Source organism: Tamandua tetradactyla, chromosome 18 (assembly GCF_023851605.1).
Source record: "Tamandua tetradactyla isolate mTamTet1 chromosome 18, mTamTet1.pri, whole genome shotgun sequence".
NCBI lineage: Eukaryota > Metazoa > Chordata > Mammalia > Pilosa > Myrmecophagidae > Tamandua > Tamandua tetradactyla.
The window spans coordinates 43459837-43604015 of NC_135344.1; the positions used below are offsets into that span (position 1 = coordinate 43459837).

Below are 144179 nucleotides of genomic sequence, written 5' to 3' on the forward strand. Positions count from 1 at the left end.
ACAAAGTAGCCATGCAGGGTTTAGGCCCCTGCAAACTTGAGTGGGGGTGAGGGTCTGTGCCCAACCTCTATTGGCCCCAAGTTTTCTCCAGATGGCCCCTTCGCAACTGTGCCTGTCTTAGGTTGTTCCTTCTTTGAGGAATCTTACCCGTCTTTGGTTAACCGTCATCCTCCGGGGCCCAGCAGGATGATGTGAGGTGTGTAAGTGAGGGAGGGGCAACACCCCCCCAAGAGGGTTTGATCTGTCTCCTCAACAGCCTATGTCCCCTGGCCTCCACACCCAGCATCTGCTTTGGGATTCCTTCAACTGCTGGTGGGGCCCTGACTCTGTTTACATGTTTTTCTCTAGTGAGAGCCCAGTTTATAGCTTTGGGCAAGAGACAAACTACGTGGCCTCATCTCCTATGAGGCCTACACCTTAGCACAGCCAAGAGCTCCCCGTCTCGTATGTACTGCACCACCAGGAGGACCACACTGGGAAAGGTGTCGGATTCAGTGAGGGGTAAAACTGCACATGTGTTGCAGGTCAGGTGGACTTGGGAACTGCTTCCCTTTCTCAGGGTTGTGGTGATAGCCTTGCCACCCTAGAGTAGCAAAAACAGCACTACTGAACCTGGTGAGGTGGGATTATAGCATACTGGGGGACTTTCCTTTAGGGTGCATACAGAATAATGCAGGTCTGAGAACTGCCCTGGCATGAATACTGATCATAGTTTCCACCTTTTTCCCAACATAGGTAGTCTTGAGGCATGCCTGGCATGCATCATTGCCCTTGGAAGGGCTTATGACCATGCCGAGCAGAAACAGAGGAGTGAGGCGCATGGAGCTGGCTATGGGGAGTGCCAACACATGAATGTACAATTACCCTCAGGGAAGGAATGGGGAAACACACTCTGGGCAGCGGCTAGAAAGGGGGAAGTTACCTGGGTAAGAGGGTTCTCACCAAAGTAGAGTAAAGTCGGTTTTCAGAAGAACTCCAGGCAACCTATTTCTAGGACGGCTAAAACTGCTAAATGAAAGACAAATACAAAGAGCAAGAAAAAGACAATTAGTCCACAGACCTGGCAGGCTGGAATGTCCATACGTTCGATTCCTCAATCTTCAGTCATGTGTAAATCAGTCAGCTTCCAGGGTGACTGAAGCATGGCTGGGAGGTCACCTCAGGCTTCGGCCATGCATTGACTAGCTGCTTCTGGTGAGCTAGAGCAGGGCAACAACAGTTATTCAGGCCTCAGTCGCAGGCTGGTCAGCCGATCTTGGCTGCGATGAAGAAGGGTGCAATGGCTTCCAGAGAATGATGTGCATTGGGTGTTCAGGAACAGGCGTGCACTCTGCAGTGGCCCTCTTGACCAAAGAGTGGTGAATCCATAGGATGATCTCCGTGACTCTGACTGCTGTTGGGGTTACTAAAACAACACAGTAAGGACCTCTCCACTAGAGCCTTTCTTTCTTTCTTCTTCTTTTTTTTTTTCTTCCCAGTCTTTTACCCATACCAAGTCCTCTGGCTCAAACTCATGTAAGGAAGGGTAGATGCTAAAGGGTTCAGGTACTGCTTCCAATACCTTCCCTTTTAGTACACCTACAACTTTTCCTAACTTCGATCATAATTTCCTTTTTCACAAACCTTCAGCAACTTGCAATATCGGTTCAGGTTTTGTCTTACGTTTTCCTTATTCTGTAACAGCCATTTATTTTATTTTAGGACAAAACTAGTCTTTTTTCCCTTTCAGTAAAAACACATATTTTATTTCCTTCATGCTTAAGTCATTACTTCAAGCAAACATTTAACCACATACAACTGCCATCAAAATCAAATTTGTCAGAATAATGTTAAATGCTTAAAATGCTTTAGTCAATGCATTTTTGAAAGATCAATATACAATTTTTTAATAAGAATTAATGATACATATCAAGACTTTAAAAAAAAAGTTGTAAGAGTAAAACTTGCAAGCAAGGAAGTTTCTCAATATTAAACAGATTCCTTAATTCAAAAATATGAAACATAAGACCAAAGGGGAGCCACAAATTTGGAGTCAAAGATAATGGGGTTTGGTCTAATAGCCTTTGTCTGGAAGAAAGGAACTAAATGAGTGTACAGAGGTGCCAACGGAGCAGGACACAGGTTTTCTGTCATACAAGGGAGTAGGAGCACTATTCACTTTAAATTTATAACTCGGTTTACATTTTTCTTCATACATTCTCTTTATTTCATTATTTGACAAAATGTCATACTTTTTTGGTTGATCCCAGCTTCTAGCAGTGTTTGGAACATGTCTCTGTGGGAAATCCTATTACTGGTATTGGGAAATCATTTCCCATTATATCTTTTGGCCTTTCCTTCCCCTGTATTCCAGTCTCCTGTATCTCCCAGCTCTGTCATTTTATTTAAGACACTATTAAATGGATTACCTATTTTTCCTAATAATAAAGTCATTATCAAGTGTTTATATGCTGGGTGCTGCCTTAATGATAGCATTTCTTTGTGAGGCATTGACAGGGAGGAGGTGGTATTGGTGTTGGCCTCTCCCAATACTGTTGCTGACTTCATAGCTTCCTTTTTCAATCTCTGCATAGCATCTCACAAAGTGTACCAGGGTTGATCATTTTGTGGCCACATAATGTCAGCAGGGCATTGCTCATTACACCCTTGTGCAGCCAATGCCTGCAAGTTAGAACTTTCTCCAGTCTGCTGACTAAACTCCTCAAAGCAGTCTGTATGAAGGGATTGGTGCTAATTTCTACAAGTTTCATGCACTCAGCATAGTCCAGCACCACTCCTCCAGTCCCTGCATCAGTAATTCTGACCATCCAGGCAATTAATGGCTCACCAGTTTCTGAGTAAAATGTTTAAGAATTTCAGTTATTTCTTGTTCTTTTATAGTGGTTTTGAAAGTAATCTGATTGTGCTGTTTCTCTTCTTTTTGCCTTTGTATTGGATGAGCTCCTATTTCTGGGGGATATTTACCCTTTTCTTTCTGACAAACTATGTCATCTAAAATATTCCCATCTATTTCACCATGACCATCCCACTTATCAGGGCCCCAATCAGCAGTGGCAGTGGCTAGTACCATATGTATTTTCCCTTTGATCACTTTACCTTGTCTCTTTTTATATTTATATTGGGCCACATGGACTACAGCCCTCTCAGCTTCTGACTGATAATTACAAATTTGATTTTCCAAAACAAAATTTTGATTCTGCAGCATGGACAGCTTTTCCTGTAATTCTGCCAATTCCTTTTCATAATTCATTTTTTTCAGAGATTGCTTGATCTTTCTGTTCACACATTTTTGCATATTCTTTTAATAAAGCCCATCCTCTTCTACACACTCCAATCATTTCTTTTTCTTTTTCTAATGGAATTCTTTCTAGACAAAAAGCAACCTGAATAGGCTTTCCCTGTTTAATTCTATTCCCCCAATCTTCACAAGGTCCTGTGCATTTTGCCCATTCCTTTGCAAGTGAGGAGTAAGGTAAATCATCCCATCCTGGAGTTTTTTGGTTCTTTATTTTGAGTTTAGAGGATGTTTTCAAAAATGACATTATCTTTTAATCCATATCCAAAGCTTATGGCCTACTATTAATCTCTCTCAAGTAAATCTTGAAGAGGGGTTACTGATTTAAAAATTCCCAAATGTCTTATAGTATTAGAAAGTACACACCAGGCAGGGAGACAAAAAGTTCAAATCCAAAACATTCCACAAATAAAAAGGACAAGAAACCTTGTCAAATTTATCAAGAATGGTCTTAATAAAGTGGAAGAACACAGTCCATATTTCCTGCACAAACTCTCTAAAGCTTGTCTTACTGACCTTCACCACTATGAAGCCATGCTGAAATGCAAATCCTGCTCGCAGCACCAATTTTGTCACACAAAAGGCAAAACTGATATTATGTGCCCATTTAATTTATAGGTTCAGATTCATGGATAACACAGACTTTAGTGATATAAAAACAGATTTTAATTAAAAGAGTCTTCAAAAATAAAGCATAGTTACATCACCAGATAAGATGTACCAACACCTGAAGAGAAGTGCTGGAGAGTTTCAGAAGCAACATTCCAACTCTCATTAGTAAAAAATCCACAGCAATCTTGGGGACAGCATCCAGAGTCTCCTTAGTTAAGATCCATAGAAGAGCATAAGATTCTGATGAGGTGCTTTCCCTCTCTCATAAGATTCTTTTCTCTCTTCTTCTACTAAGTTTCTCCTTTCTTTCTCTAACTGCTTGCATGCAGTTCTTTTGTTTGTTTTGTTTTGTTTTTATGAAATCTTCACACAATAGTGGCCAAATTCCAATTAGCTTATGTGACTGGGCCCAATTTGATCCTCTGGGAACTGGTTAGGGACCAAGAAGAGTTTCCTGGGACCTAGATATCATTATTAAAGTACACCTCCTTCCAGGGGAATAGCCCGTCTTCCCAGCTAGAGTGCACATTTCAAGTGTTTCTTACCAAGGTCATGCAATGGCAACATCAGTTGCACAAAACAGACTCTCTTAATGAGATAAATTTTAAAACTGCTACACAGATGTTCCTCTCTTACTCCAAAATGTGAAAATTTGAATTTATGAGACAGAATAATGATAAGCCATAATACAAGAGAATTTCTTTTTATCTTCCCTAAAAGTGGTCCACTGTAATTCACAGTTTCCTAAGGTGGCTGTGGGTTAGCTTGACTCCCCAGTCATCAGTAAAAACTTTCTTAAAGTTGGACGTCATGCATTGCAATGGTGTCTTCCTGACTTCCCCTCCAATATTGGCGGTGCCAGCGATTAAGAAGAGGGTTTATAGACAAACAACAAAGGGCTTTGAACAAACCGTCACTTCATCCAGTCTGGCCTGGCCCTTAGTAGCGTCTCAGGAACCACAGGGTCTGAACTCAATCGCAGCCTGGTACGTGGCTCCTACGGCCCAGGACTTCCTCTCACTCATGTCATCATACGCACACACTCCAGCACCCCTCCCGCACCACCCTCCCCAGAACTGAACCTGAAGACTTCCATTTCCCTTCGTCCTTCAACCGGAGACTGGCACTTGGAGAGTCTCTGGGAGGTGATCAGGCTCCCCTTCCACTCAGGCTCCCCCAGCCCTTTACAATGGCCTGAAACTGATGCACCCAGGTTCTTACCAGGCAGACAGGTGGTACTCCCAGGAACCTGGTTCCAGAAACTGTCCCGGATCCATTGTCACTCCAGCAGTGATGAGTATCCTGCTGGAGAGGTCAGGAATCCAAAAGATGGGGAAAAGCCCTGTTGCTGGCACTGGACTCCCTCTGGTTTCTGGTCCTGGCAACACCACCACTGTTGGCGAGGGAGGTGAGAATATCACTGGCCTCTCGATCCCGGACGAGCCCCAGAAATGTTGTGAGAAACTAAGAACAAGGCTGCAAGCCTCCAGGAATGTTACACGGAAACCGAATGAACTGGGGTCGAGGCTCTGAAGTTTCAGGAAGTAGTTTTTTTTCGTCTATGGCCATAAGGCTCAGCCGAGTAGCTTCTGAAAGTCTGAGCCCCCAACAGGGGTTGTCACAGGGTTTTAAGGGAAGCACTTGGCTATGCGCTGATGTACAGAAGGGGAGGGTTCTCTACAGAAATTTTTCTTATCCTGCCTATATGCAGTTTCAAATGTTCCTGGGGCATGTATACTTTCTATGTGCAGTTTCAAATGTTCCCGGGGCAAGGGAGACTTCTCGAAGTGAAAATGGCCTGAGTAAACAGGGGCCTGCCTGCTGTGAGAGGAAGTAGCTTGGGCAAGCAAGGGCTGCCTGCTACACTGGTTCTCCTTAATTTTCATAACTTCTACCTTTGGGACTTACTTTGTGCCAGGCATATCCCTAAATGTTTCACATATATCAATGTATTTATTTCTCATGACAACCCTACTGGGTAGGCACTTTTGCAACTCCCATTTTACAGGCTATTAAATAACTTCCTTAAAATCACACAGTTGGTAAACAGCCCAGCTGGAATTCAATGAGACAGTTTGGCTCAGGCTCCCAGTTTTTCAACCCATGCACAGCACTACCTTCCTGGGAGTACCACCTGTCTTTGTTAATGTTTGTTGCAAGCATCAAACCCCATATTAAATAAATAATTCCTACAATACATTTAATTCCCAAGAAATGGTATGGGGGATTTTGAGAGTAGGTTTTAAAAATGAAAGAACTCACTAAACTGGACCACACTAAACTCCCACTCCACCTGACCCTACCAGCCAGGACATAAACAGAGAGCTGGTGGCAACCATACATGCCTCATTCGACTCATTCACTCCTGAGGGACTGATTGTGGCTGTTTTCAGGGGTTACATATTTCTTCCTGTTCTGTGCAATGAGCCAGGAGAACTGTCTCTAGGAAGGAGTTCCAAACTTTCTGGGCAGAGGTATTTAAAATGCAAGATCCCTGTCTGGGAGGGAAATGACTTGAAGAGTGCTCATGTGAATCCCTGTTCTGTTCTTCAAGCAGCTGTGAGCCTGGCAGACCCCAAAGGCACAGAAAGGACTTGCATGGGCCATGATGATACATATTCAGTAGTGAGGAAGACTTGATTCTGCACCTCTCTGGTTACAGCTGCCAGATTGTGAGAGATAGATTGAGAACTTTGTTAATGATATGGAATTCACTTCAGGCGTGCTCTGCACAAATACACATGCAATGCATTATTAGTGCCCTCAACTACAGGCATGTCTGGATGTGACATAATCCTAAATTTGATGATCCCTACATTTTTTTATCTTTATAATTGGAACACCATTGACCAGATTTCTGCTTTTAATAAAACTGGCAAACCATGCAGCTTTTCTCTGAAACAATTTATTGGACAGTAAACAGCGGAGGGCAGAGGTAATGGAATGACAGTAGATATTATAGTAGCCCAAGGGGAGAGAGGGGAACTTGCTGTAGTCTTGGAGCCCACAGCTTTAAGAAATGCATTTGAGGAATGGGGTGGTTATCTTTTAAAATTATAAGAGAAGATGTATTTATACAGATTCCTTTTCAAAAGATGAATCCAGTCATTATTCCATAGACAAACGTGTAGTCTTAATAGCAAATGTTGATTTAATATTCGAGTCTGAGTCTTGCAGTAAAAAGACTGAATTGCATTAGAAGAGCTGGACTAGAACTGAGTAGACACGGAAACCTAATACCACAGCAAATAAATCTGGCAGTACAATTTAAAGCTGAAAAGAAATAGAAAGATAAATGATGTCATAAAAGATTCACAGGGGCGTTTTTTAACTGAACTACTAAATATTTTAAAACAGAATAGCCAAGGCCATTTTGTATTAGAAAACCCAATGGCTTTCTCAATTTATTAAATTTATTTCAATCAGTTCCTAAAAAGTATGTTCTATCTGAAAAACACTGTCTTAGGCACAGCAATAATTGAGTATTACCCAAGGAGTGTGCTGACTTGTTAGGGAAGGTAGGACTAGTAGCCAAAGAGTTGAAATAAAACATTATAATAAGTTAGAAAAAAAAAGTACTGGTGAGAAATCTTAGATTGTCGTTTCTGTCAGTCTAATCTAAGAATTCTAGAGGCATTGCCTCTTATCAATTTACCATGCTTTTTGCTAGATGATACCAGCCACCTTGGCTGTAAGCAGCCAAAGACATCTGTATCCCATCCATCATAAGAAGGCCAGTAACCATTGAAGTGATCTTTCCATATAGGATGGGAACTAAGCCACCACATCAGATTGTTGATGGCTGGTGTATTGAATTCATAAGAGAGGGTGGTGGAAGCAGGACAGGAGTAGAAGCTTGCACAAAATGGCAGAGATCATTTCTTAGAGAATGACTTCTTGCAGTGGACCACAATCAGAGCTGGTTGCCCTAGAGTGCCACCTTATGAACTGTCACTCTTACATTCGTAGAAAACAGAACCATCTATGAAAGTACAACCTGCAGTTGTTCCTAGATGAGAGAATATGAGAATAGCCTGAAATGGAATTAACAGAGACATTTCCAGCTTTAAAGGAAACTACAATGGAAATTTTTTTTTTCCTAAAGCTCCCCCACAGAATTTGCTGACTGATGAGTCGGTTCATAGGTTCAAGGCCACCATTAATGAAAAGGAAAAAGAACACATGTGAGAAGATCCTAAATTCACAGCAGGTTTTTTAATTGAACACTTAAAACTTTAAAAAAACTGGAAAGCTCTTTTTATAAAACTAGATCAAATCTTTAACATGTAGGTTTGAGGTGCTTACCTGGCCCTGGCCCTAGCTGAGTAAATTTGATAGTGCAAAGACTCTTTGCTCAAACCACTTGCCACCTCCAGGACTTCTTATGTTGCCCTATTTTATTGTTGAGGGTGGATTAAACTCCAATTCAATATAGATAAAAAAGAAATGGTCTTTTAAGTAGTGGGTGTGCTTGAGAAATGACATGGGGGCTTTACCTGCCTGTAAGTAGCACAGCTCTTTTTCCCACCCCAAGAGGAAAGATCCCACGTGCAAGGCCAATGGAAATATCCATATTTGGTCTGGGTTTCTTTTCTTTTGGATGGGACATTTCTTATCAGACCCACTTATCCTATCAGCTAGCAAAACACGTAAGTGGATGGGAGGGGGCATTGCACAGGACCTATGCCTGGTAGGTCCACAGCCTGGTAGGAGAGAGAGCAGAATATCAAAGGGGTTGTGGGATTGCCCTAGGGCCTTGTTAGTCTGAAATTTAGTGCTTTGAGAAGGTGATAAAGAAAGGAGAAGGGAGTTAAACACAAATCTCTCTAATTTTTCTGATTATGCTTATGGTTGTCCACATTATTTTAACTGAGAAGTTAGGAATTAAGGAACAATTATGATTATTGAATTATTATATAGATGTTCCTTTTTTACTTTCTGGTATATTAGAGTAGACAGAAGGAAATACCTGACATTGTAATCCAGCTGCCTTGATCACTGGTAAGGATTGTATAGCCTTTATCTTGTGCCCTTGTGATTGTAAAAACCCGGTGATAACTTTCACTTATACCCATTTATCCAGTTTCTCAACTATAGAGTCTTGTCATCACTAAAGGCAGCCCCATTATTTATTAATGAAGGGTTCTGGGTCAGTTCAGAACTAACCCACCCCAAGTCCAAAGTTATCTTGATTACTGAAACCGGATCTAACCAAATTGGCTTACCTGACATATACAGTAGCTTAGCCTTTAACCTGTAAGCCACCTATACCTCATTATAATACTAAAAATCATACCCATCATCATATTAGGTTGTCATTTTCTTACATACATTCTGTGACTAAACATGAATCAATATGTGCATGCTCAATAATTAAATAAGCTCTAATTACATCATCTGGAGCCATTGTCTTCTTATCCTAAAACCTGCCCATCTTTTAACTATCTGAATTACTGCAGTTAAGGGAGATGATTTTTGGGCCTAGTAATACACATTCCCTCTCTTTGAAATGCCAGTGTCTCACAAATTGGTCCTTTGAGCACACAGGCAAAAGAATCCACCACATTTGTACAGAAACATTATGAATTTTCATATATGTATAAATGAGATAAATATCTTTCTCTTTACCAATAGTCCATACTCTCACCGATCTTGTTCAGACTTAAAACAAGTCTCCTCACACATTCTTTCCTTCCTTTAAAAGTATTCCACCAAGAAAGAATCTCAAGATAGTAACTAATATTTGAATATGAATTATTTATGGATTAACCTGAGTTCTTTTCTGGGCACAATTCTAACTAGAAGAGCCCAAATTTGAAAAAAAAGTGATATACTTTTAATCATGGAAATTCACCAAAATAGGAGCATGAAAGTGAGGCTACCTGCCCAGTGTTCCTCAAATCACACTGTAATGACAGCCATGCTCTGGCCAGGCCTTTGCTGGCCTGGAATTGGAGCTTCCTCTCCCTGACTCCCTAACAGTGGAAGGCCCCCATACCCATGGAGGCATAACTTGGCCTATGGGTCCTACTATTCTATGCTTAAATTCAAAGACACCAAAAATAAATAAATAAATAAAACTCTTGTTCATAAAAGTGCAAATCTCAACCATTTAAAACACTTAATTAAAGCATTTATTGACTAGATGTATATTTATTTCGGATTTAATTTTTTAAAGAAAAGAGAAAAATAAAGGCAGGAGGGATGAGGAAGCAACATGAAGTAGGGTGATGGCTGAATTTAGACAGAAAAACATCTCTAAACTGAGTCTCAGGATTAGACCCCACGGAGCCACCTTTTATATTTTTTTTTCCTTAACTTCTCATAAACTCAGATTCAGAGTAATTCACAGAAGCCCTTTTTTAAAAAAAATCAATAATGTTCTCCATATTGAAGCACCAAAGTGAAAGCACACATCATATAGTAAGATTTTCAATAGCAAATTTTGAAAGCAAAAATCATAGTAAGATTTTCAGTAGCAACTTTTGAAAATGAAAATCATAGTAAATTTGTCAATAGCAGATTTTGAAAGTGAAAATCTATCTTGAGTGGCATAATTTAATTCACTGAATTCCTCATAATCTTATAGAAAATCATAGGTAGCTACCTTCTGACTCTTTGTCTTGCACTAACAATGGAAAGTCTCAATGTCCTAAAAATATATATATTTAGTAAAATAATTGTTGGATTATTTCTGGAGATTCCTCAGCAACAACTAATATCTTTGGCCCACTCCTTTCAAGTCATACTTTTAAAAGCATGTATATGTATAATGAAAAGCAACTTAGATAACTAATTCTGGAAGATAGTTAAATACCTTGACCACAAGTACAGTCAGTGATCCATTCTCAGAAATTGTCTTGGAAATGTCCCCTAAACATCATTGTTGAAAGATGCTGGCAAGTGCAAAGAGAAGTATCAGGGTCAGCCCTTTCATACTCCCAGTACTCCCTTGAAACCAAGATATCCAGCAACAGTGAGAACAAAACATTCAAATAAGGCTCTTAAGTCTGACTAGGCCAGCAATCAATGACTTTGAGTTAAGTAATTTTAGGCTGCTATGAGTAGCAACCTCTTTCCCTAAATCAAAACTTGGCAGACATGCAGAACTGCCATGCCAAATATTCTTGCATTCATGCCCCAAGAGAGGCAGAGTCTGAGCACATATTAATCCTAGAAAACCAAGTGGAAAGGGTGAGCTGATCAACAAGTCTCTTCTGCTGAGTGGTATTTTCTTCTCCCTGAGAGTTTCCTCCTACAAGACTCACAGGCCTGAGAGATGCAGCCTAGGCAGTAAAGGACTTTTACTAGCTCCTGGCAAGTTCAGCGTACTGGCCCTGAAGTAGGAATCAACACACAGGAAGAGACAGTAGAAGATGGGTGGTCCTCCATCCATCTGACACTTTTCAAGACCTGATTATGGTACCTATAGCAATTTGCTGAACCATAAGCAAGGATGGTCAAGGCCACCACATACCATAACTCCAAAGGATACTGTGAGCAGAGTGACCAGTGCTATCTGGGATAATACAATCTACAGCCACGATGCTGCGGCCTTGTTTGCTCCCTTCTCTACATATTTTAGGGATTTTATGCCCTCTTATTCATGACTAAAAGCTATAAGGACTTTTCAGATTTGTAATCAAGTTTGTTATTTTAAATGTCATAGTACTAGGAAACAAAAGAAGATGTGTGGAAATAAAATTTTTATTTCATTTTTAAATTTTTTTAAATTTATTTATTTTATTTTTTTTATAGAGAGAGGTAAAGAACATGGTGCGTGGAGGGTGAGTGAAGACAGAGGAAGGTGGCAGGTAAGGCAGAAGGTGAACGGAGAGTATGATGCTAGTTAACAACAGGGGCTACAACCACGGGAAGCGTAAGACCTAGGATAGAACAGAGAGGGTGAGCCAGGAGCAGCTGATGCAGTTCATGGCGACAAGGAGAAGGTCTCTCGCAGGTTGGAGGAAGTATCCAAGAAAGGGCCTGCGTGCAGCACAAGTGAACTACTCACACAAGACTTACTTCCTAGCATTTATTTACCACTTGCGCGAAACTTGGGTTGGCCATCGCCACGAATAAAGGACATGTCGGTAGAAAAGAAAGAAAGAGACGAAGAAGAAACAACCGTACAAGCAGCTCAGGGGGAAAAACACAAAGAGAGCTGTAGACATCCCGGTCTGGTAAAGAAAAGAAGCAAAGAGGAAGAACAAGTAAAAATCAAGTCTGTCAGTTCACACCGCAATTGAGGAGGGGGTGCACCATTCCTGGAAGTACTGCAATACCAGGTCGATGCATGCAGTGGACGGAGCAAGCTCCTATTCCATTTCCCTGTTCCAAAAATCCATTTAATATATTGTCCTCGGACAGAGAATGTATCAGATATTAAACTGATAAGAACAGATACTACACTTGATCTTAGCCAAAAGGCCGAGAAGCGATCATTTTTTAAATTTTTTAAAGAAATATTATTTTAACAGACAATGAAAACAGGGGGAAAAAGATATAATTATTTAATATTCAAAGTCCATAAGTAAAAAGCAGATATTGAATGTCTGCATTCATGAAAATTGACAAGAAACCAATGAGGAACTAAACTATAATTATTAATGATCTTAGTACCTAGACAAGTTTCTTTCTCTTTCTAGGAAAGATAACCTTTGTCCTCTGCGAGATAGGCTTTCCTTGTCCCTCTCTTCAGTAAGGCATTGTGTCCTGTGACTGTTCCATCTCCATCTTCTCATACCAAGGCCTTCTTTTTTTTCCCTCCAGATTCACACATGACTCCCATAGAGTCAGGTCAGAAGTTTTCACAAATATAAAGTAATTCAGCATACTTCCAATAATATGTAACTTTTACTAAAATATTTTCCAGTTGTTGGTGTCTATATTTTGCTCCATAGATTCTGGACAGATGGGTTTCAGATGGTATTTGTCAGCATCACTGCTTTAAAGAAACAAAATCTAGTTGTAGCAGACATGACAAGAATTCAATCTCAAAAGACCAATAAGTATGGGTTACTCTTTCTCTGATAATTCTTCTAATACAGAAATTTGTGGTATTCACAACTTTGAGATAATAAGGGGAATACATTTTTGCCACATGAAATACTGGTAATAACAATGGACTTTGAGTCAAATACGAGAAGGTACATATTAGGCTTGGAATTATGACTGCAGAATGGTTTATTCAATAGAGGCACTTCTGTGTCAAAAAAAAAGATTTGTTTCTCTGCCTCACTCCCCAATTCTTCAGCTCAGAATGAAAAGTACCACACACAATGCTTTTTTATTTGTTTTAGTTTTAAAAATAGCATTTTTCCCAAACCTTTAAGTTAATGATGTAATATAGAAAACTGAAAAGTACAAGGAGCAAAGAACACAAAAGTCATCCACAATCACGAGCAGTTTGCAGTTTGACATTTTCTTCTAGGTCCTTTATGTGTATATACACACAACTGCACATACATTTTTATGTGCTTGAGATCACACAGAATGTATCATGCTTTTTCATGAATATTTATCAATTCAAAGTCCCAAAGCCATGAGTATTGTGATAAGCAAGAACACATGACACCAATTCAATCAGGGGAAAAATGTATTCTGCATTTCTTGGGGACAAAAATTTCATAAAAGACAAAAATGACAACAGGCTTCTATAGACATTTAGCCAAGTTAAAATTACTGCATTCCCTTAATGGTCAATTTAAAATGAAATATAAAGTTAGGGTACAATAAGCAGAATGCTTCTAAGAGAATTCATTATCAGATGTATACTGAAATATTAGCAAGAAGGTATGTTTCCATTGAATTATTTAACAATGTTTTCTCATAGAACAGCTAAGAGATGCTCACATATCATGGGTACATCAAAATGGAAATATCCCTCTCCCTGCACTTCCTTCTATCCTTCTGTAGTCAACTTTAATAAACAAGTCCTCATGAGTACTTCTCAAAGGTGGTTTAATAATTCCATGTCAAAAATGCTTCTTTTCTATTAATTTAACAAAAGGATATTTATATATTCATGAATCCACTAACTCTACTTTTTAACATGCATTGTCACCTCAAGGCATCTAAAAAGTTTAAACAATAGCATTGAAATAAAGAATGAATCTTTGCAATAAACAGAGGTATTTCACAAAAAACACACAGAAGGATAATTATAATCTAAAATTGTCTTCTAGATCTAGAGACACTAGCAAAGAACGCTTTTTCCTTTGCCCTCCCTCTTCCTCTTCCACCATGTCAATTACTAAGTACAGAAATGCATCTAGTTCCAAGAGGTAGAATGACAAAAGTCACTCCCAGAAGACCGTTCTTCCTATGAACTAACACAAGGATACGTATATAGGGATTATTTTACTATCTTTATTTTTAATATACTTTGGACATTAGGACGTATCCTTTAATCCACAGCAAAACTAAAATGCCTATATAGAACAATGGTCAGACAATCTGGACTTTTCTAACAACTCATGAGCACTTCCTTCCCTGCCCCCATTCTAAGACATTTAGTTTAACAATGCCATTCCCCAAATACAGCCATTCCTAGAAATTAATAGAACAAAAACGAAAAGTGCTATTTACACTCTCTACTGGTAACATATGTTGTATACTTCTAAGTATCTAGAAAGTATTTCAGATAAGGGCTTATGTTTGCCCACGATACTCACAGAAGCATTGAATAAACTACGCATGTAACAAAGGACGTAATCACAGGAAAGTAAAAACAAAATGCACAGAATATATAGGATGATGGTTTATCTTGCCCAACTATAGACTTATTGGCATAGAGCCCTTGACACTTTCTTCTCCCTCCTCCCTGAAACTGCACAAGCATACTGTATACTGTTCTAGAGGTAGTTTGACCATTTCATTTCCAGAAGATATTTCATATGAATTTTAACAAAACAGTATCTACCTCTACTTTTAACACACTTTGTGCACTTCTAAACATCTAGAAAGATTTCATGTTTCAAATAAAGACTTAAATTTGCTCATGATATACATGACAGTGTTGAAGAAACTCCACACATGTAGCAATGATTATATCCAATAGTGTCTTAGACATTCTGGTCTAGATCCCTTCATTTCTCCCCATTCCTCCTTTCTACCACAAACCCAGTGGATGAGTTACAGACACATGCGTTACTTAGATATGGTTTTACAATTTCATTTCCAAAAGTCATTTTCAGAAGACAGTTTTTCTATGAGTTTTAATACAAAGTGTACAAAATGTGTTAGTTTACTAACTCTACTTTTGTCATACATTGGAACCTCTTTAACAACTAGATACTAGATATTCCGAAATTAGGATTCATTTGTCTAGTATATATACAACATACACGGAGCAGAGCAGTTAAATGTTGCATATAGCACACAGGGCAATGGAGGATCAGAAATTTTCTAGTACACGCTAGCAAAACACCTTTTGCAATTTCTTCCCTCCAGCTTCCCTCAAGACAATGAACAAGTAGAAGAGTATAAGGTAGAGGGGTGGTTTAACAATCCCATTCCCAAAGAGACTATTTCCTACCATTTTTAAAAGTTATTAAGAGTGTTATTTTATTGGCCTTATTTTTAAACAAATCAAGCACTTCTGAACATTTAGAATGACTTGATATTTCAAATAAGAACTTATGTGTCCACTACTGACATAGCATTGTTAAATAAAAGTGCACACGCATAACAATGGTTACAATCCGAGGTTTCTTCTAAACATAACCATGTTCGCCTCAGACCATCCCTCATTCCTTTTATCCACCAACAGTTCATTGGCTATGTACAGGCAAGTGTAATGTTTAGAGGTGGTTGAAAAAATTCTACCCAAAAGTCCTTTACAGCTTTCCAATGAATTTCAACAGAAAGTATTCAAAACATCCTGATTTTTCTCTACTTTGTCATACCCTGTCAGACTCTTTAACATCTAGAGACTAGATGATGAAAAACTAGGATTCATTTATCCATTATATACACTATTTGTACAGCCAAACAAGATGCACAGAACATGCAGAAAAAGTTTTATCTGAAATTGTTCAAGCATGAACACACTAGCTGTATTGTTTTGCAACTGCTTCCTTTCCATCTCTTCCCGACCACTGAAAGAGTAAACAGACAGCAGCATGCTGCTCACAGAGACAGTTTAACAATCTCATTTCCAAAAGACACCATCTTCTATGAATTTGACCAAACTAATATCTACAAAATAATATTTTACTCCTCCTACTTTTAACATATGTTAGGCACTTCCAGACATCTAGACAGATGAGATATTTCAAATTAGGACTTGGTTTGTCCACTACATACACAGCAATCTTGAATAAACTGCACACATAAAACAACAGTTATAACAAGAAAGCGTCTTCTAATGATGAACATTCTGGTCTTGAACCCTTCCCTTCCATGTCTACTCCACCAACCCTGTAGGTTATAATGTTCAAAATTTCAGAAAACAATGTTTCCTAGGAATATTAACACAAAATGGTCAAGATGTATTAGTTTACTCTATTTTTGTTGTACACTGGAGATCTCTTTAACACCTAGAAGACTAGATGTTGTAAATCAGGATGTGCGTGTCCAGGAAAAGAAAACCAAATGCATGAATATAGGCACAATGGTTAAGCTTGCCTCATTTTAAAAATGCGGGCATAGAGCCCTTTGTACATCCTTCCTCCTCCCCCAAACCTTTACACCACATGTGTGCACTCAGACATGTGGTTGGGCCACTCCAAAAAAAAAAAAGACCCACATAATTTCATACAAACTTTAACAAAAAAGTAATTACAAAATGTGTTATTTTACCACCTCTACTTTTTGGGGGGAGGTTATCATCCTAAACATGTATAACAAATGCCACCTCTAGTTTTTTTTTTTTAATTGATAAAGATTAAAATTCAGATTTATTAAGAATTCCTATTAATAATTAAGAAAACAATCTGACGGAAAAGAGGGAAAATATTATAAACTGTGACTTTAGAAATTAGAATTAATAATATACCAATGAAAAGACACTCAGTCTTACAGAGAAATGTTATAAAAATCACCAATCATATCAACAAAGATTAAAAAGTCTGTTAATTCCAAGAAGTGATGAGGATGTGGAGAAATACAAACACTCTGGAGAGCAATTTTGCATACAAATAATTGTATCAACCCAGTAGTGCTAGGTACATACATGCTCACAAGCAGACACATGTAAGAATGTTAACCATGACATTGTTTAAAATAGCAAAACACTATAAACAACATAAATATGCATCACCGAGTAAAGAATAGATTGTGGTATGTTCATACAACGGCATATTTGCAGTATTTTTAATGAATGAATATATATCAACATCATTAAATATCAAAGTGTAATGTGGAGCCATCATTTGTATATAATACTAAAATTTTAAAATAATGTATTATCTTTATCTATATAGATAATATATATACATAGTCTGCATTCCAAAAACACATATGGGAAAGATAGCAACTTCAGAAGAGTAACAACTTCTGGACCCCAGGAGGGACATGCCACCTCTACTTTTAACATATGACAAGCACTAGAAAGAGAAGATATTTAAAAAAAATTACTTTGCACTATCAATTATATAGAGAGTTGTGAGGCATAAAGCGCACACACAGAACAATGGTATGGTCATAATATGAATATATCTTCCAAATATGCCCAGTCGGGCACAGAACCTTCTTCTCTTCCTCTTCTCAGCCTTGCGTTCCGGGTCCTCTGAGCCACAGAACAGGCAAGCGGATGTGCTGCGGTAGCCTTCAGAGGTCGTCGAAATTCCATTTCAAAGTCATTTCCAGAAGACATTTCTTTTCTTTGATTTTTTTTTTTAAACAAATGGGCATTACAAGAGGTGTGATTTTCTAACTCTACCATACCTCAGCAACCTTTTTAAATCTAGAAAGCCTAGACGTAGCAAACTCTTTCTTTTAAAACGTGGGGGAGGGGGTTCGAGTCCCCAACCATGCACCCCCACAAAAACAACAACAGCAACAAAAAATGAGAGGGGGGAAAGCTGAGAGCAGCTTTTCCATGTTATATATACAGGAAATGTTATATATAAGCGGCCAGGAAATCTTCCCAAAGGGCGGTGGATACTTATTATTGGACACGTATGGCACTCTCTTCTGCTATTTCTCTCTCCCACTGTCAAGCAGACGGAAGTCTAATCGTCCCGCGGGCGCCCTCCAGGGCCCCGTCACCGCCCAGGCCCTTCAAGGCCTCTGTCCCTTCTTTGGGGCGAGGCCGCATCTCGCTCAGTTGGGATGAGGGGGCCTCACGTCTCCGATCTGCTTGACCCCAAGGCCTGAAGACGCCCGAGCTGGAGTGCACGCAGACCCGCCTCCTGGACCTCCAGCCGCCTCCACAGTCAACGCGAGGCAGCGGTTCTTCTCGCCCCGCCCCGCCTGCGGCCCTCAGGCCCCGCGGGAAGGGGAGCGCAGGGCTCGGCGCTGGCTCAGGGCGCCGGCCGGAGCAGCGGGCAGTCGCGGGGCCGAAGACTGGATCTCCGCTGGGCAGGGTCCCCAGGTCGCCCCCGAACCCCAGCTCACCCTTCCGCCCGAGGTCCTGAGCCCAGGACCCGAGGTCCTGAACCCAGGCCGCGCTCCGCTTTTCTGCAGGAACTCTGCTCCATGCTTTTGAAGAACATAAACTTTTTTTTCCTATCAAATGCTAAGACACTAAGAGAGAAAGACCATGGCTTTAAAAGGAATAGAGGGAGAGGGAAACAGAGAAAGAGAGAGGGAGACACAGCCAAAGACAGAGGAGTGTGCGGAATTAATCAGACTCCGTTCAGTTTTGCCTGCAAATACCAAGAAATGATGGCTATCTTTAAAGGGTCTAAATTTTTCTGAAAGTTTTGTTTTTCTTTGAAGCAAGGCACCATAGGCCATGCATTTGCCTTCCTAGAACAGTAGACACTTTGCTAGGGAAAAGTCTGCGTTTGTTCTGCTTTTCCAGTTTTTCCTGGTGTGACATTATGAAGAATGATAGGTTTCACAGACTTAGTAAAATGTGTTGTCCTCAGCAACTTGGCCTTTCCTGACTCGCCATGTAGGGCAGCAAGGAGCTCAGCATGCAAGCGGTCCAGTATCACACAGCCCTCATGTGAAAAAGACCCTCCCATGGCGAGACAGGAATGGGAGCAGGAGAGGTTATTCCTTCCTCTCTGTTTCTATTTACACCACTTTGGTTGCATATTTATTCCTTGGTTCCTCAAGGCAAGGTCGGGTGCTCTGTAAATCACTTTCTTACAGAATTCTTACAGAATCTGGTGATTCTGCCGAGTATCTGGTCACTTCCCTCAGCTGTCGCTTCCTATTTTGACAGAGGCTAAAACCTCATGAGACAGGGCCCTCAATCAGATTTGGATGGAATTAAATTACTCCGTGCCAGGCAATACGTTTTCATACTTTAGGTAGATGCAACTCCTCAAACTCACTTGGTAACACAGACTGAGTTAGGGAAATTTCTACGTATATTTCTCTCTCTTTTTTTTTTCTATTCCTACTGGGCAGCATGGAGGGGTAAAAGGGAGAAGCAGAGGGAGGTAAAGATTTTCACCTTGTTTGCATGTATTTTCCAGGCCATTACCTAGCATAGTATTTTTTATCATAATCTAGAGGCCTCCTGCAGTTTTATGCAGAGAATGCACTGCTTAATGACTTCTCTCTGACCTCCAGGCCCATGGCCTTTCATGACTGGGTCAGTAGGGTTTCCTGAGCTGACTGTCACATGAAAGTGGTGATATTCTTTTCTTTCCTGCAAGAGAAGTTTGGATATGTACATATGTTGAGGTTTGCAATTCCAAAATTCCTAATCCTGGCAGTGTGGCCAATGGGCAAAACATTTTAGACCTTTTTCTGCAGAAAAATGTTCCTGTGCTGGGGTGGGATGGGGGTGGGGTGATAGTAGAGAGCAGGCCTGAGGACAACTGAAATGGAATTTGGATGGTGAACTAGTGTCAGACCTCTCTTCTGAGCAGAAGAGGAGGGGACTGTTCCAAGTAACAGGAGCCTGAGAAAAGACAAAAGGTGACAGTGTAGCAGGAGAATCTGAAATATCCCCCATCGCAAATATACCTCCCTCACAGATTGGCGAAGGACCAACTGGCCCACGTTTCTTGAGTCTTTCCTTTGATACATATGTATTTTATTAGAGAAATTGTAGATTTACAGAAAAATCACACAGAAAACGCATTAGGGTTCACTGTGTAGTATAATCCTATATATATATTTTTTTTAACTTTTATTCTAGTAAATTTATACAACTTAAAATTGCCACCTTTAACTACATTAAAGTATATGATTCAATGGTGTTAATTACATTCACACTCCTGTGCTACCATCGCCACCATCCATTACCAACAACTTTTCCATCATCCCAAACAGAAACTACCAATTAAGTATTAACTCCCCATTCCCTGTCCCCACCCCAGCCCCTTGTAACCTGTATTCTAGTTTCTGACTCTGTTCATTTGCTTATTCTAAGTATATTATAGCACTGAGATCATACAGCATTTACTCTTTTGTGTCTGGCATGTTAAACTCAACATGAGATCTTCAAGGTTCATCCATATCATCACATGTATCAGAGCTTCATTTATTTTCATGGCTGAATAATATTCATTTCTTTTCATGGTTGAATAATATTCCATTGTGTGTATGTACTACATTTTGTTTATACATTTATCTGTTGATGGAAACTAGGTTGCTACCACCTTTTGGTAATTGTGAATAATGCCACTGTGAACATCAATGTGCAAACATTTGTTCAAGTGCCTGCTTTCAATTCTTCTGGGTATATACCTAGAAGGGAAGTTGCCAAGCTATATGGTAATTCTATACTTAACATTTTGAAGAACTGTCAAATTGTCTTTCACTAGGTGCTACACCATTTTACATTCCCATCAAAATAAATGAATACCCTTATTTGTCCACATCCTCTCCAACACTTGTGATTTTCAATTTTTTTTAAATAGGAGTCATTCTAGTAAGTATGAAACGGTATCTTGTTGTAGTTTAGATTTTCATTTCCCCAGTGGCTAATGATGTTGACTATCTGTTCATGTACTTATTGGCCAATTTGCATCCTTGGAGACTTGTCAATTCATGTCTTTTGACCACTTTTTAATCAGGTTCTTTGTCTTTTTGTTGTTGAGTTGTAGGAATTGTTTATATATTCTGGATATTCAACTCTTATCAGATATGTGGTTTCCAAATATTTTTTCCTATTCTGTATATTGTCTTTTTTATTTTCATGATAAAATCATTTGATGCACACAAGTTTTTAATCTTAATGAAGTTTGATTTATCTATTTCTTTTACTGCTTGTGCTTTTTATGGAAAATCTAAGAAACCATTGCTTGACCTTGAGATGTTTCCCTATGATTTCAGTTGGGTTCCTATATGTATAGGTCTGTTCCATTTTGAGTTAATTTTGATAATGGTGTGAAGGAAGAGCTCTACCTTTATTCTTTTGCATATGGATATTCAGTTTTCCCAGCACCATTGCTGAAGACTATTCTTTCCCTTTTAAGTGAACTTGGCATCCTTGTCATAAACCAACCAGTTGAACTGAGTCAGGCTGGAAGCCCGGCTTCCTCTCCCCCTCCTTGTACAGGAAACCAAAGCTGGTTGCTTTCCTCTCCTATCCGCCCAGCATAGAGTGTCGTCGCTTGAGGAGAGCTGCATGCCCCGCGTACCCCAGCACTGGCAGGACGCTGACGCCAAAGCATCCCAGTTCTTCCGACCACTTGCAGGGGAGAGAGTGACTGCTGTTCCTCTCTCTTCCTTTTTCAGCTGCAAGCTGCGATGTGAGCGGCACGCAGAATGGGCAGGTGCTGCTTCTACAAGGTGGGAACGCTGTCCCTGTTCCTTCTAGTAACCGGGTTACACTGCTGGTGGCTTGGGTCTTCCAAAAGTCCGTGGTCCAGGTGATCCAAAAGAATATTGTTAAAAACAATATAACAACACTTATGTTAAAAAGTGGTGCTGAGACCTTTGATCCTGGGAGAAGCCCCCGCTGCCTGTATGCATCCAGTTCTGTTTCTTCAATGTCACCAATCCAGAGGAGATTCTCGAGGGGGAAATCCCTCAGATAACAGAAGTGGGGCCCTACACCTACAGAGAACTCAGAAGCAAGCAAATATTCAATTTGGGGGTAATGGAGCAATATTATCTGCTGTTAGCAACAAGGCCTATGCTTTTGAATGAGCCCTACCTGTTGGAATCCCTAAAATTGAATGGATAGTACATTAAATATTCCTGTATTGACTGCCATGGAATGGCCCTGACCTTCCACCTCGTTCAGGCCATGTTGGAAGCCTATGGACAGAAGGTGTTTGTGACTCACACTGTCCAGGAGTTGCTCTGAGGTTATAAAGATTAGATCTTATCTCTTATCAGCACATGTAGACTGGATGTCTCTCCCTATTTTGGTGTGTGCTATGGAAAAAATGGCACTAATGATGAATATTATGTTTTTCTAACTGGAAAAGATAATTACCATAACAAAGATTTTGGAGTGGAATGGAAAAATGACACTTGACTGGTGGACTACAGAGAAGTGCAATATGATTAAGAGTATAGATGGAGATTCTTTTCATCCACTAATAACCAAAGATGAAGTCTTTTATGCCTTTCCACCTGATTTTTGCAGGTCACTATATATAGCTCTAAGCAACTTTGAGAACATGCAGGGACTGTCTGCCTTTTGGCACAAGGTGCCTGCAGAAATCTTAGCCAATACCCAAGGAAACTGCTTGGGCTCAGGAGCCTTGAATGTCAGCATCTGCAAGAATGGTGCACCAATTATGCCTTTTCCACTATTCTACCAAACAGATGAGAAGTTTGTTTTAGCCATAGCAGTCATGCATTCAAATAAGGAATATCATGAGCCATTTGTGAAGTTAATACTTTTACTGGGATTATCTTGCGAGCAGCCAAGAGGCTCCGTATCAACACTTATGTCAGAAAAATAAATGGCTTTGTTGAAGCAGGAAATATTAGAACTATGGTTTTCCCAGTGATGTATCTCAATGAACCCATTCTCATTGATGAAGACACTACAAGTTGACTGAAGCCTTTGATTAATAATGCTTTGGTCATCACCAACATAGCTTACATCGTCATGACCCTAAAAGTGTGTTCTTTGGCTTGATCTTCACCTGGTTTGCATGCAGAGACAGGGATCCTTGGATGAGGGATCAGCAGATGAAAGAGCACCCCTCATTTGAGCCTAACCATCAAACTTGGTGAAGGAACTGTGTACATTGTCCTTACCTGGATCATGATGTGGGGAAAACTTCAGCATCCTCACAGCTTGTTGCCTGTTGTAGGGAGGAGGAGGAGGACCCAGTGCTGGCAAGTGATGAGAGTATAATGGCTGGCAAGTTAAAAACTGGCTGACGTGATATATCCCAGAGTAATTTGGACATAATAAGAAAGTAGGTGCAAAGTTGCCTTGGAGGACTGAGGAGAAAGGAGGAAATATTCAGCTTCCCTATCTGGGGAATTCTTGATATTCATTGCAAGCTGTGTGGACAACCAATTCAGTAGACTGAGTCCTTGATCTTAGGGTTTACCCCTATCCCCTGTGTTCTAGTTTGCTAGCTGTCAGAATGCAACAAACCAGTGATGGATTGGCTTTTAATAAAAGGGGATTTATTTCATTAGTTCTTCAGAGGAAAGGCAGCTAACTTACAATTGAGGTTCTTTCATAAGTGGGAAGTCACAGGGTGGTCTCTGCTGGCCTCTCCAGGCCTCTGGGTTCCAACAACTTTCCCTGGGGTGATTTCTATCTGTACCTCCAAAGGCGTGGGCTGAGCTACGGGTGCTGAGATGAGGTATACTGAGCTGCTTTGGGCTGTGCTACGTTGTGCTCTCTCATTTAAGCACCAGCCAATTAAGTCAAACATCATTCATTGCAGCAGGCACGTCTCCTAGCCGACTGCAGATGTAATCAGCAATAGAAGAGGTTCACGTACCATTAGCTCATGTTCACAGCAACAGAACTAGGTGCCTTCACCTGGCCAAGTTGACAACTGAATCTAACTACCACATGTCCAACCCTTGTCAACTTGGCAACTATACACATCACCTTAAACAATATTAAGGTGCAAAAAAATTCGCTTCTGGCTGTGGACCTGTGAATCTCAAAACAAGTTGTCTGGTGCCAATATACAAAGGAGGGACAGTCATAAGATCCATAGGGAGAAATTGGGAGGAAAACCTGCAGGGCAAGCACCATTGGATTTCAAAGTCTAAAAGTCATTTATCCTTCAGCTTTAGAAAGTGACAGTCCCACCCTTCCCAAGGGTCTATGCAGTGGCCCCGCCTCTTTCATAGTCAACCTCAGGGAACATTGAGGAGACCACCTTTTTCTCAGCTCCACTCTCTCCAGGCATTTGGGCCACACTTAGGCTCTCTCCCATTTCCAGAGCACACCCTCAGCCTCTCCATGTGGTGGCAGCCAGGCTCTCCCCAGTCCCCGAAGGAGCACGCTTTACTTTTTCCAAGGCCTGAGGTGGCACAACTCTTTCACTGCAGTGAGATGGGAGATTCATTCTCTGTCCTCAGGGCAAACTCACCCTCTCCATGTATATGGGTGGGTCCACTCTCCCGGCTGAGGTTTCTTGGCTTCAGACCCAAGCTTCCATGATTCTCACTCTGCAAACTCCAATTTGTCCCTTTGTGTCTCCCTTTGTCCAGATTGGCAGTGGTTCCATTTACACCAACAGTCTCTTCAAGAACTCCAGGATTTCTCCGTCATTCTCTTCACAATTCCTCCAAAATCTTCCTCTTGGCCTCCCAAAAAAACATTCTGATATATCTGGTACCTGCAAACCACAGCAGCACCCCACCCTCTGGTACCAAAATCTGTTCTAGTTTGCTGGCTGCCAGAATGCAACACACCAGTGACGGATTGGCTTTTAATAAAAGGGGATTTATTCCATTAGTTCTTCAGAGGGAAGGCAGCTAACTTACAACTGAAGTTCTTTCTTATGTGGGAAGGCACAGGGTGGTCTCTGCTGGCCTTCTCTCCAGGCCTCTGTGTTCCAATAACTTTCTCTGGGGTGATTTCTTTCTGCACTTCCAAAGGCCTGGGCTGAGTTGCAAGTGCTGAGATGAGGTATACTGAGCTGCTTTGGGCTGTGCTATGTTGTGCTCTTTCATTTAAGCACCAGCCAATTAAGTCAAACATCATTCATTACAGCAAGCATGCCTCCTAGCCAACTGCAGATGCAATCAGCTACAGATGGGGTTTATGTACCGTTGGCTCATGTTCACAGCAACAGAACTAGGTGCCTTCACCTGGCCAAGGTGACAACTGAATCTAACTACCATACCCTGTGAAACTTATTCCTGCAGAAGAGAAGCTAAGCTTACTTATCATTACGCCTAACAGTCACCCCAGAGAAACTCTTTTGTTGCTCAGATGTGGACTCTCTCTGAGCCAACGTGGCAGGTGAAATCACTGCCCTCCCCTCTATGTGGGACATGACTCCCCTGCGTGTAAATCTCCCTGGCAATGTGGAACAAGACTCCTGGGAGGAGCTGGGACCTGGCATAATGGGATTGAGAAAGCTTTCTTGACCAAAAGGGGGAAGAAAAATGAAACAAAATGAAGTTTCAGTGGCTGAGAGATTTCAAATAGAGGTGAAAGTTTATCCTGGAGGTTATTCTTATGCATTATATAGGTATCCCTTTTTAGTTAATGTTATGTTGGAGTGGCTGAAGGGAAGTGCCTGAAACTGTTGAGCTGCATTCCAGTAGCCTTGATTCTTGAAGACGAGTATATAACTATATTGCTTTTACAAGGTAACAGTGTGATTTTGAAAACCTTGTGTCTGATGTTTCTTTTATATAGGGTATTCTAGTTTGCTAGCTGCCAGAATGCAATATATCAGAATTGGAACAACTTTTAAAAGGGAGATTTAATAAGTTGCTAGTTTATAGTTCTAAGGCTGTAAATGTCCAAATTAAAGCAATGCTATAGAAATGTCTGATCTAAGGCATCCACAAAAAATACTTGGTTCAAGAAGGCTGATGACATTCAACGTTTCTCTTTCAACTGGAAAAGCACATGGTGAACATGGCAAAGTCTGCTGGCTCTTTCTCTTCCGGTTTGTTTCATGAAGCTCTCTCAGGGGCATGGTCCTTCTTCATCTCCAAAGGTCTCTGGTTGAATGAACTCTGGCTCTTGTCGTTCTCCTGACTGCTCTGTTGCTCTCCCGTCATTCTCAAGCTTCCTCCAAAATGCTTTCTCCCTTAAAAGATTCCAATAAACTAATCAAGACCTACCTGGAATGGGTGGAGTCACATACCCATCTAATCAACAGTCACATCTCCCTCTAATGAAAGGTTAATACCCAAAAGTGGGTGGGTCACATCTCCCTGGAAACAACCTAATCAAGTTTCCAACCTATAGTACTGAATAGGGATTAGAAGAAATATTTGCTCCCACAAGATTGATTAGGATTAAAACATGGCTTTTCTTGGGTACATAAGTCCTTTCAAACTGACACACAGGGTATGGACAGATAAGTAAAAAAAAAAAAATGATAAAAATTAAATAAAGGGGGATAAAGGGTTAAAAAATGGGTAGATTGAAACATTAGGGTCAATAAGAGGGAGAGGAAAGAAATATGGGATGTATGAGTTTTTTTTTTTTTTTTTTCTTTTTTCATTCTATTTCTTTTTCTGGAGTGAGGCAAATGTTCTAAAAATGATCATGGCGATGAATATACAACTATATAATGATATTGTGAGCCACTGATTGTCTACCATATATGGGTTGACAGGTGTGAAGATTTCTCAATTAAAAATATTTAAAAAACAGCAACAGCAACAACAAAAAACATGCCGACATGGCTGGTTATTATGCTTTATAAAATCATATGATCCGTGACAATTTGTTTTGTTTTTCAAGTGTCTAACAAGTATTTAAGAAGCTCTTCCATAGTAAATTTTTGTTGTTGTTGGGTGCTGCTAGGTCCCGAAATGTGTGACCACTATTGTGGTTATGTTTTTGCATCATTTGTTAATGCTACTTGGGCTAACCTTATTCAGGATGCTTAATTCTACAAACTTTTTTGCTCAAAATACGTATATACTACTTAAAATAACAAAACAAGAAAACCAATGGGCCATACATATCTACTATTAAAAAAAAACAAAAAAAAAAACAAGAAAACCAATGGGCCATAGCTGTAAGAGTTTATTTCTGAACTCTCTATTTGATTCCAATATTGTATATATCTGAACTTGTGCCAGTACAATGTTGTTTTAATTACTGTAGCTTTGAAATAGTTTCAAAATTGGAAAGTATGAGCCCTCCAAATTTGTTCAATCTTTTCAAGAAGGTTTTGGCTATTCAAAACCCCTTACTTTTTGATACAAATTTTATGATTAGCTTCTCCATTGCTGTAAAGAAGGCTACTAGATTCTAGACTGAGATTTTGTTGAATCTGCAACTTGCTTTGGATAGATATTTAGTTTTCCAATCCACGATGATGGAATATCTACCCATTTATATAGGTCTTCTTTGATGTCTTTTAGCAATGTTTTGTAGTTTTCCTGTGTAAGACACTTAAATCCTGTTACGTTTGTTCTTAGATATTTGATTCTTTCAGTTGTTATTGTAAATTGAATTTTTTCTTAATTTCCGTATTACTCATTACTAATGTATAGAAACACTATTTTTGCATGCTGATCTTGTTCCCTACCACTTTGCTGAATTAGTTTATTTGCACTAGTAGGATCATTTCATCTGCAAGTTGGGAATTTTTATTTTTTCCTTTTTAAATTAGATGCCTTGAATTTCTTTTTCTTGCATAATTTTTCTGGCTAGAATTTCCAGGACAATATCAAATTACAGTTATGTCAGTGGGCATCCTTGTCTTTTCTTTGATCTTAGAGGGAAAGCTTTCAGTCTTTCACCATTGAGTACGCTGTTAGCTGTCAGTTTTTTTTTTTTTTTCCTGTGGATGGTGTTTTTGTTTTGTTTTGTCTTTTTGCACGGGCAGGCTCTGGGAATCAAACCCAGGTGTCCAACATGGCAGGCGAGAATTCTGCCACTGAACTACCATTGCCCGCTGTGTAGATGGTGTTTTATCATTTTATTATGTTGAGGAAGTTTCCTTCTGTTCCTAGATTTCTAAGGTTTTCTTGTTTGTTTGTTTGTTTTATTCAGAAGGGGCACTGGATTTTTGTAAATGCCTTTTCTGTTTTAAGATGTCATGTGGAGTTTTTCCATCATTTTATTAATATGGTGTATAACAGTAATTGATTTTCTTATGCTTGACTACCCTTTTAATGTGCTTTTGGATTCAATTAGTTGGTATTTTGTTGAGAATTTTTCCTCTACAATCATAGGATATATTTATAATTTTCTTTTCTTTTGCTATCTTTTCCTGGCATGTGTGTTACAGTCATGCTGGCCTCATAGAATTAGTGCTTCTTCTCCTCTAATATTTTGGAAGAGTTTAAGCAGAATTGGCATTAATTCTTCTTGCAATGTTTGTAATATTCAACAATGAAGCCATTTGGTCTTGGACTGTTCTTTGTTTGGAGATATTTGGTCACTGATTTGTTATTGGTCATGTTACTTGTTATTGACCAGTTGAGATTTTCTATTTCTTCTTGAGTTATACAGGCAGATTATGTGGGTTTTAGAACTGTGTCTATTTCATCTAGGTTATCTAATTTGTTGACATATAGTTGTCCATAGTGTCCTCTTGTCATTCCTTTTATTTCTTTAGGGTCGATAGTAATTTCCTCCTTTCATATCTGATTTAATTATTAGTATCCATCCTCTTTTTTTCCTGTGTCAGTCTTGCTTAAGGCTTGTGGGTTATATTGTTTTTTTCAGATAATCAACTCTTGGTTTTATTGTTTGATATTTTCTTTTTAATTCTCTATCTCATTTGTCTCTACTCTAGTCTTTATTATTTTCTTCCTTCTGCTCATGTTAAGTTTACATGAAGCTTCTTTTTATAGCTCCTCCATTGAGAGGTTAGGTCTCTGATTTGAGATTTTTCTTCTTTTTTCACTTAAGCACTAAAAGGTGAACATATCCCTCTCATCACTGCCTTTGTTTCATCCTATAAGTTTTTTTTTTAATTTTTATTAATAAAACCAATCAACGTACAATATGAACATTATTTTTTATTACATAGTTGTATATTCATCATGATCTTTTCTTAGAACATTTGCATCAATTCATAAAAAGAAATAAAAATACAACAGAAAAAAAATTCATACATACTGTGCTGTTTGAAAAGATGTATGTCTCCTAAAAAAGCCATGTTTTAATCAAAATCCCATTTCGTAAAGGCAGAATAATCTCTATTCAATACTCTACGTTTGAGACTGTAATCAGAACATCCCTCTGGAGATATGATTTAATCAAGAGTGGTTGTTAAACTGGGATTAGGTGACGACGTGTCTCTCCTTATTTGGGTGGGTCTTGATAAGTTTCTGGAGTCCTATAAAAGAGGAGACATTTTGAAGAATGAAGGAGATTCGGAGAGAGCAGAGAATGCTGCAGCACCATGAAGCAGAGAGTCCACAAGCCAGTGCTTTGGAGATGAAAAAGGAAAATGCTTCCCAGGGAGTTTCATGAAACAGGAAGCCAGGAGAAGAAGCTAGCAGATGATGCCATTTTCACCATGTGCCCTTCCAGATGAGAGAGGAACCCTGACCGTGTTCATTATCTGCCTTTCCAGATGAGAGAGAAACTCTGACTGTGTTCACCATGTGTCCTTCCACTTGAGAGAGAAACCCTGAACTTCATCAGCCTTCTTGAACCAAGGTATCTTTCCCTGCATGCCTTAGATTGGACATTTCTATAGACTTGTTTATTTGGGACATTTTCTCTGCCTTAGAACTGTAAACTAGCAACTTATTAAATTCCTCCTTTAAAAGCCATTCTGTTTCTGGTGTATTGCATTCCAGCAACTAGCAAACTAGAACACATACCACACCTCTTACCCCTCCCTTTCATTGATTACTAGCATTTCAATCTACTAAATTTATTTTAACATTTGTTCCCCGTTATTTTTAATTCATATGTTTTACTCATCTGTCCATCAGGTAGATAAAAGAAGCGTCAAACACAAGGTTTTCACAATCACACAGTCACATTGTGAAAGCTATATCATTTTACAGTCTTCAAGAAACATAGCTACTGGAACACAGCTCTACATTTTCAGGCAGTTCCCCCCAACCTCTCTGTTATGCTTTAACTAAAAAAGGTGATATCTATTTAAAACGTAAGAATAACCTCCAGGATAACCTCTCAACTCTGCTTGGAATCTCTCAGCCATTGACACTTTATTTTGTCTCATTTCTCTCTTCCCCCTTGTGGTTGAGAAGGTTTTCTCAATCCCATGGTGCTGAGTCCCAGCTCATTCTAAGATTTCTGTCCCATGTTGTCAGGAAGGTCCACACCCCTGGAGGTCATGTCCCAAGCAGAGAGGGGGAGGGCAGTGAGTTTGCTTGTTGTGTTGGCTGAGAGAGAGAGGTCACATCTGAGCAACAAAAGAGGTTCTCTTGGGGGTGACTCTAAGTAGGCTTAGCCTATCCTTTGTGGGGTTAAGTTTCATATGAACAAACCCCAAGATTGGGGGCTCAGCCTATTGCTTTGGTTGTCCCCACTGCTTGTGAGAATATAAAAAAAATTCTTACTTGGGGAAGTTGAATTTTCCCCCTTTCTTACCATTCCCCCAAGGGGACTTTGCAAATACTTTTTATTCACTGTTCAAATCCTTCTGGGATTTACCAAGGCATTATTCCAGACAAACCTACAAAATTTCATGCCTTACTTAAGGTTCCATGTACTTATGGTGTTCAATTGACTATCCACGTAAGTTATATTAGGAAATGCACTAGTCAAAATATAAATTTTGTACCAATAAATATTTTTTGCTTTTGTATCAATAAATATTTTTGCTTTAGTCTCACACATAAGTTAAAGTTTTAAAATATTAACTACCATCTATTTCAACACCCTGAATTACTGACATTCCTTTGTTCTTCCTCATGCAAAACATTTTTAAATTTGTACATTAAATCACTATTATTTTGTACACTCTAGGCATTCCTAGATTATACCATCTCAGTCTTTATCATATATCTTTCCTTCTGATTTCATTTGCACCTCCAGGCCTCCTCCCTCTGTCATTCTCATATTCAGGTTCATTCAGTGTTCTTACGTTATTGCATTACAGTTAGATAGTACTGTGCTATTCATTTCTGATTTTTTTACAATCAGTCCCATTGCACAATCTGTATCCCTTCAGTTCCAATTACCCAATATCTATTGTATTTCTATCTCCTGATGACCTCTGTTCTTAGCTGAAATTAACCAAGTTCATTCATTAATGTTAATTCATATCAGTGAGACCATACAGTATTTATCCTTTTGTTTCTGGCTAATCTCACTCAGTATAATGTCCTTAAGGTCCATCCATGTTGTTACATACTTCATAGCTTTATTTTGTCTTACAGCTGCATAACATTCCATCACATGTATGTACCACAGCTTCTTTAGCCACTCATCTGCTGATGGACGTTTATGCTGTTTCCAGCTCTTGGCAATTGTAAATAATACTGCTATAAACACTGGTATACAAATGTCCATTTGTGTCTTTGCCCTCATGTCCTCTGAATAGAAACGTAACAATGGTATTGTTGGGTCATATGGTAATTCTATACTTAGCTTCCTGAGGAACCACCAAACTGCCTTCCACTGCATCTTGTAAGTTTTATGTTAGTTATATTTTGTTTTCATCTGCTTCAAGATATTTTCTAATTTCCCTTCTGGGTTCTTCTTTGACCCTTGGTTGTTTAAGAATATGTTGTTCATTAGGTACAGACGGTAAGGAGGTGCATTATATGTGGAGAAATTATTGAAAAGTAGTAACACTAACTAAAAGTCAGTCTTCTTTTTACTATCACCATCTACCAGTGATTCTAAATTATTCAGTGATAAAATACTCCCCCCAAATAAGTATTTTGTTAGTGCTCAAAGTTTTAAATAATCACTGTGATTATTGTTGTGTTTTAAAAATACATATGTAAATTTCAAGATAAGACATTTTTTATTATTTATTCTATATATAAATTTATAGAGAGAAAGAGTTTATTTCTTATTTAACTTTCAGGCATGGTTTGTGTCTCTAACTCCTGAGGTGCTACAAATTCCCACATTTAGCTAGCAGATTTTAAGTAAATGGTGATGATGCACTAAAGAAAGAGAACTTCACTTAACTTGATTCTTTTATGCTATGTGACTGCTTAGAGGTTTTATGTGTGTTTAAATGTGAAACAAACCTGAATGCAAACTGGTGAGAAGCATTGTTTCCATTTGGTGACAGCCAATTTTAATTCATACATGAAATATTTTGCTTAATTTTATTATTATTTGGATAATAATTTTTAATAAAAATGTTTTCTTCTTTTTAAATTGTTAATTGTTTTACATTAAAGAACAAATTCAAAAAAATAAAATATGACATCAGGGATCAATTTAGTAGTTGCATAATTTGGTTTTTGTTTTTGTTTTGCAGATATGTTAGTTTTATTGAAAGTCCTTTTTCTGTTCCTATAATGTTATTATACATATAATCACAGCCCAATAATTTTTCCTTTTATCTCAAAAAAGTATTAATGAGGTTTAAAAGTATTAATAGTATTAATCCATTGTTTTTTTTTTCTGCAATAACATTTATTTTAAAACTGGTATGACTATATATACAAAGTTAATAAAAGAAAATATTCTCTGTGGAAAAAAAGGAATGTGCAGTTTAATTATTTGTGAATTTTCTTGTTCCTTCTGTTATTGATTTCTAGTTTCAGTCCATACAGAAGATACATTGTATGGTTTCCAGTATTTTTTAATATGTTGAAACATGTTTTGTGACCTAACATATTCTCTATCTTGGATAATGACTGATGTACACCAGAAATAATGACCGATGTACACCAGAAGTGTGTGTGTATTTGGCTGCTGTTGGGTGAAGTGCTCTATATATGTCTGTGGTTCTAGTTGGTTTATAGTATCATTAAAGTCTTCTCTTTCCTTATTGATCTTCTGTCTACATGTTCTATCCATTATTGAAAGTGGTGTATTAAAGTCTCCTATTATTGATATAGAATCATCTGTTTCTCCCTTCAGATCTGTCAATATTTGCTTCATATAGTTGGAGACTTTGCCATTTGGTGCATATACAGGCTTGCGTCAGAAATATCAACGGGTCAGTTCCACACCACTGAAATAAAGTGAATATTGCAGTAAACTGAGTCATATGAATTTTTTGGTTTCCTAGTACATATGAAAGTTATTTTATGCTATTCTATTGTCAATTGCATGCATATTAGAATTATGCCTAAATGCTAAATACCTAAATCAAAACGTGGCACAAGACCATGAAAAAACACATGCTGTTAGAAAACGGGCGCGGATAGATTTGCTCAAAGCAGGTTGCTACAAACTTTCAATTTGTAAAAAAAAAAATGCAATATCTGGAAAGCAAAATAAAGTGAAGTACAATAAAATGAAGTATGTCTGAATATTTATAAATATGTTCTCTTCTTGAATTGACCTCTTTATCAGTATATAGTGAACTTCTTTGTCCTTCATAACAGTGTTTTACTTTCTGTATGTATTTTTCATATATTTTGTTTGTGATTTCCATGGGGCTTAAATTTAACATCATAAATCTATAGTGACCATATTTGATTTGAAACAAGCTTAACTTCAATATCTTGCCCATGTGCTTGTTTCTATATCTCTCTGTTCCGCCACCATTTTGTTGTATTTCAGAGTTTATCTTTATATATTGTATGTCCAAAACCATGGACTTATCATTGCATTTTATGAATTTTCATTTTCAAACATGTAAAAAGTAAAAAGTGGAGTTCCATACTAAACTACAATATAATATTACTGACGTTTATAATTATCCATATGGTTACCTTTATTAGTGGTCTTTATTTCTTTATGCCACTTAAATCTACTGTCTAGTGTACACTTTCAGTTTGAAGAACTCCCTTTGGCATTGCTTGTAAGGCACATCTAGTGATTACAAATTCTCTCAGCTTTTGTTCATTTGTGAAGGTCTTAATATTTCCCTCATTTTCAAAAGACAATTTCACCGATTTTTTTTTTTTTTTTTTTTTTTTAAAGACAGAGAGAAGGAAGGAAGGAAAGAAGAAAGGGAAACATCTTTAAACATTTTCTTGTTTTATTATATTTTGTTTGTTTGTTTGTTTTTTACATGGGCTGGGGCCGGGAATCGAACCGAGGTCCTCCGGCATGGCAGGCAAGCACTCTTGCCCGCTGAGCCACCGCGGCCCGCCCAATTTCACCGATTTTAAATACCTGTTTGGCAATTGTCTTCTTTCAGTACTTTAAATATTTCCTCCACTGACTTTTTACCTCCATGGTTCCTGATGAGAAATACACACTTAACCGTGGTGTGATACCCTTGAACATTCTTTGTTTCTGTTTTCTTCCAGCTGTCAGAACTCGCTTTTTGTCCTTGGTATTTGACACTTTGACTACTCTGTGCCCCTGCTTGCTTCTCTTCAAGTTTATCCTGTTTGGAGAGTTTGTTGGGCTTCTTGAAGTTGCGTGTTCATGTCTTTTGTGAAATTTGCGAAGTTTTCTGCCATTGTTTCTTTGATTATTCCTTATGCCCCATTCTGTCCTCCATCCCCTCTGGGACTGCCATAATGTATACATTAGTAAGTTTGATAGTATCCCATAGATCTCTTAAATTCTTTTAACTTTTGTACATTCTTTTTTTCTTTGTACTTCTCAGCCTGAGCCATTTCAATTTTCTTGTTTTATAATTTACTGATACTATCTTCTGCCAGCTCCAATCTGCTGCTGAAGTCCTCTAGGGAATATTTCATTTCAATTTTATCATCTCCAGTATTCTTTTTTGTTTCTTTTTAAAATTTCTATCCCTTTATTGATATTTTCATTTTTATTTGTTGTTTTCTGAAACCATTAGTTCCTTCTGTGTGCTTCTCTTTATCACCTTGAGTATATTAAATATCATTTAAGTCTTTGTTTGATGTGTCCAAAGTCCTGCCTTTTTTTGATGTTTTCTGGATTTTTATCTTGTTCCTTTGAATGGGTCATCATTTCCTGTTTCTTTGTCTTGTAATCTTCTGTTTCACCCTCTATATTTTAATATTTAAAAGTGTTAGCTCTGAGATTTAGTCCCTGAGCTGCCTGCTACTTAAGTTTGTATCCAGCTAGATAATTTCCTTGAGTGTGAGGAGCTAAAACAACAACAGCAACACACCATTCACAGTATTTGTAAATTGGCTTTATTGGCTGATGCTCTCCTTCAGAGTTCAGTCCTCCTGTGAAGAAGATCAGCTGAAGGTAAATGCAAAAAGCAGGATACCTTCCGACTTTTGTAAGTGTACTTCTGTCCCAGGTTTGTGTTTGTGCACAGCTGTAGAAATTTCCCCATTTATAGGATTTTGAATGTGACCTCTGCTTCCTATTAAATAAATTTTCTCTCCCTCTAGGACTCTATCATATAATTGGAGTGTGCAATCCTTTGCCTCAGACCATTTTGACTTAATTTTTCTTATGTTGATTTAGCTGTCTGCAAGCTGCTTCTTCCTGCAGGGCAAATTCTGGCAGGGTAAATCAGAGATGATTTTCCTGGTTCAATCTTTCATATTGCCACCCTAATACATTGGCACCCATATACAGGCACTGCAGGATGAGCCTAGGGGTTGCTCTGATCACTCTTGAAAAGAACCAGAAACACACTGTGGGAGCTCAAACTGGCTCTACTCTGTATTGGGGAAGGGTTTGGGGAGGGCTCAGTGAGGGTGACTTGAGCTTCTCTTACCATTTTTCTAGAGCTGAATTTTCTTGATTCATCACATGCTCAATTATTACAACCCTTTAACTATTTTCCAGATTTTGATGAAAATGTTTCTGCCAGTTTTTGCTGGTTTTTCAACAATTCTGTGGGGAAATGGCACTCTGGGGCATCTTATGTCACCATCTTGATTTATGGAAAGCTAGATCCATCTTTTCCTTTGATTTGGTTTGCATTTTTTTTTTTTTTTACCTTTTTTAAAATTTTATAGTGTAAGATATATACAAAGAAAAGAAATGAAAAAGCAATAATTTGCAGAGCTTTCTGCAACCAGTAGTTACAAGACAGAGCCCAGAGTTTGTCAATATGATCCTCTCATATTTTCCCTTCTAGTTGCCTCAAAATATAAAAGGCTAGAGGTTTTAAATATAGTTTTATAATCACAATTGATTTTTTCTTTTTTTGTGAAAAATAACATATATACAAAAAAACTATAAGTTTCAAAGTACAGCAACATAATTAGTTGTAGAACATAATTGAGAGTATAACATGGGTTACAATTCCACAATTTTAGGTTTTTACTTCTAGCTGCTCTAAGATACTGGAGATTAAAAGAGATGTCAATTTAATGATTCAGCATTCATATTCATTTGTTAAATTCTATCTTCATCTTATAGCTCCACCATCATCTTTGATCTTTCCATCCCTCTCTTTAGGGTTGTTTGGACTATGGCAATTCTTAATTTTTCATGCTGGAAGGGTCTGTGATTAAAATGGATTAAGGAGATGAAACTATCTGAGGTTCTGGAGAAGTTGGGCTAGGTTTCAGGACTTAGCTGGACCAGGGACCCATCTGGAGGTTGCAGTTTTCTGGAAAGTTACTCTAGTGCATGGAACATTTGTGGAATCTTACATATTGCATTAGGTGTTCTTTAGGATTGGCTAGTATTGTCCTGGTTGGGGGTTGGCAGGTTATAATAGGTAGCAAAGTCCAACTGAAGCTTGCATGAAAGCAACCTCCAGAGTAGCCTCTCAAGTTTATTTGAACTCCCTCTGCCACTGATGCTTTATTAATTATACTTCTTTCTCCCCTTTTGGTCAGGATGGAATTGTTGATTCTATGGTGCCAGGTGTGGATTCATCCCTGGGAGACATCTCCCACCTCACCAAGGAGGCTTTCACCCCTGGATGTCATGGCTCACATAGTCGGGGAGGACAATGATTTCACTTGCAGAATTGAGCTTAGAGAGATTCAGGCCACATCTGAACAACACAAGAAGTAACTCTTCTCCAGAAGTAACTCTTAGGCATGCCTGTACGTAGTCTAAGCTTCTCCGCTACCTACATAAACTTCACAAGAGTAAGCCTCATGATCAAGGGCATAGCCTATATATTTGGTTGTCCTTAAAGTTTGACACAGTCTCAGGGGATTCCCTGATGTTGAAATTTAATTGTTCCATATTCTTTCTCCCATCCCTCAGGTGACTTTGCCAATGCTTTTTGATTATCTGCTTAATATACTCTAGGATATATCCAGGACTTAAAATATTCTAGACAGGATTAAACATCCTCTTTTTTATTCTGGGCTCCCAGTGTTTGAATTGTTCAAATGAGCTGTGGTGATAGGTTGCGTTAGATTATGCATTACAGAAAATTTCAGTTCCAGACCAAATAAACCTTTCTTCCATTGGTCTTAAAGAGTATGTGTGGTTCTAAAATATAGACCTGTCTTCCTTATCCTTATGTTCTGAATTACTTTAAACCCAACACGTTCAGCTTCATTCTTATCTCTAAATATCAGGTTATTTATATAAAACAGCTGCTCAAAATCCAGAAATAATAATGACCACTCCAGATTTAATGTGTCTGCTCTAAAATCCTACAGTCTAGACCCCTGCTTTCTTATAAGCATTTTCTAAAGGTGACTATACCACTCTTGTTCTATTCTTTATGGTTTACTTTGTTTCACCAAATGTCCCACATGTTCATTCACATTGTTGCATGCCTCACGACTTTGTTCCTTTTTGTAGTAGCACAACCTTCATTCATAAATGTACACCATCATTTGCCAATCTGCTTCTCTGTCAGCCCATCCTTCAGCCACCTGCATTCATCGAGTATCATGTAGAGGGCCCGAAGTCCACAGTTCGTCAACATTCTCAATTTTAGATGTTCATTGTTCCCAAGAGAAAGAAAACCAGGAACACACCCTCACCAAATAGGAAATCTAAACCTTCTTGTCATGGTCAGGTTCATGTGTCAACTTGGCCAGGTGGTAGTACCTGTTTGCCTGGTTGGACAAGTGCTAGCCTGTCTGTTACTGTGTGGACATTTCATAGAATTAAATCATGATCATGTCAGCTACATCCACAGCTGACTACATTTGTAATCAGACAAAGGGAGTGTCTTCTTTAATGAGTGATGCTTAATCTAATCACTGGAAACCTTTTAAGGAGAATTCAGAAGAGACAGGCTCTCTTCCTGCTTTGGCCAGTGATTCTCTCATGTGGAGTTCATCCAGACCCTCCATCGGAATTGTCAGCTTCACAGCCTGCCCTACAGATTTTGGACTCTGCATCCCTATGGCTACATGAGACACTTTTATAAATTTTATATTTATGAGTATTTCCTGTTGATTGTTTCTCTAGAGAACCCTAGCTAATACAACTTGGAACCAGGAGTGGTTCTTAAGAAACAGAATCTTAAAAACGGGTTTTTATGAATTGCTTTCTGCTCTGACTGGAATCAAAGGCACTAAGGACTCTGGTTTCCATAATCGGAATGAAACTTCCAATCCATGAGTAAGTCAGCAAAAGAGATAGTCAAAATATCACCATTCGATTCTTCTAGTGTTTTGCTTGTATGAAGCCAGGCTCTGGGGGTTAATGTTTTTGACACCTTTACAGAGTTTTGTGGAAATAGAAGGTATATAGATGTTGGCTGGTTATTGTTAGATATACTACATACATTAATGACTGAAATGGATGGGCTTAAGTCTTCAAATAAGAAGCATATGCACCATCTGACAGATGTAGGCGTTTCTATGAGTATCCTGAAGGAAAATCTTATTTCCTGTAGCCATAGACTTGAGATCTCTGAAAATCAGACTCAGAATCTTGTTGTTAGAGTAGCAACTTTGCAACATAAATTTAAATCTCAATGTTGCATAGTGTCTGCTGTTAAAGAGAGGGCATTGATTGGAAAAGAGTGTGACCCTGAAAAATGGGAAGGTGACATATGGATTGATAATGATGTTGGTGGCAAAGCTGAAACCCTAGGTCATGCTGAATTTTCTCTAGGTAACCCTGTGATAGTCTGCCCTGAAGACATAGCCACCCCACCTCCAGCCTGCCTTGAGGAGTTAGCCACCCAACCTCCAACTGAAGGGATTAGCCCTAGCATGATTAATTTTGTTTAATCAGATGAAAGTGCAAATGAATGCCCTGAAACAAATGGCTTGGAAGATATTTCTAATTCCTTTCATGACCCACCCCTACATCCCTTCATTTCTTCCAGACTTATAATTAGACTAAAGTCCTAACAGGCCCCTAAAGGTGAGGTACAAAGTGTCATACATGAGGAGGTACATTTTACTCCAAAAGAACTGTGTGAGTTTTCCAATTTACATAGACAGAAATCAGGGGAATATGTGTGGCAATGGATTTTAAGAGTGCAGGATAGTAGTGGGAGGAATATAAGGCTGGATCAGGCTGAATTTATTGATATGGCCCACTAAGCAGTGATTCCGCATTCAACATTATAGCTTATGGGGTTAGAAAAGGCATTAACACTTTGTTTGGATGGTTGGTTGAAACATGGATCAAAAGGTAGCCAACATTACTTGAGGTTGAAATGACAGAACTTCCCTGGTATAATGCAGATGAGGGAATTCAGAAGCTTAGAGAGATTGGAATGTTAGAGTAGATTTATCATGCAAAGCCTGCTCTTACACCCCAGGAATGTCCAGAGGATGCACCTTTTACCAGAACAGTGAGTAATAAACTTGTGAGACTAGCACCATCATCCCTGAAGAACTCTGTAGTTGCACTTCTCTGTAGGTCAGATATGACTGTAGGAACTGCTGTCACTGAGCTGGAATCCTTAAACACAGTGAGGAGGACCAGATCCCAAGTTGGCAGAAGCCAGGTGGCAGCACTTAATCAACAAAGACAGAGTGGACGTGACTATTACAATAGACAGCAAACTCAAAGCAAGAGTCAAAATAATATGACTTGCAGAGATATGTGGCATTGGCTAGTAGATCATGGGGTACCTAGAAATACAATAGATGGGCACTCTACTAAATTCTTGTTTGAGCTGTATAAATAAACGAGTTCTAGGTCAAGTGAACAGAAGTCTAACCTGAATTACAAAAACCCAGAGTCATGGTCCCTTAATCAATTTCCAGACTTCAGGCAGTTTACAGACCCAGAGCACCTTGAATGAAAGGGAGGTCAAGTCCCTTTGGGGGAGAACCCTGTTACACTGTCACAAACTTATAAAGTTAATCTTCCTCCAAACCTTCCCCAAGGAGACTGATTGTCTTTTGCCAGGGTAACTGCACATTGGGGAAAAGGAAATAATCAGATATTTTGGGGATTATTAGACACTAAGAGACCCAAAATGACTCTGGTCCACCAGTCAGATTGGGGACTTATGGAGGTGAGTTCATCAATGGAGTTTTAGCTCAGGTCCATCTCACAGTGGTTCCAGTGTGCCCCCAGACCCATTCTGTAGTTTTTTTCCCAGTTCCATAATGTTTAATTGGAATGGACATACTGAGGAACTGTTAGAATCCCCAAATTGGCTCTCTAACTCATGCAGTGAGGGCTATTATGGTGGGAAAGGCTAAGTGGAAGTCACAGAACTGCCCCTACCTAGCAAAATAGTAAATCAGAAACAATACTGGATTCCCGGAGGGATTGCTAGAGATTACTGCCACTCTTAAGGACTTGAAGAATGCAGGGGTGGTGATTCCCAACACATCCCCATTTAACTCTTTTATTTGACCTGTGCAGAAAACATATGGGTTTTGGAGGATGACAGTGAATTATCATAAGCTCAACCAGGTGGTAACTCCAATTGCAACCTCTGTTTCAGATGTAGTATCATTGTTTGAGCAAATTGGTACATCCCCTGGTACCTGGTATGCAGCTATCAATCTGGCAAAGGAAACAGTTTGCTTTTAGCTGGCAAGGTCAGCAATATACTTTCACTGTCCTACCTCAAGGGTATATCAACTCTCCACCCCATGTCATAACCTTGTCTGCAGGGTACTTGATCATTTCTCCACAAGACACAACACTGGTCCATTATATTGATGATATCATGTTGTTTGGACCTAGTGAGCAAGAAGTAGCAACTACTTTAGACTTACTGGCAAGGCATTTGTGTGTCAGAGGATGTGAAATAAATCCAACAAAAATACAGGGGACCTCCACCTCAGTGAAATTTCTAGGTGTGCAGTGGTATGGGGCACGTCTACATAGCCCTTCTAAGGTGAAGGATAAGTTGCTGCTTCTGGCCCCTCTTACAACGAAAAAAGAGGCACAACGATTAGTTGGTCTCTTTGGATTTTAGTGACAATATATTCCTCATTATGGTGTGCTACTCTGGCCCATTTATCAAGTGACCAGAAAAGCTGCCAAATTTGAGTAAGGACCTGAACAAGAAGAGGCTCTGCAACAAGTCCAGGCTGCTGTACAAGCTTCTCTGCCATATGATCCAGCAAATCCAATGGTGTTGGAAGTGTCAGTGGCAAATAGAGATGCTGTTTGGAGCCTTTGGCAGGCCCCTATAGGATAATCACAACACAGACCCTTAAGGTTTTGGAGCAAAATCTTACTATCTGCTACAGATAACTACTCTCCTTTTGAGAAACAGGTTTTGGCCTGCTACTGGGCCTTAGTAGAGACTGAACGCTTAACCTTGGGGCACCAAGTTACCATGAGACCTGAGTTGTCTTTCATGATCTGAGTGTTGTCTCACCCACCAAGTCATAAAGTTGGGTGTGCACAGCAGCACTCCATCATAAAATGGAAATGGTATATGCAAGATAGGGCCAGAGCAGTTCTGAAGACAGAAGGTTATGCATGGGCTCAGCAACATGGACTTCCATTCACCAAGGCTGACCTGGCTACAGCCACTGCTGAGTGTCCAATCTGCCAGCAGCAGAGACCCACACTCAGTCCCTGATATGGCACCATTCCCCAAGGTGACCAGTTGGCTACATGGATGCAGGTTGATTACATTGGACCACTCCCTTCATGGAAGGGGCAGCAATTTGTTCTAACTGGAATAGACACATACTCTGGATATGGATTTGCTTTCCTTGCATGCAATGTCTCTGCCAAAACTACCATCCATAGGCTTACAGAATGCCTTATCCATCATCATGGTATTCCACACAAAATCGCTTCTGATCAAGGAACACATTTCACAGCAAATAAAGTGTGGGAATGGGCACATGCTTATGGAATTCTCTGGTCTTACTATGTCCCCCATCATCCAGAATCAGCTGGATTGATAAAATGGTGGAGTGGCCTTTTGAAAACTCAATTATGTTGCCAACTATGTGGCAATACCTTGAAGGGCTGAGATGATGTTCTCCAGGAAGTTTAGTATGCTCTGAATCAGCATCTGCTGTATGGTACTGTTTCTCCCATAGCTAGATCCATGGGTCCAGGAACCAAGAGGTGGAAATGGGAATGGCACCACTCACTATTATCCCTAGTGATCAACTAGGAACATTTTTGCTTCTTGTCCCTGTGACCCTGAGCTCTGCTGGTTTACAGGTTTTAGTTCCAAAAAGGGGAGTGCTTCCACCAAGAGAAACAACAATGATTCCATTGAACTGGAATCTAAGACTGCCACATGGTCACTTTGGGCTCCTCATGCCCCTGGATCCACAAGCCAAGAAGGGGATTACATTACTGGCTGTGGTGATTGACCCTGACTATCAACAGGAGATAGGACTGCAACTATACAATGGAGGTAGATGAGTTTTCCTGGAATATAAGAGATCCCCTAGGGTGTCTTTTAGTTCTACCATTCCCTGTAACTAAAATCAATGGGAAACTGCAACAATACAATCCAGGCAAGACTACCAATGACTCTGAAACTTCAGGAATGAAAGTTTGGGTCATCCCCACAGGCAAAGAACCACAGTCAGCTGAAGTGCTTGCTGAGGTTAAAGGGGACATGGAATGGGTAGTGGAAGAAGATAGTGACAAATATGAACTGCAACCACGTGATCAGTTACAGAAATGAGGGCTGTAATCTTATTTTGTTCATGTTATACTATTTAAGTTGTAAGATATCAAGTTTAAAAATGAATATTACCCAAGGACTTGCACACTGTTCTGGAGAGATTTGATGTGCTTCCAGTTATATTCAGGACAGTTGAGTTTTGTTAGGTGAGGGAAAAAAAATGTCTTTTATTGTTTTCTATTCAGAAATTAGGTGGTTTAAGGTGATGAGTATAGCTGCCAAGTTGACAAGGGGTGGATTGTCATGGTGAGGTTCATGTGTCAACTTGGCCAGGTGATGATACCTGTTTGTCTGGTTGGACAAGTTCTGGACTGTCTGTTGCTATGAAGATGTTTCATAAAATTGAATCATGAGCATGTCAGCTACATCCACAGCTGATTCCATTTGTAACCAGCCAAGGGAAGTGTCTTCTTTAATGAGTGATGTTTAATCTAATCACTGGAAGCCTTTTAAGGGGGGTCAGAAGAGACAGGGTCCCTTTCTGCTTTGGCCAGTGAGCCTTTCTTGTGGAGTTCATCCAGATCCTCCATCAGAATCATCAGCTTCACATCCTGCCGTATAGATTTTGGACTCTATGTTCCCATGGTTATGTGAGACACTTTTATAAATTTTATATTTATGAATATTACCTGTTGATTCTGTTTCTCTGGAGAACCCTAACTACACTCCTCTTAACTCTTGTCCCTCCCCCCCCCCCCCATTATTTACCTCTGCTGTTGCTGTGGTAGTGTTGATGGTTTCCTTTTGAACATAGCTCATAGCATGCAATGGCAGTTTTCCCCCTGTATCCTGGATGCAAACACTTTTTGTACAAGAATCCTATCTTTGAAGTAATTCTTGCAAGAACTAATTCATATTTCTAGTGTTAATCAGTGGGACATGTAGGTCTATACAACTACTTTCAATCTTGTTCACCTTCAGTATGGTAATATTACTTATAGGCCCAATAGAGAACCACCTTCACTCCTATCTATTCCTCTACATTGGAGTTCAGCCTCATTAGCAAATGGTTCACCCATCTCTAGCTTCTATGTATCTCTAAATCCCCTATATTCTGTATTATAAGCCTCTGATTATATCTTTATGCTGGCCATAAAAGTGGAATCATACAGTATCTATCCCTTTGTGCCTGGCTAATTTCACTCAGCATTGTGTCCTCAAGGCTCATCCATCTTGTTATATGCTTCAGGGTGTTATTTTGTCTTACAGCTGCATAATATTCCATTATATGTATATACCACATTTTGTTGATCCACTTGTCTGTTGATGAACATTTGGTTTGTTTCCATTTTTTGACAATTGTGGATAATGCTGTTCTGAACATTGGTGTGCAAATGTCTGTTCGTGTCATTGCTTTCAGCTCTTCTGGGTATATACCAAGTAGTGCTATTGCTGGGTCATAGGGCAACTCGATATTTAATGTCCTAAGGAACCACCAAACAGTCTTCCATAGTGGCTACACCATTATATATTCCCACCAGCAGTGCATAAGTGTCCCCATTTCTCCACAATCTCTCCAACATTTATGGTTTCTTGCTTGTTTAATCACAGCCTCACGCACTTATAGGTGTGAGGTGGAATCTCATTGTAGTCTCGATCTGCATTCCCTTACAGCTAATGAAAATGAGCATCTTTTCATGTGCTGTTGAGCCATCAGTATTTTCTCTTCAGAAAAATCCTATTCATATATTTAGCCCATTTTATAATTGGGTCATTTGTTCTTTTGTTGTTGAGTTTCATGATTTCTATGTATATACAGGAAATCAAATTTTCGTCCAATATGTGATGTTAAAATATTTTCTCCCATTGATTTGGTTGCCTCTTCACCTTTTTGACAAAGTCTTTTGAAGTGAAGAAGCATTTGATTTTGAGGAGTTCCCACTTATCTATTTTTTCTTTTGTTGATTGTGCTTTGGGTGTAAAGTTTAGGAAGCTACCTTCTATTACTAGTTCTTAAAGATCTTTCCCTATATTTTCTTCTAGAAACTTTATGTTGCTAGTTTTTATATTTAGGTGTTTGATCCACTTTGAGTTAATTTTTGTGTAGGGTATAAGATACAGGTCCTCTTTCATTCTCTTGACTATTGATAATCCAGTTCTTTCATGCGCAATTATTGAAAAGACTATTTTGTCCCAGTTCAGAGGATTTGGGGACCTCATCAAAAATCAGTAGGGTGGGTCACGGTGGCTCAGTAAGCAAGGATGCTTGCCTGCCATGCCAGAGGACCCAGGTTCGATTCCCGGTGCCTGCCCATGTAGAAAAAAACAGTTGACCATAGATTTAGTGGTCTATTTCTGCACTCTTGATTCAATTCCATTGGTCAATGCTTCTATCTATGCTGTTTTGACTGCTGAGGCTTTATAATAAGTTTTAAAGTCAGGGAGTGTTAATTCTCCCACTTTGCTCTTCATTTTTAGGATGCTTTTAGCTATTTGGGATCTCTTTCCCTCCCAGATGAATTTGGTAACTAGCTTTTCCAAATCTTCAAAGTAGGTTGTTGGAATTTTGATTGGTACTGTGTGGAATGTATAGACCAATTAAGGGAGAACTGACATCTTAACTGGATTTAGCCTTCCTATCCATGAGCAGGGAATGACTTTCCAGTTATTTAGATCTCCTTTGATTTCTTTTAGCAATGTTATACAGTTTTCTGTGCACAAGTCCTTTACATGCCTAGTTAAGTTCATTCTTAAGTACTTGATCCTTTTAGTTGCTATTTTAAGTGGAATTTTTTCCTTAACTGAATCCTCAGTAGACATTGCTTGTGTATAGAAATGTTACTGATTTTTGCACATTAATTTTATATCCTGCCACCTTGCTGAATTTGTTTATTAGCTCAAGTAACTTTGCTGTAAATTTCTCAGGATTTTCCAAGTATAGTGTCATATCATTTGCAAATAGTGAGAGTTGTACTTCTTCCTTTCCAGTTTGGATGCCTTTTATTTCTTTGTCCTGCCTAATTGCTCTAGGTAGAACTTCTAGCATAATGTTGAATGTGGTGACAGTGGGCATCCTTGTCTTGTACCTGATCCTAGAAGAAAAGATTTCAGTTTCTCTCCATTGAGTATGATGCTAGCTATCAGTTTTTCATATATTTCCTTTATCATATTGAGGTAGTTACCTTTGATTCCTATCTTTTGGAGTGTTTTTATCAGAAAAGGATGTTGAATTTTTTCAAATGTTTTTTCTGCATCAATTGAGATGATCATGTGATTTTTCTGTTTCAATTTGTTAAGTGCTGCATTACATTAGCTGATTTTCTTGTGTTGAACCATCCTTGCATTCCTGGCATAAAGCCCACATGGTCATGGTGTATAAACATTTTAATATGTGGCTGGATTGGATTTACTAATATTTTATTGAGGATTTTTGTATCTATGTTCATTAGGGAGATTGGCCTGTAGCTTTCCTTTCTTACTGCATCTTTACCCGATTTTGATATTAAAATATTAGCTTCATAAAATGAGCTAGGTAGAGTTCCTTTTTCCTCATTTTTTTTGAAAACTTTGAGCAGGTTGGTATTAATTTTTTTGGGAATGTTTGATTAAATTCCCCTGTGAAGCCATCTAGCCTTGGGCTTTCCTTTGTAGGCAGATTTTTTATGATTTATTGTATCTATTTACTTGTGATTGGTTTGTTGAGATCTTCTATTTCTTCCTGAGTCAATGTAGCTTATTTGTGTCTCTCCAGGGATTTGTCTATTTCATCTAAGTTGTCTAGTTTGTGGTGTATAGCTGTTCATAGTTTCCTCTTATAATTTCTTTTATTTCTTCAGGGCCTGTGGTAACATACCCTTGCTCATTTCTCATTTTGTATTTGCGTTCTCTCTCTCTTTTTTATTTGTCAGTATTACTAGTAGTCCATCAATTTTATTGATTTTCTCAAAGAACCACCTTTTAGTTTTATTGATTCTTTCTATTGTTCCTTTTTTCTCCCATTCATTTATCTATGCTTTATTCTATTTTATTTCTCTTCTTCTATTTGCTTTGGGTTAGTTTGCTGTTCTTTTTCAAGTTCCTCCAGGTATGTTGTTAAGTCTTCAATTTTTGTCTTTCTTGTTTTTTAAAATAAGCATTTAGGGCAATAAAGTTCCCTCTCAGTACAGGCTTTGCCACGTCCTATAAGTTCTGATAAGTTGTGTTCTCATTTTCAATCATCTCTAGATAGCTACTGATTTCTCCAGCAATTTCTTCTTTGACCACTGGTTGTTTAATAGTGTGTTATTTAATCTACATATATTTGTGAATGTTCTCCTTCTTTATTGGTTATTGAGATCCAGTTTCATCCCATTGTGATCAGAGAAAGTGCTTGGATTATTTCAATGTTTTTAAATTTATAAAGATATGTTTTGGGCCCCAGGAAAAGATCTATCCTGGAGAATGTTCCATGAGCACTAGAGAAGAATGCATATCCTTATGCTTTGGGGTGCAATGACTTATGTATTTTAAGTCATTAGGCCTAATTCATTTATCAAATTATTTAACTTCTTTATTTTCTTATTGATCTTCTGTCTGGTTGTTCTATCACTAGAGGAGAGTGGTGTATCAAAGTCTCCTACTGTTATTGTTGAAACATCTATCATTCCCTTCAGTTTTTGCTGGTCTGTCTCATATATTTTGGAGCTCCTTGATTGGGAACATAAACATTTATGATTGCTATATCTTCTTGGTGAATTGACCGTTTAATTAGTGTATAGTGTCTTTCCTTCTCTCTTATGATGTCTTTACATTTAAAGTCTTTTTTTTTTTTACATGGGCAGGCACCGGGAATCAAACCCGGGTCCTCTGGCATGGCAAGCAAGCATTCTTGCCTGCTGAGCCACCATGGCCCGCCCTTAAAGTCTATTTTGTCTGATATTAGTATAGCTACTCCTGCTTTCTTTTGGTTACAACTTGCATGGAAAATCTTTTTTCCATTTTTTCACTTTCAATCTATTTTTATTCTATGTCTAAGATGAGTCTCTTATAAGCAGCATATAGTTGGATTATGCTGCTTAATTAGTTCATTAACATTCAGAGTTATTATTGAAAATGCTATCTTATCTTTTTTTATTTGTTTGTCAGATCTATATATTATTTTCCTTCTTTTTCTTTGTATATTTTTTAGGGGGGTTGCATGGTCCAGAAATTGAACCCAGGTTTCCTGAATGAAAAATGGCATTCCAACCACTGAATTACCTGTGTATCCTCTTTGTATTCTTTAAATTACCCTTAGTGGTACTCTTCAATTCTGTGCTCTTCTCCAGAACTCCCTCTCCTATCTTTTTTTTTTTTTTCAGCCGGCAGAACTCCTTTTAGTATTACTTGTAGGGGCAGTGTCTTCTGCACATGCATGGGCCTAAGAGTGCTGTAAGCTGATGCACAGAGCTCAGGGCAGTGTGGGGGAAAGCTGTGTGACACCATGGGCAAGGGGGCAGGTGCAGCCGAGGCATGGAGGCCAGTGTCCACAACCTCTATGTGCCTTCAACAGCCTGTAGAGATCAGGGAGGGGACAGTAGTGCTTGAGAGGGGTACACGAGAGGTGGGTTTGGCTGCATTTGGGTTGAGGATGTGGGGCAGTCACATACAGTAGGGGTTGGTGTGGTGAAGGCTCCTGGAGTGCAGGCAATGGGAGTGATGGTGCTTGGGTGCATGGGGGTGTGGGGAGAGTTGCTGGTCATGGGGCTATGCCTGCGAAGGCAGTGCATCCAGGGAATGCTACCTGGTTTACTTCCCAGGGCCCAGCTCCTGCCTGTGCACTCCTGTGGGATCCACACCTCTGCACCATAATCCAGCTTTCTGCCTTCAGCTCCTTGGCCTCTGCAATTAAGGATGCCCCATGTGGTACCAAAAGCTCTTCCTTTCTACCCATCTGTATGTAGTAACAACCATCATTCAAAGGCTCAAATGTGTTAGAATATGACTTTATTTTCAAATAACTAACATTTCATTATATTTTAGATACTGTTCTGCTGGATTGGTAGGATCTTTAATCCTGTTTTTCTTGGCAATCCACTTCCATAGGCCTCACTTGCTAGGGTCATGCCAGGTTTCTCTAAGTCTTAATACTGAATAATATATATTTTTTTCATTTGAGGGGTATTTTGTTCTTAGATTCTAACCCATAGAGATAATCAGTGAGATGTCTCTCATTCTTTTCTTGCATGACTACTCCTTATGGTTCCATATTCTCATCTAGAGGTACAAGAGTTTCTGCTATTATTGTGCAAAAGGAACATAGGGTGTTTGTAAGACTATAAATGGTATTTTTTTGCCTGCTCCAAGTTATAGCCATTATTTTTGTGGTGTCTGTTTCCTTGACCTCTTAGATATCTATTTAGAAAGTCCAAGCCCCTTCTTACTGGGACCCAATCACACTCCTGCTCAGGCCTCTTTGCCTGTCCTCCATCTGTTATCTCCCTATCTCTTTATGACTCCATCAACCATGGAGATTCTTTCTCAAATATAGCAATTGGGGGAACTGGAGTGGGAATTCATTTTGGTTTTTTTTGTTTTTTTTTTCCAGCAGTTTGCTCTGCTTTCTATCATGAACACTGAGATAACTCTGAATGGAAGGAAAAAGAAAGGGGGAAAATACCAAGAGACATTAAGAAAATACGAAAAATAAAATTTCCCCACTAGGACCACCATGTATGTTTCTGAGGGTTGATAATTATAAGCTGTCCTCTGGCCATGGGAATGAGTGCAGACTAAAATAAGCCAGGGTTTAGCTTACCAATGAATGCTGAAGTCACCATGAAAGAGCACTATTTTCTAGTTCATATGAGGTAGCTTATGAACTAGCAATAGCTTCGCTAAGCATGCATTCATATTATCAGGAATTTCTGAAAGGTGAGAGGGTTTCTATGCCCAGTAGCTTATTCATACACCCCAGATTTCTTTGGTCTTTAATCCATTATCTCCTCTAACTGAGCATTGCTGTCATATATAAAGGAATGCCATTTTATACCCTATCTAGTGTGGAAGGACTGGTCCTAGAATTGTGACTTTAGGAGGGCTACAACTGTGGAAGTGGTGTTTTGGTGTTTCAGGAAAAGGGAAGGTCATGAGGAAAAATAAGGACTGCATGTTCGTTAAGAAATGTTTTTCTACCCAGTGAAACAGCAAATGATACACCAGACTTAGAAAAGGAACGCTATCAAAAAAATGACAAAGACGGCTCTAGCTTTAATTCACTCCTCTGACTCTGACAGTGAAGTGACAAATGAAATCAGTGACTATCCTAGAATAGCTATTGCTTCAGTGGTTAAAGAACATGGGCCAACACTCCCACAGAAACATGCTTCATTGGAAAAAGTAGCTCTTTTTCAGCAACTATTTATGTATTGAATTCTGTATTTGGATATGATTCACTTGACTAAGGATTCTACAACATGCAAGACCCTCTAAAGACAAAGCAGGTGACATCGCTATATGGAATGGCCACACAAATTACAATGGGGAGTGATAGGGATATAGAAAACCTGCAGAGGCATGCCTGATCTAAAAGCATCCAAACATTCAATGTTAAACACTGAGCCTGACAAACATATGGCTGAATTTGGGCCACACTTATGCAATTCCTGCTTGAGGAGACATATTAAGATAGGAGGCAACGATTGTGACTTTAAACATCTACTCTTACCAGATACTTTAATAATGTGTAATTTCTTCTAATTTTATGAATGGATAAATATAGGCATTTAAGTCTACATTCCTAGAGAAGGGCAGAACAAGGAGTCACAAAAATGTTCTCCCAATAAAAATGTCATTTAACATGATCATGCTGCCTGTCTTAGAGACTGTATCATCTCATTGAAGAGTGAGGAGATATTTACTAGAAAACTTGGGAAGGTTGTGTGATGTTAATTTAAATGTCTTAGATCAAGGCAGACAACCACTCTAAACCTGGATTGGTAAAAGAGAATGGTTTGCTTTTCCAAATACTGGAAGGTGTTTGAGGGCACTTGCATAACTTGGTGAAGGAACGATGAAGCCACTAGAGACTTAGTACTGTTGCTGGATGCTTGTGTTTGGAAGAAGGAGGTATGGTGGGTTAAGCCAGGTGAAACTGGCTGAAAGGGTAATGAAACCATGTGTGAATTTTACTAGAAAATAAACGTAAGAAATGGTTGTTATTTCCAAACCATGAATAAAGCCATAATTTGCTTCATCACTTTCAGATTTAAAATTATGACTGTAATTCTAACCAATAATGGTTCAGTAAGTAAAACATTCATAACTATATAAAACAAAGGATCTATTTTCTGCTCAATATGGATCCTTAATTCTAGTTCATGTCAATGGGAGGAGAAGTGAAAGAGATAGAGGAAAAAGTCAGGGACTTTGATCTTTGGAAAGCATTTGCCATTGTTTCATGAAAATTTATGGAAGAAATTAGTTCAAATTGGCATGGTTATAAGCGTTGTCACATGTGTCAAAGACTCTCAGAAGGATCCAAACCAATATTGATAAACAAGACTACGTCTTGCTGGGAAGAGAGCTAGTCCATGCCAAAGGCTACATTTTCAGAACAGCAGCAATCAGGTAATTGCTATACTGTGTACCCTACTGTGGGCATTCTTTCAAGATTAGACTGCATAGGATTTCACAACTTGAAGGATAAGGAGACAGCAAAAGAAGTTTTGCTTTATTTTTTGATATCCAGTACAGCTTAGCTAGATTTCAAATAGTCAGTAGCCCACTAAAGCAGACCTGGGAACAGGTATGATAACTAATTGTAAGCTCTGTTTACAATTGGTTTAATTTAGACCTAATGTTCTAACATTTGGCAAAATAAAGTAGTAAATATTATTTTAAATTTCTCCAGAATCTCTGTGCCTCTTACTCCCCACTACAATAGTTTCTATTTATTATGAGTTTATTTTATACAAGGCGCCATTCCTACTAATTTAATATTCAACATCTCTATAAAAGTGGTACTCTTATTATTGCCATTTTATAGATGAGATAAGGAAATAAAGGGTGAACTTGTCTACATTATCTTAGCTCCTAAGTGGCAGAGGCACATTCAAACCCAGAGAGAATGTGTGTAGAACTCAAGTACTTAACTTTGCAATCTATAATGTCTTACATATATTTTTTTCTTGCCTTATTGCGCTGACTAGGAAACCCAATATTATGCTATGGAGGAGTGGTGAAATGAATGTTTTTGCCTTATTACTTATATGAGAGAGGAAGTATTCAATTTTGTTGATTAGAAATGATGCTAACTTAGTTTTTTAGTTGCTTTTACTCAGGTTGAGAAAATTCCTTCCAATGTCCAATTTGTTGAGTGTCTTTTTTTTTTTTTACCTTGAATGTACATTGAATTTTGTCAAATGCTTTCTTCCACATCAATTGATATGATCGTATGTTTTTTCTTCTTTAGTCTGTTAATATAGTAGATTACACTGATTTTCATTTCCAAGATAAAGCCAACTTACTTATGATCCATAGTTCTGTTTATATCTTTCTGGGTTTGATAATTAGTATTTGTTGAAGATTTATGTATTTGTGTTAATGAGAAAAACTGGTCTGCAGTTTTTTGTTTGTTGTTTTCTGCATTTTTCTGCTTTTGGATATCAAGGTAGTACTGATGTCATAAAATGATTTGGAAAGTGTTCCTTCCATTCTATTTCCTAGAAGAGTTTGGGTAAATTTGCTATTTCTCTTTAAATGTTTGATCAAGTTAAAAAATGAAAGCATTAGATCTGGAAATTTGTGTTTTTCCAAAGTTTTTTTTTATTAATTAAAGAAAAAAAAGAAATTGACACAACATTTAGAAATCATTCCATTCTACATATGCAATCAGCAATTCTTAACATCATCACATAGATGCATGATCATCATTTCTTAGTACATTTGCATCAATTTAGGAAAAGAACTAGCAAAACAACAGAAAAAGATATAGAATGTTAATATAGAGAAAAAAATAAAAATAATAATAATAGTAAAAAAAAAAGAAAAGGAAAAAGAAAAAAAGACACAAACAAACAGACAAACAAACAAACAAACCTACAGCTCAGATGCAGCTTCATTCAGTGTTTTAACATGATTATTTCCAATTAGGTATTATTGTGGTGTCAATTTTTGAGTTTTTGTATCTAGTCCTGTTGCACAGTCTGTATCCCTTCAGCTCCAATTACCCATTATCTTACCCTGTTTCTAACTCCTGCTGGACTCTGTTACCAATGACATATTCCAAGTTTATTCTCAAATGTCGGTTCACATCAGTGGGACCATACAGTATTTGTCTTTTAGTTTTTGGCTAGACTCACTCAGCATAATGTTCTCTAGGTCCATCCATGTTATTACATGCTTCATAAGTTTATACTATCTTAAAGCTGCATAATATTCCATCATATGTATATACCACAGTTTGTTTAGCCACTCGTCTGTTGATGGATATTTTGGCTGTTTCCATCTCTTTGCAATTGTAAATAATGCTGCTATAAACATTGGTGTGCAAATGTCCGTTTGTGTCTTTGCCCTTAAGTCCTTTGAGTAGATTCCCAGCAATGGTATTGCTGGGTCCTATGGCAATTCTATATTCAGCTTTTTGAGGAACCGCCAAACTGCCTTCCACAGTGGTTCCACCCTTTGACATTCCCACCAACAGTGGATAAGTGTGCCTCTTTCTCCGCATCCTCTCCAGCACTTGCCATTTTCTGTTTTGTAGATAATGGCCATTCTGGTGGGTGTGAGATGATATCTCATTGTGGTTTTGATTTGCGTTTCTCCAATGGCCAGGGACATTGAGCATCTCTTCATGTGCCTTTTGGCCATTTGTATTTCCTCTTCTGAGAGGTGTCTGTTCAAGTCTTTTTCCCATTTTGTAATTGGGTTGGCTGTCTTTTTGTTGTTGAGTTGGACAATCTCTTTATAAATTCTGGATACTAGACCTTTATCTGATATGTCATTTCCAAATATTGTCTTCCATTGTGTAGGCTGTCTTTCTACTTTCTTGATGAAGTTCTTTGATGCACAAAAGTGTTTAATTTTGAGGAGCTCCCATTTATTTATATATTTCTTCAGTGCTCTTGCTTTAGGTTTAAGGTCCATAAAACCGCCTCCAATTGTAAGTTTCATTAGAAATCTCCCTACATTTTCCTCTAACTGTTTTATGGTCTTAGACCTAATGTTTAGATCTTTGATCCATTTTGAGTTAACTTTTGTATAGGGTGTGAGATATGGGTCTTCTTTCATTATTTTGCATATGGATATCCAGTTCTCTAGGCACCATTTATTGAAGAGACTGTTCTATCCCAGGTGAGTTGGCTTGACTGCCTTATCAAAGATCAAATGTCCATAGATGAGAGGGTCTATATCTGAGCACTCTATTCAATTCCATTGGTCGATATATCTATCTTTATGCCAATACCATGCTGTTTTGACCACTGTGGCTTCATAATATGCCTTAAAGCCCAGCAGCGTGAGACCTCCAGCTTCAGTTTTTTTCCTCAAGATACTTTTAGCAATTCGGGGCACCCTGCCCTTCCAGATAAATTTCCTTATTGGTTTTTTCTATTTCTGAAAAATAAGTTGTTGGGATTTTGATTGGTATTGCATTGAATCTGTAAATCAATTTAGGTAGGATTGACATCTTAACTATATTTAGTCTTCCAATCAATGAACACGGTATGCCCTTCCATCTATTTAGGTCTTCTGTGATTTCTTTTAACAGTTTTTTTGTAGTTTTCTTTATATAGGTTTTTTGTCTCCTTAGTTAAATTTATTCTTAGGTATTTTAATCTTTTAGTTGCAATTGTAAATGGGATTCGTTTCTTGACTTCCCCCTCAGCTTGTTCATTACTAGTGTATAGAAATGCTACAGATTTTTGAATGTTGATCTTGTAACCTGCTACTTTGCTGTACTCATTTATTAGCTCTAGTAGTTTTGTTGTGGATTTTTCCGGGTTTTCGACATATAATATCATATCGTCTGCAAGCAGTGATAGTTTTACTTCTCCCTTTCCAATTTTGATGCCTTGCATTTCTTTTTCTTGTCTAATTGCTCTGGCTAGAACCTCCAACACAATGTTGAATAATAGTGGTGATAGTGGGCATCCTTGTCTTGTTCCTGATCTTAGGGGGAAAGTTTTCAATTTTTCCCCATTGAGGATGATATTAGCTGTGGGTTTTTCATATATTCCCTCTATCATTTTAAGGAAGTTCCCTTGTATTCCTATCTTTTGAAGTGTTTTCAACAGGAAAGGATGTTGAATCTTGTCAAATGCCTTCTCTGCATCAATTGAGATGATCATGTGATTTTTCTGCTTTGATTTGTTGATACGGTGTATTACATTAATTGATTTTCTTATGTTGAACCATCCTTGCATACCTGGGATGAATCCTACTTGGTCATGATGTATAATTCTTTTAATGTGTTGTAGGATTCGATTTGCTAGAATTTTGTTGAGGATTTTTGCATCTATATTCATTAGAGAGATTGGTCTGTAGTTTTCTGTTTTTGTAATATCTTTGCCTGGTTTTGGTATGAGGGTGATGTTGGCTTCATAGAATGAATTAGGTAGCTTTCCCTCCACTTCGATTTTTTTGAAGAGTTTGAGGAGAGTTGGTACTAATTCTTTCTGGAATGTTTGATAGAATTCACATGTGAAGCCATCTGGTCCTGGACTTTTCTTTTTAGGAAGCTTTTGAATAACTGATTCAATTTCTTTACTTGTGATTGGTTTGTTGAGGTCATCTATGTCTTCTTGAGTCAAAGTTGGTTGTTCATGTCTTTCCAGGATCCCGTCCATTTCATCTAAATTGTTAAATTTATTATCATAACGTTGTTCATAGTATTCTGTTATTACCTCCTTTATTTCTGTGAGGTCAGTGATTATGTCTCCTCTTCCATTTCTGATCTTATTTATTTGCATCCTCTCTATTCTTCTTTTTGTCAATCTTGCTAAGGGCCCATCAATCTTATTGATTTTCTCATAGAACCAACTTCTGGTCTTATTGATTTTCTCTATTGTTTTCATGTTTTCAATTTCATTTATTTCTGCTCTAATCTTTGTTATTTCTTTCCTTTTGCTTGCTTTGGGGTTAGCTTGCTGTTCTTTCTCCAGTTCTTCCAAGTGGACAGTTTATTCCTGAATTTTTGCCTTTTCTTCTTTTCTGATATAGGCATTTAGGGCAATAAATTTCCCTCTTAGCACTGCCTTTGCTGCGTCCCATAGGTTTTGATATGTTGTGTTTTCATTTTCATTCGCCTCGAGGTATTTACTAATTTCTCTTGCAATTTCTTCTTTGACCCACTCGTTGTTTAAGAGTGTGTTGTTGAGCCTCCACGTATTTGTGAATTTTCTGGCACTCCGCCTATTATTGATTTCCAGCTTCATTCCTTTATGATCCGAGAAAGTGTTGTGTATGATTTCAATCTTTTTAAATTTGTTAAGACTTGCTTTGTGACCCAGCATATGGTCTATCTTTGAGAATGATCCATGAGCACTTGAGAAAAAGGTGTATCCTGCTGTTGTGCGATGTAATGTCCTATAAATGTCTGTTAAGTCTAGCTCATTTATTGTAATATTCAAGTTATCTGTTTCTTTATTGATCCTTTGTCTAGATGTTCTGTCCATTGATGAGAGTGGGGAATTGAAGTCTCCAACTATTATGGTAGATGTTTCTATTTCCCTTTTCAGTGTTTGCAGTGTATTCCTCACGTATTTTGGGGCATTCTGGTTCGGTGCATAAATATTTATGATTGTTATGTCTTCCTTTTTAATTGTTCCTTTTATTAGTAGATAGTGTCCTTCTTTGTCTCTTTTAACTGTTTTACATTTGAAGTCTAATTTGTTGAATATTAGTATAGCCACTCCTGCTCTTTTCTGGTTGTTATGTGCATGAAATATCTTTTCCTAACCTTTCACTTTCAACCTATGTTTATCTTTAGGTCTAAGATGTGTTTCCTGTAGACAGCATATAGAAGGATCCTGTTTTTTAATCCATTCTGCCAGTCTATGTCTTTTGATTGGGGAATTCAGTCCATTAACATTTAGTGTTATTACTGTTTGGATAATATTTTCCTCTACCATTTTGCCTTTTGTATTATATATATCATATCTGATTTTCCTTCTTTCTACACTTTACTCCATACCTCTCTCTTCTGTCTTTTCGTATCTGAGTCTAGTGTTCCCTTTAGTATTTCTTGCAGAACTGGTCTCTTGGTCACAAATTCTCTCAGTGACTTTTTGTCTGAGAATGTTTTAATTTCTCCCTCATTTTTGAAGGACAATTTTGCTGGATATAGAAGTCTTGGTTGACAGTTTTTCTCTTTTAGTAATTTAAATATATCATCCCACTGTCTTCTAGCTTTCATGGTTTCTGCTGAGAAATCTACACATAGTCTTATTGGGTTTCCCTTGTATGTGATGGATTGTTTTTCTCTTGCTGCTTTCAAGATCCTCTCTTTCTCTTTGACCTCTGACATTCTAACTAGTAAGTGTCTTGGAGAACGCCTATTTGGGTCTATTCTCTTTGGGGTGCGCTGCACTTCTTGGATCTGTAATTTTAGGTCTTTCATAAGAGTTGGGAAATTTTCAGTGATAATTTCTTCCATTAGTTTTTCTCCTCCTTTTCCCTTCTCTTCTCCTTCTGGTACACCCACAACATGTATATTTGTGTGCTTCATATTGTCATTCAATTCCCTGATCCCCTGTTCAAATTTTTCCATTCTTTTCCCTATAGTTTCTGTTTCTTTTTGGAATTCAGATGTTCCATACTCCAATTCACTAATTCTAGCTTCTGTCTCTTTAAATCTACCATTGTAGGTATCCGTTGTTTTTTCCATCTTTTCTACTTTGTCCTTCACTCCCATAAATTCTGTGATTTGTTTTTTCAGTTTTTCTATTTCTTCTTTTTGTTCAGCCCATGTCTTCTTCATGTCCTCCCTCAATTTATCGATTTCATTTTTGAAGAGGTTTTCCATTTCTGTTCGTATATTCAGTATTAGTTGTCTCAGCTCCTGTATCTCATTTGAACTATTGGTTTGGTCCTTTGACTGGGCCATATCTTCCATTTTCTGAGCATGATCCATTATCTTCTGCTGGCATATGGGCATTTAATCAGATTTCCCTGAGTGTGAGACCCAGCAGGTTGAAAGATTTTTCTGTGAAATCTCTGGGCTCTGTTTTTCTTATCCTGCCCAGTAGGTGGCGCTCGTGGCACTCATCTGTCTGCGGTTCCCACCAGTAAAAGATGCTGTGGCTCCTTTAACTTTGGAAAACTCTCGCTGTGGTGGGGGTCACCAGCCAAAGCAGCTTGGAGGAGTGCCAATCTGAATCTCCCAGCCGGCCCAGGGATCCGCACGCAGGGAGGGTCACCGGCCTCCGTGGCTTGGGGGAGCGCCTGTCCAAATTTCCCAGCCTGCCTGGGGCGCCAAGCATGGTGGTGGGGCGCCAGCCGCCACGGCTTGGGGGAGTGCGTATCCACCATTCCCAGCCTGACCGGGAAGCCACGTGTTTGGAAGGGACCCTGGTCGCTGTTCTCCGGGGCTTGGGGATCTCCGATCCAATTCTCCCAGCTGGTCCAGGGGATTGTGCGTTGTGGGGGGGATGCCAGCTGCCGCAGCCTGAAGGGACCGCCTGTCCAATTCTCACAACCGGCCCGGGAAGGAGGGAGGGAGGGACTCCGGCCGCCTGCCGCCCCGGCCCGTGGAAGCCCGCGCCCCTCGGCAATCTCACCGGAGGGGGTTCTCCCAGCCAGTCAGCCATTCCAGAATGGGGTATGCTGTCCTCGTGGTCTCTGTCGTGGCTCTGGGAGCTGTCCTGTATCGTTTCCACCTCCCTAGTAGCTGTTCTGGAGGAGGAACCAAGACCCACGCGTCTTACTAAGCCGCCATCTTCTCCGGAAGTGCCAAAGTTTTTATATAAATCAAATTCCTAGGAAATCCAGGACTAGTAAGGGTATATATGTCTTCTTGGGTGATTTTTGGTCATTTATAACTTTCAAGGAGTTTGTGTATTTCATATAAATTGTAAAATTTATGTACATAGAATTGTCATATTATTCCTTTATGATCCTTTTAATGACTGTACAGTCTGTAGTGTTACCCCCTCATTAATTCTTGAAAATGATAATTTGCATATTTTCTCCTTTTTATTTTCAGTGTGGCTAAATGTTTGTAAAATTTATTCATTTTTTAGACGAACTGGTCTTTCATTTCATTAATTTTCCCAATTGTTTTTTTCTTTTCAATTTCATCAGTTTCTGTTCTCAATTATTTATTTCCTTCTACTTGCTTTATGTTTGTTTTTCTTTTCCCCATTTCCTTAGTTTGATGTTTATTATTTGAGACATTTCATCTTTTTTAATATAAACATTTAATGCTATAAATTTCTTTCTGAACACTGTTTGGCTTCATCCCACTAATTTTGATACATTGTATTTTCATTTTCAATCAGTTCAAACATTTTTTTATAATTTCCCTTGAGACTTCCTTTTTTGAAAAAAATTGATTATATAGGAATGTGTCATGTAGTTTTCACATGTTTGGAGATTTTCTAATGATCTTTTTATTATTGATGTCTAATTTAATTTCATTATGATCAGAGAACACACCCTGTATGATTTCAATTCTCTTAAATTTGTTAAAATTGTTTCATGATGTTAGGCTATAACCTATTTTGTTGAATGTTCATAGACACTTGAAATTGTATTATGCCCTAATTGGATGGATGTCCTATAAATGTTCACTAGTAGGGTTGTTTATTTCCTCCATACCCTTACTGATTTTCTGTCTGGTAGTTTTAACAATTGTTGAGAGGGGTGTTGTTTTCATTTCCTAGGCTGCTTAAAGCAGATAATGTGAGTTGGGTTGGCTTAAGCAGTGGGAATTTGTTAGCTTACAGTTTGAGGCTAAGAAAACAGGGTATCATGAAGGCGATGCTTTCTTCCTCAAGACCTGGGTCTGGTGTTGCTTGGTTCTTCTGCCATGTGAAGAACCAAGCTTTCATGGCTATTAGTTACTGCTCTGTGGCTTTCTCTCTCTGTTTCTCATTCTGTTTATAAAGGACTCCAGAGGAGGATTAAGACCCATCCTGAATGAGGTGGGGCACACCTTAACTGAAGTAGTCTCGTCAAAAGGTCCTACTTACAATGGGCCCTCACCCATAGGAATGGATTAAATTTAAGAATGTGTTTTCTTGGGTACATACAGCTTCAAACCACTACAGATGTTAAGTCTTGAAGCATAATTTCGGTTTATTCAATTTCTCCTTTCAATTCTAACAGTTTGTGCTTCATGTATTTTGAAGCTGCACTGTTTGGTGAATACACACTTAGGATTGATATGTCTTCTTGGTAAATTGACCCTTTTATCATTATGTAGCATCCTTCTTTACCCCTGGTAATTTCCATTACTATGAAGTCTACTCTGTCTCATATTAATATAGTCACTCGTGTTTATTTTTTATTAGTATATGTATGCTATATTATATCTAATCATTTTATTTTAACATATATTATTGCATTTAGAATAATTATAGACATTATATACTTATATAAATATAAATAATTTAAATCAATTCTGATCTCTGTTATTTTTCTAATTTGTGTGGTTAGATCATTTTTATTAATGTTATTATTGATTTGTTTGCATTTAGGACTGCCATTTTATTATGGCATAATAATAAAATAATAAAATAAAATAAAATAATAAAAAATATTTTATTATTTCATTTTCTGTTTATTCCCTTCTTTGAAAAATATTCTGTTTTCCATTTCTTGGCTTATTTTGAATAATTTAAATATTTTTAATATTCCTTTGTAAAGGATTTATTGATTTTTTACTACATCCTAGTATTTCTGATGGTTGCTCAAGATTATAACATACAAACTAAAATATTTTGGAGTCTACTTAGGATTAGTGATACACCTCTTCTAATGAAAAAAATAGGAAACTTATCATGATCTTTGTCGTTTTGGTTACATCTCTCCATATATTGAAACCTTGTCAAGTAAAGTTATATTTTTTTCTTTCAATTTCATTAAAAAATTAAACAGGTGAAGAATACTCAAATCTATATACCTAGATAGTTCTACCTTTACTTCTCCTTTTTCATTCCTGATGTTCCAGGTTTTCTTCTCAATCATTATTTTTCCACCTGAAAAGATGTTAGCATATCTTTTAGATCATATCTGCAGCCTTAGTGCTCTTTCATTTGAAAATACGTTTTTTTTTTTCTTTTTTGCATGGGCAGGCACCAGGAATTGAACCTGGGTCTCTGGCATGACAAGCGAGAACTCTGCCTGCTGAGCCACCATGGCCTTCCCTGAAAATATTTTTATTTCACCTTGTTCCTATAAAATATTTCTTTGGATATAGGGTACTAGATGATTTTTTTTACTTCTTTCAGCCTTTTAAAAATGTCATTCAATTTCCTGTGGCACCCATGATTTCTGATGAGAAATCCACAATTATTTGAATCATTGTGACCCTGTATAAAAGTGTTATGTTTTTCCAATTGCTTTCAGGATTTTCCTCTGTCTTTAGTTTGTGAAATTTCATTATGATGTGTCTGGGTGTCAGTTTCTTTGAGATTATCCTCTTTGGGGTTTGCTGAGTTTTTGTTTATTTTCTCAATATGAGAGCCCTAATTTATATGAAAATCATAGTATGATGTTGAATGTTTAAGTTGATTATAACATATTCAATACAGCATATTTTATTTAAATAATTTAATGCAAGTAATTAAACTGAATTTTTTTTAAAGTTTACAGGTTTAATCAAACACTTTCACTTTTGCATTCATTTTCAAAATCCTCTACATATTGGTTTTCAGAACACTAAATAGGTAGAAAAATCATTGTGTCTCTAAATTATATAAAATATTTATCTAGGAATTTAGCACTCATCTATTTAATTTAGATCCAAAGAAAGTGGCTAATCCCTCAAGATTGGATTGTGGTTAGCATTCTAGAAGAGTAAGAGCTAGTGAATATGCATGTTTTGTTAAAGAAGAAGATTCAACTGTTTCACTTTCTTTAAAGACATGCCTAGCATGAATGGGGAGGGTCTTCAAAAGCATCTTTGGGGCATTTTGGTGTCTGGGAATGGTGGTGAACACAATGCATTTGGACAGCAAAGTCTGTTCATTACCTGAAGAATCTGGAAATAATCAGAACACTTCAAGACACTATTCTAGGACAAGAACAATGGAACAGCTGGGAGCCATATGGGAGAAATATGTACTGTTGAAGTTCTGCTCACAGACAAGTTTTCACATCAACAACAGTAGATTTCACCATCAAACCTCTGAGCTGGAAGGCTGATTTCCTGCATGCATTTTGAAAAAAAATGCCCATTGGAGATATTTTCTATACAATGTACAATTATTTGACATTCTTTGAAGCAGCCAACAACTGAGAAGGATCACAAGAAAGCAAACTTTTAAAACATTGCTCATTCTAACTCACTTTGAACTTCAAAGCCTTTTTTTTTTTATCTCAGTAACAAGCTCTACAATTGAAAATCAAACTTGGAAATCACAGTTTGAAATACCCACCCAGATGAAGTCATGAAGAAAAATGAAACATATATGGCAGAACAAGACTGTGGTCCTAATAACAAGGTAATGTAAAAAAAAAAGAAGAGCAACAAGCAGATGCTCTGGACCCATCTTTCTTTCTTCTAACTTCCTCTTGCTCCTACAACTCATCCTCTTAGCCCCAAAGCAAGAAACTTAAGAGTACATGTACATAAGGCATGTGCAGATCAGAGCTAAGAATTCCATGGGCAAAGAATTCCATGCAGGATCTTCTATGACTGAGTGGGTTTGGCTTTGCTGGACACATACATACAGGATGGGAAGGAGTGAGGCAACTCTGGGATAACTGAGTTCAAATGCATGTTCATCTGATATTTCTAGGAAAGAGCTATGGAAGCAAACAGTATCAAGTCAAGTGGGGATGAAAGAGGACCTATGTTCATTGTCCTCCTATCTGATGCAGAACATTTCTGTATGTCATGTCTTTTCAGCTAGATTGTAAATTTATTTGGGTGAGGGGACAGGTTATCTCAAAGCTCTCACTGTTATCCACAGCAATTTGTATTTATGGGGAATTCAATATATGAATTTTTGCGGAATAATCCTTTTTTGTTTTTATGGATTTGCTGTTCAGTAACTGATTTTTAATATTAGATAAGAAATTTACTACTACTACTATCTTTATTAACTGGCAGTTGTGAAAGCATAATGTCTCTTTTCTTATGCCTTTGAAATCTTTCCAATGAAGGAAAAATTTCCTCATTTTGTCCTGTCCAGCTATATTTTGAATTAATACTTTATTGGCAAAAGTCATTAAGAATGACTTGTTTCTCTAATTCTTCTTTTCCAGGGCAGCTGCTACTGCCAAGCTGTTGCGAATGTTCTGATGGTGAATGCTTTCATGTGCTTAAGAGAAGTGGAATGGAAACTAATTTTCTGTTACTCATAATTTTAATTTTATAATTTGTATTTAGGAAAAACAATCCATTTACATAATTCCTCTCCTTTATTCCTTTACTCTAAGTGACTTCCTATATGAGATTTGCCTTGAAACTCAATTGAAAACAGAAGAGAAAAAGACAGTGGACTCAGAATTAACATACAAATTCATAGCATATTAGGGCTTGGAAAAATCCTTGTTTCACATCTAGGAAAGTGATTTTAGATAGGCTGAGTGAGTTGTTCAAAGTCACGTGGCTGTCTGCCAACGGTTACAACAGAATTCAAACTCCCTAAATTGTGGCCCAGTGCATTTTCCAATAATTGATAGCTGCCAGTTCCTGTCCTTAAGTAAATAGGAACTACAAGTATAATCTCCTATATTGGAAAAATGAACAAACAAGAAACTCTAAGAGCTATTCTACTGTTTATTTTTTTTCTAATGTCAAATTGTTATATTTTAGATACAATTTTAATACATTTAAAGCACGTAAATGTTTTACAATATATCTTAAGCTATATCTTCTGTTTCTTACAAAAACCCCCTAGAACTATGTCTTATGACCACCTCCAGACCTCACTCTGAAGTTCATGGAGATGAAGAGTTTAGTAAGTGCAAAAGTTGAGACTCAAACCCAGCACTTTCTGTTTCTACTTTTAATCTCTTTCTTTAGGAAAGATGACCAGGGCCCAGTGTCCCAGAGTCAAGTGGACACAGACCTGCCCATTTTTAATTTGTGTCCTTGTGACCATATTCTTTCCACTCAGGAAATGAGATGAATTGTCTCTAGACTTAGCAGCTAGGCTGTGCAGTTAGAATAGTTTGAATGTTCAGTGAAAGAGGGAGATTATGATACTAATTTTTAACTATTTATAGTGAAGTGGTATAAGTCCTTGATTTCATTCAAATCAATAGCATGCTTTCACTTATGATTCACGTTATCCTAAATTAGACTACTTTTTTAAGTGAATTTAACACTATGGGTTAAACTTGCATAAATAGCTAGCTTATTTTCTCTGTCTAGAGACAAAAATAACATAAAGCAACAGGAAAAATGAAACAAAATATGATAGAATTCTGCTTATGCTTTCCACACTGCTTGTCTGCCTCATTTAATACATCTAATGAGTGTCTACTGCTCTAGTGTGTTAGAACTCTTACCCCGAGAGAAGCAGCTCACAGTATATAAGGGAGTATTAAATACTCATGCATACAAAAACCACAATAAAATATGTCCAGTTGACATTTTGGTATTAAATATTCTTAACTTCCCTTTTTAAAAGTCAGAATTCATGCTATCAGAAAGTGCTCTGTTGGAGTCCCATTAGTTTGAAAACATTGATTAAAACTCTCGATTTTCTTCTAAACATTTCTTGAGTACTTCATATACTAGGTTCTCGGGAACCTGAATTTCTGCATAGGCACATGAGTTCAGGAAAGAAAGGAAGGAAGGAAGGAAGGAAAGGAGGATCTAATTGCTTCCCTTAAGATGCCTAAGTAAAATTGTCTAAGATGCTTATTTTCTAAGATGTTTAAGGAAGAAGATGCTTTTTAAGGAAGAAGATGCTTAAATAAGTTCTTCTTAAGGAAACGGAGAAAGAAATAGGCAATTATGATGTACTATGGTTAATTATCTGATAGAAATTTTGTGTGAACTCTACAGGAACTCAAAGAAAGAGCACTGAACCTTACAAGAGAAGAAAGCCAGAGAGAAATTCTGAGAGCAATGACTCTTCCTCAGGGCAGAGAGGGACCATCAGGGATTGGAGAGTGGCCATTCCAGCAGAGAAACAATCGTGGAGTGAGACACAATAGAAAGAGATGGATCTGAGGAAACAAGAGGTATTCCAGGGAGGCCAGAACACAGTATACGGCATGCAAAGAGGGGAATGGTGCAAATTAGATAGGACTAGACAATGAAGAGCTGTCTATCTCATTTCAAGAGGTTTGAAACTTATCCTGAAGTCTGTGCCCATTGCAAGCTATAGAAATATTTCACTGGTTTAGAAATATCATCCTCACTGAAATATAGAAGATGATAAAGACTGAAGCAGAAGCCAACTGGAGAAGGTGGGGATGGGGGGGAGGTTTAATTCATTATCTGAATAAGACATGAAGAAGGCCTGACCTAAATAGTGGTGGTCAAGTAGGGAGAGAAGGGAATAAAATTTAGAGATATTGATAATGTAAAATCAAGAAGACTTTCTGACTGTCTGGATGTCAGAGATGGTATCAAAGCAGTAATCTGGGATGTACATTTCTGACTCAGGCAGAGGAGAATTTACTGCTTCCTTTACTAAAAGTGGGAACAGAAAAGAAGGGAAAAGTTATCATTTCCGAAGTGGTGAGAGAGACAGAGAAAATGAGAAAGAGAAGAGAGACATATATAACAGCGTGTAGTGATTAGTGTTCGAATCCCCCCAAATCTCCCCAGGAAAGGCAAAGGAAGTTAAACACACACACACATATGCTTTGTGACTCCCAGAAAGCATTTGCAGAATTTTATCCAAGGTATTACCTTTGGATTTGAATGCAAGCACTTAGAGTGACTCATAGAATTGTTTTTTAAATGTTATATTGGAGGGTGAAATGCTAGTCTTTGCCTTGATAGTAACAATTTCCCTAAAGATGAGTCTACCTTCACAGTAATACAGGCAAAACCCCTTGTATAACTCCTATGTGCAAAAAAATAATTAAAAAAAGAATCCAATAGGTTATTAATAGGAAACAAGCATATGTGCTAACCTTCACTGGGTCTTGCCAATCCATTTCTCTTGATACCAATGCTTTGAAATTAGACTTATACTTCTAATTCTTACTTACAGGCCATCTCCTTCATGAAGCTTCTCTGCTCACCCCCATCGAACAAGATTATCCCAGTCTTCCGAGGTCCTTGAATACTTGGTGCCATGCATACAGCCTTGAGCAGGGATTTCTTAGCTTTGTAACTGCTTTTATGTTTGTTATTTGTATGTTCCTTACTTCCTTGGTGGCCTGTATGCTTTTTGAAGATAGATAGAATTTCTATACAGAACTCAGTGGGCCTCCATACCTGACCACAAAATAGATGAGCAATAAGGGTTTGCTGCAGTGATTTAAAAATGGTGTTTTATTTTATGGCATACAGAAAGTGCCACCAGTACTTCATATAGCTCTTTTACAATCTAATCGTTTTAATGAAAATGCCTATTAATTAATCTCTAGGGCTATTGAAGGCCATTGCTACTATAACTTAATGAATTTGAGTGGTTGTAGGCTCTTTTTCAAGGAAGACTTCCAAATAAAAGAGCTCCAGTTATTTCCCATGTATATAATAGGCAATGCTCTGGTCTAAGTACAGAATTAAGAGTCAGACTATAGGTTACCTTTGAGCTGGTAGGCTACCTTATTTACAGACTTTAATGGGCATGGCTATTTCTGTATGTCTGTGACTGTGTCTCTGTTTATAATATTGTAGTGTGTTTTATTTTAATTTGAAATAGCTATGTATTAGGAGATATCAATGTTGTGGGCAGGCTGGTATGGGTGTTACAAAGACATGCTTAAGAAGAGGTCATGATTTAATTACTTAGCTGTACCCCAAGACTGAGGACATAAAAGAAATAAAATAAAGTCAATGCATTAATTTGAAAAATTCTATTCTTCCTAACTAGTACTTTTTTGAATTGATCACATATGCAGTATGGGATATGACTACATAAAATCAGAATACATATTGAAAGGACCAACCAAATAAAATTTTGAGACAAATTTACGCAGCAACCTATCATTAAATATTTACTAATTTTCCACTCTGATATAAACTCCATGTATGTCACTAGGAAGGAAAAAAACAAACACAAAAACCTAGTCTCTTCAAAAAATCTGCAGCATTTTTTAAGTATTAATGCAGATAGAGAACATACAGTTAAATTTAAATTGTATAAGAGAAAAGGTAGAAGGAAGCTGATATTAATTATATATTATGTGTCAGGGAAAAATGACTTTTTCATTTACATATACATTATGATTGACTTGCAGCTGAGGACATTAAAGCTTAGAGGGATTAGGTAAATTACCCATAGTCACAAAGCTTGGCTTTTCTGCAGAATTTTATACTAGATTGCCTCAGTATTGGAGCTAGAGATGTGCTGAAACAGGGAGAAGTGTGCTATATATATACTGATATGACAGAAACCAGAATGTAATTACAATCTCTTATTTCTCAATAGAAAAAAAAAGCCAAATAAAACATTTTCCTAAACTTGAGTAATTAAATGAAACATTTTAGGGCTGTAGCTGTAATATCTGTTTATTTTTAACTGTTTGATTAAAACTTAGTATTGCATACTTACCTAAAGTCAGATATTTTAAAAAGTGTTTATTAAGAAGTATTTCAATTTCCCTTTCTCACTTAATATGAAACAATTTATTTAAACTCCTCCTAGTCAACTTTGACATTTGTGCTATCACTTTCATTAGAGTTGCGTGTTAAATAACTTGATTCACTTAAATTTCCCAAGATTTGCTGTCAGTATTGCTACCTAATGTTCTTAAGATATAGCCCTTTTTGTATATGTTTTTTTAGTTTGAAACAATCTCAAATTGTTAGAAGCACCATACAAAATCTTTGATTTTCCTGAATCCCTTGATAGTAATTTCTTGACTTGATGCCCCAACACTCCTGAAAACTTTAGTGTATATTTCCTATAAAGAAAGCATGTTTTCCTATTATCAGAGGTCAGCAAACTATGGCCCTTAAGGCAAATCCAACCTGCTGCCTATTTTTTTTGAATAATGTTGCATTGGAAAAAAACCAAACTGATTTGTTTCCATAGATTCTGTGCCTGCTTCTGTGCTCCAATGGCAGAGTTGAAGATTTGCCATAAAGTTGGCATGGCTCCCAAAGCCCGATATATTTACAGAAAAAGTTTGCCAACCCCTGCCCTAAATAGTCATAATACAATGATCAAAACTGTAGAATTAACATTGCTATATTATTGCCATCTATTCCTTAGACTCCATTCAAGTGTCTACAATTACTCTAGAAATGTCCTTTAAGGATTCAGTTCAGAATCTTGTGTTATATAGTGGCCGTGTCTTTTGTCACATTCCATCTGCTATGGCTCTATGAAAGTTTTTTCATGACTTTCATGACCTCAGCATTTTTGAAGATTATGGGCCAGTTATAGTGAAGAATGACCTTAAGTTGGAGTTTTTCAGAGGCTTCCTTGTGGTTAGATTCAGTGTTGCACCTTTGGCAGGACTACCACAGATAGAATCACTGGCTGGGTGATTTCACGGGTGTACAGTATGGATTTGTCCCCTTACTGATGAGCTCCCTTTGATCCCTTGATTAAGCAGGTTATCTGACAGGCTGCTTCACAGATATCACTCTTCTTCCCTCTGTATTTATTAAGTATTGTGTGTTTTTTTCCAACAGTCCCACAAATGCATTCTCAGGGAGGGTATGTGTGCATGTGTGTGTTCTCCAGGGTTTGGTGCGGGAGAATGAGTATTCGGCCCTTTCTTGTTCTACTTTGTCAAGAAGATATTTGCCCTTTATCTGAAAATTATCTTAGAGGCCAGATCTCCTTTAAGATTTAAGAAATAACAAATCGCTTATGGTGGCATTTCAGGGGCTGAGACAGGTGGTACACAAGAGACATGAGGACTAAAATATCAAACCACATCACTTAGTGAATCCTTTAAACTTTTTAAAATGTACATTATTGTGAACTCTATTCATGCGGCACCTGTTATATGCATTCTGCAAGACAATTCAATGAGAATGTGCCTGCACATCACCATAAGGTTCTCAAGAAATTCCTGTAGGCAGGGCTCAGTCTTTTGTGGCTTTTTATCTCTGACATCCACGGATCTTACCACCTCATTCTTATTTAATAGTTGCCCCATAAACATTTGGTAAATGAATAAACAACTGAATAAATGAATGAATGAATGTTGAGACTTCCCTTACACGCAACCATACTACACTTTGCAAAAGCACTTCTGACTATTTCTTAGGGAATATGTTGTGCACAGTCTGAGGGTTACTGAAAAACTCCTGCATAATTAAAACTATTGATTTACAGAAACATAAACCTATAAACCTGGAAGGGATTCATTTGGACAATGTCTACTCAACTTTAAAATGATTGTTTATGTTGAAAAATCAAACGGTTGTTTAACACCCTAAGAAAAATGAAAACCATTGACCAAAATGTGTGTATGTTTGTTTTTGCTTTCCAATCAATCCATTCTTACAGTTTGTAGACACACTCTTAGAGCTTTCAGGGAGATATGCAAACAAAAATACAAGTACATACTCAGCTATATACCCTGAGATGCTCAGGGCATAGAGAGTGTAAAATCGTCCTTTGTGAGCTCTTTACTGAAGCTTACATGCAAGAAGTTATATTATATAAAATATAATATTTACAATATATAAATATATAATATTTTTATATGTTTTTCTTAATATATAAAGATATTTTAAATGTATTCTCCTTACCTGGGTTCTGCCCCAAATCAAACACATTCAGAGAAAACCAATACAATGGCCCTTTCTTTACCTTGTCTTGTGCTTCATTCATGTGAGTGCTAAAAATTCTAAAGGCTTGGAAAGAATTAGGTTAAGATATGATCTTGAAAATACTTAATAAACATAGAGAACTGGAATGCATAACTTCCAGCCAGGAACCCAACTGACTCCTACTCAAAGTAGTCCTTCTATGATAAGCCTACACTCTTGCAGAGTGTGAGTCCACAGATTTCATTATATTATCCTTCCATTTTCCTAGCTACAGGGGTAGAGATTTTGCCAGCAGGTCTCAATGCCAATCCAAACAATGATAGGACTTACAACTTACAGCCATGGTGTGCATTTCTTATCAGAATGCTTTAGAAATGGGAGCTCATTAATCAAGCAATCATCCCCAGAGGCAGAACTGAGGCAGAATCTGAGTTTGGAAGGTGTCTGGAATCTGCCAGGTACAGAAGCATGCATTTACTGACTCGTCCATCACAGCGTGGGTGTCAAAAGGACTTTCTAAATAGCTGCTCTGACTAACACTCCAACTCTAGTTTCAGCATCCCCAGATATTTCACAGCCTGTAACTGTCAGCTCCAAGAAGGGTCTAATCTTTGCTTATAGAAACACATATACTGGAAATCTATCTTTAGCATATGTTGGATGATTTACTTAAGATTCTTGACCCTTAATTTTCTCATCCATAAAACTGGGATCTTTATTATTTAGTGCTTTTGAGAAAAATTAATAAGGTGACATAAGTAAAGAAACTAACTGGGTCAAATTACAGTGCTTTCAGCTAACTCTTTGAGAACAAGTGTGCTATGCTTATTTCCCCAAGAATAATCATTTCTCAGTGATTTTGTTCATATCATAATCACTATCTTCTTCAGCAGCATCATCATTATATTCTCTCCTTTACTGAGCATGGCTTTTTGCCATGCTATTCCGTGTGTGTGAAGTTAAACTCTTCTTCATGTGTGACTTATTCCCTTAACACAAATGATATTTATATTAACTCTATGAATATTATTGTTCCAATTTATAGCTGAGGAAGTTAAATCTGAGAGACACTGAGGTATATGAACAGATACAATTTGGCTAGTCAATATCTCAGCTGAATTTCAATCAACATTTTGATCCCGGTGTCTATCTGCTATCTCCTATATTAATGCACAGTTCATAGCAGGATGTCTAAAGGAGGAGACACTGGAGGTTGTGAACCACTTAGATATTTGATTTCTTATATTAGCTGCTCATTTCACTTGTGAGAAAGAAGAGCTGAGTTCTCATTCTGCAACCTAACTGAATGCAATTAATTTCTCCAGGTTTACCTCAAAATCTCAAAAATACGAGTGTATAAGAGATAATCTTAAACCCTTCCAATTATTTAAAATTAATATATATTTGAAAATATACTTGAAATTGAACATACAATTTATAATAATGAATTGCACTCGAAATTTTACATGCAACATGATCATGTTTCATTTTTTATTTGTGTATCTAAGAATATCTTTCAAAAATTACATATCTCAGTATGCTTTCTACATAATAAAAGTGTTTGATATATATGTGCAGGCCCTTGTAGCATGCAACCTTTTCCCACCAAAATGTCCCATCATAATTTTCATTGTCATTCAAAAAGGAAGTTACAGCAAGCGTGATATCCCTTTTGAAGATGAGAATACTGAGCCTGAGAATTTGAATAAACTCATGTTCGTGAATGAATTGTGTCTTATTTAGGATTCAGTCACTGCTAAATGGCAGACATCCCAGTGCTATGTTTCCTGATGATGTTAACCTAGGTCAGGGTGAGGAGAGTGGAAAAAATAATTGGATTTAATGAATTCATTCTTTCACTCCATAACCAATATTGACATAACCTAATTTGTATTGTAAAAAAACCATTAAAACTATAATGGAGGGGAGACTTTTTGGGAAGATGGTGGAATAGGGGGCTCCAGAAATCAGTCCTTTTATCAAAACAATAACTTAAGAGGCAGGAACTGTCTAAAACAACTACTTTGAAATCCTGGAAAACAGAGAGGACAACTACACTCCTGTAAATAGGGGAACTCCAAAACAACTAATAAGCAAAAGCCCAGGACAAGACAGAGGCCCAAAAACATAGGGAAAACCTTGCACACTGTATTCCCCGTGGACTGACCTTCCCAATAGAAGGGTTAAAGCCCATGAAAATCTGTCTTATCACCAGCTGGATACAAAATTAAGAAACAGATTTCCAAGGAATAAATCCCAGAGTTAACATTCTAAAATATTAATAAGCACAATGTGCCTGGTCCATACAAATGAAAAGGATAAAAATACAGAAAATACCAGTGAAGAAGACAGGAGTGTGGATATATCAAATAAAACCTTAAAAATATGTTCTTAAAAATGCCAAAAGAAAGGAAGGAAATTAAGAGAAAGAACTAAAGGATTATCAGAAAAACAATGAGTGAGCAATATGAAAGTCTAAGTAAAGAGATAGAAATTTTAAAAAGGAGCCAAATGGAATTTCTGAAGTTGAAGACCACAATGACTTAAATGAAAAATGTCCAGGAGGGTTTCAAGACCAGATTGGAGCAGGCAGAAGAAATAATCAGTGAACTTGAAAACAAGACACTTGTAATGAGTCAGGCTGAGGAGTGAAAAGTAAAGAAAACTATTAAAAGTGAAAATACCCCAAGACAGCTATGGTGCACCATCAAAGCTATGGATACACATCTAGTGTATCAATATATGCATTATGGGAGCCACAGAAGTGGAAGGAGAGGTAAATGGATAAAAGGAATATTCAAAGAAATGACAGAGAACTTCCCAAACCTAACAGAAGATACAAATATTCACATCTAAGAAATTCAGAGAACACCAAACAGGATAAACATGAAAAAAATGTACCCTGTCATATATGGATTATACTATCAAATGCAAAAGACAAAGAGAGAGTTCTGAAAGCTGCAAGAATAAAGCAACATGTTACATACAAGGGAGTCCTTCAGATTAACTTAGATTGCGTACTGACTACTGATCAGAAAATATGACGGCAAGAAGGCAGTGGGTTGAAATACTTAAAGTACTGAAAGAAAACAGCCACCAGCCAAGAATTTTATATCTGGGGAGACTATTTTTCATAATTAAGGGAGAGCTTAAGATGTTCTCAGATAAACATGTTCAAAGAAGCTCATTACCACTGGACCTGCCCTAAAAGCAATGCTAAAGGGAATTCTTTAGAGTGAAAGGAAAGGATACTAGACAATGGTTCTAAGTAGCATAGAGAATAAAGACCTGTGATAAAGGTAATCATCTGTGTAATTATAAATGTCAGTATTATTCTTATAAAAGTCTGTAATGTTTGTATTATTGTACTGTATGTTTTTGTATTGTAATGTTTGGTATATAACTCCACTTCTTGTTTTCTACATTGGTAAAATATAAATGAATAAAAAGTAATGATTCATCTATGTTTTTGGACATAGAGTGTACAAAGATATAAATGGTAACAAGTACAAAAAATGGTAGGGGCAGAGGATTAATGGAAAAATATATGTACATGCTACTGAGTTTAAGTAGGAATCAAACCAAATATGATTGTTATGTATTTAGGATATTAAATTTTAACCTAATAGTAACCACAAAGAAAACAGACAAAAAAATATATCCAGATAGAAATGAGAGGGCACTCAACACGGTACAACACACACATAAAAGCAAATATAAAAGTAAGCAGTAATGGAAATGAGGGACAAAAAAAGTGTAAGGCTTACAAAAGCTAAATAGCAAAATGGCAAAAGAAAGTTCTGTATTATCAGTAGTAATTTTAAATGTAAATGAATTAAACTCTCCAGTCAAAAGTCAGAGATTGGTAGAATGAATAACAAAGCACAGTCCAACTCTATGCTATCTGCAAGAGACTTAACCTTAAAGTCAAAATATAAGTTAGTCGTGGGTGAAAGGATGAAAAAAAACTAAACATGCAAATAGTAACAAAAAGAAAGCTGGGGTGGCTACACTAATACTGAATAAAATAGATTTTAAGTTAGAAAGAGTTCAAGGGAAAAAGATGGTCATTATATGCTGGTAAAGGTGACAAACCAACAGAAGGTGTAGCAATTATGAATACATATGCATCTAACAGCAGAGCTCTAAGGGATATGAAAAATTACCGACAGATCTGAAGTGAGAAATTGGATGTTCTGCATTAACAGCAGGAGACTTTAACACACCACTTTTAATAATGAAGAGCACATCTAGTCATAAGATCAATAAGAAGTACAGGATTTGCATCATATACTAAACCAAGTAGAAATAATCAACATATATAGAACAATGCACCCAAGAAAAAGAGAACACACATTCTTCTCAAGTACACATGGATCATTCTCTAGTATAGACCAAATGTTTGGTCACAAAGCAACTTTCAATAAATTCAAAAATATTTAAATTATAAAATGTATATCTCTGACCACTGTAGAAGGAAGCTAGAAATCAATAACAGAGGGAAAAATGGAAAATCCAAAAATATGCAGAAATTAGTCAACATATTCTAAATAACCAATGGCTGAAGAGGAAATGAAATATGAAATTAGCAAATATCTTGAGGCAAAGAAAAATGAAAATGCAACACATCCAAACTTATGGGAATCAGCAAAGGCAGTGTGGGAGGTAAATTTGTGACTAAATGTGACATTAAAAAAGGAGAAATACTTCAAGTCAGAGATCTAACCTCAAAACTGGAAGAACTAGAAAAAGAAGAGCAAACTAAACCTTAGGTAAGTAGAAGGAAAGAAATAGCAAAGATTAGAGTGGAGATAAATGAAATAGAAAAAAAATTAGAGCGAATCAGGAAAAATAAGTTGGTTCTTTGAAAAGATCAATACAATTGACAAACCTTTAGCTAGACTGACAAAGAAAAGAAGAGAGAGGATATAAATAAGGAAAATCAGAAATGTTTGGGGGGGATATTATTACCCATGCTGCGAAATCAAAAGAACATAAGGAGAAGTTATGAACAAATTGTGATGGCTAGGATCATTTGTCACTTGGCCAAGTAATAGTGCCCAGTTTTCTGGTCAAGCAAACACTGGTGTAACTGTTACTGCAAGGACATTTTGTGGACTTAAATCATCGGTAAGTTAATTGCTTCTGTGGATGATCACATCTACAATCAACTAAGGGGAGTGAAATGAGAGATATTTAATCTAATCAATCGAAGGCTTCATAAGAAGTGATGATTTCAGCAGTTGGAAGAGAGAATTTTCATCTCTATTTCAGCTAGCCAACTTTTCCTCAGGAATTCATTGAAAACATTCATCAGAGTTGCCAGTTTACAGCCTGCCCTATGGAATTTGGTCGTCTGCATCCCAACAGTCTGTTGAGACACTTATAAAATCTCATATTTAGAGATATCGCTTGTTGGTTCTGTTTCCCTAGAGAACCTGACTAATACAGTTTTGGTACCAGGAGTGATTCTTGAGAAACAGAGTGCAACAAATGGGTTTTTACAAATTGGTTTTCTAGTCTGATTAGAGTCAAAGTCGTTAATAACTCTATTAACAGTAATCAAGATGGCACTGACAGTCCATGGTGTGTTGGCAATAGAGATAAGGCAAAATATTGCTACTTTTATGCTTATACAAAGCAAGACTCTGGGTGAGAGTGTTTTGATACCTTTACAGAGTTTTGTGAAGTTAAAAGATATGATGATGTTGGCTAGTTTTTCCTAGATATGCTGGATACAGTTATAAGAGGAAGGGATGAGCTGAAGGCTTCAAATTTACAACTTAAGTGCTGTATGAAAGATGTAAAGTTTTCTATGTGTGCCCTGAAAGACATCTTATTTCCTGTGGCCACAGACCTCGGATCTCTGAAAAACAGATTCAGGGTCTCATTGTGTGAGTAGTGGAGTTACAGCATAAACTAAATTCTCAACTTTGCAGGGTGTCTGCTGTTAAAGTAAGGGCATTGATTGGAAAGGAATGAAATCATGAAAATTGGAAAGGGGACATATGGGTTGATAATGATGGCAGTGGGGAAATTTATACCCTACATTCTGCTGAGTCTTTGCTAGATAAACCTGTAATGGTCTGCCTGGGGGAAACAGCTACTCAATCTCTAGCCTGCCCTGAGGAGACAGCTACCCAGCCTCCAGACTGCATTTAGGAAACAGCTTCCTGACTTCCAGTTTGCCCTGATGAGTTTGCCATTCAACCTCTACCTGAAGAGATTAACCATACAGTGTGTTGCTAAACCTGTAACCACCTCCCCTGAGGAAACAGTCCTCACTACTCTGTCTGGAGAGATTAATCTTTCACCAGATGAAACTGCAACAGAAAGCCCTGAGAATATTGGCTTGTAAGAATTCTAATTACTAGTGTTTTTTGTATACTGTGCAGTGGAGGTCAACTTGATCCTTTCTCCTTCCTAAAAGACATCACACTGATCCATTATATTGGTATTATCATGTTGATTGGCCCTAGTGAGCAGGAAATAACAACTATTCTAGACTTATTGGTAAGGCATTTGCATGTCAGGGGATGGGAAATAAATTCAATCAAAATACAGGGGCCTTCTACCTCAGAGAAATTTCTAGGTGTCCAGTGGTATGGAGCATATCAAGATATCCCTTCTAAGGTGAAGGATAAGCTGTTGCATCTGGTCCCTCCCTACAACCAAAAAAGAGGCATAACACCCAGTTGGTCTCTTTGGACATATTCCTCATTTGGATGTGCTACTATGGCCAATTTATTGAGTGACCAGAAAAGCTGCTAGTTTTAAGTGGGAACCAGAACAAGAGACTCTGCAATAGATTTCAGACTGCTGTGCAAGCTGGTCTGTCACTTGGGCCATATGATACAGCAGATCTAATGGTGTTGAAAGTGTCAGTGACATATGGAGATGCTGTCTGGAGCCTTTGACAGGCCCCTATAGGAGTATCTCAATGCAGGTCCTTAGCATTTTAGAGTAAAGCTTTGCCGTCCTCTGCAGATAACTACTCTACTTTTGAGAAAAAGCTTTTGTCCTGCTACTTCACTTCAGTAGAGACCAATAACTTAACCATGGGCCACCAAGATACCATGACAACCGAGTTGCCTGTCATGAGCTGAGTGTTATCTGACCCACCAGGTCATAAAGTTGAGTATACACAGAAGCACTCCATCAAAAAATGGAAATGGTACATATGAGATAAGACTCAGGTAGCTCCTGAAAGCACAAGTAACTTACATGAGGAAGTGGCCTAAATGCTCATAGCCCCAACTCTTGCTACATTACCTCCTCTTTCCCAGCCCAGATCTATGACTTCTTGGGAAGTTCCTTACAATCAGCTGACTGACAATTAGAAAGCTAGGCCCTTGTCTACAGATGGTTCTGCACAATAAGCAGGTACCACCTGAAAGTGGACAGCTTTAACACTGCAGCCCTTTTCTGAGATGTTCCTGAAAGACAGTGGTGAGAGGAAATCTTGCAGTTGGTGGAACTTCCAGCATGCACTTGGTTGCTCATTTTGCTTGGAAGGAGAACTTGCCAGAGCTGTGTTTGTGAACTGATCTAGGGGCTGTTAATAAAGATTTGGCTGGATGGTCAGGGATGTGGTAGGAACATGATTGGAAAAGTGGTGACAAAGAGGTCTGGGGAAGAAGTATATGGATAGACTTTTTGATTGGGCAAAAATCATGAAGATATTTCTGTCTTATATGAATGCTCACCAACAGTTTAGCAGAGGAGAGTATAAATAAGATGACCCGTTCTGTGGATTCCAGTCAGTCTCTTTCCCCAGCCACTCCTGTAATTGCCCAATGAGCTCATAAAAAAAAAGTGGTCATGGTGGTAGGGATGGAAGTTATGCATGAGCTCACCAACATGGGCTTCCACAGACCAAGGCCAACGTGGTTATAGCCCCTGCTGAGTGCCCAATCTGCCAGCAGCAGAGAATTACTCTCAGTCCCTAATATGGCTCCATTCCCCATGGTGATTAGCTTCCTAAATGATGGCACGTTGATTATATTGAACCACATCCATCACAGAAGGGACAATGATTTGTTCTAATTGGAGTAGACACATACACTAGGTATGGGTTCGCCTTCCCGTCATGCAATGCTTCAGTGAAAACTACCATCCGTGGACTTACAGAATGCCTTATCCACCACCACACAGAATTGTTTCCGATCAAGGAACCCACTTCATAACAACGCAGAAATGGGCACACGCTCATGGGATTCTCTTGTCTTACCGTGTTACCCATCATCTTGAAGCAGCTAACTTGATACAATGTTAGAATGGTCTTTTGAAGACTCAGTGACAGCACAAACTAGGTGGCAATATCTTGCAGAGCTGGGACAATGTTCTCCAGGAGATTGTGTATGCATGCCACAGACTTTAATTGATAGCACAATTATAAAATACTTATCATCAATTGTCACAAATGTTCCATACCAGTGGAATGTATTGGTGATGGGGTAATCTATGGGAATCCTGTATTTTATGAATGATTGTTCTGTAAACTCAAAACTTCTCTAATAAAGGAAAAAAAATACATGGAAACAAAGCTGGAGGCAAGAAAGCAGACTATACGATAATCTAGGAAAAAGATAATGGTGTGTGAATTCAGGTGGGTACATGGAAACAAAGCTGGAGGCAAGAAAGCAGACTATACGATAATCTAGGAAAAAGATGATGGTGTGTGAATTCAGGTGGGTAGTTGTGGAGATAGGGAGAATGGTGCTGGGTTTATGATATATTGGTGTCAAATCTTGGGTGAGAATAAGCTGCAGTGATACAAGGTTAGGTTTAGAGAGAAAAATGCTCAACATTGAGATTTTGGAGGGGTGTATTTATTAATTGTGGTTATGGCATTATCACTAGATGACTGAGGTGAGGTGGAAGAAGAGATCATTTGAGAGGCACAAGCAAAACAAAATGAGAAGTCAAACATTTTATATATGCTTCTTAGATAGTCCTTAGATGTGGCTGGGTACTCTATGACTTCTCTCTTTTGGCTCTTTGGGGGAAAATTCTGTTGTCCTATGCAATTTCATGTTCCAGGATTATTGTAATCCTGGTATTAAAGAAGAAAACAATAATGCTTCCTGTAGGAATGAGTCATTAAGATTATTAGAATATTACCTGTTTCTGATTCAACAGATTTCTAAAGGAGTTTCCACTTCAACTAATTAGTGACATGCTAGTCCGTTAACACATCATGTAAATGGGAGTAGACAAGAACATTATATTTTCTCACACACATACACGCATATCCTTAACCCCTGATTCTGCACTTGGAGAAGAATAGAGTAATGACGTAACTTACCCAGCGTGAATCCAAGCAGGGTAGGAGGTGGTCATGGCAGTCTGTGACCCAAGGCATGGAAATTCTTCTGCTAGCATGAGCTTTTGACAGAATAAGGGGTTGAAAGCCACTTTCTCCTGAAGTAGCGTGTTTATGCATAATGTACAGGAGCAAATAATTGCAAAATGTCAACATTTCATTTTCTCTTAAGAGCTTTTTTTGATTAGTGACCTAATTAAACATTAAGAAGAAAAGGGGTTTTAAGTGTAAATATGAAAAAAAGAGAGTGTTTCCTTGCAGCAATATGTGATCTTAAAATGTCACAGGCAGATACATTGTGGAGGTGCTACCAACCAGCACTTTTCAGAATATGACTCTATGTCAGTGGCGTGTGGCATAGATGTGCTTTTTGGTCTTTATTCTGAGACAAGCAAGGCAAATGTAGATATGGTTGCCCGAGAGATTTCCTTCCCTTTTTGAAAACCCTTTAACGTTTTCTCTGACAGATGAGGAAAGGTTGTTTTTAATCTATTTAATTTGATGCTGTACTCTCCAAGATTATGGCACATTTTCTCTTTCACTTCCTATGTTTACATATGGAAAATACAAAACTGCCAAGCACGTATACACACACACACGTATATGTGTACATATAATACACTCTTCCATGAGCACACACGTAACACACACTTGCACATGTACACACATATACTATGCATGCACAGCTACATATATATAGCACATATACATACAATGCACAAGCTTTCACACACAAAACGCATAAGTATACACATACACTTATCTATATATATAACAGACATGCAAACACAGCACACACAGCTACATGCAAGAGACATACAACAGAGGCACACACAAAACACATGTACATGCTCGCAGGCATAATGAACACATTTATACACTCACACACATAGCACAGGCACACCTATAAGTACACGCTTGCACCAAATCACATGGCATATTTACACATTAATTTTAAAGACATCTCCCTAAGTCCTGACTCCACATGTCAAATTGTGACATCTCCTGGGAGAGCTCAGCGGGAAACATTTCTGAAACAGCCTTTCTCACAGTTGACAGTAACCTGACCTTTTATTCCAGCTGCCCACAGGGACCAGGATGAGCAAGATGCATGAAAATGGGAAAACACAAACAACATCTCTAACCATGTAGTTTTCCTTTGAAAAGGTCCAAGACAGTTTTAAAATCTGTTCTACCTGGTTTCTACCATATATTGAGATAATGGAGTTCTGTTATCAGAAACAAATAAAAATATTATAAAAACTTCTGTTTTTAAGTGATGATCAGAATAAGAGTCTGGAGAAAGTATCCTTTTTTCAAATCAACATTGGCTATTTTATGCTATTTATTATAGCACAAGATAGGTAGAATCTCAGCAAATAGTTGAACCATCTTAACCTACTTTTGCATTGTTACACCCCCTTCCTCCCACAGAGTCTTTGTAAATATACTATTCTAGAGCAAGTAATGCTTTTTCACTTTTCTTTAACCACTCCCTTCTGAACCACCAAGCATAAATGGTGGGTGCTTAGAATTTGTGGTTAATAAATGAAGCCATCTTTAAAAATGCAAATTCAGATAGAATTAAAGCATTGAATGGTCTCTATGGCATGCCTTTTCTGTAGCAACTGTTTAGAACCTACTGTGTGCCAGACACTATGTGAGGTCTTATTATATAGCAAACAGAAGACAAATCCTTGCCCTCCTGGGAGTTAGTGGGAGAGACATACATTACAATATCATGGAGACAGTGATGTGATGCAGGAAGGCACAGGGTACTACTGGTAAAGAGAAGGGAAATCTAACCAAACCCTGTGGAGCAGGAAAACTTTCCTCCATCTCAGGCTCCTCTTCACTCCTTGAATAGCTTCACTGCCTATGAACTGAGGCAAAGTCTGCCAAAGTGAAGACTTTATTTACCTTTCTGTTTAAGCCTATGTACGAATCCATGGACTCTCTAAACCTGTGATGAAGAGTCGTATTTCCAAGAACTCTACAAAGCAGAAGGGAAACCATGTGCTGGGTCATGCCGCATGCTCTTAATGACAGTCCCTTACTCAACTGCTGAAGATGTATCAAGAATGAATTTAGGCATATGTTTGCACAACAATAGCAAGAAGAAAAATCTCAGCAGCTGATCTGGTAAGACTATATATAATAGCAACTTCTAGCAAACAACATTAATTTAGAATTCGGTTCTGACTTTTGCCCTTTCTCTGAATTTTAGGTAGACAAAAGACAAGCAGGGATGCTTAGAAGTTCCTTTCTTCCCAAACTTTGTGCACCGTTTTTCAGAATGGAGATTCCAATGAGACCTGTCTCCTGGTCTCTAGCAAATGAGGGAAAATGCCTTCGCTAAAGGCCCCTCTTTCATCCTATTGGCAATGACGAAACTTTCCCTTATTTTTATATTCTATCAGTTACTGCATAATGCACATACTCTTCTAAGTTAGTTTCTACAAAATTCATCACCTCAAAGATTTTCAAGTGTAACAATGAACAGTCATTAACTTGCCGAATTTTCATTTAAATCTTAGGGAAGTGAGGCATGTAAAGCCACAGTTCCTGTGGAAACAGATTCCCAAAGCAAACTTTCTTAGAATAAAATAACTATCTTTCTGGAATGACTCTGTTTGTATTCCATTATAAGACAGAGGGTAGCACATCTTCTCATCAAGGAGAGGTTTACAAAGAGGTAGAAGGCGCTGAAAGACTGTCAAAGACAGTGAATTTAATTTTGCTAAGGGTACAATTCTGTGTTGATTTGGGTAATGCAGTAATTATCTTTTCAACTCTTCTCATGGAATTTTCCCCAACTGCCTATTCCTCTTGATGCCCAATTCAGCCATCATCATCTCTGAGTTGGGCAACTTTCAGATCCTTTCAATTGGTCTCCTTGCTTCTTCTCTTTCCACCCAACCAAACATCCTCCACAGCAGTAGCCTCACCAATGACTTCCTATTTCACTTAAAAAGAAAAAACACTAAATATCTCCCTACTGTTGGCCTCCCAAGCCTCATGGTTAACAACTCCCAGCCTTTTTCTATTGTATTCCAAGTTCCTGGCTTTCTTTCCATTTTTTTTTTCCAACAGAGCATATTAGCTCCATTTCTGGGCCTCATCTAACATTGCCTGTTCCCTCTGCCTAAGCTTTCTGACTCCTCTGCAACATGGAAATTTCTGTTCATACAGCATCTCTTCAGGGAAACCTTCTCTAATTGCCCATTTAAGAGGTTCCCTTCAGACATGCCCATGACTCCTGGATACTGTCTTCACAGCACTTGATGCTTTTTGGAATTTGGAGCACACAATGATGGTCAACCATTGGTATTCTCTCTGTAGATATTTTATGAAATCTGCTCTGAATGTCTATCATTGGATTATAATTATTAGTTTACAGCATTAATCTTTGCTAATCTGTCTATATTTGATGATTGCTCCAACCACACAAACCATAGTTGAAAATTGAATTGTCTGGAAAGATTTTAAAACAAATGTTTTCCAAAAGAAAATCTAGTATATGTAAAAGCACATGGGTTGCAAGGCAAAGAATAACATGATTGTGAGCATAGACTAAAACAGGTTCTTAGCAATATGCCATAAAAACTTGCCCCTCCACTGATATGTGACTTTTATAGCTTGTAGCTTTTAAAACCATATTCTTACTCAGTGCTGCATGTCACACTCATTAAAATAACAATTAACCCTATACACTGCTGAGTGGCATTAGTATCTTTTACAAGAAAAGCACATGATTTCATTTCATGCAAAATGAATATAAAAGGTCATGCAAATAACCCAATTATTTTCTTTCTATAAGTCACCATATAAGCTGGAAGAAAACCAGCACAACCTAATTCACAGGAATATAAGCCAAAACCTTCATAAGGAAGATAAAGGTGAAGAAAATAGAGACAGGCAAATTCTGCATGTAGGTGGCAGGGTGAAAGGTGCAAAATTGGGTACCAGCAGCCATGTATAAGAGATAGGTGGAAATCCTAAAATCCCCCTGCTGGATGGACTTATCCTGTTGCTTTATTAAACTCAGCCATGCAGCCCTGGGTCATTTACATTTGCATTAATGACTCTTTATTAATGCAATACCTTCATTGCAGCACATAACCATTATTTGATTATCCAATTCACAAATAGGTGTTTCAGATTTAAATAATGATAATAAAACCATATGAATTTGAATATGTTGGAATTAAGCTAACAAGTTCAGACTAGATGAGGAAAAGTTTATGAATAGGATAAAAAGAAACATTTTATTTATAAATAATTGACACCATTGCATGACAGTGGAACTCTGTTGTGCAATCTCATATTCATAATAATATAAAGAAGAGAGAGGTATAGAATTTTAAAAATTTCTATGTTGTTTGAAACAAAAACTACAAGACAGCATGATTAAAACTTAAATTTCCTTTGTTTTTTTTTACCAAATGCAGGAATTGTCTTGTTTTCTAAACAGAGAAAACATGAAAAATGTTCTCAAGAATACGTAAAAAAATTTCTAATACAGAGAATTTTGGTATTTCATATAGCAAGTTGTTGTTGTGGAAATCTGCTACACAACTTAAGACTTGATTAAAAATTGTACAGAGGAATATCATTTGTTTGCACTTACTTTGATGGGTATAATTAAATTAAACTAATAAAATCTTATTATTCAAAAGACTTTGGGGTTCTTATATGTAATTTCTCACTCAGTCTGAATCCTTGTATGACACAGGTATATGGTCATTTAGTTTCAACTGTATTTCTCTTTATGGAGCTGTCATCACCTCCCACTTTGTGTTGTATCTCTATGTTCTCTCATATTCAAAAGAGAATTCAAATGGATTCCCAGAGCCCATTCCTTTCACTCTCTGAGACTGTTAAGGAAATCTACTCCTCTTTCACATACAAACAATCCTCTAACTATTTTGTGATCCCTGTTTTCCAGTAAGCCTCTCCCCATTCCTCATGAAATAGCATTTGTAATTCCTTTAACATCTTGTCTGAATTAGTTTTTTGTGCATTTGGTTTGTAACCAAAATTGAATATTTGGAATAGAGCATGTTTTTTTAACTATGGTCTACTACTAGTTGCCCATTATGAAGGCACCATAATTTTATTAATGTCACCCCAAATTTGCTAGTCTTGAATAGCCATATACCTCATCATTGACTCATGTTGATTTTGCATGAACTGTCTTTTATCATTTTCCTAATGATTTCATGTAGATCTTGAAAATCTCCTCCTTCACATTCTGGTGCCATTATGTAATGCAAAGTTCAAAGGAACTGCAATGTATTTCCTCATCTATTCTGCCTCGCAAAGCCTCCTCTCATTTCCAGGCAGTATAATCATTGTTCATTTTCCATTGATTATGATTCTGTGATTTACTCTCGTTTATATACCAAGGATGTAATATCTCTTCCTACCTGGCTTTTTAAGGACATAATCCCTGACTAGACGAGGCCCCCGAAAGAGTCTATTACCTGTAAGATCCATCGCATATGGTTCTGTATTATAATGTAGCTTTTCATGAGTAAATACTTTGGTACCCAACTAGAACATAAAATGTTTGAAGGAAGGATTTGGATTCTTTGTATTTTTCTAAGTATACTTAACGTATGGTTAATGAAGAATTAGGCAACCAAAAATCACTATCCAAGGAGATTTGATAAATGGTAACAAAAGTAAGATTTGCCTATCACTCTGGTTTGGAGAAAACTAGACTTGGTTCTCTACCTGGAAGAGAACTTGCCAAATTATGATACCTTCTCCCCTTTCAGGTGGATTTGACCTTTGCTTTAAATGCTGGACCATTAAAGGGATTACATAGAGAGAGAGTGGTATAAGCAGTGTTTCTGGATTATTTAGTCTCCTTATCAAAAATATAGAGTTATTTGTAGAGTATGGTTTGGATTTTGCCCCTTGGTGTATATTTGGCCTTTGATCTGTTTAATGTAGGATTACGTTTTGCACAGAGTATTTCAGAATGGACTCCCAGGTATTATTCTCTCTTTCACAAAGATTCTGAATCATCACACAATGTTATAAGTATGATCTGCCCTAAGAAGCCAAAAGATATATGTGAATATGAGTCCCTGTGTCTTTACATGAAAACTGATATTTATTGAGTGCCTACTACATACCATCCATCTTCTGAGGTAGTTAATGGGATTGCTTCCATTTTGTAGATTAGGAAATTGAATCTTATAAACCTTAGGTAAATTGTCCAAGGTCACACAAGTCACATGGGATAAAGCTGAAATTCACAGTCTTTCTGTCTTATTCTATTCTTAGCCCCTGTACTACATTTTTGGGAGAGCAGAGAGAGGAGAGAGAGAGAGAGAGACAGAGAGGCAGAGAGACAGAGAGAGAGAGAGAGAGAGAGAAAGAGAGAGAGAGAGAGAGAGAGAGAGAGAGAGAGAGAGAGAGACAGAGGCAGAGACAGAGAGAGAGAAATTAATTTATTAATCGCTTTGGTTTGCTAACGTTGCTGAAATGCAATGTACCAGAAATGGGCTAGATTTTCCTAAGGGGACTTATTAAATTACAGGTTACAGTTCTAAGGCCACAAAAATATCCAAATTAAAGCACCAACAAGAGATACCTTCCCAGAGGAAAGGTAGCTGGCATCTGGGGTTCCTCTGTCATATGGAAAGGCACATGATGATGATTTCTGTCCTTCTCACTCAGTTTCTGATTTCAAACAGCTCTCTCAGTTCCAGTGGGTCCTTCTTGTTAGTTTAAATCTATTATATACCCCAGAAAAGCCTATGTTCTTTTAATCCAATCTTGAGAGGCAGACCTATTGTTGGGTGGGACCCTTTGATAAAGTGTATATTTTGTAAAGATGTGTCTTAATCCTTAAAAGTGATAACATTTCAAATATGATAACATATAAGGTGCCTGTACCATAAAGGCACTTACTAAGTATTTCTCCAGTGGCTTAGTAACAGTGGCTATCTGAAAGTTAGTCTGCAAGCTGCTTTGTGCTGTCTATATGGCCACTTAATTAAATTCATCCTGGCAATCCTGATGATAATATTAGTAATTCCAAAATGGATGGATTCAGAAGTTGTAATGATGAGACTTACAAGTCTGATCCCAGAGGGGAGGGCAGCAGGAAGAGTCTGGGCACACATTTCTTATACCTTTTCTGTATGCAGCCTCATCATTCTTCCTTTCAAAATGGATAAAAGTCTTTATTAAAATAAGCTACTCTTCAAACATTCCTTAGACACAGCCACACACTGGCTCGGATTGACTGCATCTCTACTTAAACTGCACCTGTGGGGTGGTGAAAAGAGTCGAAAATATTCTCTAGTTTCTCTTATTTATATATTGATTTTGTGGTGATAATGTTTTATTTGGATTTATTTTGAGTTTCAGCATTTCAACTAATTAAAGACCAAAATAGTAAAATACTTCCATTGGCTTTTCATTTGAGGACAGTTTCTTGCAAACCTGGCTCAGATCCAAGGCAGGTTATCCTCTCCCTGGGGGTGGGGTGTTTACACCACAGTTTTCTCCTGTGACTCTGAACTGAACCGATAAATCTCAGCAAGTTCATAAAGTTTCACATTCTATTAGAAAAACAGAACAAAGGAGCAACAGAATTAGAGACAAATGATGCAACCAAGTGGCAGGAAGAAGTATCATTAGAAACTAAAGGCAAACCTGTGAAAATCACATGAAATACATTTGCATTTTCATAGAAAGATCTGTTCACGATTCAGTGATGGATTTTGGGGGGGTCACAGTGACACAAATGGAATAGCATCCTTTGTTCACTGAGGCTGCCACCCAAAGAACCGGAATTTTGCATGTCTTTCCTTTTTAAATAGATTTTTTCTCTCTTCTCTGAGCCATCATCGAGAGGCTTAATTAATGAATTAGATTTGTACAAATCTTTGATATTCTAAGATGAAAGGATATGCATGAGGGTAAAGCATCTGTACCAGCAATAAAATGTCCTCTTGATGACAGGATGCATGAATTATTAGGCTAGGATACATTTGACAACTGCAATTAAAAAGGTTTGATCCTGTTTTCTGCTCAGTTTTAAACACGTACATCATTCCCAAGAATATCAGGCTAATAGAAAAAGTAAATTCTCATTGGCCAGAAATTGTTGAAACACATACACAAATTCCCCAGTGAATAAGGCAGGTGGAAAGTTTATGGGCAACCTCTTCCTGGGGCAATAAAAGCTTCTTTTATTTCAAATTCTCTTTTTACACCAGTTGCTATTACTCTGAAAAGTTCCTAGCATTTGGAAGGCAATAAGCAGGGCATAAAATCCATTCTTTCCTGAACAGGTCCCATTCCTAGGACTGCTTTTAAACTGACTAGTTTACAGCAGAGAAGCAGACAGTCAGGTCTCCTGCAAGGATTCTTTGGAAAAAGCAGGGGACTGGAGATCTGCTAACTACCTGAATGCTGTCCTTGTGTTATAGGTGAGTCACAGACTGGCTGTAACTATTTCCTTATACCACTAAAGTTCTTTGGGTCTGAAATATTATTGAGATGCCAGAATTGGTGTTGGTTGTGAATAAAGGAAAAGTCATAGCTGTTCCATTCTCTGGAGAATACCTCTTACTTGATTTAGGGCTTACTTAAGTCTTTTTGTTGAGCACTCTCAACAGCTCTAACTGACTCTCAAGTTGGGGTATGGGTGGAAGTAAACGTAGAGGTCAAGTAGATATTTAGTGAATTTCCAGGGTAGTAAATACAGTGCTCCACCTGTTAAAGAAAGAAAATGGTGGCTGATGAGGTATTCTTTTAGTGTACAAAACAATATAAATTGGGTCTCATTGTATATCCAAGTGTCCTTGTCTGACACCACTGCATGACATCACAGAAGTCCCACCGTCCTTTCTTCCTTATAAAGGATGAGAGCTCACACTGTCTCTAAGGGAGGCTGGGCCAGGCATACTGGCTCATTGACTGGGGCCGGGCTTGGAGAGTAATTCTGGCCCAGAAAATCAGTATGGAAATCAACTGCTGGGTTTCTGGGGAGGATTTTGTGACTTAATAATAGGTCTAACACAAATCTTGCAGAAATAAGACCAATTTCAGAGCTCAGTGAAAAAATGTCTGAGAATAGAGAGAGCTCCTAGGTCAGAAATGACTTGGAAGCTGAGTAGAAGTTTGCATCAGTTGCCTGGGTTGAACCTTAAATTGTGTCCTGTTCACAGCTCTGGAATGAAAACTGGCACAAAACTACTTACTAGACCCAGTGGCAGGATTACTGTGACCCCAGAGCTAGAAGATGTAATTTTTCTCAAATTAGTAAATACTTTAGTAGAGAAAATCACTTCCAAATTTTGAGGCAAGTTGCTCCAGGAGGCAGGATTTTATTCCTCTCTTTCTTCTATATGTTTTTGTAAAAAATAATAAATTTACCTGCCCCAACTTTTTTTTTAAGTAGGATTTGTCAGCCTCCACACCTCTTTCTTCTTGGCAGAAAGAATGAGAGACATGTCCCTGAGAGCTAGATGGAACATATGGGGTGGCTAGGGGAGGGGAGTAGGGACAAAAGCTATCAGTATTTTCAAGAGAATTTTATCTTACCTTTAAAAAGACTATCAATGAAGAAATTGTTGGGGAATAAAATGGACTGAGCCACTTTGGGAGAAAACATGTATCTGAGGATGTGGCCAGGACACTGTATGTCCGGGGATGGGCAGTCTCCATGGTTCCACTCTGGAGTTGGTAAGTGACCTGAGACCGAGCTCTCTTGGTGCTTTCTGTTGCCCTTTGTAATCTGAAATGTAATGGGGATTGGTTGTCCTTCTGTTAACTTAAAATGCTTTCTCCAGTTTTGCCTTTTATGCTTGCAAGTGTGAAGTTGGGGCCAGTCTATAGACGAGTGCTACAAAAACTGACTGCGAGTTTGCTAGCTTTAAAATATGTGTCCAATTTTGCAAAACTTGTTTTTAAACCCACAAAACAAATGGGTTCTTTGTGAGCAAAATTACATTGAGACAAACAATTTCATTATTAGCATTGCATGCAACCTTATTGATGACCATGCTGTTTTACAGCAGAAGTTGTTTATCTCAAGAAACTTGAATTTTGAAATGTACTTTAAGCTAAGGTCTTTACTTAGCAGGCTTTGGAGTTAGTACTCCACTACATTTTTTTTAACAGTTTTTATTATGAAATATAACATATATACAGAAAGCAATAAATTTCAAAGTACATTGTAACAAGCAGTTATAGAATAGATTTCAGAATTTGGTATGGGTTACTGTTCCACAATTTAAGATCTTTCCTTCTAGCTGCTCCAAGACACTGGAGACTAAAAGAAATATCAGTAAAATGGCACAGCTGTCATACTCATTTGTTAAATCCAGTCATCTCTGTTAATAACTACTCTTTCTCCCCTTTCTAATTTTTTTTTGACTTTTCAGGTATTTATTACTGCATGCCTATTGCCAGAAAAACATAGGAAATCTTTTCCTCAGAAAGCTTTCATGGATTGATTCTGCATTAGTTTTTCCACATGACTCTTCAAGGCATTCACATTAGCTTTGCACACCTGGCACTCCATCTTCTTTTGCTGTTTTGTTCTCTTTAACAAAGCCCCATAGGGTGGAGGCATTGCATTATATGAACTCAATAAATAGAGCTGACTCAATAAAAGGTTGATTTCTTAAAAGAAAATCTAACTTTTTTATGTTGGAAAAGGATGTTGATGATATGGGATAGAGAGATGGAAGTAGCTGATGTTCTTAGAGAAGCTGGCCTCTCTGGGTTTTAGGACACATACTGGCCCATTCGGCTGGGGCCAGACTTAGAGAGTAATTCTGGCCCAGAAGATCAGTATGGAAGTCAACTGCTGGGTTTCTGGGGAGGATTTTGTGACTTAATAGTAGCTCTATCTAGAGGTTGTAGGTTTCTGGAAAACAATCTTGGTACATGAAAATTTTGTAGAATCTTAAATAGAGCCTTAGCTGTTCTTTAGGGTTAATAGGAATGATTTGGTTAGGGTTTGACAAAGTGTGGTAATTAGCAATAACTAGCTAAAGCTTGCATAAGAGTAGCCTCTTGACTCTGTTTGAACTCTCTTAGCCACTGATACTTTGTTACATTTCTTTCACCCCTTTTGGACAAAGCAACATTGTCAATCCCATCATGCCAGGGCCAAGCTCATTCCTGGGAGTCATGTCCTACGTTGTAGGGACACTTTCACCTCTAAAAGTCATGTCCTACATAGAGGGGAAGGTAATGATTTTCTTTGCAGGGTTGGCCTTAGAGAGTCTACTATTATTTTTAATTACTTCTATTGAGTAATATCCACACAGATATAGTCCAACTATATTATATAATCAATAGCTCACAATACCATCACATTGTATATTCATCACCATGATCATTTTTAGAACATTTTCATCATTCCAGAAAAAGAAATAACAAGAAAAAAAAGAGAGCTCATACATCCCGTAACCTTGCTCTTCCCTCTCATTGACTCACAGTATTTCAATCTATCTAATTTTTACTATTTATCTCTCCTCATTGTTTATTTTAATTCTCATTTTCTTTCTTTTTTTTTTTTACTCAAATGTCCACACCCTGGATAAAAGGAGCATCAAACACAAAGTTTTCACTACCTTTTAATTGGAGATGGATAAAGACTAGGTCCCCTAATTCAATGTCCTGTTGATTGTATATGACACTGTAAATTAATCGAGTTATGCATTAAGGATGTCTTCCTTTGGGACCTCTACCTCCCTCCCAATACTAGATTTCCAAAAATGGATCAGTCCTTATGTGAAAGCCAAAGTGTGGTTTGTGGGAAAGGTGGTTAGTGTGAGATGAGGGTAGAAGGAAGATGGATAGGGTACAGATATCACATGCCTCCCACAATCACAGCCACACTAGCATCTGTCCAAATGTAAAGACACTAGAGACTTTTGTTCCTTATAAGTTCAAGTGCAGGGTAAAATGGTAGTTCTCCCAATGTATTAGACTTCTCAAATTTGTGGCAGTTTGATACATTTTAAAGGAGGGTGTTAATGTATTTTAAACAAAGCCTTTCATCAAGGGAGTTATTCATCCACTAGTTTATTAACTCCTTCCTTGAAATGCAAAAGTTGGCAAAGTTGCCTTTCCACTCTGATCCCCAATGTGTGTCTTTTTCCTAGCTTACAGCCTTAGACCTTCCCCCCCACCCTCCATTTCTGACAGTTTTGTGACATTTTAGTCTCTCCAGCCCACTATTTCTCTCTATTTTTTTATTTGCACCTGGTTGTCTGAGGCTGAAAGCAGATTAAATCATCATGTCAGCCTTAGAGGGCTCACATTTTAAAGAAGGAGATGTTTGGGCTTCAAGAAGCCAAGAGAAATTTAACGTAGACAATCCAGGTTTTCTCAACGCCCTTGAAATCACATTCTATAGGTGTTAATGAACTTTGTATGAAATGTGCCTCTTCAGTTTGGAGTATATTCATCTGCTTTTGGGTCATAATTTTAACCTTCTGACCCATTATCAATGCATTCTGATAATGCTCAACAAAGAAAATAAATTTGCATTACAATATGAATATGGGAAATTTGGGCCCTCAAAATGATTGTTGCAATGTCTTCAAGCCCACGACCAAGCATTTTAATTTGGAATTTTCTAATGATCTGTATATTTTGAATAATCAAAACTATAGACAGAAATAAGGGACTCTATCACACTCTAGTCTGCATTAACAATGAAGTCACCTACTTATCTCTTTTAAGCAAACACATGTAACTCAACAAATCAGCTTTGTTTTCTCCAAATACGATAATTTCTAACTCATTGCTTTCTCTGCTCCTTGCCAGATTTCAGGTTCTTTTATATGCCTACACAGTCCTACTAGAAAAATCTGTTCTTCAAATATTCATGATTATGAAATATTTTAGTTATTAATATCTCTACAATATTTAAATAAATAAATGATTGCAGAACTAAAATGGGGATTATGAAACCAGTTTGTCATTGTGAATTGTGCAGTCCACAATATTACATGGAGCATCTTGCATTCAGAAAACAGATTTTCATTACTTCTGAAACCATTTTCTTGTCTCTCTCACTCACTCTTGCTCCCCCCACCCCATACTTTTTATAAAGGTAATACACAACATTTAACTAAAGTTTAAAATATTGCCATAAACCAAGTTTTTTGTTTGTTTGTTTTTGGTTTTGAAATCACCCTTTTGAAAATTGACTCTAAGTATACACAGTAAACCTACACGGAAAAGATATCTGACAAGACCAGTCAAATAAAGTTGATTAAATTTCAACTTCCTCAACAAGCATCAACTTCTGAGCTTGGAAATTCTTGAAGCCAAGGTCAGTTCTGGTTTTATTGAAACTGGTCTCTTTATAACTTTCAATAGAATTATTTTCATCACATCTTTGGACAGGCCATCAGTCAGAATGAAAGTTTCAATGTATTGGCAGAAGCCATATTTCGTTATCTGTAATCACTGTGTGTCTTGGAATGAGTGCTATGATTTGTGTATGTGCACATGTGCATGCACACAGGTGTACTTTTGTCTTATTATACCCATTCTATTTAGAATCTTAGTGGATTAGCAATAATGCCTATCTTCTATATAATATTTGCAATAATTATCATATCTACAGTATCTATCATCCTTAAAATGGTCCATAATGAATTTACCCCTACTGCATTGCAGAGGAATGTTGAACAATCCAAAGTTTCTATTTTATGGTTATTGAAACTTATGAGTAAAGCTATTTGCTACAGGTCACTGCAAAATTTTAGCACTTCCACACACTGTCAGACTCAAAAGGGTCCAGGAAAGCTGAGTGGTTAATACAGCACGTTCTATCAAATTAAATTGATATTTTGAATGCATCTCAAATGTTTAAGGATATTCTTACTAAGGGAAAACCCTGCAATAAAGAAAAAAGAAATACAATTATAAGCTCAAGATTTTCAAGACATCATAATAATAATAAACAATGAAAAAAACAAATGCAGAGCAATGTGACAGCAACCATAAGAGATGTGAGCAAGGAGATCTCTCCATAATGGGTATTCCTTGGGAGGTCAGAGAGGGCTTCGTTAATTATATGGTACTTGTGTTTTCTGCTCCAGAGGCAGGAGATGTATCCAAGTGAATTAGAAGAGAAAGTAAATGTGGGCAGAGAGTACAGGATGCCTGCAGACACAAAGGAATAAAAAGCATCTGTGTTCCATTGGACTATGGAAGGGCAGAGAAGCTGGAGGTGAGGTCTGAAAAATGGGCAGCGAATAGTCATTGAAGGATCTGGTTTACCATGCTTGCACAATAGTTTCATTACCTTAAAGGCGATGATAACAAACTAACCAATTGCAAAGAAGAGAACACGCAGAGAGCTGTTGGAAAATGATAAGGCTGGATGAAAGAGATAAAACGGTCCTGGTAAAGAATAGAGTTTGTGGTTATAGACAGGATGAGGTGACTTCAAGAGACATTAAGAAGGATTTAGGGATTGAGAAAAGTTAAGGTGATATATGACTTAGTGTTCAAACCAGGACACTTCTGAGAATGCATGGGGGACACAGGACTTTTAATAATAATTATGCTAGAACAATAAGCATAAACCAGGAAAGTCCTGAGCCACTAAAGATATAGAGTCATCCTGAGGACAGCACATGTCACATCTTCAGGTCCTTGTCTGTTGCAGAATCAGAAAGACTAGGAGAATACAGTCTTGATTATGGTGTTCAGAAAGGCGAGCAGTTTAACAACAGCTTGAAATGTTAATAGTCATAGGGGACTTTACATTTCAAAAGACTCCATTTGTAAAACTATAATGCTTTAACTCCAGATGATTTCAAATGGTTGTCTGGCTTCCATTGAATCAGAATTATTAGGGCTGGGCCTTTTGCATTAGTATTTTAAAATTTTTCCCTAGACTATTCTAAGATAGGGCCCACTAGATTAAAATACAATCTTCTTGATATCATTGTCTATTTCCTAAATTTCTTGTTATCTGCTCAAATTTTTGATAATTCATTTTATAGTTGGCAATTCTCAACATTTATTCAGTCATTGTTTGGTAAGCAAGGAACTGAGTGTCTTCAAATGAATAAATAAGACTCATTTCTAATTCGTATATTAATCGTATGTATGCAAGTGCATGGTGCTAGGATACTTGAAAGGAAATTCTTTTAAGTGGTGAAACAGACCTTTCTGCCATCTTGTTTACATGATTAATTTATTCAGCAAACTCTTTTTCATAGATAGTAAGGGCAAACTTCAGTCCCACCACCTTCTGAATTATCACAGTATCCATATTAGAAAGGGTTTAAATTAATGAGTTTTTACAGACTGGGTTGTTGAGCTGTCAAGACCGTAACGCTGATAGTGTTAATGCAGGGCTTTTTAATCTCAGTGAATAAATGAAGTTTTCCTAGACAGTAGCTGATCTACAAGATATTTGTATTTCATACTGCTAATAAATGTTCATTAAAACATGCTTCATTATTAATTATACAGACTAGCATTTGGAGCTCCAGTAAATTGTATCCCTATTACAATAAACGTACTTAATTACAGAAGTTCAGTAGTAAACTTTATTTTTGTAAAGCAGTTTTATTAGGTGTATCATATGGTTTAAAAACCATGTAAGCAGACCTCACAACGCCTCAAGATTGTTTAAACATACTAGAATGAAGATCACTCACTATATTATGTGATAACTGATCTCAAATTTATAACGATCACTTTTTACTTGCCTTATCTAGCATTTGGCTAATTAAAGCACAAGGAATAAATGGTGTTTTGAATAAATGATAGAGATAATCCATTCTGTATATCTTGCGCTGGTGTGCTGTCTGTGCTTTTCTGTGGTTATATGCTGGCCACACATTATAAAGCCCTGGTAAATCTTTCTTGCCCCGAGTGGTAATTGTGATGGACAACTGGGTGATTTGATGGAATTAGAACTTGTCCTGAGAAATGTACTCTTGCGGCAATAACAACTGTGCAGTTAATAAACTTGAGGTTTACTGTATTCATCACAATTTTGCATTCATTGAGAATATCAGCAGTTTGAGCTAGAGGAAACTTGGGCCCTGTGAGGTTAAATGAGTGCCCCTCAAATTAAGCATTGAAATGAGGCCAGAAGATGGGGACATAATGAATATGAGGAGGCAGTAGCATCTTGTACTGTGCTTGGGAGATTCAGAGAACTGAGGAATTAAACCTTTCCTTTCCTATGTATAATCCCTCCCTTATTTAGACAAGCTAAATAACTTCTAGAGCTCAGTTTCCTCATTGTGAAGTGAGCATGTCCTATCTGCCTCTCGGGGTTGTTGTCAGGAAGAAACCCAGTACCATGCCTGACACCCAGAAATACTAAAAATGGGATAATTCCCTTATTTTCCCCCCTAAAAGTTGGATTTCTTATCTTGTGGTACTGGTTGCTTTCCAGTAGATCTCAGCTGCTGCTTCTCTTTTCCATTAAAATTTTGTTCTAGATTTACTGTTTCTTTCTAAAGGACATTTTTAAGAGCATGTTTTACTGATGGTATTTTGAGATATTGGAAAAAGCTGCCTAACAAGAGAGAAAATTCCCAAAACTGAGGAAGTACTCAGGATGACAACAATCCTTTCTGGGAATATTAGAAAAGATGCTCATAAATACGGTAGAACTTGGGACTAGGTAAGCTCTAAGTTCCCATCATATATAAGATTCTATGATAATTCTTCCCTGAGCAAACGTTCTAGAGGAAAAAGGGGCTTTAGATAAATTTGGCCGGACCCATTAACCTACAGCTCCTTGAGGACACAAGAATGTCCCAATTACCTAGCATTTCCTGTGCCTATAATTATACCAAACACAAAGACACTTAGATTGAATGAATCCTTCATTATTGAGAGGCCTCTGGTATAAAAGGCCCTCTGAGATCTTCTAGAGATCTTGCCATGTTCCTACAAAGCTGAAGTAATTACTTCATATTGACATACAAAGAGTTGGTACCGTGCTTTATTCTTTGCATCTGATTTTTCAGGGTGCAGTAAGGGTTGTGTGTGTGTGTGTGTTGTGTGTGTGAGTACATGCATGTGTATATATGAATGTGAATGTGTGCTTAATAGATTAACCTTCCTGGAGAACTGACATGTAGGTATCTTTTTTCTCTCTCTTTTTTAGGTCAAAGTTTTTCCCATTTTACTTCAGTTTGTTGAGAAATCAAATAATGGTTTATCTGTCTCTTGTGCACTTTATAAGCAAAGGTGGCCTGAAAATAAACAAGGAGAATGTCTTCTTTTAATGCACTACAGTACATTTGCCAAAATGCTATCTTGAATTTCTGTCCTATAAAATAAGGTATATTTTACCATAAAACTTGAGCTTTTTCATTCCTCTTTCTTGTTTTGGCTCCAGGGAGGAGGCACTCCTGTCCTTAAGTCTTGGCTGTGAGTGGTTTGCTTCAGACACAGTGGAAGTAATTAGTAGGGAGAAGCATCCAACAAGCGGGTTAGACATTCATATGAGTAAGAATAACATCTGCAGTGACATGATAAAAATGATACAGACCATTAAATCACATATACCAGTGCATAGAATGATCACCAACTGGGGTCGGGAAGAAATCTCCCCTTCTGGTATACTATTGTACAATTAAGCAAATTTGGAATTTAGCACATTCATACACATCTAGTCTTCAAAACAAACTCCTGGTTCTTGGTTATTTTCTTCTGTACAATTCCAGTGACTGTGAATACTCAAGGCTGACACTAAAATACCATTTTCCTTCCTACCACAGATGCCCCCAACACATGTCCTTACGGATAGTTTGTTTTTGTCACTGGTTTGCTAAAGCTGCTGGAATGTAATATCCTAAAAATGGGTTGGCTTTTTCAAAGGGGATGTATTAGGTTACAAATTTACAGTTCTAAGGTCATGAAAATGTCCAAATTAAGGCATCAAGAGTGAGATACCTTCTTTGAGGGAAGGCTGCTGGCATCTGGGGTTCCTCTGTCACATGGGTAGGCACATGGTGACATCTATTGATCTTTCTCTCCTGGGCTTTGGTTTCAAAATGGCTCTTTTATTTCCTGTGGGTCATTTTTCCTTCTCCTGGGGTGTTCTCTTTCTCTTCAGTTTTCTTCCGTTTTGTATCTTCTCATGAAGGATTAAGGGGATTAAGACACACCTTGAATGGGCTGGGTCACATCTCCACAGAAACAATTTTGGAAAAAGGTCCCACCCATAACAGGTCTGTCCCCACAGGGATGAATTAAAAGAACACTGGTTTTTCTGAGGTACATAACAGATACAAACAAGCACAATCACTTCGGTGGAGAAGAGTGGTGTCAAGACTACACCCTCCAATTTCTTTTGCACAGTCGTCTCTATGACCAAAAGTGAATTAGACATTCATATGTGAGGAAATGGATGCCCTTTTGGCATTTTAAGCTTGTGTCTAAGGTTGGTGAAGGTTTCAAAAGTGGACTCAAATTTCTTTCATTCCTCTACTCATTAATTTGTCTGCCATATAATTAATAAATTACTGACATATTCATTATTTACTGATGACCTACTATGTGCCATAGCATCTATGTGCCATCTGTATTCTAAGAAATAGCACTGAATAAAGCGGACAAATTATTTGCCTCATGGAAGAGACAGACAAGAGAGAGTTTAAATAAAGAATTAAAGTAAAGAGCATGTTAGATGGAGCTGAATGTTAGGCAGAGACCATGATGGTGATGGGCTGCAATTGTAGATGTGGGGTGTGAGGGTGGTTTGCTCTGACATGGTTACATTGAACGAGTTTTTACCATGAATCCGTATTGGCAAGGTACTCTTGTGTTTCGATAAAGGAATATTCTCTTATTCCTTTTGACAGATGTACTAAGTGGCTCTACTTAGAGATCCATAAAAGGAAGAGAAAAGGAGAATTAGGGTGTTCTACTAATAATTAAATATTATCCCTAACATTCATTATAGAATTCCAATTTATGCAAGCAGCCTATTTCTCATTCACGACTTCCTTCCACTCTTCCACTTCCTTTCTCTATTCCTGCTTCTCCCATTCCCCGTCCTCTCTTTGTTCACTTTCCCTCTGTTCCTTTTTTGCCTTTTATGTCTCTTCTCTTTGACTTAAACCATCATAATCTTCAAGACTGATGTTGTTAAACTTAGATCAAAAGGAGAAAATATCAAAAAAGGATACATATCCAGGTACTCTAATCTACAAGTTCCTTACTCATCTTAATTGTCTGGCTCTCTTTCCAGATAAAAATAATTTGGTAACTTGAATTCTTGTCCAAATGGTTTCCTTTGTGCTTTTTCACTATATAAGACCCATTCATAGTTATACTCAACAGTTTCTCAACTTCGGCACTATTGACATTTTGAGCTGTATGAGTCTTTGTTAAGGGGGACATTCATGCAATGTAAGCTGTTTAACAACATGTCTGTCCTGTTCCCCTAGATGCTGGCACCAACTCCACCCCAAATCTTGACAATCAAATATGTCTTCATGTACTGCCAAATGTCTCCTAAGGGCAAAATTGCTCCTGGTTTAGAATCACTGTAAATAGGGACTGCATGTAAAATTTGTTTATTTATTAACTGTTGTTGGTTCTTTGTTATGCTCTCCCCAAAACAGAAAAGTAGGCTCTAGAATGGATATACTTGGAGCTGAGTAGGGCCAGGATAGAAGCTTACTTTTTATTTCATCTTTATTACAGATGTGAGTCCAGTGACCCAAAATTTCACTCCAACATTTGGACCATATTGTGCATGTGACAAATATGTTCTATCAGCCTTAGCTTTCTACCTGAAAATTCAACAGGATGCATTGTTTTTCCTTTCCTTCTCAGCCCCTCACTCATATTTTCAACACATGTTGACTAGTTTCCTATTTGATTATAGAGTTAACAGGCATTCCAGATTTGGAAGAATTGAAACAAAATTGGACTAAGTCCAGTGATAATTTTATCTATATGTACCTGCTGTAAAAGCAGCAATGGCTTGCCCAAAGATAAATCATGAAGTAGTCCATAGTCTTTCTAGGATTTCATTCTATGTCTGGATATCAATGGCATCTTCTTTGCTACCCATTTTATCCAAAACTTCAGGTCACTAAGCTCTTAATAGCCAGGTACTGAGTTTAAGGCATTGTGTCAGCCATCAAAAAGTTCAATATAATGTGGTAAGGGCTGGAGTCAGAATAGCACAGGATATTAAGGATAAAGAGAAGGCAAGTAGCACCACTGTGCTGTCAGCCTTATGGTCTGAAGAGTGAAAGTGACTACTTCACATATCAGTGTCCCCTGCACCTCTGTTGTGTTGTATTTAGATCAATCTTCAAAACAATGCCTGAGTATCCAGGTTATCAAAGGAAGGTGTTAACCTCAGGGAAAGTATGACCACTAAGGCATGCATCTTCCATCTTACTTTTCACACCATTCTTATTGCTAGAAAGTTCTTTCTCTTTGTATGAGTTTTCTTGGCAAAATATTCAATTTCTGTTCCTACTGGACCCCACAGAACAAGTAAAATCCTTCATCTTAATAAATAACTTGAAACATATTTCAGTAGTATCCCCATCTGAAAAATGTCTCTAGCTTAAATCTTGTTTGCTCTCAACTTTTTGTCAAATGACAAAGCTGTGAACCCTACCTATAAACCATACTTCAAAGAATATTTTCAATCTTTCAATGCAGAGTGAACAAATTTGGCGTAATACTGTAGGTGCCATTTGAGAGCAAATCACCTAGGTTCCCTAAGACAGCAAGAAAACTTAGGCATATTGCAGAAGATGGGCCACCTCCGCGAAGTCAGTATGGCAATTTCCCCGGGAATAGAATCTAAACCAGAGTTTTCAAAAGGTCAAACCACCGCGGCTTTTCTAGAAGCCCCACGAGGTTTTCCACCTGGCCAAATAAACCCTATGATCAGGATAAATCCCAGTTTCTAACATCAACAGGAAGTTAAGAAAGGCCTTGCTATTCCTGAGAGCAATTGTCAAGCCAGGCAGGGAAAATATGCCCTTTGGGCTTGGAGCAGGGAAAGATCAAATGAATAATATTTCAAACATTTTCCTTTTGAATTAAAATGCATGGTTTAGGCCATATTTCAATTATCAGCTTGACATTACTCTCTAAGCAAATGACTAGAGTTAACAAGAGAGCTACTATATTTTGAATACACTGATTTTCTGCTTGGAATAAACTCTAAATAGCTGATTAGAAAGCTGTGAATCAGATGGACTCAGTGTACTTAATACATCCTGCGATAGATTACAAACCGGAAACATGTGCATCTTTGAAGGTGAAATGAATTAAAAGCAGGTGATTGCTACAACTTCAACATATAAATAGTAGTGACATACTAACTCTTATCTGTGAATAAAAAAAATAGTCCACATTTTGTCATGCATATCAACCTAATGCATAAAACTACTGAGCTTAAAGGTATAAAGATACATGGATTTATTTTTCAAAAATGATTGTGGTATGAAATGAATACTTAATTGAATAGTAACAGAATATACTGATGTTGCCCTCCATTATTTTCATAAGCAGAAGGATATTTCCTCCATTGTCTGTCTCTTACTTATATATTTTGGTTGTTCACATTTAGCCTGGGCCACCATTTTATCAATCACAGGGATATTTCATCAACTTAAATAGTATTCTTTGAATTATGAATTAGTTGTCTTGTCTTAGCTCTATTCCCAGCACTGACAGCACGACCTTGGGGAGATGGCTTCGCCTCTCAGTATCCCGAGTTTCTTCCACCTATAAAATTGTATTAATGAAATGATAGTACTTACCATGTCATTGAAAGGGTAAAGATGATTATTCCAGCACAGGCTTGTTGTTGCAATTATAATGTCAGGAAAAGAATCTATGTAATGTCTGTAAAGCCTCCTCCTTACAAAGCACTAAAAAGTACATTTCACTATATTTTAGTTCTGAAATTTAAACATAATTGAATTGAGGAAGTGGAAGAAGGCTTTGTCTATTTGATGTTATTGTTTAGCATATAAATGGCATTTATTGATGCAAAGCACCTCTTAGTAATTTTTACAATCTGTTTTCCCCACACAAATCCAAGTATAAGATGGTCTTTGAGCTAAGAAAACTCAAGCATGGATAATTTTAACCCAAGCACAAGTGAATAGCGGCATACAAAGATGGAAGCTAATCTAGAAGGAATATTTATACCTTCAGGTGTTTTGGAGGCAAGATAAAGTAAGTCTTGGATTGGGCCCCTCTTTGTCTTTATCTTTACTAGCTCTTACCCTCTGCCTGACATCCTTTCCTCTGCCCATCAGATTTAATGGTTCTTGTGTTCTCAAAAAGCCAGTGGAATCTCACTGCACATCTGGTTTTCCCAGGCAGGTGTATTAACCTCTCTCCATACTATACCATTCATGTGTATGACTTCAGGAATCTGAAATTGTGACTAGGAAACACTGGCCTTCCCATAGGACATATGTTGTTTGATATCAATCAACAACTTTTAAAACCAAATTTCAGTTTCCAGGAAAACAGGATGGAGCAGTTTTATTGGAACAGTGAATAATCCCCATTTACTTACAATCATGCTCACTAGGCAGTCACGAATTGAGCCTCATGTGTTAGATCAGTGATGATATTGCATCTGTGGGAAGGTTAGTTGAAAACTCAGCCCAGTCCACCTGGACAGACTCCGTTTCAAGAATTTGCTTTGCTTGGTTGTATTATGTTTAAATTGTCTTTTGTTTCAAAGATAGCTGGGAAAAGAGTAGAGGATACAGCAATGAAAGTGATCAGATGAATGGAAATATTTTCTTTGGGGACATTGAATAATCAGGACTCTTTAATCTGTAAAAATCAAAGCTAAATAGACTCAAAGTCTACAAGTCTATAAAACTGAAAAGAATAGAGAATGAATTGAGATGGACTTATTCATCAAATTCCAGAACAAAGGGCCCTTTTTAAAACTTGAAAAGTAAGGATTTAGGATAAAGGGAAAGAACTATTTTTTTTTAACACAGTGGGTGATAAACTTACAGAGCTCATTATCCCAACTATTGTTATTCATTAAAATATAAATAGACTCAGACAAAGATTGGTACCAGATTAAAGATCATAATAGGATACTAAGAAGGATTGGGTTTAGCCTAGTGGTTGGGAGCCTTTACCTTAATATCATCTATACCTAATTTTAAATTCTAGCATAGCCCTGACTGGAGGAATTACTCAATCTCCCTAAGCCTATGGCACAATTTTACATTGTGCCATGGAAATAATAATAGTGCTTAAACTTTCGGGTTGTTGGAATGGTTGAATGAGTTAAGGCTTGTTAAAGTCATGGTACTATGCCTGGCACATAACGTGAAGGAAGGAGATGGAAAAGGTGAAAGAGAAGAAGAAAAAAAAAAGGAGAAGGAGAAAAAGATGTAGAAAATGATGAATGTTGGTGATGATGAAATCTTTCCAGGTTAATGTCTTGCTATTCTCAAATGAATCTTGATCAGGATAGTTCTGATATACACAAGGACAATCCTGCACAACAAAGAATCAAACTGTTCAGAATGTAAATAGGACTATATTTGAGAAACAAAGATTTAGACCTCAGAACTGCATTGAGGTTAAAGGATTTATACCTAATCTTCTTAATTGCAGGTTAGTAAGGTCTATTGACACATGCAAACATACACATATGCATATATATATATATATATATATATACACACACACACATACACACATATAAACACAGAGAGACACATGCACACACAAATACACATACCTCATCAACTCTTTGTTTCAATGAATCCCCAGTTTAGTAAGAAAATAAACGTTTAGTTTTGCAACTTGATTTGACTAGTAAAGTCAGCTGAATTGACTGAGTAATATTTGCTTGCAAATCTAGGCTGCCTTTCAATATATGCTGAACCCTGATATATTTTCTCCTTTTAATTGTGTTTCACAATTTAATTGTGTTTCACAATTGTTCTGAAACTCTTAGAAATCAGACAAAATAAGTGGTAATAAAGCAATTCCATATGAAACATTGGAAAGTATTGCTCTACACAACCCAACTTTTATTCATGTAAAAATTTGAGTTAAGCATTTTCTTTCATCCTCTTTGCCCCAGTGAAGAATCTTATCTCTGAGGCTTTGCTTTCCATGTATGAAACAGCCTTTTATTTTTAAAATTTTGACGTTATCTTTGTTATTGCATTATTTGCTTACTTCCCATGTCTCTTCTTTTCTGAAAATATATTTCCTTTCCTTTTACTCACTGCTAAGCCAACTCTACCTCCACATACCCTTCCTATCATTCAATTAGGGAAATGCACATGATGAGGGCACCCCTATACACAGATACACAGGCACACATATGCACACACCTCCTTGTCTGCTCGTAGAGAAAACACATCTCTAACTTCTATAAGGGTGTCTTCACACTTCAGGCTGAGGTCCTGGCATTCTATCTTCATAGCTCTTATCTGTCCTACACAGAAAGAGGGAATGGGGTCTGGGGACTATGGGGAGAAGATTTCTTGCCATTCAAAGCAAACTCTTTCCCCCCTTTTTTTTTCTCCTTTCTCTCTTTTTCCCCCTTACAAGATAAATAGAAATAGAAAGGACAAGCAGTTTTGATTAGCATTTAAAATGTTGTCAATTTTTAATGAAAGCGCAACCTCCAACCATCAACTTCACACAAACTAGAGACAAGGTTGCAAAATGAATGCTAATATATTTGGCACACTTTCTCACACTTGTCCTTCCATGAACTTTTCTTGTTGCTAATTTGTTATGTCATCCCATATTAGTAGGTTTCAGAAGTCCAAACTGGCAAATGTGGTGACCCAAAGAGAACCAGTCTTTGAGGTTCTTTAAGTGGAAGCACAGTAGTCGGGCAGTTCATTAGCTGTGTACCTATAGTTCTATAATGTGACTGTATCAGTTGGAGGGGTTGCCAAGTTTCAGGAGTCGTCTTCAGAGTCTTTCAACATTCATTTCTGAATGTGACATTTTAATTCAAGAAATAAATGCTTGCCAGTCAGTCAACAACATCCAATGCATGCAAATGGTATGCTTGCTTTTCCCTGAGTAGCAAAGGGAATATAGACTACTATGATTTCCCTCAAGGAGCATATATTTTTAGTGGCAAAACAAGAAAATATACATGGAAAGGACATAAAAACATGGGGAAATAAACAGACAAACAAATATGAAGTATTAAAGAGTGAAATGATAAACCATAGGTGCTGAAGGTTATCTGTGATGATGTTGTTGGGTTCCATCTAGAACCATGTGTAGACTGGAATGTCTCTCTGGAATATCAGCTGCTTCATGGGTGAGTGGAGAGAGTCCATGCTCCCCTACTCTTATCTCTCCTAGAGAAAGTAGGATGCAAAACAAATATATCAGGGTATCTGAGAACAGAGCAGAATGGAGTGGAAAAACAATGAACCACATTAGACAAAAACTACAAGGCATCTGACCTTTGAGAGCTTTGCTTGAATCTTATTTAAAAGTCAAGGAAGGCAGCCAAACTAGTTTCCACTTTGGAGGATTAAGCAAATATTTTTTATTTACTCACTTCAGGTTGACCATTCTCTCTCTGTTTTAAATTCACTAGCACATTCTACAAAGTAAAATGTAGTAAGGCTCATTTGTAGTGTACATGAATTATATGAGTTAGATAGATTTAGTCAGATCAGTCTACAACCACAAGGTGTTCAGTATTCCTGAACCTTCATGGGGAAGTTTATATTTTTACATTTCCCAATTTTCACTGGGAATCTGGCTTGAGGAGCATTGTTTTCCTCAGGTATAGGGCATGGTATTCTCTCTGTTCAGTTGATTCTACATAGACCAATGGACATGACTAGTAAATCAAAGCAATAAGTGCTTATTTGCTCTGTGATTATAGTTTTAACAGGAATAAAATATCTCTTTCTAGGTAACAACGCACATACTCACCCAAGCCTTATTCTTATCAAATTCTTCCATCATCTTTTTGGGACAGTTCTGTATATTGGAGAAAACTCTTCCATTTTTGTTATGGGAGAGCTTTCTAATAATGAATAATGTCAATAGAAAACATTTTTTCAAAAATAGAGCTTAATTCAGCTCTGCGTTTTGTTATAAATTAAAATTTGCAAATTGGTAGAGAGAATATCAAAGTTGGGGATTCTAAACATCAAATGCACCCCTAGCACATTTAAAAAATAGTAGGCAATTAAAAGCATATGGTCGTGAAGATATTATAGATAAGCTTACAACAATATAAGCACATTTATATCAGCATTTCCTGGCTCTTGTATTTAACTCTGAAGAACTAATGCTGTATAAGTGCCTGGGTTAATTTAGGCAGACACACAAACACACACACACACACACATCTTTATTTAAAATAGGAATTGCACAAGAAGCTAAGATGGAAGAACTAAAACTAAAGGTCATGAAATTTGATCATCTTCATATTTAAGGTTACTCTAAGTACTCTGCAAATAACAAGGTGCTTTAATGTCGTGCCTGCACTTTTGTCTCATCTAATATGAAGCCCGTGAAAGATTGTTGCTGAAGTCATTATCTTCAACTGTTGAGAGCATAGATCATGACTAAGTGACTGAAGTGCCGTGGGAACTCTCAATGGGCTCCTGCTCAGCAGCTGATATATGTCTCTAGGTATCCATCAAACTCAAATGATGTGCAATGGAAAAGAAAGACAGAACTTTTTTTTTTTTTAAGTTACCTTTCTGCTTCTGAAATGCAGGATCCAGATCAGTTAAGAAACTGATGCCCCATAATATTAAAACATGTTTTTTAAAACGTCACGTGAGTGAATTTTTTAATATTCCTGTGAGAAAATTGTCTGGCTTCTTCAGAAATATATAGACTGCAAACAGTTGAATTAGTAAAGATCTTGTGAAACATACCTTATTTGTTTCCCTCCTCTATACAAATGCTGGTAATCTAGGTTAACATGAATATTCTTAGTAACTCATATTCATGTAAATGCTCATAGGGAGAATCTGTCATAAGGGAATTTTGTCTTTATTTTAAGCAAAGAACTGATGTGAGTGATCAGGGACAGTATCCTGGATAAGGAGGCTTGTGCGATGGATTCTAATGGGAGACAGGTGTGAGAGGGCATTTCAAAGAGAAAGAATAGTGTCAATAAATCCACACAGGTAAGACTAGAGGTGTTGATTTTAACAAGTAGATATTAGCAAGTAGGAAAAAATATTTTACATCAGGAGAAGTAGATTGGGGCTATTTTAGCTGGATAAAGCCTTAAAATTTTGGACTTGCATCTTTAAGATCCCATTGGATATTTTAAGGAAGAGAGTCACACTATTCAAAATAGTTTGGAGGAATGATTCTTCTGAAAACAAAATGCATGAATAACTGGTATAGGGAGAGACTAGGGGTCAGCCAATTCATTAAGAGATTATTAATATAATCTGAGGCATGGCCAGTAGGGATTTCAATTGTGGTGGATGTTGGAAAGATAAGACACAGCATAAGATTAAGTAGGAGGAAAACTCTAGGCTCTCTAACTGAAAGATGTGAGTCAATATTACTCAGAGTTTAAAAATGTGTGATAAAAAGAATGGTGAATACTTATCTCTCCAAGTAAGGAAGAGAGAGAGGAGTTGAGTTAAATTTCTGTCATTTTGAGTTTGCTTTGCAAATATCACTGAATAGAACTATATAACAGCTACTTGGAAAACCAAGATGGGTGCTAGATCAAAGGTCTCCACCAGAAGCAGATTCAGAGAATTCTCCTTAATAAGGAAGGTGATTGAAGAGAAAAAATATTACCACAAGAGGGTAAAAACAGCAGAGCAGAGAAAATTGGATGTGGTAGGCTGACTAACGACCCCTGAAAATACACGTGTTGTCATCCTTGGGACTCTGAATGCTAACTTCCATGGCAAAAGGGACATTGGAGATGTAATTAAGTTAAAGCTCTAGAGTTAAGGAGACTATCCTGGACTCTCCAGGTGGATGCAAATGTAATAAGTGTCTTTATCAAAAGGAGACAGAAGGAAATCTGACTATAGTAGAAGAGAAGGCAATGCAGCAATGAAGACAGAGATTGAGTGATATAGCTGCAAGCCAAGACATAATGGTGGCCTCGAGAAGGTGGAAGAGACAAAGAACAGATTCAGATTCGCCCCTAAAGCCTCCAGAAGGAACTAGCACTGATTACACCTTGACTTTAGCCCTTCTGGCCTCTAGAACAATAAGATTAAATTTCTGTTGTTTTAAACCACTGATTTTGTGGTAATTTGTGAAAGCAGCAATAGGAAACTAATACACATGAAACATAAAATATATGGTAGAAAGGAGGAGAAAGAAGAGACTGAGAAGGAAGAGTAAGAAACACATCAGGGGTGTTTAGTGAGTCAGAGATATTGAGGGAGGAGAAAATTTCAAAATAATCCCAGTATTGAAAAACAGACCTTTCAGATTGGAAGTTCAAGATGAAAGGTGGAGAGAATCAGATATAAAGATTTTAAAGTGATTTGAGTGTCTTCCTCAGATCCAAGGAGAAGTTTGAGTTTTCCAATGTATAATTTCAAAGTAAGCTCTCTTGTGTTTTCTGATTTTTGAGAAGAAAGAATTTTCAAAGTTATCTCATTGGGCTTTGAGCTGGGGAGCTAACAGTTTGAATGACTTTGGTAAACTGCTATTTTCTGAGTCCTTTCATTTGAAGTTCCAAGATAATAAAACATAACATGTTTATACCTAATTGAATAATTCCTTTCCAAGCCTTGATATTTCAGAAAATAATTGTTTACTTGATTATATATATGTAATTGCTCAGCAATGATACAACAATAAATGAATTAACATAACTCAGCTGCTTTGAGTTATGAAGTTGTCCCAACTCCCTACCTGATCTGACCTTGGGTCCAGAAAAGGTTTACATCAATGATGAGTCTTAGTTCATGATGAACCACAATGCTTACTTCTGTTTAATCATTGCTGATAGTAACAGCTGACAGCAAGATCTAAGGAAAGAGAGGGGAAAACCTACAGCAACTGACTTCTATTTAACAGAGGGGGAAAAAAGTCTTTTTTTATAATTCACTGTTTTTGCATATGGATGGAGTTGAATGGAAGGTTATTCTGCATATTTTTGTTGAGTGTATGAAATTACAGAGGACACATTTATTTCCCTTTAAAAATAAACTCTAAAACTGTTTCCTGATAAATCCTTTAATTTAAGATAAACAGAATGGATTATCCTTTAACTTTCTTTTGCATGAAAAGTGCTTGTCCTAGCATTTGCAAGGAGTAGGAGAGTCTTCTTCATAAAGGTCAAGCACGTGGTATTGGTTGGAGTAAAGGTTGGGAAAAAAGAGGAGATAGTCTCAAGGCAGGCAGATTTAGTTTAGGTAGCAGGTGTTTCCCTCAACATGAAAGCCCCTGGCCAAAAGAGCATGTGCTCAGCTCTGCTGGACAAATGCTTAGATTTCATATCATGGGGAACCATTCATTTGTGTATATACACCAGGAAATGGCTTTCCTATCCAACACAAAACAGAACAAAACAACATTATTGTTACCAGCCTGAAGACACAAGCATTTCTTTCTCCATAAATTTCTTTAGAGTTACAGACTCTTCTCCAAATCAGTATGATTAGGTCACAGTTGAGGATATTTCAAAGGAATGTGACAGTGAGGATGCACTAGCTTTTGTGTAACCATGGCACTAGCAAGCTTCTTCTCTAATGTCTTAATTTGGGAGAGGGCAGGGAAAATAACACGTGACCTGATAGAAAATCTTGGCTTCAAGTTGGCAAGAGAAGGGGAAGTAGAGGCTACCACAATTTGTCATTTTCACAAAGTTTCAGGGATAGACCCTAGGTGGTTTCTGCATTTTTCCCTCTGTCATCCACTGGTGCTCCCAAATACAAATTCAGTTATGAATATTGTCTGAAAAGAAACAGATAAAGTTGCAATGACCTCCTCTCCTCCACACTGGCTTAAATTCATTGGAACTTGGAATTATACTGCCAGGCTCAGGCCCAAGAAACAAGATCTGAGATAAATCTGCTCAGCCCAACTCTTCATTCCTTCACACATGCCCCCACCTCCGAGTTCTTCCTCATCACCACCCGCCATACAAACACATCTCAAGACTCTTTCATGACTACGAGATTCAAAATCTGGTCCCAGAGACACCCTGAATGCTTGAAAATAACCTTAGTCATTAATCCATTGCCCTTGTTTTGGCCTCAGCTAAAGGATTGGTTTTAGTTCTTTTGCACATACTCCTAGCTCCACCTCTGATTCTCAGTCCCTCCTCTGCACTGGATCATCCCCACCCTGCACTGAGAGGTGTCTGGCATGGCATGAAGGTAGCTAGATGTTGCCTGTCTCCTGAATGTTGGTTGTTGCCTACATTTGCTGTGTATGGGGTATCTCTTTAAGGAAAAATTCCAGAGACTTTTTGGTATTTGTGGGTGGGCCATGCAGTTGTCCTTGTCTGGAAGCCAAGTCAGGCTGGGGTATGGTGACTGGGATCTCTGAAGACCTCAGCTACCTCTTTTTTCTCAGCTCATAATGACTGAAGAACCATAATGCTTCTGTTCTGTCCAGGATCAAACAAAATAAAACAAAGTTCAAAACTACTTTTCTTGCCATTACAAAAAAAGTGCAATCATCAATTGTAACAATTGGGGTGGGGTGGTATATGGGAGTTCTGTATTTTATGTATGATTGTTCTAGAAACCCATGATTTCTCTAATTAAAAAAAAAAAAAAGAAACTGCTTTGCTTAGTTTTGTGTCCCAAATTGAGTAACCACCCACTGTTTGCACTGAAAAGGGGGTTACTGTGCTTTTGTGGTATGGCTCCATGACATCATCCTCAGCTCCACAGTGAGTGTCCTCTGAGACATGTGCTATGGGAGAGCAAAGAAGGATGATGGCTACCTTAGGTAAAGGATGTTCTAGGAGGAAGGAAGACATTTCTCACTTCTTTCATTGGTGTCATAATAATCTGCTATAATAACCTTGTTCAGGAGATGTTTCCTTGGGATGAAGGGAGGAAGAGGCTAAAGAAGCAGGGCTTCAATTGGTGTTCAACCTGACGGTGGATGCAGAGGATAAAGCCATCATCAGACTGTGAATTCCACTGTCCTCTTGAACTTCAGCCAAATAGTTGTCCCTTTAGGTGCTGGGATAAGTGGCTTCTGGGGAAGTTCATCCTTGAATGCAATTAATCTATCTGTACTCAACAGGAATATTTCTGCATCATTCCAACGTTCTCTTGGTAACCATTTTATCTGAAGTGGAACATTTCCAGGAGTTGATTATAAGCATGTGAAAGAAGTCTTAGTTGCTATTTTTTCAAACTCCAATCAATTCACAGGGATGATTAGATTCAACTATTGAAGGAAGAGTTGACGTAATCTACCCAAATGAGTTCCTGAGTCATCGCTGAAAATGTTTGTATCCACGGATTGATGTAACCCGCCTTGCTGTTTCTTTCCCTTTTAATTAGCAATCTTTCCCTCTTGTTTGTTTGTGGGTTTTTTTTTTCCCCTTCCTATCCATTTAACATTTCTATCATGGAAAAGTTCCCTGCAAGCAGTAACCACTATTTGAATGGTGAAATCAACAGCACAGCAAACGTGGTTCTTAATGAGGCAAGACCTGTTGCCTCCTCAATCTCATAAGGAATATTTGGGCATATAGATATTTTTAAATGTTAGGAGAGATGTGTGTACAAGGCCTATTGAATGCACTTTCAGAGACTGGAAAGATTCTGCGATTGCATTAACAATATATTATTTTTTAAAAGAATCATTTTTATGGCCATTTTTCCTTTCTATTACTTAGTCATTCTGGCTCCTGCATTTAGAGTCTTTGCCATGCAAATATAATATAAGCCTTACTCTGCTTATGTAGTGATTTTAAAATGTTTTAATGTTCCATTTGACATTCCCACTGGTCCCATTTCTTGTGCTGAAAGTGTATTAATTCCCATATCTATATCTATATCTATATATCTATCTATCTATCTATCTATCTATATATATATATATATATATATATATATATATATATATATATATATACATTTTTGCCAGTCAGGGGTATAAAAACATATTTTCCATGCATATATTAGAGAGGTTATTGCAAGTAGAAGATAGAGTAAGAGAGAGGGATAGGAAGAAGATAAAAAGAACAGAGGAGAAAATAAGAATATAAAGCAAAAGAAAATGGAAAGAAGGGAGAATTCTAAAATGTGGAAATGGCAAAAAAGATGCAAGGTATGCTCAAGTTAAAGGGAATACATGAAAAGAGAGTAAAGCAAACCGGGTGACAGGGAAAAATACACAAGAAAATCAGATAAGAACAAAATCAATCATTAGAGAAGAGAGAGGAAGAATCAGATTAGGGACTGACCTCAACTCACAAATGAAAACAGAAAGCAAGCATGCCATTAATTATGGGTCATTTCATTTTAGCTGAAATGCTCTGATTTCCTGTATTATCAGACACATTTTTTTTAAATTTTACCAAAAATATTATTATCCCCCAAGTATTATTCTTATTAATGTTCTCTTCAATTCTGCAGGAGGCATAAAAATAACTGATGAGTATGAGAACATAAGCCATGTGGTTACTGAGGCAGGGGTGATAATTAGAACATGCTGTACTACGCAGTAAACAAAGCTATTATGAACAAGAGAGTTCTTTATAGAGTGTTTAAAAAGAGGATGGAAATAATATACTTTCCCCTGACTGGTTTAAAAGCTCAGCTGGTTACTACTCTGAGAAATAAAAAAAAAAAAAATAGTTGGAATTAATTGGCCAGTGGATTTGGAATTTAGTTAAATGCATCCACAAATATCATTGATATGTGGTATATTTCATGATAATTTTTTTCTTACATAATCTCTTTCCAATCCCAAACTTACAGTTTCAGAGACTAACTCTCATGTATTTCATAAAGCTAGGCTATTGAATGAAAAATCTTTATGATTTTTAAGTTTTTAGTAATTTCTGATAATACCAATTTAGAGTTATCAAAATGTGAAATACTATATGTAACATCCAATTTTACTTGGAACCTCAGTAGTCAGAGAACTAGGGCCAAAATTTTTTTTATTATATCACCATACATATCTTCACTCAGTAAGTACAATATGACTATCTGATGATACTTGGAAGGATTCTTATAAGCCAAATAAATTTATGAAACATTAAATAATGAATTTCCCCTTGTTGGACTCCCTAGAAAATCTTAGTTGAAGACACCTCTATTATTTTTTTTTGCCTTCTCATCTAGGGGGATGACCATGCTCCTCTATTTCTTTTTTCTTTTCAGAATGCAAGCTCTATTAACTATTGTAGTAATATTTGATCCCAAAGAAATAGAAGAGAAATGTTTTTGATTAAACTAAAAAAAAAAAAAAAAGCAAAACAAATGAACAAAGAACCTATAATTTGAAATCATAGATAGTGCTAGATTTCCCATATTCCATTCTTAACCACTTTTCTGTGCCAGTTGCTATGGTCCAAGATAAAGTGATACATATATGCCCCTTCTATGAGCCCATCATCTGGAAAAGAAGAACACTAAGAAAATCATAATTGCTGATTTCACAAGCTTATAGAGGGTAGGCAGATGCTTCTGTAATGCAAGTAACAGGTAATAGACGTGGGGATAACTCAGAAGAGAGGGTTCACTTTAATTGGTATGGGGAAACAGGGAGAAAGAACTCAAAGTGACTTTTTAGGTAAAGAAATTACCATGATTACTTTCAAATGCAGAGCTTTCAGGCCTGATACTCTTAAGGAGCACAGAAATTCTGCCTGACTTTATTTCAGTATTTGTGTGCCCAACACTGGGCTTGGCTCTCAGGGTATGGAGAGAAGTAAATCATGGGCCTTGGTGCTCCAGGGCTGAGGGCCTATTGAGAGTGGCGGATATGGGCTTCAAAGCAACAAAGCCCACTGAAGTGTTGCAGAGTTACGGTAGAAGTAGGCGCAGAACATCCTGGGCCCAGTGGAGTGAGGCCAGATTGTAGAGGACAAATCAGCTGGTGGGTGATCACCCCACTGCACTGGTGTCTGGGTTGTTTCCTGCTCCTGCTCTCGCCGTTAAAATCTGTTCTCCACACAGCAGCCAGAGTGATGCTTTCGACAATCTAAGGTTAGTAATTTCATCCATCTGCTCAGAGTCCTTCAGTGGCTTCCTTCCCACCTTGAACATGGTCCAAAGGCCTTACCCAAGAATCCAAGCGCTCCAGATTCTATGTGACTTCCCCTATAAACTTAGAGAATCACTGTGCAGACATGTTAATCTTTACTTTGTAGAGGAGAAAGTTAAGCTTAGCAAGATGAAACGGATCGCTTGTGTCACAGAACTAGTAAAGATGAAACCAGGTCTTGGATACTTGGTTGTAAATATCCTTACCTCTCAAGCCCAACACTTAACCATGAACTCCTAAAAGTACACTGTCAAGACTTGTGGCATCAATGTAATGGGGTGGCATCTGCTCAGTGAGAGGGCATGTATTGTCTCAGGGTACCTCAAGTATGAGCCTGACACATTGGATTTGCAATAGAAAGTACAGCTTGGCCTGGCCCCCTCCAAGGTTACCTGGGTAGGAGGGTGAGAAGGTGAGCTCAGCCTGGGGACATAGAGAGATGGTTCCATTAGTGGAGTTCATCATTCCACTTGCTTGTTTCCCCCAGCAACCGAGTCTGATTGTTATTCGTTATTCCTTTCCTCCATTAGTATCAACAATGACTGAAATAGAAGAATTGCCTGCAGTGGTGAGGACACATGAAACCTGAATTTAGGAGGATTGTCAAAGATCTCTTCTTTCTCAGCCTCCACTGAGCCGTTTTGCTACCAGTCATGGAGGAGGTCAGGAGAGAAAGGCATGATGAGAAACTCACTTGTAAAATTGTTTTAACAAAACATCTGTGAGCTACTGCTTGATCAAATGACAGACATCAATCAGAATAATAACTTCAAATATGAGATTTTCAATTAGTGAGTGAACATAAATAAATGTGTCTGGAAAGTCAGCACAAAGGATTTTAGACAGAGACAGCCTATACATAACAAAAGAGAGGCAGGTAGCAGGGAAAATGTATACTGTTTCAACTGTTTCAGCAAATGCAAAATAGTCCCCCAGAACCCAGGGTAAAAGAAGACCTAGAGAAATCAGGTTGTGGATAAATATTAAGACCTATGCACAAACTATCCTTGGGTGACATTTTTGAGCATATGCGTCTTATTAGAGTTCTGCAAAGAGGACTAGCCTCCATTTTTTGAGAAGGGTAGAATAAACCTTTCTCTCCTGTTTAACTTGGCTTCCAAAATTCCCCTAACCAAATGCTACAGATTAGAAGAACTATTTAAGTAGAAACTCTAGCACACCAAAGGGGATATTCTGTGAGGGTAGGAAAAGGGAAAAATGAAGTTTATGGAGATCGGGAATTTACCAAAATGTTGAGTTTTGCTTTTAAGTTAATGAAATAATCCAGTGTTTAGTCCATAGTGTCCGACAGCACAACAAGAAGTGATTCACACAACCAAGACTTATAGAGTGCGACAGGCTTACTTTTGAAGCATAAACACAGGACAAGGAAGGAGGTGCTTGGCTGGCAGTATGCCACACAGTCTATACAACTATTGGAACTATAACAACAACATCCAAATAAAACCCTCAAAACTATGTATATTCCACATTTCATCAAAAAGCCACCAAGGTCTTTTCAAACAACAACTCATTAGTCTTTACAATACCCTTGTGAAAGAGTCCAGGTTGTGTTGTGTTATTAGCACTTTGCATTTTCATTGTATTTTTCCTCTAAGGAGCTAGAAGAGGGGGATTCGGATTGTAAAGTAGAAACCACTTCAAATTGATAGACGGTTTTAGAGAAGGGCTTTGGCATGGCTATGAATGTGCTCCTTAAGCAGGAAAAAATGTGCGTTATGGAAAGGAAAAAAGGAAAAACGGAAATTGGTAGGCATCTGCCTTGATGTCATGATCCTTTTTCTCCTGCCTGCATCCCCACTTTGTCTGAGTTCAGCTGTTGAACACTTGGCCACCCCGAGGGGCATCTTAGCCCAATTTCCCCATGTTAATGAAATAAAACGTGATTTCTAGGCCCTCTTTTCTCATGACTAGGCGAATTGCAATTTTTCACTATTATTAACACTAATGAAGCAAACAATTTCACTCATGTCTTCTTTGCATACCTGGGCAAGAGTTTCCATATCATATAGGTCTGGAAATGTGAAAGCAGGATGATAGGTTCTATAGAATTCTACTTTCCTGTGCATGCTGAATTGTCCTCCAACTACTAATTTATGCACCCACATGCTGATAAAAGAGTTCCCATTTACTCATATCTGTCCAAACACTTGGAATTGCCAAACTTCTAAATTCTATCAATCTGATTGTCAAATGGAATCGCACTGGTTTAATTTGCATTTTCCTGATAATTAGTGAGGTTCAGCATGTGTTCATGTTAGACATTTATTTTTGCCTTTTGGAGAATCACCTGATCATTTTTCTATTATATAGTTTTTCCCAGTGTTCTACTGTATAGTTTTGTCTTTTTTCTTTTTGATTGTTTGCAGGCATAATTTATAAATTCTACATAGAAAACAATTGCTGTATATATTCATGGTCAATATTTTTCCCAATACATAGCTTTCCTTTTCGTTTTGCTAAAAATATCTTTTATACGGAGCTTTAACTTTTAATTTTTCTGCATCTTGTTTATGAAGTTTTGGGATTTTTAGTTTAATAGACGTCATCTTATATTTTCTTCTAAAAGTTTCTACATTCAGCTTTTAGTTCTTAGGCCCTTTTCCATAAGGAATTGATCTTTACATATGTCATAACTTCAGAATGTGTATTTCTTAAGTTTCCCTGCTTTTAATACCTCTTTATCACTCATTGAGTGCACCAATTTCAGTTTTACATTCTGTTATGTCCGTGTAATATGTTCGGCCATGCTTCAGCATTGCTGTGGTATAATAATCCTTGTTAAATAATAAATCTTCCTTCTTCCCTTTTTTTGTAGAATATTCTTGGCCCTTTACCCTTCCAAATGATCCATGGGCCAAGTCATTTGAACCACACTTACAATATTTTTTGCAATTGTATTAAATTTATATAAAATTTTAGTTGATATAATTATCATGTATTTTTTATTGTCTTATTTTATATACTTCAAAACTGTAACTTTTCACTAAATGTTCTTACATCATATGCCATACCTTTTGTTACATTTATTCCTAAGTATCTTTCTACTTTTGGTGTCTTTTTGAACTGTATCTTTAGTTAATATTGTTCAGATTCATGATTACTAATGTGTAGGATTATAAAGATATTTAAAGGCTGATCTTGCATCCTTCAAAGTTGCTAAAATTCCTCATGAATTTTAACAAGTTGTTTGCAGCCCCTCTTATACTGCCCAAATAATAAAGCTTTAGCATTGTGTTTTTAATTTTTCTTAATAGAGAAGTTGTATGTTTACAGAAAAATCATTCCGAAAGTAAAGTTCCCATATAGTGCCACCACCCTGTGTGCCTCCCCATTATTAACATCTGTTAATAATGCATTTGTGCATTTGCGACAACTGTTGAAAGAATATTATTATAATTCTACCATTAATTATAGTCTATGGTTCACATTAGTGTTTCTTGTTCATGTTGTGCAGTCCTATGTTTTGTTTTATTTTTCTTTTAATTTTCATTCTAGCAGCTTATATACAACCTAAAATTGCTCCCTTTAGCCACATTCGAATATATGTCTATTTGGTGTGATAGAAAAGTTTTGGTAATCGATGGTAACATATTATAAATGTAGTTAAGTTTTATTTTGGGGGGGCTGGGGTGGAGGTGGTCTGAACGGTCTGGGAATCGAACCTTGGTCTCCTACATGGAAGGTGAGCATTCTACCACTGAACCACCCGTGCACCTCTCCATTAAGTTTTAAGTCATTTGTTTGCTGTATCTTTTTATTAGATGTCATTTATCCTTTATCAAGTTAAGGGCATCCTCTTCCATTCATATGTTGTTATTAGTTGTTTGCTTTTTACTTAAGTGCTTTCTTTTAGTGAATATTTTTTCTGCATCTACTAAGATGTTCATAATGCGTTTGCCTTTAATCTGTTAATGTAGAAAATTAAATCAGAGGATTTTTTGATGGTAAACCATCCTTGCATTACTGGAATTAATCATAGTTCATTAAAATAATTATTTTTATATGGTGCGGAATATGTTTTCTGGGTTTATTTTTTTTTTGAAATTTGATCTTCATAATCATTAGGGACATCGGACAATCATCTTATTTTCTTGCATTTTTCTCATTAATTTTAGTAAAAGTTATCATGGCAGTTTTAGTTCATTAATGCTGTTGGAAATGCAATGTGCTAGAAATGGGTTGGCTTTTATAAAGGGAATTTGTTAAGTTACAAGTTTATAGTCTAAGGCCATACAAATGTCCAAACTAAGGCATCTAAAGAAACATACCTTGACTTAAGAAAGGCCAATATGGAAAGGCATGCTCTTGGTGTCTGTTGGTCCTTTGGTTTCTGATTTCAAACAACTTCTCCGGGGGAGTGTTCCTTCTGCATCTCCAAATGTCTCTGTCTATGTTGGTTCTGATTTCTAATGGCTCTCCAAGCATCAGATCTTTCTCCAAAATGTTTGCCCTTTTAAAGGATTCCAGTAAACTAATCAAGACCCACCCGGAACTGGCAGAATCACAACTTCATCTAACCAAAGGTCACAATCACAGTTGGGTGTGTCACATCTCCATGAAAACAATTGAATCAAAGGCTCCACCCTAAACTGTAGATCTGGCCCTACAAATTTGGGGTGTTAGGAAAAGAACATGGCTTTTCTGGGGTATATAACAGTTTCAAACTTGCACAATGGCCTTATTAAAAAAAGTCAGATATCTTTTTACTTTTTCTAAGGCAAGAATTCCATATGACTCTCTAGGTAAGACATATAAAATTAGGCAGGGAAAGAGAAAGAAGGAATTATTGACTATTATTTCCATTTCTGTAATACATAGTATTCTTGTTTAATCTTTCTCTTTGAAATTATTTTCAGAGTTTACATATTTCTATTAGATTATTGTTCTAGTTTGCTAGCTGCTGGAATGCAATATGCCAGAAACAAAATGGCTTTTAAAAGGGGGAATTTAATAAGTTGTCAGTTTACAGTTCTAAGGTTGAGAAAATGTCCCAATTAAAACAAGTCTATAGAAACGTCTAATCAAAGGCATCAAGAAAAAGATACCTTGGCTTAAGAAGGCCGATGAAGTTCAAGGTGAGAAGCCACATGGCGAACACAGTCACAGTTCCTCTCTCAGCTGGAAGGGCACATGGGGAGCAAGGTGTCATCTGCTAGATTTTCTCTCCTGTCTTCCTGTTTCATGAAACTCCCCAGGAGGCACTTTCCTTCTTCATCTCCAAAGGTTGCTGGCTGGTGGACTCTACTTCTCGTAACTATATCATTCTTTTCTGCTCTCTTTAAATCTCCTCCAGTCTCCAAAATGTTTCCTCTTTTATAGGACTTCAGAAACTAATCAAGACCCACCCAAAAGGGTGGAGACATGTCTCACCAAATCCAGTTTAACAATCACTCTTGATTAAATCACATCTCCAGGAAGATAATCTGATTACAGTTTCAAACATACAGTATTGAATAGGGATTATTCTACCTTTATGAAATGGGGTTTTGATTAAAACACAGCTTTTATAGGGGACACACATCATTTCAAACCAGCACATTCCACCCTCTGGACCCTAAAAAAGACATATTTTCCCATATACAAAATACATTCATTTTGTAACAATATCAGAGAACCTTGAACTATTCCAGTAACATTTCAAATACAAGATTAATACAAGATTAAAATCAATACAAAGTCTCATCAAAATTAGGTACAAGCATGGTCTGTGCTCAGGCAAATTCTCCTCTGTCTCTGGACCTTTGTAAACTGATAGCAAGTTATTTGCTGCCAACATACAAAGGAGGAACAGTCATAGGACATATATACACGTTTCCATATGGAGGAAGGAACACAGGTGTCACTGGACCCATACAGTTTCGAAAATTTGCAGGGCAAAGTCCATTAGATTTCAAAGTCTGAGAATCATTTATCTTCAGGGCTTTAGAAAGTGGCAGTCCCACCCTTTCCAAGAGCCTGCGCAGAGGCCTACCTCTCTCCAAATGTAACCTTGGGGGACATTGGGGAGACTACCTTTTTCTCAGCTCCACCTTCTCCAAGCATTGGGGCCGCACCCAGCTCTCTGCCATCTCCGCGACACATGCTCAATCCCTCCAGATGGTGGCAGCCAGGCTGTCCCCAAACCCCAAGGACTGTGTTTTACTCTCTTCAAGGCCTGAGGTGGCATCACTTTTCTACTGCAACGAGGCGGAAGGTCCATCTTCTGCCTTTGGGGCAAACTCACCCTCTTCACCGGCTTGGGTGGGTCCGCTCTCCTGGCCCGAGGCTTCTTGACTTCAGACCTCATCCTCCATGGTTTTGCCTCTGACATTATGTTTCCTCCAATGTTTTCCTTCTCTGAACACCCCAGTCCAGACTGGCAGCGGCTCTGTTTATAGAGGTCCCAGAGCACTCTCGTTGGCTTTCTATGCAGTAGCCTTGGATCATGCCCATCAGACATAAGGAGTTTCCACAAATCCTTCCTAGATAACTCTATGTCTGATCCTGGCTTTCTCTGAGATGGCTGACTGGTTCCACATCTAGCCAGATCCTCACATGGAGCACTATTCTCTGAGATCTCCCTTCCTGGAAGCCCAGAATTTTCCAGGACATCAATTTCTGGTTTCTTTGTACCCAAGAGTTCAGTTTGCAGCTTATCTCTCTCCTGTCTCATTTCACTATAAGCTGTGAGGAGAAACTAGGCTGCACCTTTGGCATTTAATTTGGAGATCTCTACTGCTAAATACCCACGTTCATGGCTTTTAAAATCAGCCTTCCAGACAAAGCCACTAGTCCATTTTGCCAGATTATCTGCCATTTTAAAACAAAGCTTGTCTCCTTTCCAGTCTATAATAACACACACCTCATTTCTGTCTAAGTCCTCATCAGAGTCCTCATTTCTACCAACAGTCTCTTCAAAACATTCTAGGCCTTCTCTATCAAGCTTCTCACAACTCTTCCAGAATCTTCCCCTTATCCATTCAAAAAGCCATTCCAACAATTTTGGTATTGGCAAACTGCAGCAGCCCCCCACTCCTCAGGCACCAAAATCTGTTCTAGTTTGCTAGCAGGCAGAATGCAATATACCAGGAACGGAATGGCCTTTAAAAAGGAGAATTTAATAAGTTGCTAATTTACAGTTCTAAGGCCGAGAAAATGTCCTAATTAAAACAAATCTATAGAAATATCCAATATAAGGCATCCATCCAGGGACAGATACCTTGGTTCAAGAAGTTCAGGGTTTCTCTCTCAAGTGAGTAGGCACATGACGAACACAGTCAGTTTCTCTATCAGCTGGAAGGGCACATGGTGAGCAAGATGTCATCTTCTAGCTTTTCTCTCCTAACTTCTAGTTTCATGAAGCTCCCTGGGAGGCTTTTTTCTTCTTTATCTCCAAAGCGCTGGCTGGTGGACTCTGCTTCATGGTGCTGCAGCATTCTCTGCTCTCTCTGAATCTCCTTCAGTCTCCAAAATGTTTCCTCTTTTACAGGACTCCAGAAACTTATCAAGACCCACCCAAATGAGTAGAGGTATGTCGTCACCTAATCCAGTTTAACAACCACTCTTGATTAAATCACATCTCCAGGGGTATTATCTAATTACAGATTCAAACATACAGTATTGAAAAGGGATTATTCTGCCTTTACAAAATGGGATTTAGATTAAAATATGGCCTTTCTAAGGGACATACATCCTTTCAAACCAGCACAATAATCTATTTCATTTTTGCCTCCAAAGCCATTGATAAGAAGTTGTTAATAGTATTGTCCTATGAGTTTTTAAAATTAATATTCAATTGGCAGTTTTGTTCTCATTTTGCTCATGATATTGAGTTATGTTTATTCCTTGTGCTGTCTTGCCAGAGCATTTTTTTCCTTTTTTAAAACTTTTCTAGGAAACAGCTTTCAGTTTTATTGATCATCATATTTTTGTTTTATTATTGTTTTCTACTTTGTTAATATATGCCCACTTATTTTTAATTCCTTTTATTGTTTGTGTTAGTTCTGTTACTTTTCTAGTTGAAACGTCAACTCAAAATAATCAATCTTTATCTTAAAACCAATAATTTAGAGCCATATATTTATGTTTAAATTTAAATTCAAATACAACGTTAGGTCACAAAGTTTGATGGTTATACTTATTTTCATTTCTAAATATTATGTTCTTTCTATGTTTCCTTTAACTCAGAACTTATGTTGGTATATGCTACTTTTTTAAATTTCAAAACTGTTTTTATGATTCAATTTCACATTGTGGATTTCTATTTCTATTTTCTTTTTTTGCAATGTTGTCAGAAAACATGGCTTATATGACATTGATTCTGTGATGTATACAAACTCTTTTTGTTTCCTGGTACATTGTCAGATATTTTAAAAAGAAACGTTCCATGAATATTTATCTTTTTTTCTTTTTGGTGGCTCCACTGGGGCACAAACTGTACCGTGTCTACTTGAAATATTCTATTTTTTGAACACAGGGTTTTATAAATGGTTATAAAAGAGTTAGAAGTAGAAATAGAGGTAAATAGATATATTCAAGTATATCAATATGTTTATTCCAATCTTTTACATTGACTAAGTTTTTTTTTGTTTATTTGATCTTTCAGTGACTGAGAGCCATAAATGAATATCTTGAATATGACTGCCCTTTTCAATTTTGCTATTTATGTCAGTTGTTACTTTATATCTTTGATGTATTAATATGAGGGATGTGCATGCTTCTGATTGTTATACATACTTAGGATTGCTTCTTTTATCACTACATAGTATTCTTCTCTTCCCATTTGATGTGCTTTGCTTTAACATATGGTACATGACTTTATTACCACATTATTTTTATGAAGCATCCCTTTCATTATTATTTTTCTTCTATTTTATCTCTATTTCCCTCATTTTCTAATTTTTCTGTGTCCTTCCATTTTAATCTATCTTTTTCCAGTACCACAATTAATGTAAAAATCTATCTTAAATATTCTGGTATTAATAAGAAAGTTTAATCTGCCTATACTTATTAAGATTATTGATATATTTCAGCTTATTTCTACCATATTTTTGTTTACTATTTATATTTTTTCTTTGATGTCTTTTTATTGTCTTCCCAATTTTTATTTGATTATCAAAGTTTTCTCTATTTCCTTTCATTTTCTTTTGGTTTAGAAGCTCTGCATTGTACTTCTATTCTTTCAAAGCTTTAATTATATATATGTATATATATATATATATATATATATATATGCATGTGCATATTTATGTGCACATATATCATAATCCTTCTGTAAAATTATAAATTATTCATTGTTTCTACCTTCAGAATATGACAAGGAATGTGTTATATTTTAATTACAGACAGTAAAGAATGTCACAAGCATTCTAGTTATTTGTTGTCTGGAATTTTAGTTCTGCTTTTTAAAAGACACAAAATGCTATTACTTCATTTTATATTTGATAGTTAAATAAATATTTTAATATTTTAAAATATTTTTTAAAATATTAAAAAATATATTAATATTTACCATTTTTCTTGAATCCTGCTTCATCCTTTGATAAAGTTCATTTTGCCCTTTTCTTGAATACTTTCTGTAGTTAACACAACATTTGCATGCAGAAAAACGTCACTGTTCTGCTTAGTCTTCAATCATGCTAGGTATACAATTTTAGACTGATAACTTTCAGCAACCAATTTGGTTTTACCTACATAGTTCTGTGGTGCCACCCGTGAACAATGACATGTCTGCTCTCAGTTCAGTTGCTGTCTCTGTAACATGCATTTTGTCTGGTCTTTTTTTAACTTTGATACTTTGTGATTGCTCATTTCGTTTTCTCTTTCATTGGTTGGAAAATGAACTCTGTGAAATTAGGAACCATATGCTGTTCATCCCTGTATCAGCAGAAAAACCACGTGGTACATAGTGGAAAGGCTCAACAAATATTTGCCTAATTCATGAATAAATCATTTGCCTATTGAATTGCAAAAATGATTCCTTTTGGGGCTTGTGGGATAAAGATGGTTATTATTAATGGGACTCCCATAATATGTATTTTTAATATTACTATTTAATTTTAGAAGTAAGAAGTGAGCACCTACCTGGTAATCAACAAATTGCCATGAGCTGTGGGGCAAATAAATGATGTAAGACCATTTTGGTCTTCAGAGTGCTCATAAAGTCATCCAAGGAAATGGTTGGATTTCCCTATAGTGTAGACAACGTAGAATGGTATGTGGAGCCTTAAAACTGGCAATATTTTGTGAAATTTTGATTTGAGGACTCTAGCTGATAATTTTATCTCTATACTCCCTTGAACTAAATGCCAAGTAAAGATGTGGTGGCCACTTCCACCACCTGCATGTCATGCCCTCTAACACATGTGACTACCTTGGGCCCTTTGACCCACCTGTGAAATTCCTATTAATTTCAGAAGACAGCAACCACCAAAGCAGTAAGTGTGAATTTAATTTAAAAAGGACAATCATGTTCTGCCTCTTGCTGAACTGGACTTGGAATTATCTGTGACTGTGATTTAGCATTATTTCTGGGGGGAGAGGCATCCTGTTTAATACTGATAGTCTTCCCAGGAAGTTTCATTAGAGTGAACTGCAATTTTTATTGCTCCAGATTTAACAAACTCCAATTTTAAGTCTCAGTGCCATTTTCCTCCAGCCTCCCAGTCACAGATGAAATTCTAAATTCTAACAATGTCAGCCCACAACTCAGCCCATCACCCAAGTTTCCCTGCTTGTACACTGGAGACCTCGGGCTTCTTCCCTTCTCACTAGCACCTTTCTCCTGAAATTTCTCTGCTCAATACTCCTGACAACAACCTGTCTGCAGATGCACCAACAGCTGCTCCTGCTGAAAAATGGGCTTGTCTCTCTCATGGGGGCTATGATTTCTGGCATATGCATGCCTCCTACTGTCTCTTTGGTTTTAAAGCAATTTTCAGCACACCTGCTTGCTTGAACTTTACTGACAAGCACTCTTAAGAGTTCACTGAAGAAAACAAAATACTCGTTTCCTAGGTACATCCTTGTAATTCTAAATTTCAGTTTAAATCTCCCAGTAAAGTGTTTACCCTGTGGACGGAGAGACAATCTGTGTTGAGACAGTCCTGCTGCCTCAGGCAGGATCTCATCAGCTCTCATATTACAGTCGATAGAGAAAGGGATGATCCATTAAGGCAATACGGCTAACTTGTTCCCACCATCAAAACCATTCCTTAGACTGCATTTGCTACTGCCATGTCCAGTCTGCGTTTAGCCTTCATTTAAGAGATAATATCTCACTCAAAAAAGGTCTCCAATTGGGTGGCTCTGCTCTTTTACTTTCATCTCTACTACCTTTCGCACTTGAGCCCATCTCTTAGAAATACTAGCAGTACATATTTATTCTGCTTTCTAGCCTCACCTTAAAGTTTTCCATGAAGTTACACTTTTGATTATGTAACAGACTTATTTCTGTGGCCACCATATTAAAGGGTCACCATTTAGTTTATACATGGATCATGAAAAAAAACCACATACTTAAACTGATAATAAACACCAACCAAGCTATGCAAAGCTTTTTTTTTTTTCCTTTTTTCTTTTTTTCGATCCAGGGGCCTCTATCTCAAGGCAATTATCTCAGTGCTCCAGTGTAGTGATTATATGACTATAAATCGTTCAATGTCAAAAGCTACTTCTGATTATTGCTCCTGGAGAACTAATGGGGACTTTCAATTGCAGCCATGGTAATTGGGTACACCCATCTCGAGCATGGTAAGGGAGGTGAATTTCAGAGTAAATGAAAGTTTCTAAAATAGGCTCGAGTCAGCTATAGCTTATCCAAAATCTCTGAGTGTTCCACATGTAAATGTAGAGAATACTAGTATCCTGAAGGTAATATGAGTAGGGTTCATGTAGGACATCTCAAAACCAAATACAACAAGCATGTTAAAAGTTGGTGATGGGTGGACATGGACCTTTTTGAATTAGAATGCTCTCCCGATGTCCCAAACAAAGTGGTATAGAAATACAGGAGAAGAAGCAAGACAGAATCGATTCAAGAACCAAAGTCAGTGCTATTAAACTTTTGATTGTGAAATATGATCAACGATATAGGAATAACTTCTTTTTGTTTGCTTCATATCACTTCTTCCTCCTAGTGGAATGCTCTGTGGCAATACATTAGGAAATGCCTTTTCCTTGGGCAAGCAAAGTACAATGTTGAAATAGTATTGGCCAAACAACTATTAGGTGCTTAGCACTGTAAGTTATATTTACTTAAAATAAACACAGGACCTCAGTACACTTTGAAGAAGTGTCTATTGTCCCCATTCTAAGTCTGATGAGGCACAGGATCATGACCCAAGCTATTCTCATTCAAAGACAGCGCACTTTCCAGTGTATTCTACTCCCTCTGGTGCTTTGATCGCCTATTGAAACATTAAATATTCACCCCACCCCACCCCCACACACAGCACACACACAAAGCCACCCAAATCATATGGCCCTGGTGCCATTCTCACTCTCTCTTTAACTAGTCCTGTTTCGTCTCCTTGCCTGTGCAAGAAAGCAGATGGTACAGGAACGGAGAGGCCATGGCTCTGGAATGAGACTAGCCATGTTCACCCTCTAGCTCTGCTTCATACATGTTCTGTAAATTTAGGCAAGCAAATTAACCTCTCTGAAACTTAGGTTTCTTCTCTGTAATGTGGTAATGATAATACTTGAAATAGACCTGCTGTGAGGATTAAATACCTTCTAGACAGGAGGTATGCAAAAATATAGTAATTCCCTTCCCTTTCACTGTCAATTTGCTGGCTCCAGATTGGAAACACTGGAGCCTATTTGACCTTTTTGCAAAATTTCATTCCATTCACTTAGTATCTGAACATAATTGACAGTTAATAAGTGCATGTTGAGAGAAAGAAAGACCTCTTTAAGTCTCACATAAAATATTGTCCAGACTCTGAAGCTTAGCCCCATCAGATTGCTAAGAATTGGGTGACTGCTCTTTATCCCTACAGCATGACTTAATGTACTTTCATCAATATTTACTGAGTTATCTTGCAATTACTTGCATCCTCATCTTTCTCATTAAACTATACATTTCTCAAAAGCAGAGACCATATCTTACTTTTCTTTGTAAACTTAGCACATAACAAGAATGTTAGAATATTTATTGAACAAATTCTTGTTTCAAAGATTTAACCTGAATCATTACCCTAATATAAGTAGTTAACACAGATTAATAACATCTCTGGAATTATCTGAGCATATGATAAATGCAATAAAAGGGTTAACTAAAGAAATCCTGAATACTAACTAGACAGAATGTTAGTTTACTTAGCTTTATATCAAAGTTTTATCCTATATTTATGCAAAAATTTTATTTTGAGCCATCTGAAATCATTGGCAATAGAAAAGAATTGGTGTCGGATAATCTATAGATATCTCTTTGATATGTTCATTTATAAAATGGAGAATTAAAAACAGTAAACAGCTTTCCTAATCAGCTTGTTTAGGAAATAACAAGTTTCCATAAACCAGGGTTTGCATATACAGAGATATTCATCAGATTGCAGTTTTAAACTATATGTATATAAAATACAAAATATGGATACACACATATACATACACACACACACACACACACACACACTTGACCCAAGAGACACAACAAGATAACAGCAGTCACCACAAGCCACCATGAGGGCATTCACACATTCAACTTGTGTGGTCAGGTTGCTAGGGGGGTTTTAGGGAGGCCCTGGAAGTAGATGCCTGTGTCTGTATTTCCTCAGGAAACTCCAAAAGAGGGTAAACTCTAGTTACCTCCACTCCATCCTGGCACATGAGTTAGCCTTTGAATTGAGGTAGGACTCAGTTTTATTAGCGTTGAAATGGGAGGGACCTGCCAACTTCACCTGATCATTTGAAGAGCTCTTTGGTGAAAAGCATCCCTTAAATAGGAAAAATTCACTGTAACAACACTGGCTTTGACATCATTTGGCCCTCTCTGTCTCTGAAAGAGGCCTGTTGAGCTTGCCATCTTCTGACCTTCCATCTTGTCCTCTTCAGCCTGCCCCTGGGAGCTCGGCACAATTTCCTGCCCACACCGCCCAGCACACAGCAACCCTTCTGCTCTCCACTGACAGTCCACTACTTGTGGCCTCGGATATTTCTTATGTACATACTTTCTTTAATGGATCTCCCCAGGATTGTGTTCAGCTTGCAGTTAATTGTAAAAATCTCTCCACTAGAGTTTTATATTCGTGGCATAGCTCCATCCCTTCAAAGACTCCCAGGAAAGTGGCTTGGCTACTTTGCCATTCAGAACCCAGGCCTGCAGAAAAGACACCCTGTCTCTGGAGGACAGGGCTGGTCTCAGACTGAGCCACAGTGTAGGCCAGGGCAGCTCTGACAGAAGTCAATGGGGACAGCCATTTTCCTTAGAAACATTCACCGATAGTGGTAGGAGGAAGCTGCCCTGTTAAGAGAATTTGCAAATGCAATCAGCTTTGGGAGGGTGACTCACCCCTGGGGAAATCCATTACCATCCTAGAGGCAAGGCTGTATTCTCAGTTTTTCCCTTTTTTAATGGCAAATATGAAGAGGCTAGAAACTCCCACACACTTTCCTTCTAGCGTCTCTGAAAACTGTTCAGCCCTGTTTAGAGCTTTGGTAATGATAAAAAAGCTTGTTCTGCATATTCCAAGGCAGTGAATGGTGCAGAGAGCACCTAATGTGACTGCCCCGTGCATTGACATTCATATTTAGTCTGCAAAGGTGAGTCATTTCTGAGGGAGGAAGCCGGTTTGCTCTGTAATGCCCTGAGATAGTCCTGTATCTCCTGCTGCGGTTTCTGACAGATCTTATAAAAGATCGTAAATTACTATCTGTTGAAATATATGAATTTAATGGATTCCATTAATGCACACCTGCACAGAAGAGATTTTAGGAGCCCAAAGATATGATCAGTCAAATAGCTTTAATAGTTATTAATTACAGAAGCAGACTATTTATCCCCTGCCTACATAGAAATCTGCAAGTAGTGTAATACTCACATCTCAAGGTTTTCTGGATGGAAGAGGGAAATGGGCTTTGGTTGAAAGGATCAAAACCTTATTTTAGCTAATGCATTTCCACACTGAGTCTCTTTTTAATTTATATTTTGGGAGAGAGGTCACCACTGTTGTGTGTGGTTTTTAAGTAATTTAATATCATGGAGATAATTTTTAAAATAGAATCATTAAAAAAAAAAGACTTTGGCCAGTATTTAATTATTGGCCACTTCATTTTACCTCTAACTACATGAAAATCAGATGTTTAGATGGAAACCTAAACTCACCATTTCAGGTATAAGTCAAAGTGGCATATGTAGCCTTCACGATGCATTGGTTGAAGTGGCGGGACAGGCTGATGGACACAAGCTTTGCTCATCCAACCACCTTGACCCAGCTATCTGTGGTCTAGGGACCAAGATCTCACCGTCTTTACCTGGTAATATGAATTATAATAATGGCTGAACTTTTTACTGAAGTTTTACCACCTGCTAGATACCTCAAAACAACCCTACAAGGCAGGTACTTTTAAACATGCCTGTTTTTTAGAGAAGTTCAGACAGAGGAAAGTAAAGGGACTTAGTCACAGTCACACAATTAGGTTTGAACGTGAGCCGCCAGTTGACTCCATGCCCTTATCCACTAGGCAGTGCTGTCTTCAGCCACTCTAAAGCACTGCTGTGCATGAAATAATTTCTGTTCCTGCAGTGATGTCTTAACTACTGAATGCAAACATTGTGGCACCAGCGACACAGAAGAAGACAGAAGTTTCCACAATGCAGAAACAAAGTTTTTCTGATTGCAAAACAAGTGAACCAAGAACAACGTCTCAGGACTGAATTAGCAAAGACACTCTTCTTCCAAATGCAGAGACTGGAAAGATGGCTTTGGTCTGGGAGAATGATGCTTGAAAGGTCAGCAGAAGCGTCAGTGGTGATCCTTGGGATGTACAGCCCTGACTACACTCCTGCGTTCCCTGACCAGTATCTGGATTTTATACTTGACTGTGCCTCTATATTGTTTTTTGATTCTTTTAAAAATTATTTTTATATGGTTTATCCTCCTGGATGGACTATATGCTGTGGACAATAGTCTCTGAAACTGGTCATTCTGTCATTCCTCCCAGGGCTTAGCACAGTGCATTACATGTGGTGACATTCAATATGTGCTTATTCAAATAACATTAGAGGTCCTTGTGATGCCCTCTCTCTGAATAGTTTCTTTATTTAAGTATTATTGTAGTCCTGCATCCTCTATGAAGCTTTTAAAGACAGCCCACTTGTTCTTCTTCTGGATAAATTCTAAATTGTACTGCTGGCTTCCCATCTTGGGGACCTGTCCCTAAACTAAAATTTATTGAGTGCTCACCAGGTGCTGAAGATTTTTCTGTATACTTTTCATGTATCTGCACATTTAATAATTACAACAACCCTTTAAAGAGGAGCAATTATTATCCCCATTTGATAAATGGAGAACCCGAGGCACTATTGTCACCAGTTGGAAAGTTAGAAGTGGTAAACCCAGGAAATATATTTGAGTCTTTTGATACAGAACCTGAGTTCTTAGCTATTCTGCATTTTGTTTCACAGAAGCCAGAGGGCAGCATAGAAATTAATTGGAGGTGAGTGCTTAGAGAAAAGATAACAATTTCTAGAAGTTAAGTATTTTAGGAAAAGTTAGTTTGGTGTGGGTAGCTGAAAGTTTGTTTTGCTTTTGAGAGGTCTTTAGGCATCTTTTTTTGTTTGCTGCTAAACTTTTTATTTTAATAACATCAGAATATGCACAGCACATGCAATGCTAGCATTTAAATATCTGCTTATTTCTTTTCGGGGGAGATGGGGTATGTTCCAGGAATCGAACCCAGGTCTCATACACCATGTACCCCTCAAGCGATCTTTATATTCTGATACGTTAAGCCAAGGAAGAGGCTGAGATGGAGGAATGTGTGGGAAAAATGCATCCGAATCTGGCCCCTCATTCATCCCTAAGGCTTGGTCCAGGAGGCCAACTTACTCAACTCATATGGGCCAGGACAAGAGTCTCTTCCCCTTACTTTCATCTCTCATCTCACCAAACAGCACAGTACCTCTCTAAATTGGAAACTGTTCATGTAACTCCTGGTTTAAAATTTTCACTTCTTTTCTCTCATTGCTTATATGGCAAAGTCTAAATTCCTCCATTTAACTCCAAAGGCTCTCCATGATCTGCCCCTGTCCATTCTGGTCTCATATTTTACTCAATAAATTGATAACCTTATCTTTTGATCCACTCTTTGCACTACGTGCAGTTCCCAATTCTCTTTAGCTAAGTATGCTCTTCTCACTGTTGTCTGCCTGTAAAAGCACCTACTCATATTTGAATTATCACATCAAACATTACCTCCTCCATAAGTCTTTTTTGTCTCCCAAGGCAGAATTAAACATTCCCTTTTGTGTCTCCTTTTGAATGCTGCATGTATTTCTATCATAACAACTATAACACTTTATTGCCTTGGTTTGTTTCCAAGACTGGCCTTTCCTATCAATTTGAAAGGTGCTTGAGAGCAAGTGCAACTTGATAAATTTCAATAATTTCATATGTAACCAGCACATAGTAGGTGCCCACAAATTAGTTGTGAGTGAATGAGTGAATGAATGTATATTCATAGAAACAAAGGAAATATATTCTTCTTGTTCGATGTGGGGAGGTGAAGGCATGATGAAGGCAGGTTTTCCTCCTCCAAAGAGCTAAAAAAAAATGTACCTGGTATAATAAATCATTCCTCTTTCAAGAACAGTCCATATCTGTCTCAATAAGTAAAGGACATATGTTAGGAATGACTCATACTTATTGTTGACATTTCATTTCCTGTCTTCTTTATGTGCCCATACACTTGCAGTAATTTTGCTCGTGCCACTTGTGATTGGGAAAACCATTTCTATGCAAACAAATTTCTCTGTGTACTAATGTGGCTTGGAGTAGTTGGGTATACCTGACATAGGTAATGGCCACAACTGTGATCTTCCCAGCTTTATCTTTTTTGACCTAAAGATGTCCACAGGAATCATGGAGTGAATTTCATGTTGCATCAGGCAGTTTAACATTTATGGGACTCACATAATCTTTTGCATATAAATAGTGCTGCATTTTCATGTACTTTAATTTAACCAGTAAATTCATCCAGTGGAAGAGACTCTGGTGGCCTGGATCAAAGTACCCCCAAAAAACATGCTGTCAGTCATAATATATTCCTGGGGATGTGAACCCATAGTAAATTTTGGGTGAGGTTACTTCAGTTAAGGTGTGGCCCAGCTGAATCAGGATGAGTTTTAACCCTATCATTTAATCCTATTCTTTATAAGCAGAACAAAATTCAGACACATAGAGAGAAAAATCACAAGAAGAAGTTAGAAATCAATGGAACTGAGAGAAGTCAGAGGAGACTGTCATGTGCATTTCCATGTGACAGAACAGCTAAGGACAAAGGATCACAGGGAGCCAACCCTAGAATGCCAGAGAACACCAACCTCAGAATGTCTTTCTGGTAAAAACCATCAACTTGGTGAAGCCTTGATTTTTGGTTTGCTCCTAGCTTCAAAACCGTAAGCCAATAAACTCCCATTGTTTCAGCCAACTTGTTGCATAGTGTTTGTTTTAGCAGACAGGAAACAAAAATATTGTTTGTTACCAGATAGTGGAGTATTGCTATTACAAACACTTAAAATGTAAAACAGCCTTGTAACTGGATACTGGGTAGAGCCTGGAAGAATTGGGAGGACAGCAAAATGAGTGAGATCTATAGGGGAAGTTTCTATCATCTCAGAGAATACATTATTCATCATGAATAGAATGTCAGTAGAAACATGGATGTTAATGGTATTTCCAGCAATGCCTTAGAAGGAAATGATGAACACATTATGGGATGCTAGAGGAAAGGCAATCCTATTTTAAAGTGGCAGAGAACTTATTGAAAGTGAGTTCAATATCAAATGGAATGAAAAACTTGAAAGTGTTGAACTTGGATATTTATCTGAGGACATTTTCAAGCTATGTGTGGAAGGTACAGCCTCATTTGTCCTTGCAGCTTATAGTGAAAGGAGAGAGGAAAGAAATAAACTGAGAATGGAATGCCTAAGCACAATGACACCAGATATTGGTGGTGGGGAATTCTGAAGACAGTGTGCTCTGATATTAGAAGCAACTCTCATAGGGACCTCCCCAAGCTTCTGGAAAGCAAGTCTTTAGAGAATAAGGCTCCATGTGTGGGTTTAAATGAACACGGATTCAGTCAGCTATTTCAATGGAAGTCAAGATTGGAAATGCAGTTTTTCAGAAAAGATCTGTAAAAAGTTATATTGTCTTATAGTTTGGACCGTTGTGAACTGCACTCAAAACCGACAGGGATTTTGTGAAATTTTATGAGTGGAACCACAGCAAGCTTGGACTGAAAGGGACAAAGAAGGGATGAATTAAAGGAAGATTGACCTCAAGGACAGAAAAATGGGAGCTGAGTTCAGACCAAAGAGATCTTCTCAATCCAAGAGAGCAAGCCCATCCATGTGTTTAGAAAGAGTAGGTTCACCCTGGCACTTGGAGAGGGTGGGCTTTGTGCTCCATTTTTGAGGGAGAGTGTTGCCATCTCAGTGCTCGAAGAGAAACTTGTCACTAAGCCAATGCATGTAGAGCGTGGGACCTCAACCCCATTGTTCAGGAACAGCATGGCCACTGTGTAAGCACTCAGAAGGGGTGGGGCTGCCACTTTATTGGCCAGGGGGACAAAACATTGATCCATAAATGACTCTCAGACCTTGAAACCTAATGGAGTTTGTCTAGCTAAGTTTTGGAATTGTTTGGGACCTGTGACTCCTGCTTTCCATCTAATTTCTCCCTTCTGGAATAGGAATGTTTCTCCTATGCCTGTCCTTCCGGTATTGGAAGCAGATAACTTGTTTTCTAAGGTTTCATAGGGCAAAAGGTAGAGGGGAATTATGTTCCAGGACAGACCACACCTATAGCTAATTTTGATGAAGACTTTGTGTTTAGATTGCTACCGAAATGACTTGAGGCTTTTGGGATGTTGTAATAGAAGAAATGTATTTTGTATATGGGATAAAAATGTGTCTGGGATCTAAAAGGCAGACTGTAGTGGCTTGGATCTATGTTCCCCAGAAAAAAAAAAAAAGATGTTCCTAATCTTAATCCATTTCTCTGGTTTATGAACCCATTGTAAATAAAAACTTTTGATGTGGGTACTTCAGTTACAGTGTGGCCCAACTGAATTGGTATGGATCTGAATCCTATTACTAAAGTCCTTTATAAGCAGAGTGAAATTCAGACAAATAGAGAGGCCAAAATTGTATTAGTTTCCATTTCACGACTGTGCAACCCAAAAAGAGAGTTAATGACTGAACTAGAACTGGCAACCAGCAACTTTGACTTCTCATTTTGTCGTCTTCACTGGGCAACATGACTTAGCAAATGGAAGCTAATTGGGAGGGAAAAACACAGGCAAGAATTCAGCCCATGGTGTATAAAGTGAATATCTCTGGGATTATCGTGATGAGGAAAGATGAGCTCAATTCTTTAAATTCATTATCATAATCTTTATCATTGGTTTTATCATCATTATCAATATTGCTAGCAGGGTTATATTGTTTGCAATTCATTCAACACTTTCACTTACATCCTCCTTGATTCCCACAAAAGCCTTGAGATAGGCATTGCTGTAGCACCATTTTACACATGAGGGAGTAAAGGCTCAGATTCGTTAAATGATTTGACTGTTGAGTTGCATGACCTGATCTTGCTCCAAGGTGTCATAACGTAAACTATATGCTCATCAAATACTTGCTGTACCCTCAAACTTTGCTAGGGGACCCAAGATCTCTCTCCTCGCACCCTTGCCATGGCATTGGGAGATCTCTATATGGCCTAAGTAGTGGAATATTAGCCAGATCCTTTTGTTGAGCATCTATTGCAGGTGAGATGCCTCTATTTTTGGCCAGGCAGTATAAGAAATATCATGATAAATAGGATACAATTCCTGTGCTAAAGAAGCTAATATGTTGTTGGAATAATAAAAAGAGAATGAAAATAAAAAACTTCAAACTAAAAAGAAAGGATACTATGGCAGAAAAGAAAAATATACTCATGAGATATATATAGCAAGGGCTCTTGAAAATGAAAGGAAATAATAACCTATTCTTTTCTTAGGATCAGGAAGCTTTGAGAGTGGTTGAGTTTGTGCAAAGGTGAATATGCTTTCCCTGGGCTTAAGCTCTTCCCATGGCTTTCTGTTGCCTATAGAATAAAGACCAAAAAACAAGGGCTTCCATGTTCTGGCCTCCATCTTCCCAGCCCCATCTCTAATGAACTCTTACATTTCCCCTATAATAACATATATATTTTTTATAATTTCTATCATTGTATGTTATTTCTTTTGCCATCTGTCCTTTACAATTGTCTGCCCTTGACCATATTTTTCTCAGAAATTCCAGCTTAAGCATCATCTTCTCCCACTACTCTGCAGGAGTGTTTGTGGTTTCTTCCTCGTGTACAAGAAAACCTCAACCTTCCCTCCATTGCAATTGTTGGTTATCCCTCTGTCTGCCCTGCTAGGCTATACACTATCTGAGGGCAAGGAATAAAATTAATCTTCCTGATCTTTGTAAATACATCACTGAACCAGATACCTGTTATGTGTTTGGTGAATGAAGAATGAGTAGATCTTGTAGATCATAGAGATTAACTCTGTCTTTAAGCAGAAACAGTTTCAAATACAGAAATTTCTTCTATATTAGTGCTGAGAGACAGTCACTTCTTTTTTGTTTGTATACCTGACAATAACAGAGTGGTTGCTGCTTCAAAAATAAAAGTTAATTCGGATTATTTTGTGATTTCTCCATTACAACTTTATACATGAAACTATTTCAAATAATTGCAAAGTTATCAAGCCCTCCCTAACATTCTTTCCTAACAAGAATAAACAACCATTTTTCATGCAACTATTTCAGTTATGACACAGTTACATACATGTTGGTTCATCATTCTCTGCTCTTAGAGAATTTTGCCTGTGTTTCATTTCAGATAGATTTCCTGCAGTCTGCTTGTAACTCTCCTGAACACTTCGTAGAAACAAGGAGAAAAAAGTCAGAATTGGCCTAGAGCTCAGAGTAGTCTTAACATTGGGAAAGGGCTCAGAGGAATCTTCTAAAAGTGAGAAGGGTAGATTATTATATTGCATTATTAATATGCAGTGGATATGCATTTATTCATGTATGGTTGGCTCTGCCTTTTCAACATTAAATTACTTTCTACCTTATGAAAACTTAGTTCCAAATGCTTTTCTGAAGTGCAAATTGTCCAGGGAGAAAAGGTAGTTCTGTTAGGTTGGTATTCGAGGCCAGCCCTAGGTAAAATAGTAAAGCAGGTGAAGTTTTTCCTTGGCATCTTTCCATCCTAAATGAAGAAGAAAAGAACAAAAAAAAAGAAAGCTCACTCTGCTAGGATAAGTGTCCTCACGTATTTCTGTTGCCCATAGTCAGGACTACATAGACACCCAAAGGTTGTGCCCATACCCTATGTTCCTTTTGGGGATAAGGATAGGATGGGTATATGCTGCAGTAACAAACTATCCTCAGGTCTCAGTGGCTTAATACATGAAAATTATTATGTATTAAATCTGCTGTCAGTCCAACAACTGCCTGAGGCAGCTGTCCTCCAATGGTAACTTAGCCACCCAGGCTGCTTGCATATTTTTTTCTGTCATCCTTACATACAGGCTCTACCAGTCACACCAAAGGAAAAAAGAAGGCTTCAGGTTGCCCACCAACGCATAAATGCCTGAAAAAGGTATATATCACTGTCAATCACAGTCCTTTACTAGAACTTGCCACATAGCTGCATCTGACTGCAAAGAGTCTGTGGGGGAAGTGCACAGTTATTCAGTGAACAATAACTCGCTCTTTCTTACTCTCGATCTCCAGCCCCTGCTAACACAGAGTTTGGGCAAGAAGTAACTCGAAAACTAATGCTGTAAGTCGAATTAAAATGTATCCACTTGTAGCTCCTTTTTCTGGTATGCGACAGGGGCGGGCAGCCAAACCAATTTATTGCTTTTATTCCCTAAACTAGCTAATGTGTTTCTCAACATCTTAAACAAATTAAATTGCTCACCTTTAGCATGCCCACTGTATCAGACAGGATGGGCTAAGTTACACTGTAGTAACAAGTAAATTCACACTCTCCATAACTGAAATCACAAAAGGTTTATTTTCTGGTGCCTACATGCATCCTTCATAGGCAGCTAGAGTTCACTGTATGTCTGTTTTTCTCAAAGCCAGACTTAACACTGCCTTTCTGTCTGAAACACCAGCAGCTGCTGTTGTGGAGGTTTCTGGAACACCCCTTTCTCTTCTAATCCACTGACTAAAGCAAATCACCAGGCAAGGCCCAAATTGAAAGGGGTCAGGGAGGACAGTTCTTCCATTTGTTGGAAGGAGACAGTCATACTGTCCTCGCCCTTTGAAAGAGGAGAGCAATGATGAAATGTCTGCAAATTTGGAAGGTTATTAGAAAAGGTAATTTAGTGGTCCCTTGAAAAAATCTTCTATTTATAGACAGCATGTTGTCATAGAAAGCACTCTGGGTCTGGAATAATCTACTTCTTCTAACTTTACATGAGTCATTTATCTTCTTTCTAGACAACTTACTTAAACTCTTTGGATTTCATTTTCTTTCCTTATTAAAAAATGGAACAAACCCAGATAATCACTAAAGGAACTTCCAGCTTTAAAATTCTGAAGTTTCATGGTTTTGTATTTACTCTCCCTATTAAATTATCAGTTTAATCTTCCTTTCTTCCTTCCTTTCTTCCTTCCTTCCTTCTTTCTTTCCTTCCTTCTTTTCTTTCTTTTCTTCCTTCCTTTCTTTTTCTTTCTTTCTTTCTTTCTTTCTTTCTTTCTTTCTTTCTTTCTTTCTTTCTTTCTTTCTTTCTTTCTTTCTTTCTTTCTTTCTTTCTTTCTTTCTTTCTTTCCTTCCTTCCTCCCTCCCTCCCTCCCTCCCTCCCTCCCTCCCTCCCTCCCTCCCTCCCTCCCTCCCTCCCTCCCTCCTTCCTTCCTTCCTTCCTTCCTTCCTTCCTTTCCTCCCTCCCTCCTCCCTCCCTCCCTCCCTCCCTCCCTTCCTCCTTCCCTCCCTCCCTTCCGTCCTTCCTTCCTCTTCAATTCATTCTAAAAGTACATCTTAGATACCTCCTGCACATAGTAAGATATACTATAAGATGGTAAGTGACCATATATCATGATGCTTCCTGTTAAAAAAATGAGGAAATGGACATACACACATAAATACGTTTGTCAGGAGATGTAGAGATGCTTTACAATTAATCGGAAAACCATTCACCAGGTCTTCAGGGTGTAACAAGCCTGTACTCAGCAAATCAGGAAAGGTTCCATGGTGAAAATTTTAAGACTGAAAACAAGGTGAAGATTCTCTACCCAGAGAAATTCAAAAAACAAAGCAAGGAAGCAGGAAACAACATAGGGCAGAAGACAGTAAGTGTTAGATTAACAGACAGAAGCCAATGCTTGGCTTGGAGAGATCCAGGCAGTAAGAAAGAGAGGCAGGATGGGTTTAAATTGTAGGGAACCTGAGAGTGGTCTATAGAAGGGGTGTGGGCCACCACTGCACCTTATGAAGGAAAATAGTATGATAAAAATAGATAGAACTGATTCTACAAATATTTAAAAACAGAAATATTTACAATGCCAAGAATCAAATAAAGATGGAAAATGGGTTATTTTGACTAGAAAAAAGGTTTCTAGGCACTTGCACTGCTTCATAAGATACCTTGTTTGTGTGTATGTGTGTGTGTGTGTGTGTGTGTGTGTGTGTGTGTGTGTGTGTGAAGTGGGAATCTTCCATCTACTGCCCTGAGAGCAAACCTAATTATGTCCTTGTTAAAACTGACAGATATGATTTAAAGTGTTCTTGGTAAATGATGAGAGTCGGCTTCCAAAATGCCATCGTTCACAGGAATCCCTCCCCTTCTGCACAGTACTCATCATTGTAGCAATTATTTACGTTGCTTCTCTTTGGTTGTCTTAAACTGACACTTGACTCTTTCATTGTTTGCATCTTTACATGTTTACATCCTATCTTTCTAATGACACTGCTGTCTGATGGACAAAATGTCTCCTGCCCATAGCCCAGTTCTTTCAGACACATGTACTCATTGAATTGGATCTAAGAACTCTTGATCTGCAATCTGAATTCTCCAAACTCTCCCCACCCCTGAGACTCTCTCCTTGGTCAAAGCATGGGGTGGCACTGGCAGTATTCAGGGCTCTCCCTGCTGTGCTGTCTGCTGCAAAGGCTGAGGGAGCCAGGGCTTTGGAGCATGGAAGAAACACCCATCTGTCTAGGTGCATCGCAGAACCACTTCCACCGTTTCCCATGAATGCCCTCATCTCACTCTGCAGGAATAAATGATATGACTGACAACTGAGGAGCTCGCCCAATCCATTTCCACAGACACTTCAATTTGAACCACGGTATAATCATAGCCCAAATCAGATTGAACCGTTTCTTTTCTCTCAAATAGTGAATATTCAGACACAAAAATGATCAATTTGGCATATGTGCTTTGTCTGTCTTTGCCTTTGTTTGCAAACTTCTCAGAGGAAAACTTGCTAAGAAAATCTGTAGCAAGGTGCATAGATTCGGAGATGAGAATGGACTCTCTTTTTAAAAATGGATTCTCCTTATCACATGCCATATCAAGGTGTTGTGTACAAACAATACATTGCAACTCACAGTGAATGAAAAGAACTTTCATTCTTCAAAACCTTCTGCAAGTTATCCCTGCATGTCATTTTTTTAGGACCCAGGATGTCTCACATTGTTCAAGTTCTGCTTCTGACCCACTGTAAGAATGTGTTACCCACAACATGCCCCAGTATTAAGAGGAGAGAATGGTCCTTCCAGCTGGAGTGGCAATTAGTTGCTGCAGGGAGAAAGTTCTGTTTAGGTGAAATGCTGACTGATAGAAAGGGTTTGAAACAGGTATGCCAGGAAACACTCTTCTTTTTTGCAGACTTGCCTCAAAATATCTACTTTTAGACACTTTATCTTTAGCAATTTAATCTCCTTGATTGAAGAACAGCAATCAAGAATAAATTTTCTTGGTTTTAAAAACAAATGGGGGGGGGGGGAGGCACATGCCTTTATGATCATTTCATGTAATGTGGTCTCATTTTAATTCCCTTCCAATGATTCAGAAGTCCTGAAGCCTGAAAGAGAATTTTAATAAGATACTCTTACTTATAAGGCATTCTCACAACAAGGACATAGAAAGCAGATCTGAATAAAATTCTAAAATAAGTGATAGAGAAGTTTTGGAAAAAGTTGTCAGAACTGATTTTGCCTATATGGTAATAAACCTCTCGGCACGGGGACCATTTGTGGCATATGCTGTGCCATGTTGAACATAATAAACTGGTGTTCAGGCCTGCCTGGAATTCTCCCCACACCCTCCTTTCCACCTCTCCAAATCTTGCCTGTCCTTCAAAGGATAGTTCAGGTCTCCTCTGAGCATTGCAGTGATTAACCCCTTTGGAATGGGTTATTCATTCATTTAGCAAATATTCATTAAGGGCTTAGTATTTTGAAGACCATCTCTTTCAAATCCAGACTACCTTCCATTCTAGTGTAAGGGTGTTTTCTAATCATGTGTTTTGTGTGTCCTCATAAAATTATACATTCTCCACAGAGGGAGGTCATGTTATCTGGATCCTTGAGACTTTACATGGGGATCATTATCCACAGCTCTGATGTCAACCCTGTGCCAAACTTTGGGACAACTTCTGTGCCACAGGGAATTAGAAAGAAGCAAATCCCCTCTGATTCAAAAGGAATGAACACTGTTCAGATCATAAAACAATTCCTTTTCATTCGCTGGTTCATCGAGCACCTACCCTGTTGCAGGCATGAGGATGGTGCTGAATTGACATCCAGCATAGATTGAATTTTGATATCCCAGCCACCAACCTAAGGTGAAGAATGATGCAGAAGCCACAATGACACAGTCAGGAGATGAGGTATTAGTATGGTTTCACCATTAACAGTTTGTGCTTAGGTGGGAGAAGGATCAAAGGTGAAGGTGGAGTTATACAAAGAAGGTAGGGGTTAACAAATGAATATGATTGCTGAATCATTACATTGATATTTCTTTTAGTCTCCAGTATCTTAGAGCAGCTAGAAGTAAAAACCTAAAATTGTGGAACTGTAACCCATACCAAACTCTGAAATCTGTTCTACAACTAATTGTTGCAATGTGCTTGGAAATTTATTGCTTTTTTGTACACATGTTATTTTTCACAAAAAAAGAAAAAAGAGCCAGTTGTGGTGATAAATATATATATATATATTCTCTCTAGCCACCAGTGTTCTGGAGCAGCTAGAAGGAAAAATCTGAGATGTTGTTATGATAACCCACGACAAACTCTGGGATCTGTCCTGTAACTACTTGTTGAAAAGTGCTTTGAAAATTATTGCTTTTATCTTTATTTGCTTTGTATATATGTTATGTTATACAGTTGAAGAAATTAAAAAAGTAAGAGTTTGTGCTCAGGCTCCAAATCTGGCTCACCATTTATTAGTTACCTTTGGTAAATTACCTTAACAGGCTCTCTCTGATTAAGTAAAATCTATTTTTAAAATGGTAGCTAATTCATGGGTCATTATAAAGATCAAGTATGAAAATGTACACAAATTACTTATAACTCTACCTGGCACACAGGAAGTATTTCATAAATATGGCTGGTATATTGAGTTGGCTTCCAAGGAATGCAAGTAACAGCATCCATTGCAGTATTCCAAGATATGTCATTACTTCAGACTTGATTTAGTCCAACGTCCCTATCTGAGGATATCCAGCCCTGACTTTTGGGGCACCCCAGAGGCAGCTTCAGGCAGAAGCAATAGTTGCAATCAAGTGGATTCCAGATGACCCTTAGGCAGAGGATCGCATCGTGGCTGGAAATCAAGGTGTTGGCATACAGAGCCCACAGGTTGTTGAATAGGAATTCTAAGTGAATAGCGTGGTGCTGAAGGCAAGGCTTAGTAAACAAATGTCTGAGGCTTATTCCACCCACACTGAAGGTCATTGGCAGCTGAGACATTCCTGCTCCTTGTTGTGTCCTCATATGATACTTTTAATATTCTCTGGGTTTTGGGGGGGCCAGGATTGGCCCCAAAACTAGAATGGGTTATGACTGAAGTTAAAAATGTTTGCAGGTGAATGAGTCTAGGAAAAGTCATTTCGGAACTTAAAATGATATTCCTAATATTACTTCAAGTACATGTTTTAAAATGTCAAATATGATATTCAGAACAGTGTTCCCAAAGCAGGAAGTTTATAGGTGATAGAGCCAGGCCTAGAGCCTCACGCTTCTCTTCCAGAATAATCAACTGCTGGAAGTGGTGGTATTGCCTCTTGTTTTGCAGATACCGAATCTTCCATTTGGAATGTGAAGTGACTGAAGACCTTGGGTTGTGTATTGGACCACTTATACTTAGTCAAGTTTGCTGTACAATAGTGCTCTTAACATGATTACTGATTAATTCATGGACTGCTTTATTATAATCCAGCTACCTTACATAATTGTGTCCATTGTGCATGTAATAATTATTGGTTGCGGAGAATGGCATTAATTAAAAATTTACATTTTAAAGAATAGATTGTAATTGTAGGCTTGCAGAAGCGAAGCATACTTATACTGAAAATATTTTCCAAAATTGTCTTTATAGTTATTAAGTAATGTATATGATTTTGGGTCTAAATATGTAAATTATTCTATTTATCTCCTAAAGTTCTGAAGGCATTGTAGAGAGAAAACAGACATATGGTTACATTATTATTATTTATATTATTTGTAGCAATTTTTAAATATAATAAAGTTAACAGACATAGATTTAAGATTATTTCATTTAAATTAATGAGTGATAGATCAATGGTAGAAGCTTGCATTGGTCAAACAACAGAGTTCACATTCTCTAATTTAAGTAAAATGAAAGATGAAAGATATTTTATGATGAGCTTCCGGAATCTACCCCCTGAATTGCATTGGGGGTGCCATGACCAGGAAACTTCTCACTCAGGAAGCCTCCATCACTGTAGCCTCATTCCTCACCAATTATGTTTGATCCTTGCCAGCAAAATGGATTCTTGGCACACTTCCATTTTCCCCACATAACTCAATTAAAAATCATACTTTGGTAAAGGAGCGTTACATTGGCAGAACCTACAAATGTCTTCATCCTACTGGCAATGAGACTGGGATATATAGTTTTAGTTTTTATCATAATTTTGTACTAGTAGGTAGAGTTTAAACTACTTGGAAAGAACCAAACTGCTGAGAGGTAATTGAGTACTCCTGATTGTCGAATACCCACTTCAGATATTAAGAACATGGATATTAGGAATGTTTTATAATCTGAGTTTTAATTCATGATCAGCAAGAATTTCCTATAAAAGTCCATTTCTATCCTCATCAGAGAATAGTTTGAATAGATTCTGTGTGTATCTAAAATCCATATGGAATTTTCTGATGAAAGAAAACTTGCTATCCTAATGGTTTGCATTTGTTGGTTTTCGTTTTGTTTTGTTTATTATTGACTCTCTCCAATAGTACATTGGGAGAACCAAGAACCTAGATGTGACTCATCTACTCTTGAAACCGTGGGGATTCTCATTAGGCCACCAGTGCATAATACATGAACTAATTTCTAGAATTTTGGTTTTAGACTTTAATCATGAAATACGGTAAGTCGAAAGTCAAAATGTATGACAAGCCCTTTCTTATCTACATTTTTTTAGTACTTGAGGATATTTTCCATATGTATACCACAAAGTCATGCAGAAACTCTTTCGTACCTTTAATAATAAATAATATGCAAATTATTCACACCTTGAATATAATAAGGCAAAGAATATAGAGCTTTAAACTTGACATGAGTAAAAGTTTAACATTTGCAAGTTGGTTAGATCAATCTAATTCATTTTAGCCTGAAGCTGAATATTGTTTAGATTAGTGATCGTCTTCTTAGACATGCCCAGATGCAAAAGGAGATTGAGGGTGGCACAAGATATAAAAATGAGTTGAAAGTAAAACAAGGTTGAGGATCAAGAAAAATAAGTGATAAGGTTACAAAATTAATTATATGATGATGTGACTATTAATGAAAAGTAAGCACACATCTGGCTCTCTATGTTATCAGTCAATGTGAAGTGTAAAAAAAAGAACATGATAGTTTCACAATTCATAGTGATAAAGATAGAGCTCATGAAGGTTCACATCTTACAGACCTCACAGCTTCACGCAGGATTTAACAAATAGTTGGTAAAGAAAGATCTTGTATAAGGTAGTGAGGTCCCCAGCTTCCTCCCATTATATATGGATTTCCAAAATTCCAAATTGGTCCACAGTAGCCATCTGAGTGACTTATCTATTGCCTGCAACTAGAAGTCCTTAGACTTACAGGAGCACGGCCTGAGAAGAGGGCAAAATGTCAGAATGAGACATTCTTCCGAAGTCCGGATATGCCTGGAATGGAAAGAGGGGGACAAGCAATCACAGGAGATACAGGGCTCAATACAACT

The 144179-nt window shown here is 37.7% G+C and overlaps 1 long non-coding RNA gene, 1 other non-coding gene and 1 pseudogene across 2 annotated transcripts; 2 read left to right on the forward strand and 1 right to left on the reverse strand.

Annotated features, from left to right (window-relative positions):
- Positions 1-12158: 12158 nt before the first annotated feature.
- Positions 12159-12349, reverse strand: LOC143662850 (U2 spliceosomal RNA). The gene has a single exon (XR_013165618.1). It is a non-coding gene; the product is annotated as a U2 spliceosomal RNA (small nuclear RNA).
- A 9399-nt stretch (positions 12350-21748) lies between these two features.
- Positions 21749-23154, forward strand: LOC143662629 (lysosome membrane protein 2-like; annotated as a pseudogene).
- Positions 23155-31630: 8476 nt separating this feature from the next.
- LOC143662630 (uncharacterized) lies at positions 31631-88985 on the forward strand. Its single transcript, XR_013165494.1, has 4 exons — positions 31631-31679; positions 81235-81443; positions 87620-87757; positions 88885-88985. It is a non-coding gene; the product is annotated as an uncharacterized LOC143662630 (long non-coding RNA).
- The last annotated feature ends 55194 nt before the right edge of the window (positions 88986-144179 follow it).